This window comes from Molothrus aeneus, chromosome 1 (assembly GCF_037042795.1).
Source record: "Molothrus aeneus isolate 106 chromosome 1, BPBGC_Maene_1.0, whole genome shotgun sequence".
Classification (NCBI taxonomy): Eukaryota; Metazoa; Chordata; class Aves; order Passeriformes; family Icteridae; genus Molothrus; species Molothrus aeneus.
In genome coordinates, this window is record NC_089646.1 from 30,087,171 (window position 1) to 30,231,349 (window position 144,179).

Below are 144,179 nucleotides of genomic sequence, written 5' to 3' on the forward strand. Positions count from 1 at the left end.
ATCTGAAACCGATGAGAAGCAGAATATCATTCAAAGTGGTGCAGATTTTACTTCAGTTGAAATCAGAAATACGTTGGCTTTAAGGTGTCTGAGTCCTTGCAAGCCATTTAAGATCATACATAAAGAGGAATTGAGGAGAATTTCAGTTGAATAATTTGATTACTCCAATGAAACTTACACAGATATTTTGAACTTTTTGGGAAGACAGAATATTCAAGCACCTTCAGAAGATATACAGAAGTGACTAAAACAAAAGTAGCACAGGTCAGAAAACAAAAATTGTTTTCTGACTTGGGGTTTCAGGGTCCTAAGCAAAGTCTATCTTCACACTCTCACTAAAATGAGAAGCTATTTTCTCTTGCTATTTTTTCAGATGAGATTAGTGGATGTCTGATGCCATCTGAAAATATTCAGTAGATCCCATTTATTCCTGCAGGCTGGAAGGTCTCCCAGGTTGTCCTTTGTCATATTGTAAGCCCTGGGTTTACACTATGGGATGTCTAAAATGATGCCCTATGCCTATGCTTAAGGACTTGAAGCCTTGATGTGTTTGGGCATCCAGGACTGCTAGAAGGATGTGAATGAGCTTTGATGTCTGATCCTGTCAGGTCCGTGAAACTGAGGACTCAGTCTTTGCATCAGAGTTTAACCTTTTGAAAGCCCACTTTAACACCCTATGAAAGAAATTAACCAGGGAGAATCTTACAATTCCCCTGCTAAAATTAAGTTTTGAGTAGAGCAAAATACCAATTACAATTGCAGTTAGCAATAGATTTTTTTTCCTCCAATCATCTGAGTCTTTTTTAATGAAAAATTAATAAAAGGAAGTAATTTTCTCTTTTGAGATTAATAATCTATTACTCTGATGAAAATTGTGCCTCAGCTACCAGCCAGTTTCATTGTGGGATCTGCTATGCAGTTTGCTGTTAATTAGTGAGTAATACTCCATAAAAGCAATTGCATGTGAACGATTTCCTTTAAAAACACAACCCTCAATGGGAGTTGACTTCCTCACTCTCCTTTGAAAATTCCATCCCTGGTATTTCTTATTATATTAGTAAGCAGTTATTATTCAGAAATTATTACTGGCTAATTACATTCAGTGGAGAAGGCAGATAAGGAGGAAACCTCATGAGTAATTACAGTGAATAGCACGCATGTCTTCTTAATGGTGGAGATACAGAGAGTTCTGCAAGAAAATCTGCTTGGGAGCTGAAAAGGATGCAGAAATAAGTAATTCCTTCTTCTGAAGACACATAGCCTGCTGAAAGAGCTCTTAATTTTTCACATGATTGCACTTGCATTTTGTCTGCAGCTATTCACTGCCAAAGTCCTACACTTGAGAGATTGTGGCTTCTGAGCACATCATTGATCTGAGATTATCACAATGACCAAAAATGTCAAATTCATACTCAGAATCTTGGTAAGTACAGGAAGAAACAGCACTACTTATATCACACAGACATCTATTGGAGTAAGTGCTTTTTTTCTCCCAAAACACACATAACTGGGCAGAACTACAACATACTGAACTACAGCAAATAGTCTCAGCCCAGTCAGGAGGACTTGAAATGTCCTAAAAAAGGTCACTGAGTCCCATAATGACACAGTAAATGGGTGTGAGTGAGCATTACACACCCTCTGAATATACTTTAATGCTGTTGTTCCTAATGCCTGCTTGGATATTTTTCTGATAGTTTTTGGCAATTTGTCTTGGCATGGGACTATAATCTATGTTGAAATTATAAAGGAGACATTGTTACAATGGAGTCTGAATCATAACCCCCCTGTATAATTGTTTCTGTCTTTTACTGGTAAATTGCTAATACTGAGGATGCTTTTGGGTGTTTATTCTCTGTTACTGAGGTATTTACCCTGTGGTAAGCAGTCTTATGGAACAAAGAGTCTGAAAGAATGGTCACTTTAAGGGACTTTTCTGTGGTGTCTGAGGATAACTGGAAGATAAATTAATTAATATCTGCAAGGTGAAGTATTTCTACAAGCCCATTAAGTCCTGTTATTCTATCTTTAAAACTAGTTCATGGCAATACTAATGCATGACGTATTAGAATACGAGAACAACCACAGGAGCCCAGATCCAAGGCTTTTGCAGCTCAACATGTTCTTTCTTGTTGTGATCAATAGCAAATTACATTATTCAGGAGGATATGAAAGGGAAAAGCCTCAGATTCAAAGATCTGATGGTCATTGTCCTGTATTGTGATAGGCAAAACTGAATGACGTATTCTCTATAAAAAGCTTTCTAATCCAGATCATGTAGGAACACGTGGTGTCTCCAGCAGAGGTTGAAAGAGAAAGAATCTCAGTATGGTATGCCAGATCTGCATACCAAAAAAATATGTCTGACCTGGATGTGGGTCATAAGTTTAGGTATACATTTAGTGGGTTTTTCCCTCCTTAATTATTTTTGAACCTGCCACAGGAATGCTAATCCACTGACAACTGAACTCAGAGCTTTCAATTTCCAGCATGCCTTTCTAATATATGGATAATTTTGTTTCTCACTAAAGGACTGTTAGCCTAGTCATAATATTAAGAAAGGAGAAGACAATGAACCAACAGGCATAATATGAATTTATTGAAGGTGCATGCTTCCATGTGTTTTTTCTTTGATATATATCTTTTAAAACATCTGACAGGCCAAAATAATTTAAAAGAAAAGAGAACAATCCCTTCCACAACTACCTTGTATTCTTTGAAGATATTACTCTTTAGTTAAGAATAAAGGTAAGCATGAAGTGAAAAACAAATTTTTGATTTACATGAAGAAATAATAATCTGGGTTGTAAAATATGTCAGCATTTTTGAGCAAACAACTTAAAACTTAATGCTTCCAAGGGTAAACTAAACTTCCCCTACATCCAAGGAAGGGATATAATTCCTTGCAAAATTAATTTTGAGGTGAACATTCATAAACACCATGGCTGTAGAATCCTGTAGGGGAAAGCAAACACAACAGCCTTGATAGTCAAGTGATCAATCCTTTTGCTCTAACACATGAAATTCTTTAACTAAGTGGATGCTTCTCATTTAAGAACCAGTGCACATGGATGAGTCTTTATATTATCCACAAGGGATCTCCTTTCTTATACTTGGAAAGTATAATTTATCTTTGAGCTATAACCTGCACAGTGCATCACTCACAAAATTGTTCAATTCCCAGTGCTATCAAGGATGAGAATATTGTAAACTATATCAAAGATAATGGGAGGCACTTCCCCAAAAATTTATTACCAATCTTGATGAAGGTATACCAGGGTAAAATCCTCACATTGTTTTCTCTAACTAGGTATTGAAATATTCTGCTGGTGTCACTTCAGATTGAAAGTGTCTCTTAATAAAGGGCCAATATGTTGCCTACTTGACCCAGAGTTTGTAACAATATGTTATACAATGGGCATGTCTGGAGAAATAATTTCATTTCTGCTAGTTCAGATCACAGCAGCAATTGACCCACTGTGATTTAGAGATCCTTTAATCCTTCTCCATTTGATCCAGAATTATTCAGCATTAAAGCTAGTATTTAATGAAGCTAAAAGTAATTAGTAGCATTCATTTTTGAGCCATAATGCATTGAATATACAGGTGGATTTCACTCATTGAAAGAAATACAAAATCAGATTTTAGAAATCCAAGAGTCTGCTGAGGTAGACTGATCAAATTCTGCCCAAGTCTGGTTTTCTCCCTGCATCTTCTCTCAGCTGACATGCAAATACATGAATTTGGAATTACATAGTTGTAACTAAGCACATAATTTGGCCCTTCAGCTCTTTCATAAAATTTTATTTTTCTTAGCAAATTATTTAAATATGTTCATATATATATATGAATGAATATATATGAATATATATATTCCAACATAGGTATCTGTTCATTAGGTATCTGTGTTGTGAGCTAAGCCAAGCTGTTAAACATGAGGTTTTAAACAGATTCCTATAAATCCTGCTTTATTTCAAGTCCAGCACAGATGTAGAGCTGTTCAACTTCATTTAATAGCTGGTATATTCCTGAAGTTTTTGTAATTAAATGGCATAATTTTCTCTTCTATATCTAATAATCTTCATACTTCATCTCTTCTATAAATTTTAGTTCAAGTCTAGGATACTGAGCTTACAGTTGTTGAAATTTCCTTATTTTTTTCCCCACTACATCTCTTTTTTCAGAGTCCAAACTGGAGCATTCTTACAAGCTTAAATCTTGGTGAAACTTCCACTGAAGTTGGTGCAGCCAATATTTGGTGGCCTGTTTTCATTCAAACTTCTTTTTGTGGCAGCTGTCACACATTTAGGAAAGCTCAGGACACCCTTGGCCCCTATATTAGTTCCCCCAGCTAAGACAAGGAAAGGAACCCTGGGCTTGTGTCTCTGTGAGTATTTTGCTGCCACTTGTTTTGCTAAACAAATTACTCCTGATGGAAATCTTTCTGCAAGTGCTCTGTTAGCACTCCTTTCTCCTCTCTCCACATAGGTTCAAATGTGACCACTGGGCTACTTTTCAGAGCACCTTAAGTACAATATAAACAGTGCTCACGTTACATATTTGCAAAACAAGAATAAATTTTCATGACATTTATGCAAACTTCTGGTTTAGCTTGTGTAAACTGTGCATTCCCTATGCACAAAGAATGGGCTTTATTACATTAGCGAAAATAGGTTGAGCATTTAGAAGAAAGTATTATGTATTACAACTCAGTGCAAACACATAAAAACCCCAAAAGATGATAATGTTTGGATCCTGGGGATTGGTTGGAGGAAAAAAAAATCCCATGAATGTGAAAAAAGAAATTAACCTTAGATCCATTGCTGGCATCCTTAGCTTGTGCATGTTTGGCAAACATGCAAAACTTGAAATATGAGACCTGGCAGTACCATGGTGCCAGACATAGCTAGCATTAGAAATATTCTTCCAAATTATTAAAAAGTGCTCTGAAACTGCTGCAAAAACAAAGTTCCTTATCCTAAAATATACTCCTTACATCGAGCATATAAGTGTAGTACTGTACTTTGACATTAAAATAAATTGGAGCATATTTACATATCCAGGACTGATAAACTTCCATCAAATGCAAGTATGAAATGGCTCCAGGTTTCAAAATAACTTGCAATTTTACTTTGGAAAGCTTTTGTTTTCCCTCATGGTGCCATCATATAGACAGCTACAGCCTGTAGTGGCCAACAAAGGCTGTTTGTCACTCAGCAAGTCTTCTGTGTCTTCTCTTACCAGAATTTATTTTTATTAAATTGATCATAAGAAAGTGAGTGGGGTCAGCATTCTTTCACTTTCCATAATCTTATCAAGTTCTAAATGGTGCTGATAAATAAGGTATACTTCTTAAGTGATTAAATTACTGTAATTATTTTAAGTTTATTTCAAGCTTAGATGATGTCAGTTCCTCTGGACATGCCTACCCAGAATGTGATGATTACATGAAAGACTGAAGGGCACTTGGAGGTAAACTTTTCAATCTTTTTGTAGGATTTATATATACACACTTTGCCATTTGCCTTCTGCAAGTATAGTATGGTTTAAGGAGAACTGCTGCTTAAATCAAGGAAAATCAAAAGGCTGAAAAAGTGTACTGATTTGAATGAAAATGAAGTTTGCTTTAAAAAAAGCCATAAGTTTGGTAGACTGAAAGTGAAAAAATATTTTTTTAAGTGATGTATCGAAAAAAGCTTCTTTTACACACTTAATGGAATGATCCTTATTTTCCATTACCATTATAAATAAGACAATTCAAAACTCTATTTTTTAATACTGAAACTGGGAAAACTTGAAAGGTTCAGAACTGGAGCACAGGGCTTTATTCATTTCTTTCTAAAACTGAATATCCTAATGTTATGTGGGTTTTTTTGTGTTTTTTGGTGGGTTTTTTTTTTTTTTGGTGTTTTGGTTTTTTTTGTTTTGTTTTTTTGTTTTGTTTTTGTTTTGTTTGTTTTTTGTTTGGTTCTTTTTGGGGTTTTTTTTGTTTTTTTTTTTTTCCCCCATGGGCCATTCCAGCACTTTATGTTCTCTTTCAGATATTGATAAAACAGAAGAGGCTGTTGATGAGATGGACAGGCTGGTTCAAGCCAGCTTTATTAAAGGGTAACTCGAGGTAGGCAAGCCAGGTGACTTGCACATTATCATTTGCTCGTAATAGTCTACCTGCACTTTAAGAATTCCAGGCTAATTCAAGAATTCTATGGCTAAAACATGTTGTAGAGAGAGATCCATCATGCCACAAGGTGCTCCACATATTCTGCAAGAAGTTAGTATGAATAACATCAAGCAAAGAGAAGCCTACACTAAACTGGGCTGACAGTTTCCACAGTTATAAAATCTTCTGGATAAAGAAGTACCACAAGTTCCTGATATAAAGACTGTTCAGCATGAAATGGAAATATGTCCCTCTGGTTCTTTCTGTAATTTTAACCTGCTCCTCCTTTGGCTCACTCACTGGGCTTTGCCTGTGTTTTGAATCCTCTGATGATTTTAGTTCATGGTACTGCTCAGCTTGGTCATTTTGTGAGAAATTACTGCAGCTGCTAATCTGCATGATCCCTGCAAGGGAGGGTGAGAACTGTGCAGACTAGAAGCACTTCTATCTGTATGGCTAAGCTCTTGTCTTTATACAATAACATGGTAGTTTCATAAATCAAAATATGAATGTTCCTAGGGAATGTAGCACCTCCAGGTTAGGGAATACATAAATAAATGTTCACCTGCTGAGGCTGAAAAGGTGGAATTTTGTCAGTCTTCTCCTGCAGTCAGTCTGCTGGGATGTTGGCAACAAAATTCTCAGATCAGCAGACCACAGGCTTGATGATTCTTCTTGATCCCAGAGTATCAGTTGTGATGTTTTGCTGGTCTGTATAAGTTCCTTTAACATTCCTGCAGTGACATGATCAGCAGTACCCAATGCCTTATGCACGATGCCTCAAAAACATGACTGTGGGTTTTTCCAGTTTTGCTAAGTAAAAAAATAGAACTGTGGTCATTTCCACTTGTCAGCAAGATCTGCTCCTTGCACTCAGCCTCCAGCTGCACAACAGAACTCTCTAAGAAGTTATTTGATGAGATCACAGGGGCAGAACTACTGTATGCCTGTGTTACAGGAGCAGTACAACCACAGCCGTGTGCCTTGACTGTCCCAGAACTTCTGGGCACTAAAGAAATTATCCATGCTTTACCCAAGATTTGCTGTCTAGTGGAGCCTAAATGAACTCTACTGTGTGTTGCAATCCCTTTACCAAAAGCATATTTCTGAAAGTATCTGCTTGTGTTTGCAAGGAGGGGGGGCCTTCAGTTGTCTTGAAATCTGTAAAGGCAGTTCTAAGAGGCAGCCAGTGTCAGCAGATTTAATTTTTTTTTCAATATTTTCAAAAGAAGATGAGGCAATGAGCTATAGAAATGCACTGTTTCTCCTTTGTCCTAAGACATTCTAAACATGCTCCAGGAAACAATAAAATTCTCTGTTACAATAACAGCTCTGTCTGTAACCCAGAAAATTCTTCCCTGTTTATAATTCTCTTTCTTCTATGCCAGTAAAAAATACAGTAGAAAGAACTTAACAGCTGCTAGTGGATTCCCTACTCTGGCTTTTCTTCAGAAAACTTCTCAGAGTTCTGGTTGTCACAAATCATTCAGTGTATTAGTCCTGGTTAACTACACCCTGGATTTGAAGATTTGATGACGCTTTTTCCATAGCTGCCTTATGTTTGGAAAATTGGTGTGAGTAAGACATACCCAAGCTAACTGTGCTCAAGCTGTCTGGAGTGGTGTACATGGAAAATAAAGATTAAACATTGAGTTTAGTGATATAAAACTTTTGAAGAGCAAATAGTAGTGGGAAGAGCAGAGTGAGAAGCTCTAGGCACAGAGGAGAACTGAAAGGAAATGAATGCACCATTACTGCCACACTCCATCAACACTGCAGAGCTGTCATCCTAACCCACAGAAATGCCTACACTTCTCAAAGTGTAGAGCTGTGAGAACTGGTGACAGACAGATGTGGTCACTTCATGCCAGAATCAACAAAACTCCAAGTATAGCCCAATCTTCCTATCCTCTCTGTTGAGAGATCAGCCTTCAAGTCTCCATTTCTGACAGGGGACATGCTTGTGTCAGATTGGGCACAAATTTCAGAAGGAGAGACAATACTCATGACCACTATATCTGGGGTCAACAATCAGCCATTATTCTATGGATAATTGATTGCAAAATAAAAGGGTAATTGGCCAATCAACTCTACAAAAAGATATACAAAAAGAGTATCTTAAATTCCTTGTTCTGCATGTTGTGCATTTGTAAATCTCTCTAAGGCTGTAAAAGCATTTGTGATGTGGGTGTCTAAATTGTTGGTAATTTCACTGGAAGATACCAGAATATAACCTGTGTAAAGGTAGTTGGTGGTTGCTCAATTTTAAATTTCTTACACTCTTCTGCTGGTAGATCTTCCTGTACACCTTTCTATTCTAGTTCCTCAGAGTGTGGTTTTCAGCAGGCAGAATTTTAACTAAATCAATCAGATTTAGAGTGGCTTGGGCTAATGTGCATCCTGAGAATTGGAAGGACTTATAAGACTCTTTTAGGCTTACCTAGAAACTGGGCACTGAGTTTTAAGGGCAGATCCTCAGCAAAGACAGCATGAAATGTATCTAGTTCTTCATCCTAATTCAATGAGAGACTCTCAGACTCAGTGGAAATTGTAAGCTTTTAAAGACCAGTCTGCCTTTAATTACACAAATAAACTCTGTAGGCCTATCTGTCTATTAGGGAAAACATTGCTGGCATTGTTTTTATACAATGTTTTTAATTTACTTAAAGGATAGGAAAATAGAGTTAAAACCATTGTCCTTCAAACAGGACTTGGAGGAGAATTAAAAATAAGTGCTAGGTTTGCCAGTGGCTAAGAATGGATTTTCAAGAGACTAACACAAATTTTTCCTTTGTTTTCTGCCAAAATATTGTAATAAAAAGTAGAGACATAAATGAAACACATGTTAAAAGTAACAGGTCATGGGCCACATCCTAGAACTCCTATTAGTACCCAATAAGTTCATAAAACTGGGAGCCCTGACCATGGAGCACTTGGATAGGAACTCATTGCAACCTTCTGGAAGACACAGACAGGATTTGGGGCTCCAAACTGGAGAAAAAGAAGCACAAGGGGCCCACCATCAGCAGCCCCATAATAAAGGTCTCTGGAGAAGCCAGGAAGAGATTTGAGTCATGCCTACTGTCACTGTGTAGTAGCTGAGGAGCCCCTGGTGCATGGACTATGAGTTTCGGGACCTTTGTTGACCTTCGTTGCTGTGCCTGTATTCTGAGGGAAGTTGGGGACTGTCCCCAGCTGCCCATGTCACCCTCAGGGCTGGCTTGGGGAAGCCCCAGGCTGTGTTTCTACATGTGTGGCATGGCTGGGAGATCCAGGGGAGAGGAGTGCAGGGAGGAGTGAGCGCTTCCCAGGCATCCACTGTCCTTTTCTCCTCTCCTAGAACAGACTGAACCTTCTGCTGCCCAGGAATCTGCTCTGCCCAGGCTTCATCCTGGAGAAATGAGCAGTTGTCACTGAAGGTAATAAGCAAACTTCTGGTTGTGTCTGGATGACTTACAGCTTCTTACAGGGCAAGAGTTTTGGTGCCCTGAGTGCTCAGGGTACAGACAGTTGCAGTACAGGTTACACTTTCTGCTTTTGCTTGCTCTTTCCCAGATTGCTATTTTCATTGTCATGATAAATATTCATTTTACTTCTTATGTTTCCAATGTTTTCATTGCATCAAAAGTCTTTTACTTCATTGCAAATTCTGGGTTTTATTAGTTCAAAACTTGATTTATCATTAACTCGGCAATTAATTCTCAAGAGTTTATACTTTTTGTACTCTTAGTGTAGGTAGAGTATGCAAATAATGTACTCTATTAACAAGACATCTTTTCTTTTATAAAAGGTAGAGTTACTGAAGGGAACATCTTGAAATTCAAGTCCCCTGGAAGATTATTCTGTTTGACACTACTAAAAGGCAAAAGTCCCAGTTAAAATTAAATGACAGTTGTTTATATAAGCAGATCATAGTTACTTTAATTATTGCTTTTGGCAGGATCCTAGAAGTTTAATCTTTCTTAAATCCCACATTAATGTCTGCTGGCTATAGGGATTTAGTTACCCTGAAAAAATATTCAGCCACTAGCTAACCTAAATACAGCTGTACACTAGGGCAGTGTTACCCAAGATAGTTTCACTTGAGTGAAATGGGAAGATTGTTCTCAATTACTAATTCAGTTAGAAGACTGAGGAATATGAGAAATGTATAAATCTAATTTCTTTAGCATAGCAATTTAAAAAGGACTTCAGGTCTTTGAAGTGAAAAGATCTTATTTGTATTGCCTGATATAAGTCAGTCATTACAGAACAATTTGCTCATTTACCTTTTTTAGGGAAGCCATTATTTTCAGAACAAAAAAGAATGCATTCATAATATGGATACAAGAGTGAAAATGGTCTGCCATGTGGGAAGGAACTATCCCAGTGCGCACCGAAGATTTCACTACAGTTGCAGTTACACATCTTCAACTTAAAAGCATCATACAAAGAAAGAATTAGATTTGGTGGGCTGTGATTTCTGGGGCTGCCTGGTGGGTACAGGTTTAGGATGGAGAGGGCAAAATCTCTGACTAGTGCTGCTCAAGCCAGCTCCAACATCCACGGTCATAACCAGAAAGGATATTTCTGCACAGTTCAGTGAGGTTTGTTTAAAGCTCTGACATATTAGTTTGAAAATTTATTTTGACTGCAGAGTTAGCTGAAATAAGTGTTCTTTTACAAGAAACAGCTTAAAGCTGTATTTGATGATACTTTTTCTTGAAGCCCATTAGCACCACCAGGCCTTAACAACCTTTCCTATTCTCTTGGCCTTGTGATTCAATACAGATCCATTAATTTAAGAAACGCAGTGCCGTGACTCTTTTGTGTTAGCTGGTGATAGAATTCCCTTTTAATTTTTGCTGCAAACCAAGGTAAACTATATCCCTACTTCTAGTTCTCACAACCCAATAAAAATATTTATTTGAGACCTTTAAGAAATACAGATTACATATGCATTTCAGGTCTGTGTTTTATTCTGTTAGAACAATCTTTAGATTTTGCAAAGATGATTGAAATGCAAAAAGCAACTTATAGTGTAGTTTCACATATTTTTAAAAGATGAATGTAAGTTTATATTGCACTTAAAGGTATTATATAAAAAAAAAAGAAGTAAAAAATCTAAATATTTCAGAAAAGATCATAATCTTATTGGCAATTCAATTCTGGCAAACACTTATTTTTTCTAAGGTTTGTAACTGAAACTAAAGGTTTCAGTTAAAAAGAATCAGTCAGATCCTGCTCTATCAGAATATCCAATCATTCAACAGTGACTGTGTGCGGCCAGGCCACATTCACACAATTCTGTTAGCAAGCAAAGCAGCTGGTCTGTACGCAGCTACATTACACTGAGATTGTGTGTCACCACCAAATAAGCATTTTATTAGTTTAACATAAAGAACATCAGGAAAAAACAAATGACTGCAAAATGTTTGACAGTGACCCTCTGTGAACAGCACTTTTATCCTAGAATGATTTAACCCACTCCCTTACTATTATAGTGCTGAGAATTTTTATTCTTGGAGGAATCCTTTTTCAGATAAAGTACAATATTCATGTACTCAGCCCTTGTGATAGTTGAACCTCGATAACACATCTTTTTATTTTAAAAAAGCCAGAAAAAATAGAGAAAAGCATGATTTGAAAGCAAAGCAGTGGCTGCTTATAGCTGTCTTCTAGAATGAGTAAGTGTAGTATACAGAAAAAAGTAGATGTTGCTATGTGTGCAACACACAATACATTTTTACAAAAGCAGTGATCTCAGCCACATCCAGAAGAAAATAATGCTTGAATCAAAACATTAAACAATTTTTTAAACTTTTAAAAATTATTTAGTATTGAGTAAAGCAGCCCTTAAATATCTCTTTGTTCCAGTACATGTTGCATTAATGAGTGTTTTTGAATCATTTTTGTGAGCTCTGGCATAAGAGAGTAAAGAAAAAATTTGTACAAAAAATTTGTTCCACACAAAGTTCTGTAACAAGAACTCATATGCTGTGTCAGAAATGATGCTGTAGATAGTGCTGACATTCTTTTTGCTAATGTAAGAGAAAAGGGAAAAGTGTATGGAGGCTTATTAACAAAACACACTAAGCTATTTCTTGCACATTAAAAATTGAATCTTACTCATCTCAAAATGCCTTTTGGGCTATTGGATATAGATCTCCTGACAGCTGCAGATGTAGTCAAAGTAGTATTAGAAAAACAGAGACTTTTTTCTTCCAAAGTTCAAGACCTGAGCACTGCCTAAAAAGGGAGATATGCCTTCGAGCACTGAACTTTTGATATTTTTCTAACTTAAGTGCATACCAACACTTGGAGTTCAAAGCATGAATTTAGTAACCAAAGGAAAAAAAAAATTAATTTTAACTGTGATTACATAACAATGAACAACACAACGTAATTTTACCTGGGAAACCCTGAAAATATCTGACTATTGTTTTGTTTTTCTTTTCCTTTTGGAGTGAAAATAGATCAGGGGAATAAAATGGTGTTATCCACCATTGTTTGAAACATTTCAAAGTTAGCAAACATTTCTGACATGCAAAAGTGGAGATCTGTAGCAGGTAGAAACATGAATGTCTTCTACAACAATATTATTTGGTTCCAGGCTGAAGTTAGATGGCCATCTACCCAGGAATCCACTAAACTCTCACTGGGGCTCTTGCTGAAGTCAGAGGTGTTTTCTGGCCAGGTGGCAGCCTGGACCTGAGAATACACCACAAAAGTTCCAAGGCCACCCTAGATTTCAATGGACACTGGCACTGCAACAATTGCAGCTGTGCAGCTGCTTTCACACAGCCACAGTGCAGGTTCCTGGATTTGTTTTGTCTTTGCTTTCACCAGATCACTTTTCAGGCAGACCAAATCTCTGATCTAACTCCAGACTACAGCTGGCATGCAGGAGAACATCAGCCCTCCTCTTTTCAGGGGTGGTGCAGATTGTTGTTGAGTTGATAGGTCTACATAAGAAGAATCTAAATGTAAATGTTCCTGACAATGAGGATTTGAGAAGATGCCAAGGGACCAAAGATAGAGCTCCTCTTTCAAGAAAAAAGCCATGTGAGACTTTTTTCTTGAAAGGTGTAGCAAGACTGCTGCATCTCATTGCAGCCACCAGGTATTTCAATAGAACAGAAAACTTACCAAAATTTTAATATTCTTTACCCACCCTGACCCTCCCAAAATTTAGATATGGGGAAGAATATTTCGATGTAATTATGACACAAAATAATCACATGGCTAAAACCTCTTAAACATTTCATCATTTTACTGCTTTAAAACAAATGCCACATTGTAACACTGTATCTATAAATCCTCCCAAACACAGAAATCTTTTGCCTTACTCAGCCTAAAAGAAACACATTGTTTCATGGTTTTAAATTGAGCTTACAAAACCTGATGCTTTGAACGTGGAAAAAACCCCAAGGCATTCTTTCTAGCGGCAACTGAAGGGAAGTTTCACAACAGCGGTGCGCTGTTCAGCCTCCCTTCTGGGCATGAAAATATTATCGAGAAGACTCAAAAGAGTGCAGTCTATTTTCTCTAAAGTACTATCCTTTATTTTTTGTAGGTACAAATATCTTCCTTCAGAAGACATCAATGAGAAAAGTTTGCAAGTAACCTGATATCAAATGGAATCCTTATCTACTGTGAGAAATGTTCTCAGGTCGTGGATTACCGTCAAATTCTGCTCTCACTGAAGTCAGTAAGATTTTTATTGTTGATTTCATGTGAACTAGTTAAAACTCAAAATATGCTTGACATTTGACACAACAGGAACTTCAAGGGACCTTTAGCATGAAGCAAACAGAGCTTGGCTTCCAGCTGGACCACTGACCCTGCTGGCCACATTCTCAGTTATAATTAGGTTCCTTTTTACTTGTTGGGCAATATAATGGGCCTTTGAAGTCTGTATTTCCTTCCTGCGTTTCTCTCCAAGGCACTAAAGACTCGTGACTCTGCTTCAACCTGTACTCTCACACCAAGCCATTGCCAATGTGTTGCACACTCCTCTGGTTGCCAGCATCACCCAGCTGAGGCCCCAAGCTCCTGGATGTGGCAGCCAAAAGCTGGCTGAGAGCCACTGGCTCTGGGTTCTTACCACAGATTCTTTAATCTACTCTGGGGATGGGCAAATTGCCTCTCTCTGCCTCAGCTTCCTGACAGGTCAGAGGAATACCCTGGTGTGTGCAGTAGGCTGTGGGGATACGAGCTGTGGGGAGTGAGGTGCTCTGCATCAGCACCTTGGAAGTGGATTCCAGCTTCAGTCACTGGCTCTGGACAGCTATGTATTCCATGAAAAAGTCAGTAAAAACATATTCTGGCCCCAGAAACAGACTATATTGTGCCCTGAAGAGTATAAACAGATAATCTATTTTTTTCTCATATTGCAGAGCATCTAACAACATATGCTAGGTTTACAAGGAATTTTCTTTGTTTGTTATCTCTCTGCTCTTGGTTATCACCTTGTCATCTGCTTACCTATGACTTTATTATTCATGATTGTATGGCTTTTTCTCTCAAGTGTACTTAAACACCAAAAAATGTAGTACATACCTATTTTCTCAGATGAGAAACACTAGAAACAAAAGTAGCCTTGAAACCTTTTGCTGAAATCTCTTCTATTTCCCTGTATAGATAAACATAAATACATGTATATGACTACAAATAACTTATTTGCACAACTTTGATGAGACAGAAATAAACATCTCTGGTCTTTGCATGGCCCTCCTATTTTTATTTTCATATATCTAACAGTTACAAATATGTACAGCTTCTAATTAAAATGCAAATGAGTTTTCTAAATACTAGTACAATTAGATATATTTAGTTCTCATATTGCAAAAACAGTACTGTACTATACGGTATTAAAATAAAACACATAAAATGGAGTTATATTCCATCTCCACACTTTTGTACTGCAGATTTTTTCTTTTAATTCTTAAAGAGTTAGACAAACTATAAACAGAAAGTTCAAAAAATATTTTCCCAGTTGTTTTCTAATTGTTTCTGACAAATTAAACCAAAACACATAACTTTTATGAGTTCCTAGAACATGGCTATTTTGAATCATAACATGTTTGCCTTAGAATATATTCTTGTTAGGTTCCTATCTCATTATGCCTCTGATGTTAAAGGAACACTACATAATTTCAAGTAGCTGAAAGAATAAGATTTAAGTCTTAGTTTAGAGATAAGAATGCAAGTGCTTTCACGGGCCAAGGCCACCATGCTCAACACGGAACCAGGTTTGCCAAGACTTCTTTTTGCCAAAACACAGCATAGTAAAACCCAAAAACTTCTGGTTTGGCAAAGAGAAATTTAAAAAAAATATTGAGAGGATGCATTTCTAGTGAAAGTATGTCACAGGGCACAGATTAGTCTGGAGAATAGGATTTACTCTGTTGTTTGAAGATGCAGATTTTGATTATTTCTCATAGGCTTGAAACAAAGGTTTTTGTCTCAGGTCACTCTGAATTAAAAAATGTATGGACTTTCAGAATTTCTAAACTCATAGTTTGGAATAAGTACCCTTCCTAGCAGGGTGTGGAGCTTTCTTGCTCTTCCATGCTTTTCTTGGATTCATTCTAGGTTAATACCAAAAGAGATTATTTTCCTCTGTGTGATAAAGAAATTATCCCAATGCATATCTATCAAGCAATTTATAAAGCTTAGGTGAGAACAGGAATTCTGATTGGCAAACTTCCAAAGAAACCTTGCAATACTATGATAAGGTAAATATTCTGACACTTAAAATATTTTATTTTTAATTTTTTGTTGTTTATTTTATTATTTAATAGCATTATTTTATTGCTAATTAAAAAACAGACGTTCTTCAAACTTTTTTTCTTCTACAGTGATAGAAAGAGATCTGTCTGAGGAAGGTGAAGGAGGTTACCAAGTGATTCCACAGGTACGTCTGAAATATATGTGGAGCTTTGTAAAGCGTTTCTACTGAGGGTATAAGGGACTGAAAAAAATGTCCCTTAAATTTCTGATAAACTGAATTAAAGTCAGAAAATATAGGACAAGTATGAATTATCTTTACGTACTAGGACATAAAATCTTCAGCAAGTTGTTTTCTTTGGAGGTCTATTGTTCAAGCCTGAAAAAGTTTGGTTAAAATGTATTGGATGTCACTTCATTTCCCTGTCCTCAGAGCAGACATATCTGGTGACAAGAATGCCAGTCTCACCGCCAGTGAATAAGATAAGGGAAGTTTGCAGTTCATTGAAAATATTGAAAAAGATCAATTTAATCTATCTTGAATGTAAAACACATTAAAAATACAAAGAAAAAAAAACCCACACCAAAACCACAAAAAATCAAAACCAAACCAACCAAACCAAACAAAGAACATTTTTTACAAGTATCTCCAATATCTTTCAAGTATCTCCAATTCTAGCTTATTTCTTGTTGAGACGGCTTCAGAAGTCAAGAAAACATTTCAGTAACACCCCATAAACCTCCTTACGCAATTCAAGGTTTGGAGTGTACCAAGGTTCAAATGACTGAGATGAACCAATTTAAAAGTATCTAGAAGACAGATGGGAAGCTGCAGATCCACAGATCTTATTTTTCTTTTCCTGTGTGCTTTCTAGCTGGCCACTGATAGGTTTAAGACATAAAACCTAATGAAGATATTAAGAAAACCTATTTTTTGCGGGTTTTTCTTTAGAAGCTGGCATTTAGCAACCAAAAATGACAACAAAACAATATTGTGGCTTGATGCTCAAGGTTGTAACACTGATGTGATAGGAAGTGGGTGTCAAGTTCCCTTGGTGAGAAATAGGGAATAAATGAGACACTCTGAATCATCAATGAATCACTAAGAGTTCTGCTTCTGTTTTTTGGCTTTTATTTCTAGACCCTAAAACTATGACAATTTTAAAATGATGGATGAAGGCAAACACTTCACAGCATTCACAAGTGTGTGGTAAGGTCTGATTGCCATTAGACTTTCTAAGACCATAAAAACAGGAAATTTTAACAACCAGCATTTATTGTTTCTTTTGGCTAACGTCAGAGTTAACAACTGCTCAGGTTCCTTGTAGAACAAGAGAGGATGAGGGTAGAGGGACAACATCTTTGTGGCCAGCAGCAAAACCACTAAGTTCATCAGAGTTCAGAGAGTTCTGGATTTCTCTCACAAAATTTACAAGAACTCACTCTCTTTGAGCACACACTGTACTACATCTTATGCTGGAAAATGAACTACAGCAGCTTTTACTGTGAATAAATATATGCATTTTGATAGCTAATAAAAATAAAATGATAAGCTATGCTAATCTGAGAAACTGGGAGCTCCCTCAATTTTAAAACAGGATGACTCAAATGAGAGTAAGAAATATCAGGCTGTTAAAGGGAAAAATAAAATTGTCTAGTTAGAGTGTGTGTACGTATACATTTACATACATGGGTTCATTATCATCAGTATCAGCACTGAAATTTAAACAGAAGTTTCATAAGCAATGTCAGAGCTCAGTATGTCAGTTTTGAATGGACTGAAACATATGAATTAAAACATTTACTATAAAGGTACACATAAGGTTTATTCTGCATTGATTCTGAATTCCTGTAGGAGTTCAGGGAATAGGACTAGGTCAAGGTACTGGTGCTTTGTCACACCAGATGGAACCAGACAGAGACCGGATCCACTGGTTTCAGAAGCTTTAATCTCCATTTTCTTTGTTTATTCTGTTCTATATAACAAACTGCACACATTGAGCAGGCAGGACCAGGGAGAGCTGAGCAAATTTTGGCAAAGCAAGTGAAGAAATTTATCCTGCAGGTTTGCCATCTGGGAATCTCTAGATTTGTATATATACAACAATGTTTATATTTATTGACAATTGTATTAGCTGCAGTTTTGATTTCTACTATGAAATGATTGCATTGAATTAGCAATGGTCAGGTGTTATAATCTAGCCAGGTCTCTGGGATGATTGTTGCATGCATACATTTTAACATTCCTGAGCTTATAGTGCACTGGAGTTACACTAAGGAAATGCTGAAGGAAAAAAACATTGTGTAGGACAGTTTATGACAAAGTGACAGTGTAATGGAAATGAAGTGTGGGTATGATGGAAATGAAGTGTACCTTTATTGACTCACAAAAATATATGCTTGCATTTCTACCGAGAGAAATTTCCTCAGAAGGGAAGCACTGTGCTGCATTTTAGGCTGATTTATATATATTTTTTATCATCAGTGCTCTAGCAAATGCTTTGTGAAATGTTTGTCTCTGGTTAAAGGAAAATTAGCAAATTTAAACTGGTTCTGGCTGCCATCTTAGAGCAGAATAAAGAGTAGGTTTAAGTTAATGTGTAGGCTCTTATCTTGGGAACAACACCACCACTACTTTTTAAAAAATGTTTGTATTTTCTGGTGCATGTTTTAAATTATAGAAGCATATTCAGCTGTGAAAGATCTTGTTGGGTCAGTCCATACTTTTTCTTTCTAAGTTGAATTAAATCATAAAAATTAGCTTCCAGCAAAAGCTTTCAAAGCAAGGACACAATGCACTTAACTATTACTCTCTTCTTGTTTCATGAAATTGTACATACATCCTGCCTATTTGGAAATCAATGTTTTTAAGTAAATCTAAGCTTTTTAAGTCTTTAATGGAGCTAAATAGTTCTTTTTTTGTACCTACTACCTTGAATAGTGGTCAATAAATCTCTCTGCAGAGGTGAAAATTGAAACCCAAAACTTCCAACGTTTTTTCCCCACCTGTAAATATGTATTTGAATGTTGAGATTGTACAGTGAAAAGCACAATGTAATCCACATCATGCCAGTTCATGGTATTGTCAGTAACAATTAGGAAATTTTAACATAAGAATATGAGAATCTAGTAGCCCACTTAGACCAAGATTGAGTCTAAGCTTGACTTAATACAAGCTTCTTGTCCAATTTGATTTTTGTAGTATGAGACTTATAATAAAACCTCCATAACCTTTGGGAAACTGAAGCCCATAATTATTGGTAAAGGGCCAGACATCTCTGAGCTTGAAATTACTGATGTAAGTGCAGTTGTGTTGACTCAAAGGTTGGGTAAGAAAGGCTGTGGTCAACTGAATATATTTCCCTGGTTCCTAATATATACCACCATCTATTCAGGATAGATTTACACTTCTCATAGGCTTCAGCCACTCTAGAGATTACAATGTGGCTTCACTGGGTGCTTTTCATGGTCTACTGAGCTTACTTCTCCCAAATACAGACAATTCTTCCATGTGCTACAGTTTCCTACTAAATCTTCACAGAACAGAACCCTAGTAAAAAAATTAATGCCTGTTTATGCTGTAGATTCTGTCTTTGTTTCTATCAGTAGCAGTACCCCAGATGATCCAAATAGTTCTCAGACCTTATTTGAGGTCTAAGAACTATTTCCCATTTACTGAGTCATGTTGGAAGATGTCAAAAGAAAGCTAGGTCTGTTGACCCATGAAAAGATTGATTTTTCTAACATTTTTTTTCAGTCCCTTATCCCCTCAGTAGAAGAGCTAGATTTCTGTCCAAAATTAACTGTAAAAGATTTTATAAATAGCCTGTGCATCCAAAGAGATGGAAACCATCTATGGTAAATGGAATGGATTTTTCTCTCCCAGTCTCCAAATATTTATCCTTCTATCTCGTGGCTGTACAGGAAATGAAGGAGCTGGGCTGGAGGAGTCCCCTCCACCACAGAAAAATTTACCACAGGTAAGTGTAACTATAACAAGACAGAAATAAACTTAGGCTGTGAGTTAGAAGAGTGATTCCTCATAAAGATAATTCCTGAAACTGCACAGAGTGAGTGGGAGTGATTGAGACTGTCTATCTCAACATGCCTGCAGTTCATCTGAGCCAGGCTGGGGAGCACATGGTTGCCCCAATCCACACTGAAGTAAAGTTGCACCTACTCCAGATCAATGGTGAGAAAAATTCCATAAGTTTTGATAAACAAAACCAAACATATGTATCCAGTGTCCACATGTTTTCAAATATACTAAGTGCTTATGCTGACATTTAAATTTCATAAGTACCAAGTTTCTGCTTTCACAGACTAATCTGACCCCTCTCTAAACCAGACAGTATCTCTTTTGTGAGGTTGAGCAATTATTTTTTCTCAATTCTTGGCTTCTACTTCCTTAGTTAAGGAGCAAAATAAAAAGTATACCTTGGGAGTTTAGGAAGTTATTAAGAAGAGAAACTTATCCAGGAAGGGAACTTCTTGTTTCTCATAGATGCCAGACTCAGACAGAAGATGTCTTTTTGTCTTCTCCCCTCCCCACACACATCCCCACCCTTCCTTCCAGTCACAAAATACATCGTGGTTATTTGACTCATTGTGTTTCTTTACAGAAATCATAACTGAACACTGCCCTTTTATCTTCTTCAAAGAAAGTCCTGTGTCTCAATACACAATCTTTTCCAGACATATATTTTTATTTTAGTTTCCACCTCTACAGTTTCACCTGGCCAGCTCCACCTCAGAATTTCATCAGTGTCACAGGTGGAGATAATTTGCTATGACTTCATGGTTATTATTCTTTCTCTTTGCAAATGAGATAAGCTATTATTTTCCCTGAGGGCAAACTATTTTCTCTCATACTAGCAATGAGTCAGCAAGGTGTTATAATGCATGTGATCATCTCACTGCATGAATTTTCACTGAACTCTATACAGGGTGTTAGCTTGCTTGCTGTGCATTATCTATGTCTTATTGAAGCAGTGCATTCAGAGAATCCTTCTGGGTTTAAAAATACTATGGCTGGATAGCAGAGAAACTCACCTGCACAAGAGTTTCTTCCTTCTTATTCTTTCTACTTCAAGATTGATGTGAAAACTTTCTAACTAAGCTTTCATCTGAGACCATGGAGTTACATATTTTACAGAATGATCCTTAAATACTCATTTTGAAGCTCTTCTAATCAATACAGTTAATTACCAGATGAGAGATAGACACAAAGGGTATTTACACCAGCATTAGTAAAGTACTGCAAGGAAGAAGCAACAGAGGTGTTTTCAGGAGAGCCTTTAGACTGTGACATACATAAAGTACAGAAACCTGGTGGAATTCTGTCAATGATATATTGCACTTGTGAGCATTTACTCTCATCTTTTAAATGCTTGATGATAGTAGATTTGGGGCAGCAAAGGCTATTTCATATAATATCACTCATATAATAAAACAAGGAAGAGGTCATCTGCCTTATCTTCATTTTTTTACTATTAACTGAAGAGAGAATGAAGAAAATATATTTAGCACATAGTTTTTGAAGAATGCTCATGTTTTGAAAAGTTGTGGTGTCTGACACAACTGTATTTCATATACCTGCCATGGGATTTATAGCTAATAAACATTAGTATTATGTGGTAAATATAGCCCTTGAACCACACTTCCATAACACTCCACTGTGCCTTTGAAAAACAGGAGAGCATACTGGCAGCAGTGGGAGGATAGAGGGAAAGAATAGGGACTGGAGAAGGAGTTTTGGCTGGAAGGACAGCTGTGGTAAGGCATGGGGGAGATCCCCAAGAAGTCACTGGCTGATTATACTGTGCAGATGTTATGTTGCCTGGAATGCAAAAATTAAAAAAAAAATTACCAAGGGGAAAAAAAAAACCAAAGAGGAGGAATGACATTTCCTGCAATCAGGTAAAGCAGAATAAGCAGAGTTATTTAGGCCACGAATTAATCTGTGAAAAGGGTTCAGTGTGAAAAGAAATACCTGCATTGACTACAGGTCACTGTAGTAAAAGAGCAAAAAAGCAAAAAAATTATTGCAGGAGCTGGTCCCAGCCAATGCCTGCATTCAGATGCCAGTGGAAATGTCCTGGGCTTTGCCAGGAGCTTCACTGAAAGTCTCAGACTGGTTTGCACAGTGAAATGGTAAACTTCAGTATCTACTAGTTTTTTCTTTAACTACCTGTTGTGTTATACCTCAGGTTCCCTTCTGAGATATGAAAGAAAACAGAGGAACTGGAATGAATTTTTCTTAAGGTTGGGGGTTTTGGGGATTTGTTATGGGGAGCAATAATGTCAACTCTTATGGAGAGATTGTCATTGATGAAAATTTAGAAACGTCTGTAAATAACTTATTCTTATTTTTCCTTTTTTTTTTTCCCCAAGACACCGTGTACTTTTGTCTCTTGGAAACATTTGTAAAGCTTGTTGTCTTTTGTTATCAGTTCCTATTCTTTATATTTCCCCTTCAGGAAAGAAAACTTCTCTTCAAATGAAAAGTCAGTCTTAAAGCAACAGGAAAAAAAGAAGCAGGTGGACTACTCATTTTAGATAAAATGCATTATTCTTGAAAGTAATTTGGGTTGTCTGTTTCTGTTGGTCATGTCAGGACCTATTTGCTTTACCTGCAGGAGCAATCTGACTTCAGTTATTTCCACACTTTAGGCTGAAACTCTATCAAAAGACAAAGGCACAGATGTGTCTAAAACAACTTGCACCTTAAACTTTGTAAAAGGCTCAACAAAGCAATGTGTCAATGTGTTTAGCTTCCAGAAAGCAAATTTTTATCTCTTTAAGAACAAATGTTCCAAATATTAACAATAATATAATTACAAAATGCATACTCATAAGCTTCCCCTTCAAAGATGATAATTGAGTATTACTATTCTGGAAGATTGTAAAAATGTGATTATAATTTCTTGGTTCTTACTCCCAAAAAATATTTTTTTTTTCCTTCAGTGGAAAAATTCTCCTTTAATGTAAAATACAGACTGCTACTTTCTCATTCCAATATCTAAAATGTATGCCCTGATCAATGAGTTGTTTCAAATAATAATTGTGCCACTGAGAAACACATTGCTGGGATGTTTTCGTTAGTAGTGTTAGAACTTCCTCTATGCACAGAGTCTTTTGCTTCTCATCAGTCTGGAGACTGCAGACAAGTTACCTGCCTTTCATCTTTCTGCTAGAGGGTGGAAAAAAATTACTAGAAGAAAAAAAAAAAGGCTTAGGAAGAGTTTTTGTGTAAGAGAGTTGGAATCTGAGACAGAGACAGATAATTTCAGGAAAAAAGACTTTTAAAAATCAGAATGGAAAAGGAAGATGAGAAGTTATGCCTTCTCCTACATTTACCTTTAAAGTTTCAACTTTACTTTAAAAATTCTTTTGTTTTTATTGATAAAAAGAACCATTTATTGAATGTACTATTGTTACTATTAAACTTCTGGTAGATAAACAAGTTTTTTCCTTTCCATCTGCTTTTCCTTTCTTTTGAAGTAAATTAGAGAAGTGTGAAATTATGGCATAGGATACAGTTCCTCTTCCTCAATACAAGCAGGACTTCTTGTCATTTCATAATAAAGTAGAGCAGAATCTGTCTGAATGATGCTGAAAAGAAGATCTGATAACTTCAATTTTAATTCCTCCATTTCAAGTACTGCCAGACTTTGAATATGACATTTATAGATTAAAAGTTTCAGAACTGTCAGATCTTCCACCCCCTGACCAGCATTTCCAGAATTGAGAACATTTGCTCACAGTGGTTGCCCTGGAAAGAGCTGCTTTATCAAAATCTTGCAGGAAAATCTGAGAAGTATAATATGAGGTTAAGTCTGATGAAGATTGATACTGCCATAGAAAGTGGCTAGCACTGGACTCCTCAAACTGAAGAGAATGGAACCTGCTCTATCACTCTCCTCCTCATTGGGCAGGGCAGGGAGAAAATAAGGTGGAAAAAACTCATGGGTCAAGATAAGGGCAATTTAATAAAGCAAAACCAAAGGTCACGCATGCAGAAGCACAGGAAACACAAATATTTTATTCTCTGCTTCCCATCATAAATGGATGCCTTGCCACTTCCCAGGAAGCAGGGCTTCAGTACACGTAATAGTTGCTCCAGAAGAAAAATTATGTAAATAACAGATCACCCCTTACGCCCCTCTCCCACCCCCCTCCTCTTTTCTTTTAGCTTCTAATGCTGAGAAGACACATGGTCTGGAATATTATGGAGTCTCCCTTTGGTCAGTTTGGGTCAACTGTCCTGGCCATATTGTCTCCCAAGGTCTTGCCCACTACCAACCTGCTGGTGAGGGGGAATGTTGGACAGAGCAGATGCTGGGCAAGCTCTTCTCAGCAATAGTGCAAACACTGCTGGTGTGTTATCAACACCTTTCCAGCTGTCAGGGCAGAGCACAGCACTCTGAGAGCTGCTGTGGGAAAATTAACTCCATCCCAGCCAGAAAAAATACACCTGCTAAGGGACACAAATAGAATGCCATGTGTGCACTTATATTAACTCATGTTGATGTATGCATTCATATTAGATTGTCACTGAAAAAAATCAAAGCCATTCCTGGAAGCAGGGACCACTACTCCAACCTTTTGCTGAAGCTGCATCTGAAACAAGCATATGGATTAAAATGAGTTCTATTCACTGTTGGTTTCTCAACAACTGTGCTATTTGAAATCTTAAAGAAAAGCATATGTAAAAGCATGTAAAAATATGTCAATATGCATTGAAACATGCATGAATAAAAAAGTAGTAACTTTCTTAACAGAATCATCTGCTTAACTATTAAATCTTCAATGGTAAAAAAGAGGAAACCATCTAATTGCTCTGTGCTTTATATCTTCTCTAACTGCTCCAAGTTTTCGTGAGAAAAAACTTGCCAGAAGCCTGTGGTTTCTTTATGTCTCAGAACTATATTGCTAGTTACTTGTATAATTTAGTGAGATTTCATTTTGATTGTCAGATTCCAGCACTTCTGTGATTCATTTTTACTAAAAGAAGTCATCAATTCCCCTCCCCTTAAAATCACTTTCCTGTACTATTAAGAAATGCAGTTCCACACCATCACAGGGCTTCCCAAATTCTCTTTCTTCAAATACTACATCCTGAAGTTCCTTTAATACCGTTCCCAGAAAGTGACTCATGATTCTTTATTAATTATAGAATATGTTAACTTAATGAATGCACTAGAAATGTGTTTTTCTAGTCTCATCATAGCTTGAAGGAAATATCATTGCCAAGATATTACCTCTCACTGATCTCGTACTTGTAGTGTAAATGTAACTTTTTTATGATTGATTCTTTAAAATTTAGCTAAATTAAAAAAAAAAAAGTTAATGTAGACCTGATTTCTATGGACTACATCTTTAATTGCATGGATAATTGTAGACATTTAAGGCTAAACATTAAACAATTTCATGAAAAATAAGGACAAAACCTTTCCTACTCCAGGCTGGCCAGTATTTTGCTCTGCTCATGCATAAGTTTATTGCTGATATGGCACATTGCATCTTTATTGTTATTGGGTTTTTGCACTGTAATAATCTGAATGATACTAACCCACTTTTGTGAGTTAGATAGATAGGCTTATCCCAGTGTCAGGAAATAAATGGGAATATTCCACTGTTAGCTTCAGATACATTCTCTGGTATCATCAAGGGCATGTTTGGAGAAAAACATTGTGTTTGTATAGAGATGGTAAGTGGAGCAGTTCATATTCTTAGTTATGTTGTGCCCTCTGGCAAGCCTGCCAGTAGAGTGCTGTGCTTGTTTTGTGAAGAGAAACCTCCTCCACATTCCAGCTTGAGCATATCTATTGTTTTCAGACATAAACAGATGTCTTCTTTACCTAAGGGAAGCTCTCAAAAATCTGGAAGTAAAACAGAAGAAACTGATGTGAAACCACAACAGTATTTGACCTGTCTGCATGCATTAATAATCTCAGCTTTAGCTGAAAGCAGAGTTCTGTTGCATTCAGTTTTATTTATTTGCATAGTTTCTGCCCTGCAGTATGGAAGAGCAATAAAAGATATTAGTATTAATTTAATTTTTAAAATTTCAATTAGGATTTTGTTAAATATATACATGCTTATTATGTCATTCAGAGTCTTTAAAAGCAAGATAATTCAGAGTTGCTTAAGAAGAGCTGGGAAAAGGGGGGTAAACATATTCTTCATTCTACCAAACTGCCCTCTATTTCACAGGCCAAAATCTCAAAATGTGTGATGAGATCAAGCTATAGATCCAGAGCAGAGCTTTTTCTAATAATTCTGACAGAGTGAATGAATTTTATTTGCATCACTCTTGTCTGACTACTAAAAAAATGCATATATTTGAGGAGTTTACATCTATACATTTACTTTCTGTGACAGGCTGATCTATCTTTTCCAGCCTCATACAAATGTCTTTAGCACATTCAGACATATTAGGGTTTAGCTGCCTGTGGGAGGTAAGATAATAAGCCCAAGTAGGTCAGGTTTGCAAATCCTTCATGAAAACAAGACATACCAAACTTACTCTACATTTGAGAGTCATCTCCTCGAGGGCCTTGTCTCTCTCCTCTCTCCTCACCCACCTATGCCATGGTTACAACACAGACTGTATGATGACATCAAAACAATGCTAATATTGAGTAACTACCAGGAGTAGTCAGAAAAAGTACTGGGTGTTCAAGGACAGCAGGATAAGTGTATTGGTGAAGGGGAACAGAGGGGAGTGTTGAACACAGTGCAAGAACAAAGGAAGTGGGGAACATTTCAGTGAGGTGCAGAGCCCCCAGCAGAGCCCTGTACTGGAGCCAGCTCTGCAGCTGCTGGGACAGCCACATGTCCCAGCACAGCTAGGGCTGATCCAGCATCCCTCCAGCAAACCACACTGCAGTGACACCGGTGCTGCCCTTGCTGCCTGTGCTGTAGTGCAGACACAGCTGGGTTAGACCTGGGTCACACACCTCCCTGCAAGGCTACATCCATTTGCAGAAGTAGCACCTGGGATGCAACAAACCTTATGTAATAGTAAAGATGCCCAGAAATTTAGATTTTTTAATTATCATTTTTTAATTCAGAGGCACCTGATGGTCAGATTAGAGTCAGGTCATGACTCCTCACTCTCACTTTCCCTGCAAGAAAAAAAGAATGATAATCTAGAGCAAAATATGGAAAAAAAAAGTGATGGAAGGAATCAAGAAATGAAAAGCAAATTTACTCTTAATTCTTGTAAAATTTAACTGCAAGTAGCCTCTCATGTCCATAAAGCTCAGTGAGTCATAATTTAAAATAAGAGACTAAATATAAACTGAAACTACTCAGAGGCAGAAGAATTTAATCTGTCTCATTCATAAGTAAACTATAGAATTTGATTTGTTCATAAAGCAGACAAGGTTTCCAGTAGAAATTCTTAAGAATTATAGCTATCACAATAGACTGCTATCTTTAATTTTATTTGTTGTTTCTGAGTGTGCATCATCTTGGTTTCCATGCTACGGTAGTGTGATTCATATCTTGTGGTTAGGAAGACTGACTTTTTGTTTCCGAAATTTCTGCTGTGAGAAAACATCTGCTAAAATGTAGATAGTTTGTGGTATGTGGATGAAATATGTTTTCTTTATACCCTCCTCCTGTAAGGACAGACTTGTCACAAGCAACAACATTATTCTCACAGTTGCACTCTTGGCACATTATCCTCTAATAAATGATCAAATAGTTTTTCTATTTAGAAATAAAGGTGCCATGTGATATTTATATGTGTGTGATTTGGATCATTTCCAGGTTGCAGATGCATACATTATTCTTGTTGCAGGGAAGACTATTTCTACAATAGTCTTCATAGTCAAATAGTCAAATTTAACATTTTATAATCAAAATTGAAATTCCATAAAGTATAATAATTTCTATTACATAGAGCAAAGCCTCCTTACAGTCCCAAGAAACACTTGTTCAGCTGGAAATTCAGTTTTAAGTTCTAAGAGCAGAGAGGTTTTCTTATCCTGTTGCAGTTTATCAGGCTGAAGTGGGAACTGCCTATCATGTTATAACATGAGTACTCATTGGCAGGAGCTCCCTACTACTGGTGGCATCTCAAGATTTTAAATAGAGTTCATACAGCTGGACTGGAAATCCACACTTTTGCATCCCTATGCTTCTCTGCTCCTTTTCTCAACTAGGGACAACTCCCAGAAGGAGTGGCCCTCTTCAAATCCTTCATGTGACTAAGCTTGTGTGAATTCTCAGAAAAAAATAATTAGAGTGCTAGCTCCTAGAACATTACAAATTTTTCTGTGTATAACCATTGTTCAGCAGACACTAAGGCCAGCATTTCATCTGCTTTGTTAGGTATCACAAGCAACTCCACTGCAATTATTGAGACCAGAGGCATAATGCTGCAATATTTGCCACATACATCACTCTAGATAAATAAATATGAATCCAGTCAACTTACATGGGTGACTTCATATTCAGCCTTCTCTTTTTCCTGTTTCTTCAGCTTCATACACTTAACAGAAATTTCACAGGTCTTCACAATCCCTCCCACCCCAAATACCTCAGGTGTACATGCTCTCCATGCTAAATATGTAATGTAAAACACAATTGAAATAAAATTTTCCCCAATATCTCGATAATGTTTTGCAACATGGGAGAAACTTCTTTAACAAGAAGAGAGAAAAATGGAGTGTCTGAAAGCAGTCATTTACTCATTTAAATAAGTTTTTAAAATCAACGTTACATATAGTATGCTCACTTGTCCACAGAAGAACTCATCTTCATTTCTTAATTCATAAAATTAAACTGCATTTAATTTTTAGAGAATATGGCATATTAAAATGTGCACATATACCTTGTCTGGTTCTTTAAAACATGGAAAATATATTCCCACAGCTAAGTAGTTAATGTAACAGATATTTTATCTCTTCAAGACTGATTTTTTTTTCTTTAGCTGCTTCCTACTATGAAAAGCAGAAATATGCATTATTTTTGATAAACAGCATGGTTCTCAAAGTCTGAAGTATTCAGCTGTAATTCTAAGAAATACTATTTCATCATTGGTTATAACTTTCATCAGTGGTGTTGTACCATGATTTTCTCTAACTGCTATTCTTTGGATTTCTTTCTTTTTTCACAGTTAGAAATGGAGCTCAGTTCTGCACAGTTTATAGGCGTATCTTATATGTTTTCTTGATATTAGCCAGCACTAAAAGAATGCTTTTGATCTGAGATGCTTGAAGGAAGAAGTCATAGAGTGAAAGTGGGTGTTCCCCTGTTCTCTGACATTTTAATAAGCGGAGCTAAGCTTGACAATCATATATTCCTCTTACCTCAATGGGATTGCTCTTTCATGGAAGTCATCAGATGCTCTTAAGAGGGAGGTTCCCTTGGACAGGGAACTGACACTCTGTTCAGCACAACATACAATGTTGTCTACATGCAACTGTGACCTATTCAAAGCCCTTAAGAGCTTACATTGCTGGTGACATTTTGAGAAGTTGTGTTTCTTTGTTTGCTTCTAATTTTTGTACAAACTGCTCTTGATTTTAGCTGGGATAGAGTCAATATTTTTCCAAGTAACTGGTACTACTGTGTTGTACTTTTTTCACTCAGTGTGAGGATAATGTAGACAACACACTCATATTTAGTGCTTGCTCTTAGTCAAGGCCTTTCAGTGTCTCATGCTCTGCTGTTAAGCAGGTATCAAAGAAGCTGGGAGGGACCATAGCCAGGACAGGTAGCTTAGGGAAGTTCTGTATCACAGAACATCATTCTCAATACATAAACTGGGGGGGAATCAGCTCAGAGGGGCTGATAGCTGCTCAGGGATAAGCTGGGCATTGGTCAGCAACTGGTGTGCAATTGTATTGTGCATCACTTATCTTCCTTGGATTTTATTTCTCTCTTTAGTTGTTATCTCCCTTTCCATTATTATTATTACTGTTGTAATATTATAACATTCTATTTTATTTCAATTTTTAAGCTGTTCTTATCTCAGCCCACAAGTATTAACTCTTTTCTTATTCTCCTTCCCATCCCAGCATGGGTAGGGGGTGGTGAGCAAACAGCTTCATGTTACTCAGTTGTTGACAACATAATGGCTAACACTCCAGTTATTCAATTTTAAAATATTTTCCTTTATTTTTTAGTAGATATGGGGCTAGTTGGGAAGGAAAATGATTCATTAGTGTCTCTGTATAGACACAAAAAGCCTCTTAAAGAGAGGAGTCCAGAAAAATATAGTGGGAGGAGAAATTACACAGAAGATTTTGTCACCTTCAGAAACAATTGATGTAGTTTCAGATCTATATTTCACTATTTGGTTGTATCCATACCTGGTATTGAAATAAAAACATGACTCTTCAGTTGTGGTTGGATTTCTGTCATTTTATCTGATTAGCAAATATAGAAAGGTCTTGTCTATCAAGTGGTTTGATATGTCTGTGGTATAAATGTCAATAAATGCTGGAAATTTTCACTTCTGCGCTGATGTACCTGAGTGTTTAACTCTGATAAAAATGGTAAGAGAAGAACCCCTGTCTAAATTCAAGGGATGAGCAGAACACAAGAGTAACACTTAAGGCATTACTAGATGCCTTACTTCTCTGAAATATATGCAGCCAAATTCACACTGTGTAGTGGCAGGGGTGTATAAAAAGAAAAAGAGGGGGCTGGTGTCAGCTGCCCTTTTAGAGATGTTTTAGAGCCTAAGAATGTCAAATTGAAATGTCAACACCAAAACAAAAGTGCTTTGCTGCAATAGAGAGACCTCAGTGTCAACATGTCAGTGAATGCATATTTGCCTTAAAAGATTAACAATTTCTGCTCATTATACATCCACTCAAGTATTAATTTTAATGTAACAATAATAACCACCTTGCCTCCCAAAGAAAAGGGGCAATTGTTTTAATGAAGGAAGCTTTAGAAATAAATGCTTCTCTTATTTATGCTGTCTGGTAAAACAGGGTGTAATTGGAAAGGTGAAGGAAGAATTCCCTCAACACTCAGGTAGATTTATGGCACATGAAAGGAGAAGTCTGACTTTCCCCCTCAGGAGGGCAATGGAGTCCCCAGCACAAAGAGTTTCCCTGGGAGCTAGGGCAGGTAAACAAGGTCTCTGGACTATGAAGGATTCTGACAGCAGGAAAAGTCTCATGAACTGCAGTGAATGGTAGTTTCTTTTCTCTGTGAGGTCTAAACAGCTTCTTACCTTTCACCAGGGACCACGGTGCCTTTTAGCACAAACTAAACCTGACAACTTGAAAGTAGCAAAAAGCTCTGCTCTCTGAATCTTTTGACCTGGCCCTTTACACTGCAATGTCCCAAGGCAAAATTCCTTTTTTCTTTGCCACTAGAAAATGTTTTGCACTTCAGAGAGACCTTTGAGTTCCTTCAACCTGTACAGAAGCTGTGGATTTGGGGAATGACTGAGCAAGACTGTCTCCCACATCATCATTCTCTTTTCATTTTTTGTTTGTTTGTTTCTTGTATATGTGAAGCCACTGACTTGTGATCTGACAAAATAGAAATAACACCTTCTGTTTTTGGCAGATAGGTGAATTTCTGAGATGAGCATTAGCACCTACCCGGTGCAAACATACAGGGCAGCGTTGATGTGCAAATGCTCAGAGCCCACTGATGAGTGAAGCAGACATTTTCATGATAAGCTTAAGAAAATTGGTGATCATAGGGTTAAGAGGCTAATACTAAAATAGGAGGCTGAGCTGAACAAAGAGCTGGAATGAGAAGGTAGAGAACTTGCTCCTGCTAAAGCCAAAGGAGCCTTGTAGACTCATTTGGTTAAGTGCATCACCTCCTAGAGTGTGGTGGCAGAAGCAACCCAAACCCAATGTCGCCACAGGACTTACAAAAGGGAATTGTGGGCCTGGTCACTTGCCTGAGGTCAAAGGTTCTCTAACAGACACTTAAGAATGCACAATTATAAGCAGGTCAGGCTTTTTGTTGCCTGCAGCTGGGAAAATAAAAAGTCATGTTTCCAATTTAAAATTTGCTCCTGGCATTGCTGATGATACTTAAGTAATGGTTCTTAGAATAATTTATTCATCATGCTCAGATTTGGCTCAAGATTTCTCTTGTATTTGTATATATTTGTAGTTGCTCATATCTAGAGTTTGTTAATTACAACTTTTGAATCTGTTTGCCTTTGAATTGCAGAGACCCTTTTATTTAAAATATCAGTAGGAACATAATAAACAAAGAAAGGAAAATAATCAAACATAACTGCCTTTAAGCTGATCCACATAATGTTATATTGGATATCCCATCAAAATTAAAAGTGCTTAGAAAAGAGTGATTCTTATATGACAGTGAAAGCCAAATGCTTTCAGCTTCTTATTGGAAATAATCAAATTGCATCATGTTGCTCCCTTAATCCCATTAGGGCTTAAAGAATATTAGTTTATTCACAGCCTTCTATCATCTAACACTAGACAAACCCCTGTATTAAATCATTATTCAGAGCAGCTTTATTATTGTAGATCCCAGTTCCAATTTTCTCACTCGGACTGAAAGTGGCCTGTTTTAAGAACTCACAGATTAATATAAGTATTTCTAGAAAATTAGAAATAACATTTATTTTACTTGTCATGTTGTTTATAATATATTAATAACCTCAGTTGTTTTCATTTTTAAGAGACGTGCTTTTAGCTTTTCTGGAAACTAAAGTTTTGGAAAGTGATACTTAGGGTTATGTTCAGCCATATTACAAGTCATGCCTATTTTGTGGTTCACCCTTTTCCCAGAAGCCTCATATTTTATCTTTTCCATATTGTTATCAACACAGAATCTTTCTCAGTCCCCAGAAGGCTTGTTTTAAGCTACTTGTTTCCAGTTTGTTTCAAATATTTTCCTACAATATCCTTCCACACTGTACAGAGCAGCTACTCAACAGATGCCAGATGCATGAAGTACTCTTCAGTTGGCTCCTTTCCTCAAAATTACTGATTTCTATGCCAAACAAATTTCTAATTTTTGGACTTCACAGCTGTTGATTGTGCTGTTACCTTAGGGCAGTTGTTACTGGAAACAGTCCCGGCATCAGTGACTACTGTCACAAAATTTAAAAAAAATCTCAATCCCTTTCTCATGTATTTTTCCTGGAATATCTAAGGCTGAGCAACCAAACCTTAGTAGCAGTAGGTAATTGTGGAAGCCAGTACTTGCTGCAGGGCTAGTGTGTGGCTTTCATAATCTCTGAGACCTACATTTCAACAGCTTCTTTTACATCCTAAGTAATCTTCTTTTATTATATTTTTCTCAGAAATTATTTAAACCTATATGATACTGTTGGTATAGTTCATAGAAATTACTTTCTTGGCTACCCTATCAGGCCCTTTAACATTTTATCTCAGAAGATGAAAAATGTATAAAACTACAGCACAGTTTAAAATTCACTCCATAGCCAAGGTGTCTTACAGGTGACATCTTGAGGGCTCTCCTACACATTTTAAGTCATAGAACTGAGAAATATGAAGATAGGACTGCTTAGTGTAAAATGCTACACAGTACTGAGTCTATAGAAAAAACTCTATAGTTAAGAAAAAGATATCAGTAATACGTTGCTGCATTTGTATATATCTATTACAACACTGCCTTCAATTACATGACCATGATCATGGCATGATCTTTATGTTTATTCTGATTTCTCAAGAATTACATACAAAGGAAGATTTAAAGTTTCTCAAACAACTGTAAATGCTAGAATTTTTACTGTCTTCTTTACAGTAAGCTACAATTTATCATATTTTTTTATGTAATAGTGGTAGATATGATGGAAGTATCTTTGGTGGTTTACAAATTATTAATACTGCTTATCAGTTTTCCCAGATTCATCTCCCTTATTCTAATTTAGGCCCTTAAAAGCCTCTTTTTTCCAACTATTTCATATCCTACAGCAGATGTTTTGCTGATCCTTTTCTCAGAAAAAGCAGAGAACACAAAAGCAACTACTCCCCAGGAGCACAATCTGATCCCTTTAAGGGCTTATTTTAAGCCTCCCGTCTGAAGGATTTTGTGGGAAAGCACCTGAGGAGTGAATACTTCTGATTTGCTGGGGGCTGCTTTCTCTTGAGAAGTGATGATTAGAGCAAGATGCTGGGGAGTTGGCCATCCCTCCTGTTGTTCCAGCCACAGGAACTGCACAGAAGGATTGATTAAAGGCCAGAATATAATATTTGACAGTATTCATCTAGTGAAAAGCTCAGAGAAATCCCATAGGTGACATACATATACACCTGTGTTGGGTAAGTCTTTGAATAATCCCTAAAATAAGGATCAAGGTACTCCTAAAATAAGGATCCTAAAATAAGGATCAAAACTACTATTTTTCATTTTCCTATCTGCATTTCAATTCATTTTACAGGAGACTTCCTGGTGTGAATTTATTTAGAGTTAACATAGATATCTTATTTTTTATCTGGTGGAATACATTAACATAAAGTTGAATAATCTAATCTATAACCAGCTCTTTCTGTTTCTACATAAAATTATCAAATAAAGTTCCTTTAGTTTATATGCTGACTCTTCTGCTTTAGGGTTCAGCTTCCTCAGTGCAAACAGGATGGTTACAAGTATTCAGTCTTCATGCCAGCCCTGCAGGTGAACTACATCCAACTCTTAGACACAGAGGAGAAAAAGAGAATTTGCCTGCTATTTGTATTGTTTCTTATGAAAATACAGAATGTTCTTGGGTGGTGGGAAAAGAAATAATGTTTTCTGTCTTACATGTTACCAGGCATGACAGATAAGATAAATTACATGCTCATTGAGACATTCATCTGCTGGAGAAACTCCTGAAAATATTTTGAAATCTACCCCCACCTAGGAGTATAAGTCCACATATAGATGTTGGTTTTTTTACAATGCTTCTTCTTTTTTCTCAGAGGTCAGTGTGTATAGGATCAGTATTCCTGAATGGAGGTACTGTTTTCATTCACAACTTTAGAAAGATCTCCTGCAAAGAAACAAGGTTAATTATTTAGATTCTCAAATGTATAATAAAGATTATTAAATATAGACAGGCCTTAGCCAAACAGCCTACCAGATTTTTTGGTGTGAGTTTTTAGGTCAGAGCCAGTAGACATACAGATGTTTTTCTGTCTGGATTTGAATGTGTGCAAATCCTGAGAGAGTTTGAATCTCAGGTTTGGATCCCAATTTTCCATATTTACCCATCTTTCTAAATAGAATTTTTATCTTGCTGCTCCAAAAAAAAAAATTAAAAATGGCCTTCATGAACCAATTGGGAAGCAATAGTACAGATCTTTTCAAAGTTAAGAAAAAAACTACAGCTATAATTTAGAAGTGCACGGTCAAACTTTTATTCTTTACACCCTAAGTATTGCTTCAATTTCTTGTGAAGTTAGTGGATTATAACCTCTTTGTTATTCTTGTTACGATTTTTATTATCTTAAAGGGAAAAGAGAAGTAAACCTGAACGGAGTGGACTTGTCAGCATTGTGAGTGTGTTTCTGTGTAGATTCTGTGTGAAAAAGATGACGAAATTCTGAGAATAAAGAAGTCTGACAAAGTGCAGAAACACTTTACCTCACTATTCTTCCTCTTCCCTTTTTTTTCCCCAAATCTTTATTTGGTTTCCCTTGTTTTGGCAAAAATGATAGAATGACCATGTGTCAAGTTGAATAGAGGAATGACTATTTATAGTACAATTTAAAAAAATCCACTCCTTGCTGAGTAAAACAGTTAAGAAAACTGAAGTCTTAGAATAATCAGAAGCATATGTTTGACATGAAAATCTATGTACATGAAATACAGAGGTACTATCATGACTACTAAAGTGGGACAGTGTCTCTTTGAAGAAGAGACAATTTTTCATGATGGTGCAAGTCTTTGCTTCTTTTACCTTAATCCTCAAGAGAGCTGACACCCCTATGCATGGCATTATTCTTACACCCTTACAGTGATTTTAGGACTATATTTTGGTTCATGTCTTCATTCAGTGCCTCCTCAAGTGTATAATGCAAAGAGGGATCCATTTCTCTGCTTTTCTCCCTTGAAGCACCTTGAAGCTCAATATTTCTCCTGTGTATTAAATTTAGTGTCCAATTGCTGCAAAAGCAACAGAGGGGAGACAACTGGTGTCTTGCTTGAAGATGAGAAGTGGTTGAAGTTGGTCACACCAGCTAGGCAAATCAAAAGGTTTCCATAAGTTCCTTCTTTTGGAAGTTGTGGGAATCCAGAAGTTTTCCCCAAAACTGGAGACAATATGAGTCACATGTATTTTTCAAATGTCAGTTCAGTAAGTTGCATAACCACGAGAAACATACAAAAGAGTTTCACATCCCTGGAAAATAATTCACACACACACAAACTTAAATGAATACATCATGGCACCAAATCCTGAAATGCTGAGGTCTGTTCAGGACTCTGGTATTTTCTCCGGTATAGGAGAAAGAAAGCAAGCTTTTTTATGTTTGTTTGGGGGTTTTTTTGATTGTTTTGTTTTGATTTGGTTTAGAAGACATTTTTTAATTAGAAAAAAGCCAACAGCAAATACCACAGAAGGTGAACTGTATTTTGTTTCTAATAATTCACATGCTACGTCTACACTTAACATAAGAAGCAAGTTTTTTAAAATTAATACTTTAAATAGTTCTGCCAGGAATGATGCTTTATAGTAGTCAAGGAGAGGGGACTCGCAATTTAAGGAAATTTAGGAAAACATTTTAGGAAAAGAAATTTGGATATAAAAGATATTATGTATGTATCTTAATAACAGTAGCTATACTCCAAAAGAAATAGCTAATTTAATCACATGATATCAATTAAAATATTGATCCTTACAGTTAAACACAACTTTAAAACTATATATTTTATACAAAAATATTTTTCTATATTTTAAATAGAAGGTTGGCTGCTTTTCCATAGGAGATTTGTCTATATTCAGAAGTCACCTCAGGTTTTAAAAAAAAGATAATCAGACCTACCTATATTTTGTCTTTTTATATGCCACATATCAACTACAGACATAGCCTTCAGCATTACAATAGAGTCTATGATATGAGTTGTCTTCCTTCCCCCATCTTGCTCCCAGAAAGCATTATTATTCAGAAATTTTCACACCTGTAAAGAGAGTAAGGAAACATTTGAGGGCAATTATTTTCAAGTAATTGATAACTCATTTTAATTAAAATATTTCTGAAACTGCATCTGAGCATTTAGTGTGTGTAGAGTGCAGTGCATATTCTGCTATGACATGAAGTCTTGCAAAATGAAGGAAAAAAAGAGCATCCATGCTTTGTAAATACATTTTTAGTGGCTGGAAAATTCTCTTGCACAAATAGTTTTGTGTTGTGCCAGGTGCTGACCCCCCTGAAATGGTTCTTGCAGGTGTTTATGGCTTTGTCTGAACTGGGGTGATTGCACACGATGGTTTATGCAATGAAGGATTGCTCTTTGCATTTACAGGACTCTGTGCACTTGTTAGGTTTAGCACTGCTATATAAAGCATTAAGCTTATTATGCCCAAAAGAATTAAATTATACTGACACAATTTGATTACTTGTGTCCAAAGGAAGACACAATTGCAATGAGGTAAAAGCTTGACGTGAATGTTGTTAACAATAATACTTTGCAATTAAAGAAAAGTATTTTCTTAAGCACTTTCATTAAATCTATTTTCCCTTTAATTCAGTTCATTTGCCATCCCTGTAAAAATGTCTCTTGACCTCCAGATGTTTCAAAGTATGGAAGTTGATTGAGCTTTTTAACCTTATTTCAGTGTTTATACACACTACACAAGATTTTGCATTCACAATTTGTATCAGAAATTCTGGATTTGTTGGATTTCTTTCAAAATGCTAAATGATAGGCATCTTAGTTTAATTTTTTCTTGAAACATCCAGGTCTGTGTATGAATTGTGATACAAAAAATATAATAGCACTTACTAATTTCAGTCTGCCAAAATTAGACCTATCATGAATGGAAGCTGGTTGATGTTTCATTAGCATTATTTTCAGTTGAAGCAAATGTAAAACATAACTGCCTCATGGTGGCCTGCTAACTGCTGGAGAAGAGAGAAGACTGCTGAAGTAATGAAGCAACACTGGGCAAATCAACAGATTCCTGCAGAAGCAGGTTATTCAAAATCAGCACCTTGCCTTCAGGAGCAGGTAGTGATGCACTGATGGCAAGTGCTGTCTCATGGGCAGCCTTCACATCACAGTTATTTTCAGCAATATATAATTTGATAATCATTTTCATCTCAGCACAGTTTAGCATATTTATTCCTCTATAAGTTTTAATTCCGCTTAAGAGGAATGATCCTATCAACATAAAGAGGTCATAAGGATTGCTGCATGATCAGATTAACCTCTCTTTGGCTTCATTGCCTCCAGGCTTTACATCAGTTCTACTTGATTTTGGAAACAGTTTGTGTGCTATTTCCAGGCTACTCTTTCTGATTTATTGATATTATACTATATTTATTTGATATTATCTATTGTTTTATTTATCTCTATTAATATTTATAGGCCCATTCCCACCACATATCTCGATTCCACGAGGATAACATTACCTAGACACTACATTTTAGGATTTTTCTCTCCCTTTATTTTTGTAACTTTTTATTTTGTAACTAGCTGGTTGTACCATACATAAAAAGAATTCACATTGGCATTGATAATGATCTCTTCTCCACAAACTGAGGTGAACAAACAGCTGTTAATAACAGTGATGATTGCAGAACCAGAGCCATTGGAACTTCCCTTATTACTAAAGCAATATGGATTTGTGAATCTTAACTTACTGTTAGGGAAGTTTTATAATACTTACTACAGTGCTTGAAACGATAGATGTGAATTTCCTACTGTGGTTGCTTACAATAACCCTGCACCCTCATTCTTTCTCATTGCCTCTGTTGAGCTTGAAACACCTGATTCCTGGAAATTTTATTTGGAGAGTTGAGAGAGAATGTTGACTTTGTTTCCATCCAGGATAAAAATATGGAATGAAAGAAAACAGGGAAGACTTAGGGTTTTGCCTAACCAGGGTTTATGCAGTGTGTTTATGCTTCATGACCTCCATAATAGCTTTTTAAATTAGTGCTTTTTTTATCCATATGCTTGCTTGAGACATAACCATGTAAGAGCAATGATCCCTTAACAGCACTTCCCTGGGAACTCTTGTGATTTGTATTGTTTTCCAGAGAGTAACAACAGTTCTTCAGAAGAAATTTGGTAACTGGGTATCAATATATTGCTACTAGGTTTTGATATTGTTATTACCTGTACTGTTGTTAACTGTGTTTGTGTTTGTAATATGGTGTATTAAGGAATGTACGGTATTCCATAACTGTTAGATTTCAGGCAGGATGGTCAATTTAATTCTGAATTTTCAAGGCCCAGGTTCTTAGGATAATTCAAATCTTTGTATTAATTACTATGCAGAATATAAACTGATGTCTATTTATTCAATCTGGATATCTTCAAGTGGAATATATAACACATGGCAAATCTGCCTGAGATTCCATTCAAAATCTGAGCCTGAATTGTGTTGTAGTCATTGTGCATGAAGCAAACTTATAACCATTTTGAGTAGAGTTGGATCCAATGAGTATATTTATCTGTGAGACTCACTTATTTCAGAAAATCCACTGAGCACTAATCCTGACTTTGTTTCAGTTGACATTGAAAAAAGAAAAAAGATTGCAGTGCTTTCTAAAGTGTTTACTCCAAAGGCTGGAAACCTTAACCCATGCTCAAATGAAGGAATTTTCTTTTGTAGAAAAAACTCAGAGATGTGGAAGTGCTCATTTTTTCTAGTAAGTCTGAATTATTGCTGTTTCTGTTCAACCCAAATAAATAATTTCTCTTATTCTCTCCCACCTTTCTTTTTCACCTCTTGAAAACTAAGAGTCTATATTTAAGAACAGGTCTCAACTAAACCTGCAATTTTCCATTGTGTTTATAAGTCAGAATGATTTATATCTACTAATTTCAACCTCTGTGTTTGTCTACCAACACAGTAAGTGTCACTGTAGGTAAAATTGCATGTAAGCATTTTCAGATGAACTATTAAAAAAAAAAGTACTTGTTTTCATTACATCTCATATCACTTCCCAAGTATTTGGTTTAGACAACCTGAGCATTTTCTTGAAGAATATAATTTAATTTCAGTATGAAAGCAATTAAAGAAGATATTTCTCCTTCTGGATTTTTTGCTTGTTTTTCTCCTGTTCCTTGTTTTGTCCATGTCTTCAAAATAATCAAAGTTGTGTGTGATTTCATGAATGTGTCTTTGTGTAAGATACAGCTGCAGAAGAAACAAAACAGATTCTGATGAAGGGTGAGGGAGGTACTTTCAATGACTAATGTGTTTGGCTTTGTATTGTTGCCTGTCTGCTCAACAGCAAGGCATTAGATAAAGGAGAGCAATAAAGGAAGACTTTAAAAAGTGAGATAGAAAGGTACAATAATGATACTGGTACAAATTCCCTCTACCTCTTCAGAGTAATAGATAAAAGTGTTTGAATATTGGGTAGATTGGGATAAGGGTGCTTGGCAGGAATAAAACATAGATAAGTCAGTAACTCCTAATCAGGGGAAACCACAAATATCAAAAATCCTGCAAATAGCTGGAAGCTTGAGAAGAAAGAAGAAGCCATCCAAAATGTGGCATCAGTTCAAAACAAGAGGACGATTTTTTGTTTGTTTTCTTTTCAGTGGAGGGATTTGCTCACAAAGAGGATTTATTTATTTATTACTTTTCCCAAAGGCTTTTTACCTTGCAAAAAGTAATATAAATTACTTTGTTTCTAAAACCCTGTGTCAGCACAAACACGCTGTGACAAGCTCCGCCAAGGAAAGTCCTGTAGGGTCCAAATCCCAGCTGAAATTCCTGAGTGAGCCATGCTGAATGTTTGCTACCTGACTGCTGGTTGGAGTGACTAGATTGCAGAATACTGACTTGAAAGGTAGAAAAGCCTGAGGATCTGTACATCTGGCAGTACAGGTGGCTGCTCATTAAACCGAGGAGCACCATCAGAGATTTATTTTGAATCCTATCACTCCTTACAAAAGTATGATGAAATTGGAAAAGTAGCCTTCACTGATTATATTCTGTTGAATTTATATTCATTAATATCTCTCCCTGGACTGCATTTACACTAACAGTCTTGAGCAGTTTGTAACTGATCCTGCAGGTCAGCTATCCTGATGCACAGCACACACTGACTTTCCTCCCTATGGCTGTTTCATCTTCCAGTCTAAACTGGAGTACAGAAAATAAAGATAGAGGAAGAGAGAAAATTATATTGAATTGCAGCTCACCTTATTCCACCACAGAATGCAGCCACTGCCTGCACCTAGGCTCAGGGTCTAACAGCACCTGCAGTTTGGATGAACCATTAATTCCAGCAGAAGCAGCGTGACACTCAGAGTTGAGTAGGACAGCCACGTCTCTTGAACTGGAGTGATTTCTGGGAATGACATAGGTTGGATATTAGATAACCAACATGAAATCCATAGTTTTCTAAAAAATAATACTCTTTTGCTTCCAATATCCCCTCTGCAATAGTTTCAGTTACAAAAAACACAAGGCATAGCATCACCAGCTCACTGCCCTGATTATTTTCTTGAGCATCAGGCTTGAAAAAGATTGAGTTGTTTCCATCCGTGTGCATTCCTACATCTGTTAAGCTAAATAGATTGAAGGGATTGCAAAATACTATCAGACAAAACACTGATTTCTCTGCTTTTTATAGATGGAAATGACCTAGCTACTCATAGTAATGTTTTATTTCATAAAGAAAACAGAGGTGATTTAAAATATGGAGTACTTTCCAAAGCTTATTCTTATTCTATGTCATCCTTATCAAATATTTCAGAAAAAACATATTATGTCTGCTGTTTGGATACATGCAGATATATTGTGTGAAAGAACCTCAAATAAATGAATATTTCAAATATTGCAAATACTGGATGTTCTTACACCATGTGAATACCAAAAATTTCCATGAAAGGCCTAGTCTTAACAATATTAACTCAACAGCAAAAAGGATATAATATTTCCTTTTCTTTCCCCATGACACACTGTGGTTTAAACCAGAAGTGGTTATTAATTTATGTAAAATTCTGCTCTGGGTTTGCATATAGCTTGGTGTAAGAAATTATTGTTTTATCTGACTAGGTACATATAAATCATTGTATGATAGTTTGATAGTTTTATATATATATATATATATATATATATATATATGTGTGTGTATATATATAGGTACATATCATTGTATGATAGTTTGATAGTTTTATATATATATATATAATGCAGCTGTAATAAGCTTGGAGAGGATCACAGAAGATGGTTCTAGCCACCACAAGCCTAAACAATCTGGAACATCATCTTCAGGTTTAATGCCATTCTGTGTGAATTATGTAAGGGAAGCAACTAAGCAACTATTTAGCTGCTTGTGGATAGAATGTACATAGGTGTTAAAGGAACAAACTCAGCCTTGTCAGAGCATCAATTACCACAACCGGAGTAAAATGGCACAAATATATATGAAATTCTTATTATTTTCATTTTTACAAATGCAGTTCAAGTGACCTGCAGCCATGATTTTAAGGTAACCATATTTCCAATCATCAGGAACTGTACTGTTTTAGGCTTAAAATCCTAAACTGGCAGTTTTCTTTATTCTTCTTGGCCTACAATAGAAAAAAATGAAATGAAGGGAAAAAAAAACCCACTGAGCTGTGATTCTTCCATCTGTATAGTTACAGAGGAGAGGAAAACAAGGGGAAAACACACACAGGTATCTACCAGGTTCTGCCCTGATCAAGATATTTGCCTCATTGTGTCTATTCTAAATGTTGTCATGACTTTGGTACAAATTTTGGCCTGAAACAATGGGGACCAAGAAATATACGTTTGCTACTTATTGAGAATGTTATGGGAATAAAATAAATATTTTATACAAGGGTAGCAATACATCTTTAACAAATACTTTCTAGCCATAACATTCTGGCACATGGATTGATGAAACAATTTTTACTGGGGAGACGTTCTGACAGGAAGAGTAATATCCCAAAGAAATTTGTTTTCAGGTCTCCTTTTAGAAAGGTTTTTTTTTTCATTTTATTGCAGAAGGATCATGTGATGGGGAATGTGGAGGTTTCCCTGTGTGTGCCTTTCCCTGAGGGCTCCACAGAGGAAGAATAATTGCAAATCCACAATATGCTCTATGGAGCCAAAAGGCACAAGAAGATTCTATGGGGACAAGCTGAAGATTATTCCCATATCATTCCCTTTCTTTGTTCATTTTTTTGGATTGGCTAATTCTAGAACATGAGTGTGAAAGGCAACATACCTAGGAAATTAAATAGAGTTTAGATGTTGGCAATGACCCAGACACTGCTGTTCAGACATACATACTCTGTTAAATTTGTATAATTCCTCGTATGGTTCTCTGCCACTGTAACTACTGGCATAAAAGCTCTAAGAAATTTCTTTGTAACGTAACAACATATTGACCACTAGTTCTTACAGTGACATTTCTAAATGAGCTATTACAAATAATAGCTTCCATGCTTATATGAGCTACTAGTGGAACTCAAAAATTTTCTCTTATGTCTCTTTTTCCAGATTTTTTTTAATGTCTTCTTTTTGATCTCAAGTTGCTCCATAACCATTTTCAGTTTTCTCTTCAATACCCACCTTTTTAACTACTGGCTTATTGTTATTTCTGGATTTCCTTATTTGCTGTACTTATTCTCTTTGCTTTTCATCAATTTTACCTTCCTGTTCTATTCTGGTTGCATTTCTAGAAAAGTAGCGTAGGAATCCCACTTTCAGAAAGTAAGACTGAAACATTTCTGTGACTTTGATAAATTGTCCCAAGACTTTTTGTTATTAAACATCTCAAAATTGTATAGAGATGCTTAATTACTTCTATCAGATGAGGAATGAATAAATGCACCAAGAACACAGTGTTGTCTTATTATTTAGCATGCAAAACACTATGCCAGATACCCTGATCTGATGGAATTAGGGAACTGAATGCAACATAGACTCAATTCACTTCATACTATTATAACTATTTATATTTTTAGTAGATATAGTAGGAATATTTACTAGGAAAAAAAGCAAACAAAACAGAAAATGGAAAATTTGACAGTTGCTCCATTTCATTCAATATGATAACTTCAATATGATAACTTCAATAACTGAAGTAACCTTCAGCTGCAACTCCTGATTCTTTAGGCTTGAGGTAGAAACAAATACAGGAATTACTTCTTTCATCTTTGGAAACTCACTTAAAACATATCACACTGGCCTTGAGACATTATGCAGACCACAAGCCACCTTAAGGCAAGCCTGAGGGCCAGCTGAAAGGCTCAGACAGACCAACATGCCGCTGCTTGTCTTTCTTAACATAGATGAGATCATCTCACCCAATTTCTGTGCTTATTGTTTGGTTTCATTTCAAACCCTACTCTACTTCAAAATATTGTCATATGTGCCTTGAAAGGATTGTCAATGACTTTTGAAGGATCATCTATCATGCTGCACACTACTAGGGAAATCTCACCCTTAACTTTGTAAGATGAAAGAGCCCAGATTCAAACTTACCAAGTATGAACTCAGGGAATTCCTATAAAAGGAATCCTGGATGAAAAATTTATGTTTGCTGGAGTTTTGCTGCCTCTAGGACATCTCTTTTGTTACGTCTTCCTTATGAAAGAAGCTGTGAACTGGCTCTGGTATACACCCTCAGAAATAACAAGAAGTATTTTATATCTCTGAAATGAGCAACTTCTAATCTCTGGCAGATAGTTTAGATAATAGATCCATTGACTATTAAGGGAAAACAGTGAACTTCTAAAACTTCATGGTATCTTGATGACACAATCTACTGTAGTGCCAGGATAATAAAAATATTTGTGCAAAACACTGAAGAAACAGTTCTGACACTATTGTGCTGAGATCATCAGAATTGCTAAGAAAACTGACATAAGAAACTGGTAATCAGCAGGTTTCAAAGTTGGTTTAATCTAGTGTTTTTTAGAAGATTAAATACATAGACTAAAAAATAAGCACTTCTCTTTTATTGAAAAGAATGCCCATATTTCTTATCCACTCCAGTATTTTGTCATTTATTTATATATATATATATATGTAATCCAAAATACAAATTATAAATGAGGCAGTATTCCCAGTATTCCTTAGAAGAAATAGAACAGCTTTCTTTTTTCTACTGGACAGATAGTTTTCTAATTCAGTATCTTCATTATTCAGTATCTTTATTTTTGTAAACAGAAAAATACTTAAAGAATGTTCTGAACTGCAAAAGAACACGCTAGACATTGGTCTGTGGTTCTTTTGCATGTGTATAACATTAAAAATATTTAAGAGACAGCTTCTGCATAGCTCAGATTGTTAAAATCTTACTTTTCAGACAACACCCGAGGCTCTACTCTGAAGCTGATGCTAGGTAGCTAGTTGGGAAAATGAACATGCAGGTCACTATAACTGAGGAGCTAAACACTTATCTTGCATGCAGGGCACACTGATTTAGAAGGCTTTGAGAAGACTCATTACAAGCAAGTGTTAAATACTAAGTTAGTCTGTGAGCCAGACAGAATTCTGAGAACCAGAGATAATGAGACTATAAAGATGATATGTAGCTAGCAACAGTTGTGGCTTGCTTAGGGATACATGTAAACACAGTCTGGTTAGGACACTTAACAGTATAATGTGGAAAAAATAGAAAGGATAAAGCAAACAATACATCAAGTGGTTTGTGGGCAGTTTTCAGTACATGCATGTTCTCCATTAATGCTGAGAAGAAATAACAAGCCATGACTACTATTTGCAGAATAAAAACATTCAAGTTTTTCCCACTGCAAAGATACCTGCTCCTGTTACCCTTTCTCCAGTGTTATTGTTTGCTCTATGTAATGAGGTAGCTCTCAGGATCCATGCTGGCTTTAATTCTTCAAAGGCAGTTGTTTCCCTACTTTCCTGCCCTAACAAGACGCATTGTCTTCTCACCTCTCTTCACTTCCTCAGGTGGCTCAGTCAGAGATGAAAGCAAAAAAAAAAAATATTGCTGGAATAACAGAAAACTGTAGTCACTCTGGATGGGAAAGTATGTTAGGTGTCTAAATTAGAAAACCTATAAAAATGGAATTGCTCAATGAGAAAAAGTCTCTAGGAGCATGCCCTGAGTACGTTTGCTGGGGAGGCTGCAGTGTCCTTGTGACAGAAGGCAGTAAGTGATGGGTAGGGAAGTTAACTGATAGGGATGACACAGATTCAGCTCACTATGCTTTAGAGAACTATGGACTCAAGAAATGACTGCATTTTGTATCACGTCAATGAAAATAATTTGAATGAAACTAACACAGACCACAGTTTTATTCTCAGGCAGGCTACTTCCTGAGCAGGTATTAAAATCACTGTGTTTGGGCTTTCCTGTTTGTTTGCTCTTGTCTGTTGTTATATGTATGTTTGTGGAAATCTCTGTGTAATTATACAGATCTGATATTAGTTTTAGCCTTGGTCTTTGGCATTTAGATATCTGTGTATCTATTTGCTATTTTTGTTATATTCTTGTCTTTGTATACCCACTAGATTCAACAGGAAGTCCCCTAGAATGAGAAATAATACAATTGCCATTGATACAATACCTGTAGCTCATCTTAGTCATGGTAAGGTTTTATAAGGTTAAATTAAAATGCATGACACCTAAATTATTTATTAAAGTTAGCTCAAGTTTCTTTTCACAGAAATAAAACTCTGGCATGGAAACAGCATTGTCATGTCTAATTTAGATAAGTTTTTTACTCATTAGTCTTACTTTGTGTATACCCTTCCCTCTTAATGAGAGCAGAAAGAGAATTTGCAGCCTACTGAGTCAACCGTCATAATTGTAAGCTTGTTTCAGGACCTCTCAAACCACAGGTTTTGTTAAAATTGTAAGCCAATTAAGCAACAAAGTCCTGTTAATGAACAGAGTGCAGTAGTGCTTGTAAAGTAGAAGTAAAAGATCAGCTCTTCATGTATTTGTGGTGTGTGTAAGAACAGAAGGTCTCGGTGCAACAAGATTGTATTTGTGGTGCAGCTGGATCATATGCTGCCCACATTTGCTGATTGTCAGTTTTGGTCACATTTATTGTTGTGACCAAAACTTTCCTGCTCCTTCATCCTAGTGATTGTAGGCTATTTGGAACATTCGCAGCCAAAAGCATCACAAATGTTTTCTGAGGCTCAATCTGTATTAGTAAATTTAACAAGTGTTGTGGAACTTCCAAGATGTTAAAACAATCACTGGTAGATTTAAATTGTTAGAATCATCATTTAGACAGCTTCAACATGTTCCCACATGATTCCCAGGGGCAGTCCGCAGGCTAGCACAAGCAGTTTGCAGTTTGCATGCAATCACCTTAATCTGGAAACTAAGAAAATATAATAGTCTGGATCTGATTCCTTTTGTACCAGTGAGCCTCAGTGGCAGGGAAGGATCCTAGGAACATAATGTATTTGCTGATCCCGGTGTTTTGACTGCAGGAAACTTAATACAGTATATGCAAAGCCAGTATTTTTCTCTTTCTAGGTCTGTAGTTGCAGACCTAACTCTTTGTATATTCATGTAACAAACATAAACTTACTCCATCAACGAGGAAGGAGGGGAGGAGGAAGGAGTGGCTGTCAGTCATACTGGTGTCTAACCGCTGGTGTCTTGCTTAAGAGGTTCTCTGGGGTCATCCTGACTTGCCATTGGGAAAGGATGACTTATTATCACTGATTGCTTTATGTCTTCCTGTACTTGATTGGGAGTCAATTATGTTGGATGAAAATGAGTGTCTCTTTACTTTTCTGGACAAAAACAAAAGTCCTTGGGCATAATAATGGAAGAATATTTAGCTATAATACAAAATTTACTTTCAATGCTTGTGGGGAAAAAGAGGATTGATGAATGTTTTAGGCAGGCAACTTTCATTTAAGTTGCTTGCTATATATCTATAGCTCTTCAGAACCTCTTGTTTTCAGATTAAAAAAGAGTTATCTTGAGCAAAGAGGCAGTTTCTGTATAAATTTGTTCTCTTCTACTTGTTTCTGCATAGGAGAAAAAAACCTGAGAATACCAAGCCTTTTATACTTATTTTATACTAATATTGTTCCTTTATCCCTGTACTAAGAAGTGCAATATGCTTTTTTGGTTTACATACCATAGGATATAAGTAGAATCATGATCCTGCCTTAAAGATGATTCTTACTAATTTCCCAAACTTTTTCCAAATTGAAAAATCTTGAACACAGTCTTTAAATGTGTTTTTCATCTACTCAATAATTTTTGGGGGCTCTGTTGGAACAATTAAGATTATAGATTACATTGGATTAGTGCAAGTCAATGAATGTTAAATAATTAAAACACCATTGTTAACCAAGACCTATCAGCAGGAACCTCTATGTGATGATTATATTCTCCTTTCCCAAATAATTATATTTCATATTTTTCATCCTTCATATGGCACTTCAACTTCTGGAAATGCTCCCCAAATTAAATATTCAATAGAAACTGGGTGTGATTTTAAACACTAACACATCAGAAGCACCTGCAAGGGTAGTGGGAGCGGGGAAGCAGGTCTGGATGGGAGCAAAAAATAAGAATGTGGTGTTTCTGTCTCATATTGACAAAAATATAAATAGCAGGGTGGGGGAGGAGGAAGTTTATTGTCAATCCCATTTTCTCATTAAAACTGTAGACAGTTCAATAAGTACCTGAAAGTGAGGCTTTAGTAATATTAATCCCAAGACTGACTTTCTTTGTTCTCTATATAATTACTTCTGTTAAAGTTTTAAAAAGTGGGGTAGAATCTCTGCCAACAATCCTCGTTTCTTGCAGTAATAGGTTTGTACGTCCTTTCCAATCATCAAATAATCATTGCCTATACATATAGGCAATTCACTAACTCTCATTCAACTTCTACAGATGATTACTTCCCCGAAACAAGTAGGACAAGACTTATCTGAGTTACCATAAATATTTCTTCTCAGTAGAACACAGAAAATAACAGCTAAATCAGCAACAGTTCTGTATATCAACAAAACCTGAGATGCATAAATCACAATTTTAAATCCTAGTCTTCTTTCCATGTCTCCAGGGAAGGAAAGAAGAAATCACAGTTACCAAGACTAGATTTCTTCTGTGCTATTTACCCTGCAAACAGCTAGAACAAGTCAGCACACAGAATTAAGCTGACGGAAGTAAAATTTTGGCCACGGACAGAAAGAGTAGGGTAAAAGCTAGAAATGAGTCAGAGATGACCCTAAGATAACAAGCAGTGTTTATAGTTCTTATAAATTCCTCCCAAATGACAAGATTTTTGTTCGTCTCATAGTGACCCTGTGGATCTCCAGCTCACTCAGGAATTTCTGTCTGTTTAGTAAAAGTCCCCTCTTCCAAATAGCCCCTACCCTATGAAATGAGTGAGGGGACAGGAGACAGAGCTTAGGAGGGAACTGTTCAGGGCAGGAGATGCAGAAATGGGGCAGAATGTGGAATTGTGTGGAACAAAACGATAGAGCTTATTTTGAAGCTAGGGCAACAGGTGTGACTGCTGACAAGTAAGAGCTCTGGAAGTTCCAGAGGATGATAGCTGCAAAGTATACTGGATACTGGACCTCACACATGCTGGGGATGGGGAAAGGCACAGCTCACTACATGCACAAACATATTTCTCTTAAAAATCTCATCACTGATTGGCATGACAAGTCATATCTATAAGGGCAAAAATGCTAGCTTTGAGTAGGAGGAGAAAAGTGATTACTAGTTGTTTGAGAGAATTTATTCCAGGAAAATTTGTTCCTTGGTTTAGAACTAGTAAAACACCTGGGTAGTAGCCTAAAGATAAAATGAGAAGAGATGAGAGTACTGTATGCATGAATGTGATCTCCATAGGAACTAAACCTTTTTTAATTGTCCACATGATATTAACCACAGTCATCCTTTGCAAGACCAAACCTGCTGTTAAACATGACAAAATACAAGTTCAAAAAGAAAAATAATAAAAAGTCCAACAAAAATAATACACTATAAAGGAGTGTATCTAAGACTGCTGAATCACAGTTGTATAGTTTTTCTTGTTTTACACTCAATGTGAGGCAACATCTCTACCCAAATTATCAAATATAAAAGAAAATAATGAGACAGTGTATTAAGCAGAAGGGCTATAAGAACACCATGAGGACTGATTTGCAAAAGCTGTGGGTAATTTTTAGAATTTTTTACTTAACTGCCTAAAAGGCCCCAGTGATGTATAAGGACATTCTCCATGCATTCTGCAATTCTCTGTGTGCTGAACATCTGAAATCTCATATTTACTGTTAAATAGGTGTCTCTGTCATTGGAGAGGACTTGTAACAATGGGCAGTGGATTGGCATTCCAATGAACAGAAGATGCAACTTCTGCCTAGCAGCATGAATTTACCTTACTCTCTATTTCCAAATTAGGGAGCTAAGAGTACCCACAGTACCTTGATAGTGTTATGCAATTCCCATGGCCTCAGAAGGGAATTGGGAGATACAGCCCATCATGGGAGGCTACTTCCTTCTTGTAATGCCCAGAGATTTGGAGGTAGCCTGTGAGACAGCATGAGTGTCTCTCTGCTACCTAGGTAGCACAAGAGAGCAAGAAAGCATTATGGTCTTGACACCAGCAGAGAATAAGAAATCTTTGTTCAATCTCAAAGTGAATAAATAAATGACTGAAAGCAATTAATTAAAAATTAGAAGAAGAGGAGCCATGAACAATGACTGTAACCATTCAACACAAAGATAATGTGAGTGAAGAGAAGAATGAAAGCAGAGCAGCAATTTATGTTGTATGGAGTGATCACAGCCCACTTGTGTTGACAGAGAAATAAACCAGTGAATAGGAAGAGTCACAGGCTAAAAAGAGCACTGAAAGGGACTGGGAAGTTTGGGCTGGAAGAAACTGAGTGCTTCCATAGGTGAATATGTTTGGAGTGAAGAATGTGCATGAATTTCTGTTTCAGCTCTAAAATCAAAAGAATAAAGGGACAGGAAAAGAGAAGGAAGTAAGACACATACTGTATTATCCACTTGCTTTTTCTAGGATGCTGGTACGATCTTCTGAAGAGAGATGAGAGTGAAGAGGAAAGGGACAGGGGAATGAAGCTACCAAAAAGTTGGCGTCCTCTGCAAAAATGATAGGTCAGAAAGTTGGCCAGACTGCAACTGCAAGGCATTGACTTCATAAGGCATAAGGTCCTCTATCTGTATTTTTCCAAAAATGTTGTATTCTGAGGACTTATTTTTTGAAAACATAATTTGACAAATCTCTGGCATCTGACAAACCCACTAGCATCGTTAAGGTCTAGTCAAATTAATTTTATCTGCCTATTGTGGCTTCAGTGCACTTTGCCCCTGGCACAGGATAGCAGGGAGCTAAACCCGAGCAATTAAGCTGATAACCAAGTGCGCCTAAATGCCCGCGGAGGGACCCGGCGGGGCACGGCCCGGCCCGGAGGGACCCCGCGGGACCGGCAGCACCGCCCGGGGAAGCCGCTTGGCCGCGGGGCGGGCGCCGCGCTCTGCCCCAGGTTTTTGCCGTACGATAACACCGGGACCACCGCTATCTCCTCCGTGGGCAGGGCGGAGCAGAAACACCGTGTAAGCGGGGCTCCTCTCCGTGTAAGCGGCGGAGAAAGGGGCGAGCCCCGAGCCGGGGTGCGATGCCGACAGCCCGGCCAGCCCTGCGGACGGGCAGCCAGAGCAGCACCACGGACACTGCCTCGGCCTCCCGCCAGTGGAGCGGCGGCTGCGGGGACCGCGCCGCGGGGCCGGGGCCGGGACCGAGCCGGCAGCTGCGGTCCCGCTCCGGCGGCGGGGCAGGGCCGTCCCCACGGGGCGCGGGTGCCTCGGCAAGGGAGAAAAGGCTGCTCTTCCCGACTGTCGTCTCAGCCTGACCGCGAACAACCTGTGTTTACACAGGGCGACTCCTGGGCTCTCGAGTTTAGCGCTGAGATAAAATTTATTGCGGTTATTCCAGGGGAGGGAAGAGCTCTGATGCTTGCGGCAGAGGCGGCGAAAGGGATCGGAGGGAGAGAACGGGCCGGGGAAGAGACGGCGGGTCAGACCGGCACCGGGGTCTCCTTGGACGGTTTTACTCGTCAGCAATTTGGCAGTAATTTTCCCATGCAGCTCCTTTCATTTGAAACTAATGTTTAGCCGAAAATATCAGCGCAATGTCTCAGAGATTTGTCACCTAATGGGACATGAGCCGCGTCCCCGGTCACTGAGACCCGCCGGTCCTCCCGATGCTTGGCGAGCGACAACCTTGCCCCCAGTGATTTCCGTTCTGTCCCCAGGTGTCCTGCTGTCCTTGTCCTCGGTGGAGCCCGGTGCCTTTCCGCTTCTCCCCCAATAACCCCCTATTTTGGGCGGTCGCCTGGTATTCTGGGCTTCCCTGCTGGGGCGACCTGCGGCTGTGACGGTGTCAGTCCGGCGGAGGCGGGAAGAGAGGGGGAACGGGGGACGTGGACTGACAGACACGGACATCACGGTGCCACTGAGATGGTGTCATTTGTCTTTCAACTTTAACGCTGTGATTCTCCCCCTCTCCCCTTGCCGCCCCCGATTATTTTCTGTTATCGGGGCTACATGACCTCTCGGAGCTGACCTTCCTTCTCACTGGCCGCGGGAGCCCCCCTCGCATCGCTCCCCGGCCACCAGAGGCTGGGGGTTTTTCCGTCTCCCATCCCCGTGCCCACCCCGGAGCGCTCCCGCCGCCGCCGCGCCGGTCCTCCCTCTCCTGGCGTGACCTTCCCAACATGGCGGCGCGGCCGCCCCTGCTCCTCCGCCCGCCGCCGCCGCCGCGAGGGGCCTCCCCGGCGAGGGGGCGGTGGCGGCTGTCAGCCGGGCGGGGCGGGACCCGGCCGGGAGCGGGCGCGGGGCCGGGCCGGGCGCTGCGGGGCGGTCCCGGCGCCGCGCACTCTGACAGGCGCTCGGCCAGCAGACGGCGGCCGCGCCGGGGTGCAGAGCCCGCCGCGCACCCTCCCACCGCCGCAGAGGAGCCGACGGGGAGACGGCGTCGCCTTGGCGGGGAGACGCGGCGCGAGCGGCGCTGGAAAGCCCCGACCGCCCCCATACCTGTGCCCTCCGGGGGCGGCGAGTGGGTGTAGCCGCCGCCGATCACCTGGGAACCCGCCCCGCAGCGCCTCCGCCTCCCGTCCTCGCCCGCCCGGGGAAGGCGCCACCGCCACAGCGAGCGAGCGAGCTCCGGGCGGCCGCAGGCAGCAGGAGCGGGGCCCGCGGGCGGAGCGAGGCCAGGGCTGCGGCGCCGGTGGGGCTCGCCCGCTCCCGGCAGCCGGGACCCGGCGGGCAGCAGGGGCGGCGGCCCCCGGCCGGCGGCGCCCGCGGCGCGGGGCGCTAGAGCCGCGGCAGGATGAACCCCAATGTCACCTACGCCAGTCGCAAGCGGCGGAAACCTGTGCAGAAAATGTAAGCGGCGCCGCGGGCGGGCGAGGCGAGGAGGGCAGAGCGAGCGCGGAGCTTCGGGGGGCGCGCCGTCCTGCCCCGCACCGCGCCGCGGGGCCCGGCGGGGGCGGTACGGGGCAGGGGCGCCGGGAGCGCTGCTGCTGCTTCGGGGTGCCGGCAGGACTCTTACCGCTTTTAGGGATTTTCCCGCCACCCCGATAAAAAAGAAGAAGGGAGTGTCGGGGCGCGGAGGGTCGGGGCGGCGGAAGGAGGGAGCGGTGCCGGCAGCGCGGCGCAGCCGGCTGACCTAGATTGGGAGGCATCTGAGGTGACGGCTCCGCGCGGTGGCTGCGCTCGCCCCGCCGCGGTGGCCGCCGTGGGCGAGGGCCGCGCTCCCCCCGCGCTCCCGCACCGCGCGGCCCCCGGCCCGCTCAGGTGTCTCTGCGGGGAACGCGGGGTCGGAGTCGGGAAAGGCTTGGCCGGTTCCCACTGTGTAGGGCCTGCCTAGGAGTGCTGGACCCCCGGCTTGAACCCTCCTCTTGAATCCTCCGGTACCGCATGAGATGCGCTTATTTGTGCAGAGTCAAAGAAACCCAAGTGCTGTAGACCAGTCGGAAGAGGAAAGAAAAAATAAAAAACCAAACTCAAACACCTGGCTATATAGGGGCTTTTTGTTTATTAATTTATATTTTTGAAACTGTGGGAACAGTTTAGTGCTGAAATAATTTTGTTTGCTGCACCTGCTTTAGGTTTGCATCCTAGGTTTTATATGATTCACTAAAACGTTGCTCTCGTGAGAGGGGAATTTTTAGGCTAGAAGAGATGCTTAACTTGCACTTTCAACTGAAAGTCAAGAATCTCTAGGTCATAAAAAGTAGCAAAGGTAAACTACCGAGTTGCAAGAAAAATAAGCAATGCTCAAAAAATCCAAGTGCATTTCTATGGGCTACTTCTGTAGGTGTAAAATAACTACATGGGCTACAAAAGCATAGAAGGAGAGAATGGGAAATTTTTGATCAAATCGTGTTGTGAATGATATGTTTTTAGATTCACAGCAGACAAATCAGTCTCGGGATGAAGGGAATTAGCTTGAGTGCTTGCTTCTTTATGGTTGGAGTTGTTAGAATGAATGCATGTACATAGCTTGGATTTTTACCCCACAAATTAGGAAAAAAGTTGAAAAATTGTGTATGTGTATCTATGTGTATATACATATGTGTGTGTATATATATAATTCACCTGCTAAAAAATGCATTAATTATGAAAACACCAGTGCCTGCTTTTTTGACCATTTATTTCCAAATAAAAACTATAGAGGTACCTAATTAAATTCACACTGTAGTTTCCAATTTTTAAGAATGAAATCAGTGTTTGTTCACAAGGAAATGAAATGTACCGGTAGCATTTGTAGCTTACTAATAGCTAAAGGCAAGAGGTTCTGGTTGTGAATGATGAGGTATTCTGCTTGCTGGTAAGATCTCCTTATTATTAAATTTTGGTTAGCCTTGGATAGAGGATGTGAAATCTTTTTGTTTTACCTTACTGTAGTGTCTATGTAAGTAATCCTTTTCCCTGTATCTTCTTGTTATGTAAGTTGGCTGAACTGCTGTGAGTAGTTGAACTTGAAGCTTTATTACTAATGGGAACTATTTATCTATTGGCCTTAGGATCAGAGGGAGAAGTTTCTTCTCAAAATAAACACATTCATATTGAAACAGTTTGTTCACCTATAATTGAAATGGAGGCTAATTATTAACCCACCTTGCTTGGGTTACTGGAAATTATTTTTATGTAAGACATTTATCTTGCTTTTAACACACTTATCATGTTCATGTGTTTCTTTTCTTCTCAAAATACCTTATCCTCCTTGGTTGCTGCTTCTGTTGGGCCAGTCTTGGAGAATGTTGCTAATGGGTCAGAGGGTTCTGATTTCTCACATAACTACATACACACCACACCTTTACAGACCACACCTTTAGGCCAAAAAAAAGTGACACGGGCAATAAACCTTTTTTAACTGATTGCAAGAGAGAGGAAAGAGGTACTTGGTGCTGGCTAATAAAGGTTTGACACTACTGTCATTTTAATCTGTTTGAATTCAATTTTTCCTCCTCTCAGTAGAATTCAGTTATTCAAAAAAAAAAAAAAAAAAAACCAAACCCAAAAAGAAGAGAACAGAAAAAGGTAGAGGTGATACATTACTGGGACTAATATCTTTTGTAGAAGAGATTATATCTGTTGATAGTTCTAATGTTTTATTTGTCATATAGGTACCTCTTAATGGAGCATAATAATTAGTAAGATCTGTAGAGGCTTGTAGAAATGGAAGAAGGTCTAACTCTAATGCCATAGTTGCCATGGGAAAAAAATTAAACAGAAGAAATACTTCTTGTTTCAGGTACAAATAACTCATGAAAGCCATGGTCATAACTCCGTAACAATTTAAGAAACTTCCTTCTTGCAACTCAACTCCCAGTTTCTACTATTGCCCTGTAGAGAGCTGAATTTGAGAGGGAATCACAGGCTGTTGTCTGACTGTGCCAAGTGTTGAAATGTGCTTTTTTGATTCAGTTGAGAATTACAGTACTGCAGCTAAAAAAGAAACACAGTTGTGGGGGAACATAATAGGCAGTTGTTCCTTGTTCCTTCCAATTCTTCTTGTTATCTTGTCATGTAAGGGGAGAGAAGAAAAAGATGCTAAACACGTGCACTGCAATTGCTTGTGATATGCTACAGAAATCACTTTCCCAATACCTTGGAGTCTTTCAATTTCCTCCCTCTTTAGGGTTTAAACCCTATGAGTCCCCCTGGTGGCAGCAGAGCTGGGGGATGCTCCACTCCCCACTGAGGCTTGGGGAGCAATGTGTGGCCCCTGCTTTCTGTTTTTGTCTTTTTTTCCAAGTCTTCAACTTCTTTTGTCTAGTGACTATTATGGGAACTAATATAAAAGCATTGTAGTTGTAGGGAAAAAATGTAAGTTTTATGGAAGTGGGGTTTACTGCAGATAGATTCTAATGTGAGATGAAAGGTATTATATAAAAGTACAGCTCCAACTTGCAGTTTTTAGGTCTTTTTGCTTACTAGCTCTGATTTGGTTTGTTATTCTTTTTTTCAGTGTTTGGATAAGAATTGTTTTGTATAACTGGATGAATGTAATAGACAAGGAATGGGGTGGGGAGTTCTAAATGTTTCATGCTATGCAGAGACAAAAAGCATAATGATTTGTTTATCTAGTAGATCAAATTAAAAAAAAATATGATAGGGTTTTCTTCTTTGTTATCTTAAATGTATTTGGGACATTAAGTACTCCAGAGTTTTGACTGATTGATCTTTAGTAATGAGTAGTCCTAGTAGTATTAGAAAGCAGAGCACACGTTTTAATTTAAAAAATTGAACTATTTATGTGTTCATTCAAGGCAAACAAACAAAAAGTGCCAGAATAAGCTTTCAAAAAGGAAGTTCATCAGAAAAGAAAAATAATCATTGAAATATTGCTTTGTGTAAAGAATTATCTGCCACAAAGGAGTCTGTACCTCTTATTTGAAATGGAGGTAGTAAGACTGTTGTCTTACATAGAATAAACTTCTTATATGTGTATATATATATATATATATATTTGTCAGCCTTGGGGTAACTCTATGTTACATATAGTAAAATCACTGTTCTAAGTCACTTTATTGTTAAAAGTCGCTTGTTTTAAGGTTTGTGGGTTTTTTTTTTTTGATTGGTTGGTTTTGGTTAATGCTTCTTGCAAAAGAGTACTTTTAAGAAGGAGAATCTATATCAAATGAAGGTATACGTATATAAGTAACATGATCAGTAGGCAGGAACATAATTTTTTGTTTCTCTTTTTCCAATAAATGCTGGCTTGTTATCTTAGAAAGTTGTGAAATATGTTAAAACTGAGTGTCAGACTTTCATCCTTGATTGGTGTTCTAGATGTTTCTGTCACTCTGGTTGAATCCTTAGTGCACCAAACCAACCTGAACTAACCGTTTGCTACTGGATGGCAAATAGTAGCCCAGCATCAGATGAGTAGTGTGTCACTGACTGAGGTTTTTTTAATAAAACAACTTTATCCCTTCAGCAGTTTGAATCTTGAGTGGTCTCAGTCTCCCCTGAAAGAGCCATGAAAGGGTCTCTGCCCTTTTAAGATTGGTTGACAATAACTTTAAGAGGTTGATAGGCAGTAATTCTTATCTGTTGTTTCCAAAGAAATCATCAGCTGAATTTTCAGTAATTGCAAATTCAGTGTGGGAAATAAGAGTAAATTCTTAGAAGTATTTTTTAATTGCTAAAGTAAATAAAAATATATTTTTAGGATTCTATTTCTTGCTTAGTTTCATAACTGATTTTAGATACCTGGCCTCCACTGAGTGAAACCCTGTGCATAGGAAAAAGATGTGTTATTGCATGTACTATTAAATATGAGATGAAAAATACTCAAAACTGAGAAGATGAAATCTATTAGTTAGGTGGCTTGTATGTTTTTCCTTATATCCCTCTTTCCTAAGGAATAAGATAGTTCTGATGAATTAATAATTAGGTTTTTTTAACAAATTAGTTTTTTTAAAACATCTCTGTAGTGTTCTTTTTTGCACATTCATTTATTCTCTGATTTCATTTGACACTTCAGTCTTGTTAGTAAGATATCATGCTTTTCAGTGCTTGGCTTTTCTACTTTTTTTCCCCCAGTGTTTTATGTTGTTATGAACAAAATAAGCTTGTTCTCTCTTTGCATTTTCTCAGAAACTACTAAAATTTCCATCTAAAATAATACAAATGAGCATGTAAATATTGAAACTTAATTTGGCCTTTTGATAATAATTAAGACTCAGGTAATTGTGCACTTTTTAAACATTTGGGGTTAATGCCTATAAAGGTGCACATGATGAGCATGTGTAGTGAAAACTTCTAATTAAGTATGCTGTAGCAGACCTGTGAAAACAGCAGTCAGCTGGTCTTGTGATGGAAATGCTTTAAAATTGTTAAATCAAAAAATTAAGTGTTCTTGCTTGTCTTGCAGCTCTTGGGTGACAAGGGTTGTAGATAAGTTCAGAAGCAGTGAGTGTACAGAGACCTCTGGCCTTTGGTTAGAGAATTCAGATTTTCTATGAAAGGTAGAAGATTAAGAATGGAAAGATCAGCTTAAATACATTCCTTCTTTTAGTCTTTTTTTTTTCTTTTTTCTTTTAAATAAAACACATGCATAGATTTAATCTTGACATAGCTTATAATTTGCCTTGAAGACAATTTTCTGCATTGAATCTGGGCTGTCTTCAGCATCAAGGGCTTATATAAATGGATGGAAAATGGTTAAGTTGCTGCTTATGCATTTCTGCCCTCATTCCCATTGTCACTGAAGGATCCATTTTTATGTAATGAATTTTAGTTGGGTGACAAAGGGGAAAATTAGGGATAATCGGTGTTTGATTTGGGGGAGAGAATATGGCAAGATTTATGATATAAGTACTGGTCACTTAGTACTCAGAAATGCTTTCAGCTAGATAAAAGTAAGAGAAATCTTTAGAAAGTAAATGCAAAGTAGAAAAACAATCACATCTAAATCTGATTAGATGACTGCAAGTTAAACATAGTTTTAGCTGCTTGGTCAATTTGCAACTTTAAAGCAAAGCAGGGTACAGTTGTTAAGACAGAAAAGCCTGTTACTTAGTGCTGATATATTTTGTAAAGTTTGCATGTCTTAAATGGTTTCTATCAGGTCCTCTGCTTTTCAGAAGCAAACCACTTTGATTTGATAGTAGTTAGCTGTTCACTGGTTGTTATACAACTGTTACATGCTTAATTGAAATTTGTTATTTTGTTTCTACATTTAGAAACAGTCTAATACATAAAATATTAAAGAAATATCCCTTAAATGTTGCTGCTAAGATTTGATGATTTTTAACTTTCTTTTTTAAAGGCTATATGTAAGTTTTGCTAATTATATGGCTTGTACAAATTAATTTTCTACCAGCATAAGAGAATATGAAGAAAACCTTGCTGAATTATTTAATGTTCACTTGGGAATATGGTGAACTGCTGGTGTCAAAGTCATGATTTGTGACCGAAGCACCCATCTAACCAAGTAGTTAGTCATCCATTGACAATGATGATGAACCTATGGTTTTTTTTAAGAGAGAGAATTTTCCTAATTCTTGCTTCAACTGTTTTGCCCACTTTTCAAATGTTTTTAGGCTAAAGCATTACTAATTTATAGTATTTATTCTGCAGCAAGTTTAACTTTATCCATCTGGGAAATAATTTCTGCTGATATGTTATATTTCTGTCTGTTATCAACATTTTGCATTATGGCATCTTTGCATTTCCAGGCTCCACATAAGGCTCCTTTAATGTGGAAAAGGGCAATTGTAGTGCTGGGGAGCAGGCAGCCAGGCTGAAGTGGCAAGTTTTTGACAAGTAACAATTGAATAAGCCATGGCTGTAAAAAGAAGGGCGTGGATTTAAACTAACAAGAGGTGTGATTGAAACATAAAGTAAAAGCAAGCTAAAAATAAGACTGTCCACTCTATCAGTACTCATTTGACTGAAAATACAAGATGAAATTACTTTTCCGTATGGTTTACTTCCAGCAGTGGCAAAAATAACTATTGGAGCTTTTGCAATTGCTCACCATGTAATTGATATAAGGATGACAGTTGGGAGCAGATTAAATGAAATACTGAAGAAATTAGCTGCTGAATGTCTTTCTGCTCAGTATTTTTGAGTGATGCCTCTTGCAGAACCAACATTTCTGTGAGAGCAGCACAAATTGATAACTGCTGTAGATCTCACGTAGAACTGCAGTACTGGAAAAGTGACAATGACTCACTCTCTAATTGGAAGACTGTTTAATAAAGAACATAAAATGTACTATGGCTTAGGCAGATAAATTATTTGGTTTCGGTATTTGCTTGTAATGACTAGTAGTAATTTAAATGAGTAGGGATCTAACCCTTTTCACAGACTTCTGGTATGTGGGAAGGGGTGAGTATCCAAGTATCTGGAATTGGAGCTCAGGGTGGATATAAATGGAAAAGAGCAAGTTTACAAAAACTTCATTATGTAATTCATAACACAGATTTTTAAATTGTTCTTTGTACTGTCCAAAGGCACACTTTTGCCGTGCTGTACTCAAATGAAGTGCCTTCAACTGTGAGATGCTTTAAGGGATGAGCTTCCAGTGTTTCCTGCAAAAAGTTTACATGCTGACTGAGCTATATGTCATGGTTTTTAGTATAGTTTTGGATGCCTAGGAAGTTACTAAAACTTTTGTTATATTCAATTAATACTAGCCTGTTCCAAACTGATAAAATTAGGGACATCCGTGAGAAATTGTTATTGAAGTGAAAAAGTGTACTGCCAAATTTATTTGTACACAAATATTACTGAAAGTTATCGGTATATTTGGAATACTAACATTTGGGAGAACTCAAGTGATATTTGACTGAAAGCATAGGAAGATTTTTATAAAAATTGCTGAATGTAAAAGGTTTTGAATGGTTATTCAAAAGTTCAAGTAGACATTGTAGCTCAAACTGCTTCATTTAACAATGTATGTGTTGGAGGAGAGATTAGGCCATTTTAGGTTGTTTTTTTTTTTTTCTTTCCCCAATGGGGAACAAAGTCACTGGGGAAAACATTTTGGTTGTTACAGTTTGAGACAATATGTAACATTAGGCACAGCAAATATTTGCCTTCATTTTGGAAAGGAGCTGGCATTTACATTGTGTTTGTTTTTCTGCCGCAGTGTAAAGCCGTCCCCAGCTGAAGGAGTCAAATCCAATCCCTCCAAGAGACACAGGGACCGCCTGAATGCGGAGCTGGACCGCCTGGCGAGCCTGCTGCCCTTCCCGCAGGATGTGATCGCCAAGTTGGATAAGCTGTCTGTGCTTAGGCTTAGCGTCAGTTACCTGAGAGCAAAAAGTTTTTTTGATGGTAAGCATTGGGAATTTATTTGGGTTTGAACTGCTTGTAAAATTCAGTTTATACTGTATGTTGATTTCAGCTGTTTAAGTGCTTAAAACTGTTAAATTTATCTGCATTTTAATGGAACCTCCAGTTGCATGAATATATACAATGGAACTGTGTAAAGTAAGCTTTCCACTTTCTTGAAACCAAATGTAACTACTTACATTTCACTTAGGTCACCAGTCATTCAAAGCTTTGCATTTGGAAGTAATATTGCCCTTAATGAGTCCTTCAATCCTTTTCATCAGACTGTCAAAGATGCCCAAGAGATTTCTCTTTTCCCCCCTCAGAAAATTGCCTTAGTAAAACTATTACTGTTTCAAAATATGTCATAGGACTTCCCATCCAACTGTATTTTGCGTAATGATTCATCAAAAATGACTTTGATACAAAGTAATTGATAGTGCCCCTTCCTACAGTTTATTGCACAGGTGACTTGTAAAGGATAGATACGAAATCTTTCCCATGTCCAAGCCCTGATTAATGCAGGACATGAGGCATTAAAACGACAGCTAAGGTTCTGCAGTTATGTTCTGCACAGCAGGTGTGCACTGACCCCAGTCCTGGCCAGGGCAATACAGCAGCACTCAGAGTAGTCATGGGGTCAGAAGTGTGTGTCCTTGGTCACCTCCGAGCTGGCCAAGGAGTCCTGTCCCTCTCTCTCTCCTTCACTACCTGAGCTGCTCTGTAGAGTGGGATGCACTGCTTGGCTTCCTGCCTGTATCTTAAAAGGCAGGAGTAGTCTGATCCTATTCAGTGCAGGAATGAAGCAAGGAGCTTGTATTTAATTAATCGTCCTTTTCTTTTATCAGTCACTGAGATTTTACAGTTATTATATTGAAGATGAAATCTTATTGATCAGCTGTAGCTAAAGAATCTTATTGCAATGAAATTGATATTAAATTTCAAGTTTTATTTGACATTATAATAAACTCTGTCCTCATCAGTTTAAGATTATCTCAGCCTTCAAAACATGGATGAAAGGATTCAAGAAACCTGTCTAAAACAGTTCCATGTTTTCCTGCAGGAATACAGAATATTAGTTTTCATTTATTGTGTCAACTGTCTTCAGTTTATTAGTGCTTATGAATTTATATTGTTTTATTGTTTGAAGAATATATCCAAGTGTCTTGATTTCTGTGATTGTTCAGGACAATTTTTAGTATGAAGTTCAACCTCTGAAGCTAGAGCTGGCCAAATATTTCTAGCTGTGCTTTTTTCAAATGCAAATATTTTCTCCCATCAAATGAGAGTTCTCTTGGCACCTCAGTTTCATGAAAATCTTTGCAAAAGGTTATCTCAGGTAGACTGCTGTAAAAGAAATTATTTTGCCTGTCTGTGTTCTCTTGGTGAATTGAAGAAGTTCTCATCTCAATGAAATGTGTTTTGTTGTGGTTGCTTTAATGATGTTTTCTGAAATAATTCAAGTTTTTGTCTTATTTGGGAGGGAGTGATAATAGTAAATCTTAATTTCTTATTCCAATTTCTTGTGGAATGGGACTGCTTAATTTTTATTCTTCCTGCTACTTCCCCCCAGTTTGCACTTGAAGGTCCTGGAATAAAGTTAAGGCTATGATTTAAAGTTTAAGGTGTGATTTCTCTACAGGGAAAAAAAGAATTGATACCTTCAGTAGAAGCTGTCTTAAAGGGTTTTATTAGCAGAAAAAGTCTTTTTGCTACTTCTTTTCAGATCTTTGTGTTGTAGGACCTACAAATCAGGTTAGTATCAGTCTCCATCTGAAGGTATTTAAAGACTAACATTGATGACTTCAATGAAGATAAACAAAAGTAACCAATTTGTGACTGACAGAAGAGTGAAAATTAGGTCTTTAGACTATTTTAGTAGTCTTAAATAACATGGAATCTATTTCAGTAACATTCACCTTCCGAAAGAAAAATTAGTACTTTGAAGAACAGAATTGGCAAAAAAGCCTTGAAAAGCCCCAGGTTTGATTTTCATGCTCTGTCTGTGCTGTGCTTCTCAGAATGGTTTTTTTGAAAGAGCATTTTGTGTGGTTGGATACATGTGGAAAACCCTGTAGAATAAATCTGACAAATGTAAGAGGGAGCACTGATTGTCACCTTGAGTGCCCAGGCTGAGCCAAGGCTCCACTTTATTAACGCAGCATGCTGAAGTGAAGGGAAACGCTAAATGAATAACAGGATGCAAATGGGGGGTGTGTAAATTCCTGCGGAAAGTAAAATATAAACGCGTAATCATATGATCTTGCTTGAAAGGAAACCCAAGTTTTTGCTGTAACAATAGATATTTTTTTCAAAGAAAACACTTGCATTTTTCCAAGTTTAAATAATCTAGAGTGAATGTCTGCTTTCTGAAGGCGGAAGTCTGTGGGGAGAAAAAGAACTCTTTTTGTGAAAGACATCTCAAAGAGTTACATCAATTTGAATAAATGTGCCTCACTTAAACATCTACAGGGTTTTCTGGTGTTACTTAAAAGCTAAACGTGTGTGTTTATATATATGTGTATATATATATATATATATAAAATAAATGAGTAGGGGTTTCATTTCCCCTAGTTATTAAGATGGTAGAGTGGTACAGAATGTTCTCTGGCGCTAAAGAACAGCGTGAGTTTTTCTATAGTGTCTACTGAAATATGGTAGATCTCTGCATGCTTGCAGTATTTCAGGTTGTAGGAAATAGTTGTATGCATTTTACTCTTCCACAGCCTCAAAAGGTCTTAGTGTTGGTGATTGTATTCTGTTGGGCAGTGGCTTTTGATTGTTGTTTTTTTGTTAATGAAGTTATTGTGCTGCTAAGTGACTCTTTACATACACTATAGTTTAGTGTGATCAGGGTAGTTTCAAGTCCACATCATGTCAGCAGGCTTTCTGTATGCCCATGTCAGGCATGCTTTTATATGGACAGATTTGACCTTATTCAAGGAGGAAATTGTAGTAGTGGATTAAAATAGTGCGTCTCAAGTCTGTTTCTTTATATAAAGTCTTGTGTGGCAAGTCAAAGCTAAAAAGTGGTTTAGGGTGGTGTCACATCTCAGCTGTGCACTTCTACCTGCTGTACTGAAGTGGATTAGCAGTCCTCAAAGTCAAGCAGGTTAGCTTAAATCACTGCTGGAGTGTTTATTTTGTGCATGTAAGATACTTTCTGAAAGTGGCTTAAGGCAAGCTTTTTATATATAAGAGACTGGGATGAATCAGGCAGGTGTCTGCTGACAATCACTAAAGCCTTTGTGTGTTGTCCTGGTATTATTTCAGTTCATTTTGCTGTTAAGTGCCCATGCATGTGTGCATTCAGCAGTGAAAAATATAAAGTAGAATGTGGGACAACAGCTCTTTGTGTGGATGCAGGTTAGTGTGAGCTCAGCATCTGGAGCACAACTGGACAATCATTTAGGCATAGCCTGTGTTCCCCATCCATACTAAAGGAAAAAGCCCTTTTGCCTCTAGCTTTGGTCGTTGGTTATATGATGAATTGATAATCATTAAAGTACTTTACTGTGGTAAAGAAAATCATTCATAATTGTTCTTGGGATTTTGGTGAAACAGATTAAAGGGTTAAAAGTAGAGTTTATATGACTGATCACTTTTTTAATGTTAGGGGCTTAATTTTTCTTCTTAAAGGTGTACTGAGAATAAAGGAGAGGCTTGCAGAATCTAAAATGAAGTAGCTGTGCTATGTGTATGTATCAATACATAAGAAACTAAATTCAACATGTTGCTTATTAATTGTCCTTTCATCCATTTCGCTAAGAATTCCTGTGGTTTAAAGTATTTGGTTTTTTTTTCCCTCTTGCTTATTGGGCAGTATTTTGCATTTATAGAAGAAAGTTTCCGCTCAAAATTAGTTTAGAATTGGTTTCTTATGTGGGATGCTAGGGATTCTGGCAAGCACAGCAATAACAAAATAATTAAGATTTATTTTTTCCACTAAGTTTGCATTGCCTTTTTTCTTTAACTTTGTAATATAATTAACACACATTCCTTGGCATCGTATGGCTTAAATTTGCAGTGCAGCCATTGTCATCACATAGAATATATTTTTTGATAATGTATTTTTCCTGTCATGCCCACTGTTCTATCATGCTATGTGCTGGAGAGAACAGACTGCATGTGGTTCCTGTTCTGGAGAGTATGGCTAAGATATAGAAATGGGAAAGACAGGCAAAGTGGGAGACAATGTGTTTATTCTGTCACACTGAGAAGGGCAGCAACATTTTGCCAGTCTAGCAGATATAGATAGCCCTTCATCCAAGTGGCACGTGGTGGTCTGGAACAGAAACCTGAAAGCACAAAAATTATTAAAATGCAGCCCAGTAAGACCAGGATAATACAGTCCTGACTTGCTTTTATTTTAGACATGTACCATCTTTGCCTGCTGTGTGTGTCTAATGCAGTTTTCCTCCTGTATTTTTTGAAGGTGTGACTTCCCTTTCAAGTTATACCTTCTTTCCCTGCTCCTGTTGCTGCATGCATAGATAATTAATCTCCACAGCAGGAAAAGCTACAGCCCTGTAGAGCAGTGGAATTAGGCTGCACTTACTGCTCTGGAGTGTTTCTGTAGATGCTGTGTAGGAATTTGCTGCTGCCAGTAGCTTCTAGTGGGCCTGGCTAATATTACTTGATTCATGACTACCTTGAGCCATTTTTCTACACCCAAGGTAGAAAATACCCCATAGTTTGGTTGTTCTCTAATTACTTTCCCCTATCTGGTATTTTATACCATGCACATGAAGTAATTTTCACAATTTTGAATGCACTTCTTTGAATCTTGTCCGAGAGTTGGAGAGAAAAAAATATTGGGGAAAAAAACCCCAACCCAAACAAACCAACTCTGTTTCCTTTTGTACTGTCTTCCCCCTGGCCCAAATACAAAATTAATACAAAATGTGAACCTGGGAATTGTGTAGCTATTTCAGTATCAGACTACCATGCCATTCATGTTATTTTCTAATCCATGCTGCTTCTTTCACTGCCTTTTTTTTTTTTTTTTTTTCCTCCAAGCCTCCCCCCTTCCCTCCAATCTCCTGAGATTCACACTGACCATTTGGGACTGTCTGCTAAAGACTATTTTAGCCTGTATTTTACGTAACAGATGATAAGTAGGGATTTAAGCTTTGAAGTCCTAAATTCTGATCTTCAAAAATGATGATTAGAGCCATGCAGCTGTGACATCACTCTAAATCTCAAAATATGTATGTTTCCACAATCTTAGCTTTTATTTTTAGGAGTGCTGTGTCACTAAGCATCTGATGCAGCTGGGCAGCTCTATACCCCCATGGATTGATGCAATTTAACATAACCCAAACGGAATATCTAAGATTGAAAATTCTGTTTATATAACAAAGTAAAAACTTAAAATGTTAGTGTATTTGTAGTATAAGAGGAGAAACCAGACACAAATGCTAACAGTTAATATGTTCTTTGGATTTTCTTTTCCTATTACATTCTGGTATTTCAGTGATTGATGTTAATCATTGTTAGAACTCCCCTTGCAAGGAAGAGAAATGAAAGGTTATTTTTTCTTCTCTGCCCTATGTGTACTATTTAATCAAAGGCATATGAAAAGTCAGTGTAGGAGCCTCTTGTGTTCCACAAAGCTGTTGTAAAATTACTTAAAAACCCTGTCCCAGTATACAGAGCATTTGTTATTTCTCTGTAGGCCTAGTTAATAGGGAGATTAGTTTTAAGCATACTGTTCTGTGCTTTACTCAGGATTCCCAACTCTTGTTTGCAAGGTCAGAGCCTAAAATATAATTTATCCTCTTCTAGCAACATCAGTGTTCTGGAGATTGACGCTGCTGTATGACATTGAAACCTAGAACAGGTAGCAAGATAAAAAGCCTAGCCTGAGGAAGTACCTCTGCTTCTCTGGCCTTGTATATTCCAGGTCTTTTTATCTTTTCTAACATTATTGCTGTACTGTAGCACCTAAAGATAAAGTGATTTGGAGCTTTTTGGTTTTGTAATACGAATCACCACAACTGTTGCTCCCTCCTCCAATGACAGCTTGAGTGGAGAATTATAACTAGAGCTTGAACTGGGCTCTCAACATCTGTCTTCCATGGGCTTCATGATTCATCCATCTGAATTTGTAGAAGTATGGTTTGCTTGACTATGACCTTAGAAATATGTCCTAGTTTTTTTAAGGCTTCAGTATGAATATAAACTAAAAATGTGTACAAATAATCTGTTAATACTGGAATGGTCTTTGCTGCTGTCTGTGTTGTTTGTGACTCAGCAGTTTTCCTCCTGTGTGTGTTTGCCAATGGGAGAAATGCCCTAGTTTTGCCTTATCAGAATACAGATACAGTCAAACAGGAAATAAGACGTGTATGATTGAGTTCTGTAGATGTTTACAGTTCTAGCTAGTTCTAACACTGTTTGTTTTTCCTGAGTAAACAAAAGCTTCACCTCTGTTTGAACAATTTCTGCTGCGTACATGCTTTCATAAACTACTCGCTTAAAGAATGATTGCTTTGTGAATGGCCTTGGAGATCCAGCTGGAAGCTAACTCTATTTACCAGACCTTGGTCATTGTAATTGTTTATTTTATTAATTTATTATTAAAAATAATAAATTAAATTAAATAACTTACCTCTTTTTAAAGAGGTAAAAAATAATGAATTTCAAATGTGCTCTTCAAAGTTTCAGGTAATGCATTGATAAATGTTTCCTGGGAAAAGTCTCTCAGGAGTTCGTGCTCATCAGTGCTATGTCCAATCTGTGCATGTTTAAGAAGGTATTCTGTTAATGATAAAACTTCACCATAGTTATTCTATAAACTTAAATGAACTAAACTGTAAGAACTAGAATGAGCCGTTATCTGAAACTCCTTAAGAAAATGTAGGTTTACTGCCTGCCAGCTGTGAACATTAAAAGGGACCTACAAATGGGAATTAGTTGTCCTTACTGATGCATGCTAAACTCTGTTTTTAATTGAACAAAGAGATGCTCATTTTTTTCCACTGAATAATTGCCTCTTGAAATTCAACCCATGTGCCTTTTGAATTGCACAGTACTGCACACTTCGTGCATGGCATTGTATAACATCTAATGAGCTGAAATATATACATCCTTGGCCCCTCAAGACAAGTTCTAACTATTGCATAAAGTAGGGATTACTGGAGTAAGTCCACTGCCTGACTGGTCAAATAATCTGACTTCCCCATCAAACTCCATTGTCACATATTCAGCAGTAAAATTCCTGGGGCCACCAGAAGACACTAGCTTTGTGAATGAATTCCCTTTTTCCTCTTGGTGTCTCCATCTGAGCTACAAACTGAAGGATGATGTCTTTCCTTTATTGATGCTTTTCTTTATGCTGCATTTTTTAGCATGTTGCATTTTACTTATTTAGAGGAAAAATAAGGGTAGCCCCCAGTTTCCTCCTTGCTTATGCAATTTATTGTTTGATTTACTTTTACCAGACCAAAGACATGCATGTGTCTTTTTACAAGATAAGCCCATGGGCTCTGGCAGTGAAATAAGCTGTGAGTGACTCCTGTATCCCAAGTAGAGAAAAGACAGCCTTGGTCTGGAAAGGAAGCAATCCTCCAAAAGCCCACTTGATTCCCTTGCTATAATTCAGTCATTTCAGAAAGCCTTCTGCTAAGTTGCTGAGAAGTTATGGATTGGTATAAAAATACAACTTCATCTCTTTTGCTGAAATGCATTTTTTCCTCTCTCAATTTAAATAGGAGATATTTCTGTTAGAAAGTGCTTATTCATTAATATTTTTTATATAGCAAGGTCTGGAATTGAATGGTCTTGTAAAGAAACCTTCCAAACCCACTTCCATATCCTTTTAATGCAGTAGTTGCAAAATTCAACATTGCCTTTTACCAGTAGAATAAACTGTCCTCTTTCATGTATGGAATATAATTGACAGTTTCTGTTTTATCAGTTAAAATGGTAGAGAAATTCCCCAGGCAAAAATCCTATGAAGTTGCTGTTGAGCCATCAGTTCAGTGAAGATAAAGTTAAGACACTGTTTCAGTAGGGAAAAAAAAAAAAAAGAATTTGAGTTAATGTTTGAGCACCAGGTCCAAGTTTGCATGAGGTAAGTTGCCTAATAAAACTGATGGATAAGAAAATAACTGGGAGCTGTAAAGGGAATTTAAAAAACACTTTTGATTCCTAGGCTTTATAATAAAAATTAATACTGATGTATAAAAAGGAACAGTTATTTCAATATGATTTTTTTCTTAAGCAAAGACTTCAACCATTTCAGAACTAGTGATTTATTAAAAAATAAAAATCTCTGGTAGTAGATTGTAATTTTCTAGTTGTTATTAACTTGTCTTCTTTTCTACAAACCAAAAGCCTAACAAATGGCCGTTTAAACAATATGCAATATTTGATTCGCTTTTGCTTTGTTCTAACATATTGAAAAATTGTTATAGGAAGAGAGAACTCTGATTTTAGGAACCAAAGGCTCAGAAGTAGGAAACTGTTACTCTAGGTTCAGCTTCCCACAGATCTCATTCCACAAAGAATTAAATTACTTCACTTTCATCTTTGATTTTTTTGTGCCTCATTTCAAAAAAATTAGGAAGCCCTTTTTCCATCCCTTTTTCTGGCTAAAGCAGTATCACATCAATAGCTCTGATGATAAGTTACAATTTACCACCATGCACCTCTTGCTGACCTTTTTTCTTTCTGAAGAAGCAAAGATGATGTACCAAGAGAAGCAACTGAATGGGAAATAGCTCAGAAGAAATGTGTGTATGCCAGGATATGGTTTTGGTGATTCAGCTGGTGACTGTCATCTCTGTGATAGTTAGGGGACAAGAGTTCATTGCCTCTGAGTCTGGAAACCACAAGCAGTATGCAGTTTGTTATGTGGTTGTTAAGCTTCAAAGCTCAAGTGAGAGATTACAAATTTGAGCAACTGTATGCTTCCTGAGATTTACTTTTCTGTTTTTAAGTACAAGATAAAAGCAAAAGTGAAGTTTTATTCCTTGTGTATGTTTAAAAAAAAAATCTGAACTAAAATTTTATCAGGTGACTAGGTGCAACTGACTAACTATAAAACTGACTAACACTTATTTCTGTTCCTCCTACATTATACATATTCATATGCAGCCATTCTTGAGGCTTGTTTTTTTCTCAACTTTAAGGTGAGAACTACCACTGATGGATTAGAAACGTAGAAATTCCCACCCACTTTTGACCCTCTCTGACAAAGACATAATACTCCTGATCCTACACTTACAAGGTCCTGTAACCTGCCCACTTCTTGCTCTCAAAAATGACAAACTGCCTCTCAGCTCCCATGGAAATCTCATTTTGCCTTCCTTTTACCTTCTCTGAATCTGGAAGGCTGATAGAGGTATTTTGAGCAAGATGCACACACCTGCTTTTAGGCTTTAAGGGAATAAACATTTATTCCATAGTGGTTGCAACTATTTATGACTCCATTTTTATTTTTCTATTCTTTTTTATTTTGTCTTCATTCTCACACCCAGATCAGGAGCAGTGGCTCCTAATGCATAGCACAGTTTGGGAACATCTGCTATAGGAAGTGCAACTGTTTGTGTGAGCAAAGGCTTGAGTCTTCCAAGTGCAGTGACTGAACTCTCATTTTTGTAGGCTGGTGCATGTTGATTTAGTGTGGTGTTTCTGGACTGAATAATTATCATGCTGTGAAATGAGTTTAGTATCAGTCACTTAAGGAAAAAAATATACACAGCTTAGTTGTTGGTTTTACCTTCTACTTAAGAAAACAGAGTTGTATTAAGTACCACTTTGTAGCAACTGAGGATATGTCCCCCATTTAAGGGAGACTACTGCATAAACACTTAACATTCCACACTTAATAATGCTGTTAACTCTTTCTTTAAAAAGCAACATTAAACAGGCTAAAAACATATAAAAACCTGAGTTCAGCTGACCTGTGTAGCAGAGCTTGGGTTGGTTTTAATCAGTGTTGTGAGTGATTCTGTGGTATATAATGGTTTTTCAGCTCTTTAAAATCAGATATTTTATTTATTTGAATCTTTTATTGGTCTTAAGAGAAACACCAATCTAGTTCAACAAGCAGTTTAGGACTTGCTGAGCTATGTTTTGGGAATGGCTTAAAAGAAAGTATATTGTGAAAGCTGAGGAAAATCATCCCACACACAATCTGGTTAAACTTCAAGTTCTTGGGTTAGGTGAATGTTTTAAAACAGAGTATGGTATATATGTTAGGCAACTCTAGTAAAATCTAATATCTTCATTTGGTAAAATGTTTCTAAAACCAGTAAGTGTGTTGCTTCAATATTACTACTTCAGCTAAATTTAAGAATGTCATAGCTACTGTTAATGCTTTTAGAAGAAACATGTTCTGCAGGGGTGTGATATTGTAGGGAAAAGGGTTCAATCACTGTACCACCAATATTTTGCAAAGCATTTTGCTCTAAGCATGCAGCAAGCATGTTTTTTTCTTCAATAATTTTTCTGTAGTTGGCAATGCAAATTTACTATTTGTTAGTAGTAAATTTTATAGACAATAAGGGCTGTGAATTGAGGAGTGAGATTTAGCCAACATTTTGTACATTTGTCTGGGCGGGAGGAAAATTGGACATGAAGAGCTCAGGCATTAAACTACTGCTGTTCATGCTAGCTTTCCATTTTAGTGGGTCTAGCACTAGAATGTGGTCTTTCAGACATGATGTTTCTGCTACTTCAAAAAGAAGAGAAGAGATCTTAAGAGATCTGAAGAGATCTTAATCAAGAAATTTTTTGAGGATAAACTGCTTATGTTATGAGATTTGCATGTTTGAGCTGAATTAGGAATAGTTCAGCAGAACACTGTCGACAAGATTTACAGTTGCATTTAGTCTGATTTTTATATTTTAAAAACATTTTATAACCACTGCTTACATATTTAACTCACTTTAGAATTCAAGACCAAAATAGACATTTGCTTCTCTGAAACCCTACTGGAAGAAAAGGTTGCTAGGCAGTTTTGGTTCAAGATAAGGTTGCGTGTTTCTGTTGCTGTTTGAATGTTTTTGCATTAGTGATACAGAAAAGAATATGGATTGAGAAAATGCTGGAAAAAAAAGGGGGTTAATTGTCTGGACTTATGAGTATTATGCTGTGCTAGGTGGTTTCTTTCCCAGACACAACTTCTGCTTACTTAATTAAAAATGCTTGCTGTAATGAGACTAGGCTTAAAAAAGAAAGTCTGGTTTTGCTGGACAGACCAAGTAATTAGGCTAACTTTTGAAAACAATAAAAAGGCTTGATTGTTAAAAAAACCAAACAAAAGAATTCTGAGTGGGCCTGAGTGTTCAAGCACATCACCCTTCACCAAATGGTTGTGAGCTGCCTACTCATCATAATGTGTGATTTAGGATATGTTAGAAATTAAAAGTTGTGGCAAACTTTCAAAAGTCAGGAATGCGTGATATGGATCAGTTGTATTTTTGACCTCTTCCTAATTTGTTTTCCCAATAAAATAGAGTTTAAAAACCATGGAATTGCATGCAAGACTGGATGAAAATAGAGAACACTTACAAAATCATTAGAATCCATATCAGAGAATTAAATAAGACACACATCTCATAGAGAGAAAGCTATAAAAGCAGTGTGCACAAATGAGAAGTTTAAAAGCAAAGTTAAAATAACAAAGAAGAACATTTTACACTAAGCAATTAGGAAACCTGGGAAACAGTGGAATGTTGTAATAAATATTATAAGCTATATAGGAAAAAATAATTCAGGCAAAGGATTGGATTACTAACAATCAAAAAAATGTAATGGACAATGAGAAAAATGTAACGGGTGTTACAGTGCCTCTTGTAACTAGAGAAGAAAGCATTAGAGATCCTAATGACAGAATTAGGTTCCACCTGTTGTGTGCAAGAATGCTGGTTCAGTCTTATAAGCTTGTTTCTTGCAGGATGTGAATCTGTCTGAATTAGACCAAAACAGAGGAATGCAATAAAAACTTGTGCAAAATCAAGAAACCATGGCTATGTTTGAGAGGAACCTTAGCAAGGGTTTTCATTCCATGCCTTTCAACTTCAAATTACTTTGCCTTCATTTCACATCACCTGTAACATCCATGCCAGTCCGTGTTTGTATAATGCAAAGGACTTGTGTTTCTTGTGCACATATTTACTTACATTTCCATTCATGGGGTCAAGTAGCAGTGCTGAGGGGCAGCTAATGCTGTGAAATGCATCTTCTCTCTGGAATACTATGGCTCAAGTGAGTCTCTACATCTATGTACAATGATATGCTTTTGGAAGAGCTCCCACCCTTGCACTTCAAGTAGTGTCTCTCCATTAAAAGACAGAAAAATATCTGCTGTCCTTGTGCCTTCCTCTAACTGAGGATACCTGACTGTTAGTGACTAAGCTGGCCAGACTAAACTAAGTAGCTGAGACTGTCCTTCAGTTTTAACCCTTTGTCTTATTTTAAGCTCCTAGGTGTCCTAGAAAAGAATATAGCCACGTTCATTTTTGCCTCTTCTCTCCCAGGAAACCCATATGTAAATTATTTTATAATCTCTTGGAGAGGATTTGTCTGATTAAGGAACATAAATGAGTGGGGAGGGGAGGCAGTATCAAGTGGAAGGGGACAGATCCTGATGATACACTATTAGGTGGTATAACTGTTCAGAAAATACTACTGCTCTAAACCCATCTGGGAGAAAATTACTTGTGCAGACTCGTTCAGTGCTGTCCAAAGCCATGTGCTGCTTTTAACTCTTGTATGGGTGAAATCATACAGGAAAAGATTTGTCTCCCTTTGGATTTGGTAATGCCCCCCAAGCCCACAGTTGCTCATGTTCATAAAGTGGGTCATGTTTTCATTCAAAATGAAAATAAAACACAGGAATTTACAGTGTATATAAATATTTTCATACTTGAGGTATCTTTAAAGTATTCTGAAGATTCTTTGTCTGCATTATCTAACCCCACTCTATGGCTGTATTAAAGTAAATGTCAAAGTAGAGACATGATAAATTAAATGCAAGAGACTTTTGGAGAAATTGCTTCAGTTTCTTTCACTTTTTTATGAAGGTACTGAAGTAAGAATACACTTACATTTCAGACATTTTCAGATATTCTGACTCTATTCTGACTCAAGGTTTCACGATGGCATTGAATGCTCAGCTATGTTATTCTTACAGGGATCCTTCTAGGACTCCCTGGTGGGAATCCCTGCCTTTGTAGAGGTATTTACTGACTTTTATATGTCATGACCAAATTCTCTCCTTTGCTTGTCTTCTCTGATGCAAGAACCCAGGGGTGCTATTATGAACCTTCTTTGCATCAAAAATTTGAGCTCTGCATTCAAGGCACTTTTAAAATGTGAAACATACTATTTAATGTGCATAGATGTACTTCAGGCTTACAGGTATTGGAAGGTTCTCTGGAAGATATGCAGTCAAGATTATCACTTTCCAAGATATCACACCGGACGATTTAATTTTCCCTAATTAGAAACTTAATGCTTAACAGGATGTAGCTCATGTGGCAGCACCTGAGAGATGTTTAGGGAATCAGTTCTGTATTTTAATATCTTTATGGTTTTCTTTCTGATATTGAACATTGTAATCAGTAGGAGCTAAAGAACTAATAAGTTTCCCAAAATGCCACTTTCTTTTGTAAAAACAAACTAGGAAATAATAATAATTAAAAGAATCCTTCTAATGGGATATCTGCTTCATTTAGATTATATTAAGGCCACTGAACTTTCTTCCTCTTAAGACATTGATAATAGCCTTAAGAAATTTACACTTAAATAATAATTGTGTAATTTCTAGTAACTCAGAAATTAATCTCAGCCTGGTAAATTGTTAGTTGATGCAGTAAGTGCAAATATAATATTGCTGCAAGATCACCTTTTGTATGTACATCTCTGAAAAAAAATTTTGCTGTCTACTTTCAGAATGTAGAATAGAATAGACTTTCAGAATAGACTACATGTTACTTGAATTTAGAGATTGTCACCCCACTTAAAGGTTCTGCATAAGAAAGTTACATGCATAAGATAAACGGAACTAAGAGATCCAAATAATAAATAATTTTATAAAAGCTGGTTATTTTTTGTATTTTTATGCCAAGCAACAGTGAAAGTTGCAATCACTTCTAATTCTTTTGTGTATTTTATGAGCAGGATCAATTGCTTATAGCAGAAGATTTTGGTGTTTTGCTTGCAGAGTGAGTTGATTCCAGATTGCATGTAAAATATTTGTTACTTGAATTTATTCTGCGAGGCTGGCAGCTATACATTTATGTATGCAAAGTGTAATACTACTAAATGTTTGGAATGAAATAGTAGATTTTTGTTGGCACTAGGATCTAAGGATGGAAATGCCATTTGGTACCTAAAAGCAAAAACTGTAAATTACTACAGTCCTAACTGGACTAAACACCCATAGTTCCTTTAATGAGAAATACATTACTGAATTACATATAGTTTATTTTAATTCACCCCTAAATTATTCCAGTTATGCTTGAGGAGAGAGATGAATATCAATAGTTTTCACAGCCTGCATGCAGAGCAGGAAAATAAATCTGATACATTAACTACTACTTTTTTAATAGCTTATTTTGTTGATAGAGCTAGAAATAGAATAGGAAAGCTCATAGAAAGATTAACTTTTTATCTTCTCTGCAAAGCCAAGCTGTCCTGAAGAAGGAATGCCTAGCAATTTGGTTTCAGTCTTTTTGTGAGACTGAACAAGATCAGTTAAATCTCAGAAGCTGTGTATATACTTTGTACAAAACAGACCATGTCTATCCCACCTGGTTTTTTATCTTTGTGCAGGTCAGTACATTCCTCTGCTCATACATTAGTATAGTCATCACCAGTAATATGTCTTTTTAATTTCCTTTTGCACTTGAGTTTTTTCAGTTTAAACATACCTGAGAAACCAGTTATGCTTTTAGCAGGGTGAATTTTATTTTATTTTGCTGAGTAGCTTATGCATATGTACCACAGAGCTGAAACAGTATAGACTCATTTCACTTTTCCTATAATGGTAAAATAACATAAATCAAACTTTTCCAATAGTCTTGCACAGCCTTGTTGTTTTAGTTGAATGTTTGGGTCAGAAAGAGTTAAGAACTGGTTGTCGAATATTAAAACTTGCAGTGAAAAGATTGTAGTGATAGTTTTCTACTCTGTTAAATGTGATGTTAGATTCAGTGACATTTAATAATTGGCCATCACATTTGAAAATATTTGATGTATGGAAAGGAGGCTTATAAAATGGTGAGGTTGCAGCTATATGTGTTACATATATGTTCTACTAAATTTTATTTAGGCTCCAGGTTTGTTTTAGCTGTTGAGCTTGGCAGCCCTGGCTGAAGCTGGTGGTGGTGAATATTGAGCTCTGTGATTTACTGCTCACTGTGTGGAAGAGGAATCACTGGGTTTGTTTTACCTGAGCACTGTATGCTGTGAGCTGTGGTAACTCAAAGGCAAATATGTTCCCTGCTAAAGCTATCCAAGCTGTGGAGTGAACTATGTCCTCTCTTGGGTTGGAAGGCATGCTGGGGGAAAGTGTTTGAGGGCTGTCTCACCTTTCTAAATCAAAGTCTTCTGTTCTTCAAACCATTGCATTTCTTGCCATTTTATTACTTGTGTTTTGCTGCAAGAATGAGGGTCACTCAACTTTGTATTCATTTGGAATGCAGATATCTGTAGCTGAGCTGCAGAATTAATAAACTATATCCAGGATGTGTTTGTAAGCAAGCTGTTCTCCAACAGAGATGAAAACTGCTTAGAAATTGAAACATCTACGTCCTTTTATAAATTTATGTATTAAATGTAATGGCAAAATGAAATCCTTAAATTATGATTTGCAGTAGTGTTACAAAAATGGTGATGTGCAAGGCAGTGAGGGGGGGATGTGTACAGCTTTTGCCAAGAATGCTCATATTGCTTTTCCTTCTTTTGTGCTGTAAGGTCAGGGAAATTAGTATGAAGTTGTGCCTGGAATCAGTCTGGACTTATTTCCGCAAAACAATTCATAGCAGCAGTATATTTGAAAAAAAAAGTTATTATCAGAATATGCCATAATTTATAAACTCAAATTAAAACACTCTTGGTGAGTTCAGCATCCTCCTGCACAAAGGGCTGGGATGCAGGAAGGAAGTGGGGTTTGTCTCACTAACAATCACCATCTGAATCCTGCAGAGAGTTCCGTGTCATCTTTTCATCTGTCCTATGTGCATCTCCCTCACTAACACATTAAAACTAATAATAGATTCTCATTCTGGTTTATCAAAGCTTTTATTCAATGGATTAATTTTAGAACTGAAGTAAATGTGGAAGTGAAATTTGGTTTCTATTTAAAGATTAAACAAATATGGTGAATAGTTGCAACTGGATTAATTTATATACAAATATATCTTGTCTTTAATGACAGCTGTCAAAGGAACATATTTGTAAGTGTTGTTATGAATAATTCAAATAGCTTAGTAGAGCAGATGGAGTCAATTGAGTGAAATTGTCACTAGAGTGCTTCAAAGTATTTTTGCACTATTTTAGCTTACATTTTAAATTTTTAAACTAAATACATATATTTCTGTAACTTTGTGTTTTTTTCTGATGAACATAGTAAAATAAATTGCTAATGTAATTTTTTTACCTAAGAATCAACTGCATAAGGATAACTTGATGTGTATTTTGGGAGGAACTGCTCAACTATGAAAAGTGATTTTGCTTTTCTTCTTGGCTAAATCCCAAATATTCTAAGCATATGGAACAATTTAGCAGAAAATATGTAATTATCAAACAGCTCTGTCTTTGCCACCTTGAAAATTATTTCTTGTGGCAGAGTAAATGAAACCTCGTGTTTAGGTTTTATTTCATTTGATCTTTCGCTGCTTTGGCAGTAGAATACAAAAAATATGACAGATGGCACCATTAAAATATGAGTTGATTTGTGCTTAATCTAATATGAATCTGAATATGCTTGATAAAGGCATGGCACAAACTTGTAACTGAAATTTTGAAGCAAAGTACATTTATCTTGGTAAGAACATGAACAATCTGTGTAACTGTAAAAACAAATTTAATATCATGCAGGTGTTCACAAGAAAATATGTGCACATTATTCCTTTTATTATAAATAAAACTGCAATCAAATTTTGGCTTTAAGCTTGTTTCTGTTTCTCTCTTCTATGGGGAGGCCAATATCAGTGATTGCCAATTCTCCATTGCAGTGTCCACTCTGCGGGCAGATAGCCTATAGCCTATAATGTAGCCTACCCTATAAAAAACCACTTTTTGCAACATTAAAAATGTTCTGTCAAGATTAATTCAGTATGCTCTTATTTACTTGACTTCTGATTTTTCTTCATTACCTTACTAGACCTAAAGTCTTTTGAAAATGGAATTGTCTGGACTAGATTATGCATTTCCCATGAAACACTCATCCCATAACAGAGTGGTCCCTTTCCAATGGGGACTGGGTCAGAGATTAATCTTGCCCTTTTTTGTCAGTGTCCCAGATGCTTTCTGATTTGGTATTTCAGACTTGAGAAACATTTTTTTTTCTTTTATATATGGTTGATATTTTTCAGCAGGAAGAGTAAGGTATTACCTGTACCCCCAGCTTTCAGACCTCTTCTGCAGTGGAAAAGGAAGGAGTGGGAACCACCTGTAGCAGAGGAGTGAATAAAACCTGGGTTTATATCCTGACATTGAAAAAAAGAACTATGTAATTTTCTTCAGACCTGTAAAAGAATCAGTAACTACCAGCTGCCAGAAGAACCTGGATTTATGCCATATTGGGGAAGAGTCAGGAGAAATCAATTTCTGCACCATGCTTATGGTCAGGGTGACGTGGGTGGCAAGCCATTCTTACTCATCCAGAGGGAGGTACAGCAGCTATGCAGGCTGAGGCTTACAGTGGAACTTAGGAAACTGAAGTACATATGGTATTTAAACTGGGAATTTTCTAAATAGTATGTTGGGTATAGAACCCCAAATTTCGTGTATCAGGTCCTTTATATGGATCTGGCCTTCTGGAGTTGTGCACTACTCTGGCCTATAGCCATATCCATCTCTGCTGCAATTGTGCACGTTAAAATCATGTTTCCTGCTATATGACTGTTTTCAGGAGTCTGGGAGCCAGACAATAACTGTCTAAACTAAAATATTGAGAATGTTTTTCACTTCAGTAGCTGCAGTTAATAAATACTGGTAAGTATTTTTGTAAACTTGTAGTCATTTTCAAAGTCCCAGCTTTTCTGGTGAGACTAAAACAAGTGACATGGAAGCCTTTTAATAATCTGGACTTAGCTGTCTTTTGTATCTCCCTTCTGAAGATTTTGGTAGATCCTCTTGAAGCAGTCTTGGAGGTAGTATTGAAGGGTACATTCCTGTAGAACAGGGTCACTCCATTTATCAAAGAGTTTAAGACAACTGCGATTCTCCAGAACATCTGAGATTGTCATTCAGTTTGTCAAATCAAGTTAGGGTCTTACAAATATCACAGGAACAGGAAGAAAGAAGCCCTAGAGGGTACACATTAGAGGAGATGACTGTATTTGTCATGTTTAGCATGGCAGAATGCAGGCTAGGGGTTATGATTGCTGTCTGTGGATGTACCAAGTAGGGTAATACAAAAAAGGGAGAAGAGCTGTTGAAGTTAATGGGCAGTGTTATCACAGGAGGACATAAGCTGGACGTGATAAAATGGTCACCGGGGATTAGAGGATTTCTAGTAAAATAAGCAAAGAAAGCCTTACTAGAATGTCAGTGAGGGGAGAAAGAGAAAAAAAAAAAAGAGGAAGAAGTAAGTATTATTCAGATTTTGCTGAGGTGATGCAGTGTAGCAGCAGTTATTGCCTTAAAGTGTTGCTTTGTCCCCTTTAAGACATTGCATCTTCCAACTTACCTTTTTAATGGCATTTCAGGTGCAGTGAAAGTTGAACATGCTTCAAAAAGCATTTTGTGAGGAAATGGTAATTACTTATGTACAGCCTTTCCAATGTTGTATTTTCTTTAGAAATAAGAATTTATGGAATTCCCAAACAAGAAAGGCATGCATGTGAAATGAAGAGTCAGTGAAAGGAGCAATTCTTTCTGAGCATCTAGCAAAGTCTCATGTTTACTGTAAAGCTGTGGAACTAAGTTATGTGGAAGCAGATGGAAATCCCTTTTGAATTTGCTGTAGTATTGTTGACTTCAGAGATACAAGATTCTGCAACATCACACCATGGGTATCTCTGAGCTCTGTGGCCAGGTAGTGCCACAGCTCCAGAGAGGTCCCTTTTGCTGTCAGATTCTCAGAACAATATTTGTATTTCTAGACAGTTGCAAAACAAACAAAATTTCTCCACAGCACAAACAGAAAACAAACAAAACGCCCCAAATTCTCAAGACCCCCAACCCCTCTCCTCCCCAACTGAAAAAATTCTGCCAGTCCACACAAGCCACATAGTTCTTCTAAAGTATGAAACTGAAGAAGAAACTGAACAAGCAACAAGAAACTGAAATCTTGATACGATACTATCACTCATCTTTCTTTGTGTGTGTGGTTGCCCTCCAGGGCAATCTCATCAAGGCAGGAGCTTTCTGTGTTTATGTTATCTGTGGGTAAAATTAAGTAGTGATGCTTAATGAATAGCATTTAAGTATCTGTCTTGTTTTCTGAAGCAGTTTATTAAAAGTAGAATGCAAACACTAAAATATTAAGAAAATTTTGTGTACCTTTTGGTTTACTAAAAGCTTGTGCTATGAAAGGGACATACCAATTCTGTATTTAGTATTGTTGGGAATAGAACCTTTACTAGAGTGTTTTTTTAAAACAATAAGTAAAATTTTCTATATTAATTTTAGAATCTTAAAACCATAAAATATGTTAAAATATTTTATGGTATTGAAGAAAAGGTTCTGTGTATGAAAGCTTGTAGACATACCTAGTAAAATATTAATGAAAATATTGTTTTGCTTTAGATTTACTGTTATACACATCTGACTGAATTGAGCAGTTGTTTCTGAAAGATGAATAAATAAGTTGTTCCAGTAGTAAGTTTTTGTTAATACTTGTAGTCTCTAGGGTGTATTTTAATATTTAAAGTTTTAAATGTTTAAAATATTTATTATATAATGTCCTGCAAGGCTAGAATTATCGGAATAAGCTTTGCAAACTTACACCATGGTTTTCCTGTGGTTTCATCAGACTGCTTCTATCAACTTTACTTATGGACAGACCTGAACAGGCCCTCTGTGAAATGGATCCCTGTGGGGCAGAGCAGATGACAGAGGCAGAGGTTCCTGTTACCCAAGTCCTCTTCTTCCAGAGTGTGTCTGTGTGTTCCAGTTCCCCTTCTTTGCAGCATTCCTTGCCTTTCTATTTCCCTCCTCTTTGGGGTTGTAATGAATAAAATATAGTTTTCCTTTGCGTCACAGCCTAACCCTTAGCAACATAAGTTATATAACGCTTGCTGTTGCTATTTCTGTATTTCTGCCAGATCAGAAGCACAGACCTCTGTCCTGTGCAACCTCCTAAGCACAGTCTTCAATAGAAGTGTCTGGGAAAAAATCCAGTCTGACCTTTTTTCCCTTTTTGTTCTTTCTATATAGGAAGCCATTGAAAATTTTACCTTGTTTGTTATGTGGATAGGTCTTTAATTCATAAACTTCATAGTTCAACATAGCAAGCCAAAATTGTCAGGAAAGATGATATTGAAATACTGTGCAATCATAAGCTTTAAGCTTTGTGTCATCTAATGTGATTTTTACATGGAGCACTGAAAACTCTCCCAGTTAGGGAATGTGAACTTCCAAATCTTTACTGCATTTATTCTTGCAGTGCTGGTGGAGCTGAAGTGCTCCTGTTCTGGTTTCATGGTTAAGGAAGTAAAGTGTACAGTGCCTGTATGATTTCCATCACAACACACAGGAAGGTGATGTCAGAACCACAAACCCATTCCTCCTCTCAACTTTTAGGCATATTTTTGATAACTTCCTCATTGTCTTCAGCCTCTCAGTCTTTTCCTTTTTTGCCTGCCTACCACCCAGCCTGCCCCATGTATATGCTGTAGTGTATATTATAATCCTGTATTTGCTTGAAAAGCATAATAGTGATACACTGGTATCTGTGTGAAAAATATACCTAAGCCACAGAATTATTGCCTTCCTCATTTTTGGCTGTAGACTTCTGCTGTCTTAAAGTGTTGCCATGACTGAAGCCATAGAGAAAGACAGCTGCCACTTTTGCAGGCTGTTGCAGTTAAAGCATCATTCTTTTAGGATATTAAGATGAGGTTTTAGATATTTCTCCAAAATAACAGTGGAGACCCAGCATCTTGTCCAAATTCTGGCTCAGGAAGTTGCTACACATTTAGCCCATCATAAATAAACTCATTAGGTAAGATCTAATTCCTGTCCTGGTTACCTGCTGTTACCTATTCAACTTTCCATAGGAGACCGAGATCAGAGTTCATTTCTTCTAAGAGGCTTTTTGGTGGTATAAAAATAATGCCAGGAAGAGTTAGAGATGTTTCATACAGGCTTTCCCATGTTTCAGGTGCTAGAAAGGAAAAGTTTATGGTTTTCTTCCTCTTGTTTAGAATTTACACCTGTAGTCATGCATTTAGCAGAACAATAACTTTTCAGTACAACCAACTATTAAAATATATCTCCTTGTTTTATTATAAATGAGTTTTAGGATTTAAATTGTGGTCCACTAAACCCAGAACTTGTAAAACAGCAGATAAGTTACCAACTTGCTGGTTCACCTTTTGTAATTTCAAGATATTTTGAAAAGTACCTGATTTGGCCTTGTATGTTTTCTTTCTATATATGTAGTTTAATAATTATTTAAATGAAAAAAATGGCAAATTTAAATTAAAATCTTGTTCTTTAGAAGATACATATTCATATGGTATATGTGTAGTTTTTAGTATAGTATATGTGTGGTCTATATATGTAGTTTAATAATTATTTAAATGAAAAAAAATTGCAAATTTAAATGAATATCTTATTCTTTAGAAGATACATATTCAGATAATATCTTCAAGTATAAAATATCATAAAGTAAGAGGAATTAAAATACTACACTACGGTATTTCTAGGATATGGTGGTTTATCAACAAAAGCTGTAGGATTTAGAAACTTTTTGAAAGGTTTTGTTCTGCTTTTGTTTGTTGTTAGTGTTGGTAAATTTTACTAAGTAGAAAAATTAGATTTAGAGAAAAGATAGTTTCTTTTTTTCCCCCAGTAGAACAAATGAGTGTACTCATTTACTATCTTATAAATAATCTTGTGATTCAGAAATGTAATTTCTGGCAAATTTGTGGCTCCCTTTGAGTCTTGGCCAATGAAATTTGATTGAAGCTTAGGTAGGAAGAAAGGTGACACTCCTGCCAAGTTTTTGTCAGTTTTATGATTTATAACTCTGAACATTGGAAACATATCCTTGCCATAGACCTGGAAACTAAGTAGAACTGATCTGAACTCCAGACATGTCAATTTTGAAAGGGCAAGCAACAGACTTCCTCATGCCAAAAATAGCTTTCATGCTAAATTATTTAAGTGTATTATTTGATCACAGATAAATGAAAAATAGTATTTTTCACTTTGGACCTTTTTTGTATAGTATGGCAAACACAAGGTCATTTTAAATTTAGATGGGTTTTGTTAGGTCGGTCTGAAATATCACAATTTCAAATATCGTGGTACTTGGTATTGAGAAAAATGTTGTGTGCTGCTTTTATTCCTCATGTATATTTGTTATATATTGATTGCAATGAAGAGACTATTTTAGACTCCTGCAGCAATTCAAGTAATGTGTACCACTCTGCACTTTTCTCTTGTTGAGTGTAAAATATGTATGAAGACATGTCTGAAGTGTAAGTACAGCAGGGCCCTTGGGAAGCCTTCTGGAGCTGTACCTTGAGTAATTTCAGCCCAATTCTGACAAAATATTTACTGGTTTATTTTTGGTTTGTAGGTCTGTTTTTATCCATGGTCTCTGAAATGTTCAAATAGGATTCTTAGTAGAAACTTAATATTGAAATTACTTTATCTTGATTATGCCAAAAGTATAAATATTTCCCCATAGTCTAGCAAATGCATATGGCTATATTGTAGTAGGTGTTTTGGTGACAGCCACTATAAGTTCCCAACAATTTCTATTGAAAAATTTTGTATTAAGGAACTTTTAACCTTTGGAATCATCTGCTTTGGAGAAGAAAATTTCCTTTTCCTGTTCTTAGCCTTTTTGGGCAAGTCCTACATTTCTTCCTCCCTTAAATAAAATTTGTTTTATACTTGAACATTGTCACAGATGGGTAGATTTGTGCTCTCTGCTGTGTCTGATTGTATAGCTGATGAGTATGCATTTTATTTGGTTTGAATTTGGGCTAGAAGAAAGTACTGGATGACTGGAAATGGAGGGGTGCACATGCACAGAGCTTGTAGTGCATGTGGTGCATCTGTGGCACTGCTGGGCTCACTCTGGTGACAGTCACAAAATCTGCACACCTAGAAATATTTGAGTTCTAGAGATTTGTAACATCACTAAGCAATCTGTATCTGTACAACAGTTAAGTTATTGACTCTCAAAAGCCCAGGAAATGCCCAGAACCTGACCACTTACCCACGTTCTGTTCTCCTTTTCTAAGCAGTGGAAATAATTTTTCAGTTAAAACTTGTTATTAAAGTTTTACTTCCCCTGAGTCTCTTTTTTTCTTCTTTCACCAACCATAATCTACTAACATTTCTTTAAAGTATTCATGGTATCACAAATAATTATGATTTATCCTCTTGTGATAGCTGCTTCATGGCATTTTCTCTCTCTTGAACCATGAATAATTTCTTTGAGGCCAAACCAAGAATACCTGTCTTCTGTGGCTTATTGGTTCTTTCAGTAGCTTTTCCTAAATATGTAAACATATTTATATGCTTCCTCATTAGCTGAAAATATGCTTATGAATCAATGTACCATGGCTTCTGAGGCTGAAGGTTGATTGTAACTAGTTTAAAAACTATATTGGGCTTTTTTCTGGAAAGTAAAGGCAGCTCCTAAGTATGTTTTATTGGTAATTTTTCTGCTTTAAAATGTATTATTTGAAAACAGTTCCAGTATTGTCATAATTAGGTTCATTCATTGATGCTTAAGGGGTAAAAAATGTATCCTTTGTTATTAGTCACCACCAAATGTACAATTTCATCCTCATTTTGCTTATATTTACAAAATCTGGTTATTCAACTTCCATGACTACTTTTGTAAGGTGTTTTCTTCTGATATTGCTCTGAAATCTTCTGATGTTGGTCTGCACATCAGAAAAGTTATGTATTTTTATATTTTTATTAATGTATTTATTACATTTTGGAGTATCAGTAGTAATGGAGAACACAAGTTGTTATACATTGCTCAGTTTACTATCACTTAGAAGCTGACCTATAATTTATAATGCATATACATACATTGCACAGTTTACTGTAATTTAGAAGCTGACCTGTAATTTATAATACATTTACCAGGAAGACTGCTCTTAAATTATTTCATCTTCAGACATGTAAGCAAGAAGACCCACTGTAAATCTATCTTGACAATTATTCAGAATCATAAATGAAAAGGTAGGAAATGGAAAATTTAAGGATGCAAAACACAGTGAAAACTTTTCCTCCCCTATATGTAATGTGTTTTGCTTGAAATGGAGCCTACACAGAAGTCAATCTTGCCTCATGTAACATAACTGACTTTAGAACTAGTTATGATAATTCTGAATTTTATTTTCTCTTGTATCTCTAAATACAGAGCAATCCTTTGCAAATTTTATTACTAAACTTTATAGGTTTTGCTATCTAAAAGTGTAGCTATTTACAAAATATGCAGTCAATGCATCTTTTATCTTCCTAGAAAAATAATTAGTTGCATTTTTTCCATGTTACTTAACTTTCATAAACACTTTTGCCTTGACAGTGTCAGAGATGGCAGGTGCAAAATGTTTTATATAATCTTAAGTAATGGAAATAAAGTTGCATGTGGATACAGGGATGTGTATATATAATACTTTCTCCCACTTAAAATGGATCTTTCACCAGTATAAACAGTTTAGCTTATGTTAATGATTTAGGCAAGAGTTTAATATTAAACTACTGTTTTCTCAGTAGTGCCCTCCTTGTCTTGTGTTAGCTGGTGACCTTCGTGTTGAAGCTTAGCATTTGTGGCTGGAGCAAGACCACCCCCCTCAAGAGAGCTGTTGTTATTGTACAGTAATCTAGAACAGACAAGGAGAATTTATAAATCTGCTGAAAAGGTTATGAAACGGTCTCAATTGGCTTTGACTGCAAACTTTGACCTGTTTGGCCGGATTTTGGAAACTGTGCCAAAATTTGATTTAAAGCAGTTCTGGGAAGCTCTTTAAGATTAAATTCCAGCACTGCATGACTGATGTGCTAGTGATATACTTGCAATATTAGACAAGTGTTGCTTCAATACAGGTTTAGCCTTGTACAGATCATTCACCTAAAAGTTAAAATTATCTCAAGCCTGATTCAAAGAAATTTGTTGACTCTCAATATGATTTTAAAAGGTCTGTTTAAAATTTGGCATCTTGATATTCTGTTCTTTACACCTCTCAGTAGTGAGCTACCCTTGCTCCTCCAAAACAATTTGCTATGCTTTTTCTTTGGGGAAGAAAAGGTAAGAAAAAGTTCTTGCACATTCTACTGGGGTATGGTTTCCATAAAGCTTTTCAGCCAGCAGTTGCTGAAATGGTTTTATTCAGCACTCTAATAACACGTGGCTGGATTAGATGAATTTTGAGATGGAAAGCTTAATCATACATTTTTTCATTCCTTTGATAATCAAATAAGAGACATTTGGTGTGCGAATGCTCAGGTTTCAGTGGAGAAAAATCTCTCCAGACTTCACAGCTGAACACCAGCAAATGTGTATTTGTGTCAGAAAAGCTTCTGTATTCACTCAAAACAGAAAAAAAAGAACTTTTAGTTATTTTTCTTATTTACTTAGTGCTTTCTGATGACATGAAAAAAAAAAAAAAGGCATTTTTTTCCCAATTTAGTAGTTTCTAGATTTGAGGAAAACAGTATAATAAACTTGGTTTGGCCGAGTTGAGTATTGACAGTGTCCTCATACCACTATGTTGGATGGATGCTACTATGTTGTTTTATGGTCAGGCAACTGATTATTACATAAAATATTAGTCACATTGAGGTGAAAGGTATTTTTATTAGATTTTGTTGCTATTGATATTTCTTTTGTATATTTGTATAAGTGCTGTAGGTTGTCAGTTTTATGAACGGGGCAAGTGGAACAGTTTTTGAATCCTTTGTCTTCAAGTAAATTAACTATCTAAATTGTATTCTTAAAGTAATAGTAAATTCAACAGTTCAAGTATGTATGTGTTAAATCAGCCTTCTGCATAGATGCTTTTCAGAAACTTAATAATAATTAGAAAATTGCTAACATGATGCCTTATGCCTTATGATGAATTCTCTGCATCTCCATTTACTTTATTAACTTTGCAACAATTAGCACAAGTAGGGCCCTCTCAATTACATCAGTTAGAGTCTATTTGAACTTGCTCTGTGACAATTTGGCAATTCTCTGCTGTTGTTAACTTCTGTAAGAGAATATGGAATCATCATTTACGAGATTCCTGTTGAAGGTGCTCTGTAAGCTATGGATGGCTGCCTGGTCATTGATTTTGCAATGGGGTGGGTGAAATAGTGGAGCTGGGACTTCAGGGCAGCAGCCTGTCAAGTGAGAAAGTCATGGCAAGGGCTCTTATTGAGAGCAGGAGTGACAGCCTGAAAGGAAGAGAATGTTGGTTGTGGGTTGGAGCTTGAGGGGAGCATACCTACCAAGTATAAACCCTAGAGATCAGGTATTTGAAGGTGAAAAAGACATTTTTCATCTTGGACTAGAGGCAGTCTTTAAGAACAGCATAGTGATTAAATGAGGCAGTAGATAGACTTATTTTTAAAATAATTTTCCTCATATTAGATTGCTTTCTCAATATCTTAGCAGATAATTGATGAAATTAATCTATCATGAATTATTAGTTGATTCAGCAAACTGCTTATAACTCATGCAATTTCTCATACTGACTAGTGGTCCTTGGAAAGAAGATCACCTAATACCTGTTGTCCTTACATAAAAAATAATTTTTTAATGAGTACTTTTATGGCTTTAAAATAAAAGATGGATTTTGTCAGTAGGTAGAACTCAATTGCTAGAACTCTGTTTCAGACCTGAAGAAGTAGTTGTATGTCAAACATTTTTTCCCCCCACTCCATACTGTTAGTCTAATAAAGTACACTGCATCTCCATATAAGTCTCTTATCACCTGAATGTAACGGTTCAAGTCAGAGATAAGCTGGTAAATACTGATGTAACCATTGTTATTGAATTTATCTTTGTAGATGTAAGGTAAAAGCAACTGTCTTTTACATTTGCTGGCTTGTGTTCTAAAGCATTTCACAATCATAAAACAAATGTATCAGAATATATATATATATATATATATATATATATATATTTATGTCTAGAAAAATCTATTAAATGTCACTATCTAGTCGTCTTTGAGATTTAACTTGTACTTCAAATCCGGGAAGTCTAGGCAATGGAAATAATACTTATTGCAGGACATAGGATTAAATGACAATCATTAACCTACTTTAAAAGCAGGTGCTTACAATCCAACCTTCCTGCTCAAGCTGTGTAACTGATATTTTTTTGGTTTGGGGTTTTTTTGTTTGTTTGCTCATTTGGTTTTGAGTTTTTTTACAAGTATAAGCAAATTTGCTGTATTTTTGATGCTTTAAAATTATTAATGGGAAATTCTGAAAAGTAATTTGATGGTGAATATAATCTAGAGTATGTGTACAGATTTTTCTTCTTTACTCTGTGGGGTATTCATGTTTTAATTTCCTGTGTAGGAAAATTAAGCAAGGAGAGCACACAATGCATTCTATTTAATTCAGATATTCAAAGACTATGAAGTAATGAACTACTGAGATTATTTTGTATGATGACATGAGTAAGACAGACTATGAGAACTAGCAGAACACACATGGCTGGTTTTAAGCTGAGTGATGTTGACTGTAATATTACCTTTTGATGAGTTATGCTTTCTAAGATTTAGTTCTCCTTTCCATTACCTATTAGTATATCTCTAGCTGGTATTTCTGAGACCACCTGATTGTCTGGCTAAGTCTGTTCACAACTGCTGCTTAGCAAGGTGGTCCTCCCATGATAAAAGGCTTCTTATTTCTGGTGGCCTTCATTTTGACAGTGTAGAAGCACACATTGCAAGTGTGCATCCTGGTATCTGGGATTGTTCAGTGCCAGGGACTTGGGTGGCTTGTAGCAGGCACTGACAGGCCTGTGAGTTATCTGTCAGAAAAGGGAAAATTTGGATTTGTTTCATTTTTTTCATGAGTTGCATACCAAACTATGGATATACAGCTCTAATTTCCACTGTATCTTCCATTTTCACTAATCTCAATTGGCGATTTTCCATGTGCCTTAGTTGTAAACAGCTTGATTCCGTGCACATTCTGATTTCTGCAAAAGGTGCAGATACCAGTTCAGGAAAATGTTTAAATTCACACTTACCTCTTGTGCACCTTGAAAGTTAGGAGGAATATAGCCACCAACACATTGGCTATGTTTTAGCTCAGGAACCCTGATGGATTTTATCTCTCAGACAGTATTTAACCCTATCAGACATTATAAAAGAAAAAACTCACTTGTATTTAATGGCATATAGTATTTTGAAGAATGGCAAGGGTGATAAGGCATCTTTACTTGCAGCTTTCACAGCTGAATTTGGACTTGTTCAATAATCATATATGATACATTTTAAAACATTTTCTTCTTCTGCCTGTTGGCTTCAGGGATGTTTAGTGAATATTCTATATATATACTTTTGAAATAATGCTAGAAAAAAAATTGGCTTTATAATGTATTCACATGAATTTGCTGTGACTGTACCTCCCTGTGGCCTGTTGCAGGACATTTTTACTACCTTGTAGGAAAAACAGCATTAGGGTTTTAATTTCAAAGCAAACCTTTAAATACCTTCTGATCTGATTAATCAGTTAATGTCTCTTTAAAACACATTTTTCCTCTGTGGTGCCTTTGAGGTATATTTTAATGAAAATTGTCTGGCTTGAAAGTTCTTAGCTACCATGATAGCTTGAAAAAAATGGGAAAGGCATCATTTATCTTCAGGTAATATATAGAGTGTAAAATATAATTTAATGTAATTTAAAAGTGAGTGAACAGAAGTTCTTCAGGATTCTTGAATAAAGTTCTGAACAAGGGAAAAATGAAGGTTTTCAGCAGATTCAAAACATTTTAAATTTAGGCTGAATATCCCATCATCGTGAGAAACTTGTATTTTACAGAAGTGCAGTTGTTTTTATAAGTTTTATTCTATTATGAATTTCCCTTTGCTTTGCATCATAGGCATTTTGGGGCTGGGAGGTGGTGGCCTTTAATTTTATGGTAAAGGTTTAAGGTACAATTGCTCAAGTAATTTGAAGCTGTTTAGACACTACAGACCTACTCAGACTAATTTCAGATTTGAAGACTTCTTTCTTTTCCTCCTCTTTTTTGGAGCAGTGAAGAGTAAGAAAATTCCGAGTTATGGATGATCTTTGAGTATGTAGTTTTATTTGACAGCATCCTTTTTATTAGAAGGATGCAGAGACGGAAATGTCTTTTGGGAACTTCCCAGCAATATGATCTGATTCTTCATTTCTTAGTTATTGGGTAATTTTTTCTTTCAATTAGAAATATTTGTGATCTGAATAATGATGATTCATTGTTATAGTATTTTATCTGAAGTTGGAAAGAGTTGTTTAAAAGGTTAAAATTTAACTATGACAGAAAATATCCACATCTTTTTGTTTGAAATACCTTTCTTTGTTTTGTTGGGATTTTTTACTATGTACCATGAATTTAGGGTTCATGTTTCTTTCCTTCCTTTCCCTGAAGAGAGCCTTAGGTATAGAGCAGGCTTTACCTGTCTGATGAACCATAGTTTGATGTCTGAAATTAGGTGGGATAAGAATAAGTGCAAGTGTTTCCCTACCTTAACACAGAGTTGTTGCTGTCATAGGAGGATGGTCTATGAAAACAAAAGTGTCCTTTATTTGTCACATGAGTGACAAACTAGAAGTGAGTCTTATAGTCAAGAGAAGGACAAGAAGGAGAAAAGGTATAAAATAATGAGACTTGGGTTGATTGCAAGAATAATGATTTTGTTGTGAAAGTATTATATATAGAAAAGAGAAAGATGACAAAATTGGAGGGTTCACTCTTAAGGTAAGGAAAAAGTTTCATATGGAAACAAAAATTTTTCATTAGATTGTATTTATAATATATAAAAATGCATATATTTAAATACATTTTTTTCTTACACAAAATAGCAGATCATTACCTAAATTTCTATGGATCCTTTCAAAGATCACTCAATTTTTTTTCTTTTCTTTGTTCTAGTTGCTCTGAAATCATCTAGCTCTACCAGACCAGAAAGAAATGGCATTCAGGAAACCTCTAGAACAGGAAAGTGTGGAGAAGGGATGCAGATCCTGGAAGGAGAACTCCTCTTGCAGGTATGTTTTGCAATAGACATATTTTTCAAAGATTTAAATTTTATAAAACCAAACACCTGTATTTACCATACTAGATGCTCAGTGATGAGATAGAAAAAGTTTTCTTATTGTGAAATTCCTTCCTCATTTTCTTTAGGGTGCTTTTTTTTTTTTTTTGGTAGTAGGACTTTAGAGTGTATGTTAGAATATGGGCTCCTCTTCAGTATTTCTAAGTAATTTATTGGGGGGGTTCCTGTCTCTTTGCATCTGTTGTTAGTAAAGATATTAATATAAAGGAACAGTTTGTGTAAGGGACAGATAAGTTACTGATTTACTGTAAATTTGGTGACTAATTGTCTGAAAGAAACAATTTTTAACTTCAAAGACCTTGGGCTTGCCGAAAGATCTTGCTTTCTCAGTGGTTTGAAAGAACTCAGCATACTTAGTGTAGATTCAGGACAAATTTTAAAATACTTTGAATAGCTTTTATATGAACTAATGGAAAATATTTATTTAAAAACTGTGGGTTTTTTTTTAAATTGTCTAGCCTGTTTCAATATCCTAGAGTGTCAAAACTTATGGATAATTCTATACTACCAAGTCCAGATTAAACTCAAGAAATTACCAATATAGGTATTACTATGTTCTATCTAGTTTCACAGAATGGATTTTATGGAGACCTGCAGCTCCATTTGAAATATGTTGTTAGTCTGCCTTCTACACAGGTTCCTCACTAATGTATCTATCAAAAGTGGCAAATCATTCAGTCAGAGCCAATTGTTTCCTTCAAACAAAATGAATTTGAGTGCTCAAAGACTAGAAATGAAAACAGGTTCTTAGAATCCCACAAAACAACTATTTTAAATTGATGCTAATTGAAAATTGTTTTCTAACCAACTAAAAAAACTAGGACATTTATTTCATTTTCTAACCTTAATAAAGTATGACAAAGAACTGTTGTGGAGTTACTACCAATGAGCAGCTTTCTTTTAAACAGGAAAGAACCTAAAAAGCAAAAATATACAGTTTATATTGGAGGCATCTATTTAATCTGAAATATAGTGGGGAGCGGTTATGACTTCTGACTGGAAGTTATATGAGGGAACTCTTCTCCAGCAAAAAAATTAAGTGGGTGATATAGTTATTACTGAAAATCCTGCCCCTCTTGGGAAGTAAATGAACCAAATTTCTTAAATGAATTTGTTTTGTAAATATTTTATGTATGTGAAAAAATTTATGAGAATGAATATGTAGATAGAGTTTTCTTAGGTTATGTAACAAGTCATGAGTGTGATGAATCTGGGAATTTTCCAGAAGATAGTGGGAAGCAGTAAGTTGTAAATGCTGTCAAAGTCCTTCCCTTCCACTTATGCTCAGAAGTATTTTGCATTACACAGGTGAATAAATGATAACTGATGATGAATGTTTTCCTTTTATTTTCTCCCTACTTTTTTTGGTTTTTCCAAGGTGATATGAATAAACACTCTATTGTTTGTATTTGCTTTTATTTGTTCATCAGTTGTTCTTGCTTGCTTCTTAACAAACAGAAAATTGTCTTTAATTTCCAACATAGAAACAGTCTTACCAATTCAATGTATTGTGGAAGCAGAGATCAAATACATAAATGTGCCTTTCTTAAAAGCAAGCTAAATTTCCTTTAAAATTATTTAAATTATTTAAAATTCTTATTTTAAATGCAAAGTCCATCGCAACCCAAGCAAGTTTATTGTAAAAAAGTGCAAGAAAAATGATGACCTTTAAGAAATTTTTAAAACTTAATTCTCAATAATAATGAACAATTTTGTAACTACCTCTTTAGTTTGGAGCATTGAGAGTATTTTTAGAGGCACAAATATCATCTTCAGTTCTCCAGAATAATGAACTCACTGAGAAATTTCATTATGTGTTTTCAGATAATTACTTTTGGATTGCATCTTGCAAAAACCTCCATCAGAACTCATCTCCCACTTATTGGTCTATCCAGATGTATGCATTTTACAGAATTTTTGGCTTTAGTAATGCATATTGCTATCTCAGTAACAATCCTGTTTTGAGATGAACTGTGTACCAGGGCCAGTGCAAAATATGATTGAATTCCAGGCACAGAAAGTGTAGGTAGCTCTGTATGAAATGGACCAGAATAACCAATTTTAAGATTTGAGACAAAGTTAGATGCTGTGCAGCTTGCAGATGTTTTGTGTCAAGCAGCTGAGGTGAGATGCCCTGCAGAACAGGTCAGCAGAGGACACAAGCACCTGCCACTGCGGCATTCCGCAACCATGGAATTACTGTGAGCTTCATCTAAACCAAGGATTCTGTGTAACCACTCGACATTTCTTGGATTGGCCATGCTATTTAATTTCAGATTATTATTGATTTTTTATCTCATTCTTTATTCATGTAAAATTTACTAAACTTGTAAGGAGTTTTTATAGAGCTAACAATTGTTTGTTAGAGTAGATTAAATAATATCTACACATAAAATTGGAGTGGTTCACAGCATTTAAAGACCAGTCATTTAACAAGATATTTCATTTATATGTTATTACTTTGTTGCAGTAAGATATACGATAGCCTTCACTTACTTTACATTTTCTATGTACAAAAATTCTACATAAATTAAGAGGTTTTTTTAAAAAATGGTTTTGAGTATGCTGGCCAAATTTGCCTTTGAATGCAGCTGAGGAAATTAAGTGGCACAATATACTCAATCCAGCCCCTAGAGACTGCCTTTTGTTAAATCTTGACTGAGATCCATAGAAGTAAATCGGCACCTTTCAGATGAGCTGCCAAGTCACAAATGTACTGTTTGCTATCACAACAATTGCCGTGGACCCTATTGATTGGGAGTTCAGATAAATGCCCTTTGCGTGACTTTGAGTGTGGAGCCGCCTGGTCTGCTGCTCCACCGAGGGGGAAATCTCTTCAAAAACATTGTTTACTTGCAACAGTCTGCTTTTGCAGAGGTTTTCTATTTTAAGTAAACTATAAAATGTTTTCTTGGACTATATAGGGGATCTTGATAGCTTGATTTCCTGTCCACAGTGGCCTGTCTGCACTATGAATAGAATGGATTTTGGGACTGGGTTTGTGACATGGCTCTCGTTTCTGCTGTGGGCGGCTGGGGGTAACCAAGGCTTGAGCCACACAAACATTGTGAACTGTGGTTGATGTTAGATAAACTTATAGCTCTTCATATATGTCCTTTGTCTTCTTCAATCAAGGGTATTGAAAAGTCATCAACACGTATTGTCTTCTCCACTGAATTTTAATATAAAGTTTGGGTTTTTTTAATTAGATCCAGTTTTCTTCATTTTAACACTTATGCTACAGAGAGATGCAATGGGGAATCCTGTTTGTGCTGTCAGATAATGATGTGCTTTTGCATGCTTCACATTTTATTGGGGGACTACAGTATAGGTAGAACTAGAGACACAATAATTATCTGGACTTTTATCTCTGAAGCTGACAGATTGCTGTGTTTCTTCCCCAGGCATTAAATGGATTTGTGTTAGTTGTTACAGCAGATGCTCTGGTGTTTTATGTCTCTTCTACTATCCAAGACTACTTGGGATTCCAACAAGTAAGTTTATTTTTTCTTCTATTTTTTTCAAAAGTTTTGCCTAATTTCAGGGAACATCAGTGTTCATATTTAGGGTCTTAAAATTTTTTTGTAATAAAACTCTCAGTTAGGTACTTTAGCTTGAATTACTTTGAAACCATATTTTCTATCATCTTCCATAGCCAGGATGTCAGGCCAAGCACAACAGGAATATAATTTCCAAAGTTGAGTTAGGCAAGATAGGAAATTTTCACACTTAATTATTCTTTACTGGAACAACTGTTTGAAATTTATACTGTGGTGTTACCCAGTTTATGATGCTGAGTGAGACATAATTCAGTGGGAAGGTAATTATTTTAATAGAAACCTTTCATGAAAAATTATTTCCATATGCCTTGAGATTTATAAACATCAAGTGGCTGATTTTGCTATTTTTGGAATTTGTCCTCTTGCTCATGTGTATTTATTTAATTATTAATTTCAAGACAAGCATTTGTTTTTTACTATTTATGGTGCAGATTGCATATGGCTGAATTCATTGGTCTTGAAACCCAGGTGCCAAAGTACTAAAGACTGAGGCATAGCAGGCAAATTCTGCCTTTGTTAGAAAACTCCTGGAATTACTTTTTGTGAAGATGATAGAATGAAGATGATTGTTATAGTTCTCAAAGTATATCCATGAATACTGCATATTGATAGATTCAGCTGTTGTCTAAAAACAGCAAGAAACCTTGCTTGGTCTGCAATTTCAGGTAACTGATAAAAGATTGGGGAAAGTTTGTGTAAAAGAAAATATTTCAAAAAACCCCATTTTTATTCCTGGGTTTACGTATTACTTCAGTGCTGGGGAATAAAAAAAGAAAAAAGCTTGGAAAATAAATTGGGCGTAACATTCATGAAGTAATGCTAGTAAATCAAGTGCATGATATAGAAATAAAGTCGTAAAGTTAGAAAGATTAATATTTCTGGCAATTTATTCTGGAAAATAGTGATTGTTTTGTGAAATTTGTAATAGCAAAATTTGACCTAGGCTTCTGCTTCTGGCAGTTCATCTCAATTACATTAGATCTATGTTTTATTTAAGTATTTTCTGTTTATATAATGGCTGGGTTTTTGAAACATGCCAAAAACCAGGATCTTAACTCTTGTCAGTCAACTGAGTCTTTTCTTGACTATTTTGGATGGGGATTTTTCCACCTTAAATTCCTTTAAGCACTAATCCTTGCTCTTGAGCCTTTGCCATTTAGATCACATTCCTAACCACACAATTGATATTGGAATAAGGGCTTCATAATTACATGTTTTAGTGTATCCTTAGGAAGTGACAAAGCTTGCAGGCAAGCAAATTCTCTGTTTATAATCTGCTTGGCTTAGTTTTGGTAGTTTGGTTCACAGTCTTTAGCTCCTTTTATATTCCTGTAGCACCTATAGTGGGTCAAGTCAAGTACTGCCTGATAAATACTTTATTTACCAGTATATGAAATTAAATAACTTAAACACAACCTAAGCATAGCATTTCCAGGCCTTTAGGTAGAAGAAGGTAAAGAAATAGTTGACATAATGTAACTTCCTTTTTCTAAGGCAATATTTTTTATTAGTTTCCCATGTTCATAGTCATGTGTGTAATTGAGCTGTTCTCTGTGCTGCTAAAAATCGTTTCATGAAGTTTTGCTGCCTACATGTGATTGTATGTATTTATCCCTGAGCAAAATGGATTTTGCTATATCCATAACAGTGTCGTCGATCAGACAACTTGTACCATATTGTGATATAATTTCCTTATTGTTGTTCTCTCTCACCTTTCTCTTTTTGTTCACAGTCAGATATTATACACCAGAGTGTATTTGAATTGATTCACACAGAAGACAGACCTGAGTTTCAACGACAGCTACATTGGGCGTTAAATCCTGCCCAGTCAGGAGATTCTGGACCAAGTGTACAAGGTGAGAACAGAATTTATTGTTTGCCTGTCAGATTAGTTGTTTGCTTTTTGGGCTTTTTTAATTTGTCTATGTAAAAAAAATAGATAATAATTATTTAGACTAATAAAGGAAGAAATAGCATCTTTCAAATTTATTTGAATTTTATGGGCACATTTAGTCAACAGTGAGAATTACTATTTTTTGCACTTTAAGTATGCACTGTTATTCATAGCATTAAAGTACTAATTATACTTTAAATTGGAAGACTTTAATTTGGCGTATAAGTGACAATGTTTCTTAGACTGATCAGTCCAAGAATATGCTAGTTACAGTGTTACTGTAGGGAATAGTGCATTCATTGCCACATAGAGCAGCACTTCTTTTGGAGATAAAAGGGGAAGAGAAATAAAACATTAAATAGATGAGCCTTTAAGATCAAGAAGTGTGCATGTTAGAGCAGAATTGTCACATGTTACTGGCTGATGCTTGAGTGAGCTGCTATATTGAGAAACAGCTAAGGTGAAACATACTGCATGTGTGTCAGAGCAAAGATGTGTAGGTGCAGGTTATGTGTAATCCAGGAAGCATGTGCCTGCATCACAATGACAACAAAGCCATTGAGGCAACTGCTCCATTTTAATGCTCCCTTTGCACAACAGTTGTTTAAACACGTAGGTAAAACTTCTGTTACTGTGACATGATTATAGGGCATTTATTAATCCATAAAAAGTCCATATATTAAAATAAATCTTTAAGAAATTGAAAAAAAAAGAGCATGGAAATGCTGTGATTTAGTAGAGAAAGATTACTGTGTTTGTAACATACCTCAGTATATTTCAGTTTTTCATTTAGCAGTCAGCGTTGTTACATCATCTCTAGATCAATCTCCTCAGGTCCACTGCACAGCTAGGTAAGAGTAGAGTTCAGTACAGCAAAGAGTACAGTTCTCAGAAACCAAATTTTCATCCTGCTTGCTTCAGAATGAAATTGTGTTCTATGGACCTTAAGCAAGTGCATATGAATTTAGAAAAAGTTATTTGAAAAGAATGACACCAGGTTGGATTGGCCTCAGATTTGACTGAACATTAGGATGTACTGAGCAGGATTACAAACAATTTTTTGTTTTGTATGTAGTGTTTCTAGCTTGCTAAAAGCTGCTAATTGTGCCCCATTCCTGAAAGTATCCAAGGACTGGGTGGATGGCTCTTTGAGCAACCTGGTCTAGAGAAAGGTGTCCCTGTCCTTGGCAGGGGGGTTGGAATTAGGTGATCTCCAAGGTCTCTTCTATCTCAAACCATTCTATGATTCAATGATGACTTTTGAGCCTCAAGTGGCATAAAATGTTTGGATGTTGAGGATTTTAAACTGAATTCAGATTTATAGCAAAGGATAATGCTATGACCATAAGGATCCCCTCCATTTTTGCTAATTTAATCCATTTCTTTTTTAATACATTCAGCTGGCATTATGTAGATATTTATAGATATCTCAGACTTAGACACAGATTCCATCCTGAGTCTGGGAACTGATTCTGCTTCAGTTAGCCTGGGCTAGTTATTTCTCACTCAGTACTCTGGTATGCTGCTAGACCACTGGTTTCCTCAGCTGTTACTGTGCTTCCCAGACATGCCTCCCGGTCCTTGACTTGTTCCCAGAGAAGTTTGCAAAATTCTGATTTTTTCAGTCCCAAATATCTGCTTTGGGGCATTAAGTCTGGATTATCCTTTGAACTTGGTGTGTTGCGCAACCATATGGTCTTGAGTTTAAAGGCAAGCACTTAATGCACTGCATGTTCTGCACGTTGCTCCATGGGATTGATGAGATCTGGTGGGAACTTTGTGAGGGATATGGCTTCTAACCCCTGTAGTGCTAACTGCTAGTTTTGCTCTAGGGATTGTAGATGCTCTGTACGATTCTTTGCCTTCTTACAGTGAGTCACTTCAAGATCCTGGCAGTAAAACCTTCCTGCCTTCTGTCTGCCTGGAAAAGTGCAGCAGTGTTGCTTTCACAAGTGTAGGAGGCTCAGTTTTGAAACCCACTGCCTCCTGTTTTGAGTTCTGTTCCCCTCCTGTTGGGAGCCACTTCTTTCACAACAGCTTTGCTCACTCTTGGGAGCTGTTCATTTTACTATGGAACTTGACAAACTCCACAGCAGCCAGCTGGACTTGCTGAACCTTCAAATTTCATCTCTGTATTTACCCAAAGGATAACACTGAGTTTCTCCTGTGGCGGAAATGCTGAAGGACACACCTAACAGTGCCAAGGATGGCAGCAGAAACCCTGGCACTGCTTATTGGCTACTACATCTGCACCCAGAGTTGGCATTTTTGAAATATTATTTAGAATTTGCATACTGTTTCCTTGATGCTCTTTTTTCATAATCATTGCTTCTTCAGAGAGCTTCCTAGAGAAGGACCATCTCAGAAGTGTTGAAAATTCTCACTGTCAGTTAAGCAATTTATAATAAGAAAACTGCAGCAGTAGCAAGTAAGGAAGTTTGCTTTGTCTGTTGCGAACTGTCCATATGACAAGTGTGGGAATTTCTTATTTTGTAATTTCAAAGTTATATGATAACTGACTTGGACTACAAATACCTGAGTTTGTCTGCCTGTGGGATCTGCTCATAATAGTGACTGGCCAATACAGTTCTTTACATGGCTGTAATTTCAGATTATCCCTTTTCATCACACTACCAACTAGAACAGAAAAAAGTTTCTTTTTCTCCATATCTTGACATTTATTCAGCAAAAATTGACCTTGCATAGCAGTTCTTTTAAGAAAAAAAAAGATATCTCCTGATTTTATTTGAAAAGCTAGATAACTCAGCATACTTGTAGGATTTAGATGGCCTTAGGTTGGAAGGCCTATTGGTAAGATATCAGCAATCTCATTTGGTTCCAATGCAGTCCCTTGAATTCATAGGAGGTTAAATAGAACTGGCTTTTGGTAATGATTTGTTTAACTTTGGGTTTGTTTTGCCAGTATACTGACCTCTGAGCCTATCTGTAAGTTTTTCCAGCTGTTCATGAGACAGAATTATATTCCAGAAAATATAATGTGGTGTGTTATTAAGTGACATGCTCTCCCTGACCTCATCTCCATGTCTGAAAAGTCAATATGGGTTCTTAAAGTCTGTAGTATTATTTTGTCCATACTGGATAATCAGTTCTCTAAGAGTACATGGACTATTTTTTTAAATTAAAGATTATTTTATTATAAAATGTCTTTTTAAGCTGGATTTTTCTCAATTTTCTGCATGTATGAATTCCTAGGGTATGGCTGGTTTTTTATATGTATTGCAAACAAGATTGCTTTGCTAAATTTGCTGTGAGTAGTCATGCTCTGGTATCTCTGTGTGTATAGTCTCATGTAGAACATATGTATTTTATCAGAGGTTTATTGATTTACCTTCTGGTTTTACTTTATATTCCAAATGTTTAAGTTTGTTTTGTAAATAGGACTTAGTAAATGCTTGTCCTGACAAGGTGGAAGGATACCATGTTGTTATCCTAGTTAACAATCATGGTTTTGAGAATTTTGTAAAACAAACAACTGCAAAACACAAGAACTCCAGGTACCCCTGGAGAGGTAGCTATGGTGTTTTGATCAGCAGAGCCCAGAAATATTTTCACTATTTAGTAGGCTCATTTTGCCTTCATTGGAGAAAAATGCTGATTTTTTGTGGTGGTTTCCTAAAGTTGCTGATTTTTATTTATTACTACTGCTTTCACCTGGCTGTCTGGAAAGTAAGTTTCACAGTTTGATACTGAGTTTTTGAATACTTGAAGTTCCTGCAGTTGCTGTGCCTTTTTGGAGATCCTACCATTGTAGAAACACTGGTGTGTTCTCTGCTGAGAACTCTGCTCTTTGCAACTGATCCAGAATCTAGGCTGTTGACAAAATAATGAATGAATTAAAAACCCAAACAAACAAAAGCCCCGATGTAAAAAAAAACAAACCCAAAACCTGAAATTGCATTCAGTTTTCAAATACCATAGCCTGTAAAACATAATCCCATCAGAAGAATTGATGTTTAACCTCAGTGTTACAATAATAATGGGTTGTGAGGATGTTTCCAGTTTACATTGTTCTTGCTCAGGTCATGACCTAATGCTTTGTTTATGAGAAGGAAGATCGTTTGTTATAGATAGCCTTCTCTAGGTGTTCTTCTAAAAATAATCCTTAAAAATAATCCTTTCCTGCAGGAGATAATGGCTTTTCACAGCCAGCAACCTATTATAACCCAGACCAACTTCCTCCCGAGAATTCTTCCTTTATGGAAAGGAATTTCATCTGCAGGTTACGATGCCTCCTGGATAATTCATCTGGATTCCTGGTGAGTATGGAGTTACATAAATACCTCCACATATGCTTAAAAGTTGGAAATCTGCACCTCTTAACAAGAGGTGCGGCAACTTAGTTTATTTGTAAGTCTCCAAAGCTATCTGGTCTGCTTGAGCCACAATGTTTCAGTTAGTGAACTGAATGTCTCCCCCTTAAGATTGTTGTCACAACCACAAGTGCGAGTTCTCTCTCATGGCCAAGTTTCCTCAATGAAATGCAAATAAGCAACTGCTTTTGTAAAATGCTGTGTGATTTGTAGATTAAAATGCATTACAAGAGTATTTTCTTGTAGCAAGTTGAGTATCTTGAGATGCAATAAATTATGATAATTAAGATGACCATAGTTTTTCCTTATTTGGAAAAGTTTTTGCTTGCTCTTTTTAATGCATTTTTTGTTAGTAAATTATTTATATTTTAAAACAAGTAAGGGTTTATCACCCCCTATGTGGTATCTTACAAAATAGATTTCTTTAGAATTGCAAAATTGAATATACAAATTTGCAAGAGAACTAATGATATAATTATATGCATGTATGTTCATTAGAATTTTAGAAGCCCCAGCTGATATGTGATACTATATGTTTTTTGTTTTTTTTTGTTTTTTACAGAATAATCTTCCCATTAATTAATTTTTCAGTATGTTTATTAGTAGATATTGAAGTGACATGGTCAAGGGTATAACAATAGTGTTCTGTACTTGTTAGTAAACTTTTATGTATGCCATCCTATAACACTTGAATCTGATGGATCTTAAAAAAAATGAAAAATACATATTTTACATCATAACAAAAATATCTTGCTTTTAAATATCTCCAGCATGTAACAATTGTTTTTTTCCTCATCCTAAGGCTATGAATTTTCAAGGACGATTGAAGTTTCTCCATGGACAAAACAAGAAAGGGAAGGATGGTGCTGCTTTGTCTCCTCAGCTTGCACTGTTTGCAGTAGCTACTCCCCTGCAGCCACCATCCATCCTTGAGATACGAACCAAAAACTTCATCTTCAGAACTAAACACAAACTGGATTTCACACCCACTGGCTGTGATGCAAAGTAGGTGTAAATTATTCTCTGTAATTGCCTAATAATTTGCCAATGAAATAGGTTTCAGGGATGTATTTGAAACATAAAGCAGGCTACTCTTTTGGTATATAAACTGTTTCAGTGATGGCAGTCCAGAAGCTGTTGAAGTTTTTCTCTCCAGCCCTGCTATCAGGTAAAGAGAAATGGGTTTGCCATAGTCTATTTCCTTGAAATGGCATGCAGCTCTCTGACTCTCAGTTGTTAGAAAAACAAAGCAAAAACCTGCAAAACCAATGCAAAATAGAAAAACTGAAAGACGGCATACTAATGAATTAGGGAAGAAGAAAAGTTTCACATTAAATCTGGTTTGAAATTTGGTTTTAGAACTGATAGAGCAAGTGTTTAATTTCATTCCACATTTCTCCTTCAGTTCAAATACGTGTAAAATACAATGGAAATGTATTTTCCTTCAACAGAATTTAAATACTTTTTTTTATACTATGATTTTACCCACATCCAAACCATTCTTTTCTCTATGTAAAATTTGGAAGCACCTCTGCAGTACCAGATCAAAATAATGTTACTATGCTTCAACACAGCAAGAAACCCATTAGGATGCTTTTTTTATCAAAATAAGAGCCTCTGGTCTCCTTCCTTCTCCTCTCCCTCCTATTTTTGACCGACAATCCTTTCATTTTCAGTGGAGTCTCTCACATGGGTTTCCATGCCTACTTACAGGATAGGATTAAATTACTTGGTGTTTTGTCAACTGAAAGACCAAAATGTTTTATTTCTCTAAGCTGATACAAGTAAAAATCAAAAAAAATTAACATAAGTGTTTATTTTCTCTGTTTGATTTTTTTATTCTCTTGAAAAAAATACTTTTATGTATATTGTTCCTCATCTCTACTTTCCCCCTTTTTTTTACCTTTTGTCTTTGCATCTCCATGTCTTTGTTTCAAATCCTGTTTAAGTCTCTCTTTGACTATGTCTTTTTATCAGGTATCGCACAGTGATCACATGAATTCTGTTAAGTGTCTCATCCCCCCAGCCTCTTAGTAAAGTACTCTAATTTTAGCTGCAGGGTCAAACATGACTCTTGCTAGTGGTCCTCTGAGTCATATCTTGTTTAAATGCAAACACAGGGGTCTCATACCACTCAAAAGCAAAGGGGATGTAGTTCTGAGATACATTAAGCTACTAAAAATTCTAATTTAAGCAAGAGGTTTTAAATGACTGAAGTTAAACCCCTATTTAATTCTGCACACAAGCACCTATAGGTAAATGATAAGAAGCAGGGCTAAGAAAACAGTGTCTTTCTTTGGAAGTAATGGGAGCTGCCTGCTAGGAGTGAATATGTTCAGTTGTATGGAATTGAGAGTCTGGCTGTAGGCATCCAGTCTTTTTTTATGATCTAATGGTTTTGTGAACCCAGTCCTAGTCACTGAAGGCAACCTGGCAGACTAGTTAAAGTTTTATGATTTGTTGACTCTATTTTTTATTGGAGCTGTTCTGCTTCTGTGTACAATTGCTATACCAACAAACTGTAGTTAGCACTTGCATCTGAAATATTCTTGCCATAATTAACTTGCTGACGTTCATTCTGTGAATTGCTTCATCAGCCATGTTGCAATTTTTTGGTTTTATCTTCCAGAGGAAAAATTGTCCTGGGATACACTGAAGCAGAGCTGTGTATGAGAGGAACAGGATACCAGTTTATTCATGCAGCTGACATGCTTTACTGTGCTGAAAATCACATCCGAAGTAAGTTTCGTCCCCTAAAAAAAGGCTGTAACATCAAACATTTCTGGGTTTGATTCTTGGCAGCTTGAGCTGGTTTAAGTAATAATTATGGAAAGAAGTATAGTGTTGAGGAAATAAGCACCAGCTATCTGATGTATAACTATTTAGGGGACTCTGTTTTTTACTTTTGCTGCTAGTTATAACAGAATTATCTTTGGAACTTACAGAATCATCTTCAGAATATTATGTTACTTCTTTTCTACTGACTTCTCTTGAAAAGTTCAAATTTTTTTCTCTTATCCCCTCATAGACAATTGCATAATGCCCCTCAGCAGGTTGTTCTCAGCCTATTTAAACATATTTTCTGCTTCAGGTGTAGTTCAGTCACCGTTGCTTATCAGTGGTTTTCTTTCTTTCAAAAAGAAAAAGAGATGGTTCCAGAGTAGAAGGGGATGAAACTTGAATGGTTTGAAACTTTGTCTTAAAACTGGTTTTGCTACATTTTTTATGCTACGATTAAAATTAAAAAGATAGGTTTTGTAGCAAGGATTTTTTGTTAGATTCTTAGACTTTCCTAATACATTTTATTTAGCTTTTCTGTCTAGAAGTGCAGGGATTTTGAGCAATTGTATTACTTCCACCTCTTGCCTCTGTGAATCACATATTTAAGAATTATCTTTAAAATTCACATTGATCACACAACCTTCACTTAGAACAACAAAACCAGACAAAATAAATTATAGCTCCCCACACAAAAACCAAGATAACTTCATCACAACACAGAACAAAATTGGAAAATTTGCACAAAATTCACCCCATCCCTTCACCACAATTACAACAAAACTTTCCAATTATAATTTTACTCTCTAAGATTGTTCAGTACTTGTTTTGCCTGCTGCCTCTCCTGGTTGCTATCCTTATCTCAACATCCCTCATGGTCCTGGGTTTTGGCACCAAAATGACTCTAGTGGGTTGACCCTGGCTGCATGCCAGGCACCCATCGAAGCCTCTCCATCTCTGCCCTCCACAACTGGACAAGGGAGAGAAAATATAATGAAGGGTTCATGGATTGAGATAAGGAACAGGAGAGATCACTCACCAAATACTGTTACAGGCAGAACAGACTTCATCTAGGCATATTAATTTAATTGATTCCTAACAAAAGAGCAGGATAATGAGAAGTAAAATAAGGCCTTAAAAACTTTCCACCAGGAAACCTTCTCCAGCATGGGCTCCTCTCTCTATGGGTCTGCAAGCCTCTGCCAGGAGCCTCCTCCAGCACTGGCCTCCCATGGGTTCACAGCCTCCTGTAAGGCATCCACCTGCCTTGGCATGGGTCTTCTCCATGGACTGCAGGTGGATGAATCTCTGCATCCCCATGGTTCTGCATGGCAAAGCCTCTGCACCATGGGCTGCAGTGGAGTCTCAGCTCTGAAACCTCCTGCTCTTCCTTCCTCACTGACCTTGGTGTCTGCAGAGCTGTTCCTCTCACATATTCTCAACCCGCTCTTCTCTGGCCACAATTATATCTACACAATAACTTTTTTTTTCTCAAATGTTATCACAGAGGCATTATCACAATTTCTAATTGTCCCGGACTTGCCCAGCAACCTGTCCACCTTGGAGCTGCTAGGGATTTGCTCTGCTGGAAATGGAGGAAGCTTCTAACAGCTTCTTACAGAGGCCACCCCTGTAGCACTCCTGTCATTACCAAAACCTGGCCACAAAAACCCAGTACAGAAATGTACTGTGAAAATTGAGTATGTTTATCAAGCACTGTTAGTAGTAGTGGGAATGAAACATAAGATTTTTAAGTACATTTTTATGCACATTTGACCTGTGCATAAACCAGTCAAAATGTGAAAGGATTGCATTCAGAACTAATGTGTTTTGTAAATGTTAAAGTAATAGCCGCTTTATGAGGGTGAAAGAGACTTGGGCTTTTGTCATTTACGTGTTTTAGTATTTATTAATTTCTGTTATTGAAGAAATAATGGACAAAGCCCCATATAGAAAGTTACCAATCCCTAGCAGATATCTTGCAGTTTTGACTTCTATTTTATGAGTAAATTAGACATCTTGAAGTGATCACTCATCCTGAATCACTGGGAATGCGTTAGTGCCACACCAAATTGGGCGATTGAGGACATGAGATTTGTAAAATTTTTCTACAGATGGGAATTCTTTCATGACATGTATGTTTTCATGATTTGTTTGCTGGACAGTAAACAGTATGCTTACTCTTTAGTGATGAAGACAGGTGAGAGTGGAATGACTGTATTTAGGCTTCTAACCAAAGAAAATCGATGGGCCTGGGTGCAGGCAAATGCACGGCTTGTCTACAAAAATGGAAGACCAGATTACATCATTGCCACGCAAAGACCTCTTACGTAAGTCACCAGTTCATAAAGTAGTATGCTTCCAAACTAAAAAGTAGTTTGAGGCTGTTTATATTCACAAAGGAATTTCTGGTTTTAAATTATTACCCTTTATATTCCAATTTCCCCAAATTCTTTCTTGCTAACAAACCTGTAGAAAATTCTGTTATTTCAGAACTTGTGGCATAGTTCTTTTGCTTAAAACTTCCGACAAATGTATTTCTTAGAAAGAAAAAGGTCAGCAGCAGAAGCATGAAGTTATTCCATGCACCACATTCAATCCCAATGAGCAAAACCTGAGAAATCCAGCTGCGGTTGTGTAGGAGTAACAAATAACAAATTCAGTCCTGAATTTTAGTACTGAACAAAGTTCTGCATAAATGGAACTCAGCCTTGTTAAATAGATTAAATAATTTTTGCTAAGGAGTCTGTAAAATGGAGAAAAACTGATACTTCAAGTTTTGATTTACTTGCTATACCAAGAAAAGCTTAATGCATGGAACAAAGCCCACTTGTTTTCATTTCAGCCCATAATGCACAGAAAATGGTGTATGCTGTCTAGATTTAATTACAAATGTAATATGTAAATGTGGTATTACAGTCATAAGCTCCTTATTTCATAATCTGCCTCTTGGTTTAACTCAGCTAAGTTGAGCTGGAATAGGTAGGAATTCGAAAAATGCCTGCAAATAGAATAGTTCATTTTTTATGTTAATTCCATGGGACAAAAAGATTAGAATAACTGTTTATTACTGCAGTACCATGCTACATATCTGATTTATTTTCAGAGATGAAGAAGGGGCAGAACATCTACGGAAGCGTAACATGAAGTTGCCCTTCATGTTTGCCACGGGTGAGGCTGTGTTATATGAGGTATCTTTCCCTATGTCGAGCCTTATGGACCCCTCTCAACCGAAGAGTAAAAGCACAGTGGGAAAAGGAGCCAAAGCAGCGCTACACGATGACTCTGTGGATCCAAACTCCCTCCTAGGTGTCATGTTAAGGCAAGATGAGTCTGTTTATCTCTGCCCTCCAGCCTCACATAAACTTTCTTTTGAGCGGAATTTCTTTGCAGACAGTAGGGATGAACTGGGTGGTGTTGTTAGCAGTGGCTGGACAGACAATCTCCTACCTGCGGGAAATCACAACATTCTCAAACGGGAGCTGATGGAGTGTTCCCAGGACAGCACTGTTCCACTTCCTGAAGACAGTGCAGCACTCTTTCAGGATAACAAAACCAGTGATTTGTACAGCATCATGAAAAATCTGGGTATTGACTTTGAAGATCTAAAGTGTATTCAGCAGGATGAGGAGTTTTTTAAAACTGAGTTATCTGATGTGGATGATATTGGGGACATCAACATAACTGATGAAATCCTGACTTATGTTCAGGATTCCTTAAATAAATCTGACTTCTTATATTCAGACTGTAACCAGCAGCAGCCCTTGGTCCAGAATGAAGGTTGCATGGTACAGCAAGACTTAGATCCACATCGACTTCATCAGCACCAGAAGCAGCTTGTGGAACAGCAACAACAGCAGCAGCAGCAGCAGCAACAGCAGCTGTGTCAAAAGATGAAACATATGCAAGTCAATGGGATGTTCACAAATTGGAGCTCTGGCATGCCTCTTATCTGCTCACAGCAGCAGCCCCAGCAATACATGTTCCCTGGCATGCATGCCAGTACATCTGAGTTCTCTTACAAGTCAGAAGTTAACACTTCCCCTTATGAGTGTAGGCAAGACTTTGTTCCTTACAAGCAACCCACAGCGATGATGCCACAGCTTTCTAATTTTTCTCAAATGGATTTTTCTGCAGCAGGTTTTGACGGATCGACCTATTCTGCTTCTTCCAACTTTGAGGATTTTCTCAGTTGTTTGCAGCAAGTCCCTGAAAACCTTGAGTGTGGGATAAACTCTGAGTCGGTTATGCTGACTCCTCAAACATGCTATGCAGGCGCTGTTTCCATGTACCCGTGCACGCAGGAGGCACAGCCCAGCTGCGTGGATCAAATGCAGTATGATCCTGTGATGACAGATCAACAGCAACAAACCTTGGGGAACAAGGTATGGTAAACAGCATTGCTGCACTGCTTGCACTTTGAATCGAGTTTATATTGTTTTGGGTGACTGCTGGGGGGCAGAGTTTGTTGTGACTGAATTGCTGAGTTTGACATGGTTGGCTTAGCAGTGTGTGGATGTCTTTGCTTTATTTGTTCATTAGAGTGAAAAGAGTTGTATTTGGTCAAGTTTACATATATGCGTACCTGCAGTCTGATCGCTCTCTTTAGCAGTACTAATCAAGAGTGAATTAACTAGTCTGTGGTACTATACCAGTAATTTTCCTGATAGAAGCAAATATATTAGCAAATTCCAAGTTTTGGAATTTGCTAATAAACCCTTTATAGAGGAATTGAGTTTGCTTATATCATTTCGTTTTCATTAAATATGTTGTAAGGATACAAAAAAAAAAATGGTTTTGAAGTGTGAATATTGTCTAGCTACTCAGATTCCTCAATGATTTTAGGATTAGTGAAAGCATTAGATTATAGTATCATAAAAATGGCCTGAAATATGAACTGTTTCACTCCTATACACAATGTTACTGCAAAACCCAAGTTTTTATATATTGCTATGAGTGAAAGCCAGCTTGTTCCTCAAGCTGCTGTCTAAATTAACTGCAGAAGAAAAGAGTTGGAAAAAGTTATAGTCACAGTAAAATAATCTGGTCCTTTTTCACCCAAGAGAATGCACAATAAAAGTCATAGAAGAGAGGATCCTGGCTGAGCACAGACTGCAGTTGTAAATACTGTTCTTCATTAGTAAAATTAACTTAGAAACAAAATTCAATTGCTAGTTCCTGATTCTGAATAATCTTTGTTGAAGTACTTTCTGTGGTACCCTTTATTTCTGTTAATGCTGCTAGAGTACAGACTCATGATTCTTATTTTTTGTTGTTCTATCTCAATGAGTTAATGTTCTGGAGTACTGATCCTGCAAATGCTTATGCACATGCATAAGCATTTACAGAATTAAAGTATTAAGTGGCATTTAACCTATGCAAGACAAAGGTGAGGAATGCAATTAGAGCATATCCATTTTTAACATGCTTAATACAAGTACGAAACATTCCCCTTTTAAAACTGTTTCACTGCTGAAAAGAATGCAATTGCAGAATTGCAGAAATTTACCTAAATTATAGCACAGTTCAGCATGATGAATGGCTTCTCCCTGAGGTTGAAATTGCATGAAGTGACTTTGAGAAACTGCACTGTGCAAACTTGAGCACGACTTGGCTGTGCCTTGCCTGGCTGTGCTCGGTGTTTAGTCTTTCAGCGCTTCTTAACAGGGCTTCAGAGCAGCTCCAGGGCCATCCAAGTTTGTCTTTATAATAACAAAGCATTACTCTTTACACAAAAGCTGCACTAATGTGATGCATCAGTTTTGAACCGCTGTTACATTTGCAATTCCATTTTTTTATTTTTAATGGCTGGTTTTAATTGCATTTATTTTGCAGATTATTTTGTTGTTACACTTCCTTAATAATTTTTGTTAGGATCCTTTTTTTTATTTTCTTCCCTGCATTTACTTCACATCTATCTATAAAAAGTTTAGTGATTAAGACAGCACCTCTGAAAAAATGATGTCTATTACTTCCTATTTACTAGCATGCTGTGCTGCAATAATAATAGGACTTTTAGTTTGTTGTAAAAAATTATCAAAGGCCACTTTGTGGAAAAATCGTGCTTACTTAAGTTGTTCAGAGGCAAATTCAGCCCCTCTTGTTAGGGTATTCCTGTGCTGCATGGGGCTGACTAGCACTGCATGAGCAGAAGCCCTGTGTGAATAAGCAGGTAGGATACTGGTGTCTGAGCCCACATTCACACAAGCCAAACCAAAGCAGGGTGGTCTTGGTGGCTGGGTTTAGCACACTCACATCCCTGTCAGTGGTTGGAGTCCAGAGAGAGGACAGATGTCACTATACAAGCCGTGATTGGTATCTTTTCAGACTTCTAACTCCCATTGATTTCTCCATGAAAAGACAATGGAATTAGAAAGTCAGAAGGGTCTTTTGTGGTCATGTGCCTTGACTTTCTGCCTATCTTGTAATTGTGGTAGGAGCATAGCCAGTGCAATCTGAAATCACTTTCAGTGATGGAGAACAACAGAAAGGCTTGTGATTATTTGGCTGCTTGTTTAGGATCAGTATTCCTTTATTAAGCAGGAGAAACCTTCCTAGGTATTTGATTCTATGTTGAGAGCATTCTTAAAAAATTTAATGAGTGTGGTCATCTTATTAATGAAGAATATTGAAATAACCTGCTTCTGCCAGAAACAATCATTGCGTGTACTCTTAAAAGTATGTCAGCTTTGATTAAAAACATAATTCACATGGCTATAGCCTTGTTGTTAAAAAGTTAGAAGAATTGTGCACAGTTAGTCAAATTTCAATGCTTGCATAGAAGGAAAAAAGAGCTAATACCCAGCATAATTTGATAGATGAATGGATGAATGAATATATAAGACATGTTCTTAAAGACAAACCTTGAAGGAATGAGTACTTATGATATAAGCTACTCCCAAAGAGATGATGGAAATGTTTAAAATACTTTGTTGTATTTTCTTTGCATGACCGAATGGAGTATTTTGTAGATAAAGTCCACAGCATGACAGGAAGCATTACATTAGGTGATTAAAATAATCCTATGAACAATTATGTTAAGACTGATGAAAGCCATTCATTGCTCTTGCTTGGCACTGTCAATATGAAGACTGTCAAAAAGCCCACCCTGCAACATTTCAGCCAGTGGATTGCACACAGTATGCTTCAGCTTATGGATAGGACTGCATGTGCATTCCTGGAGGAGCTGTTATGTCTGGATCCCACTGCAGGCACGGAAAGATGTAAATAGGTTGCTTTTAAAATGTAACAGCTGGATGTGACAATGAGGAGTTCTCAAACTGTACTTTCTAGAAATAGAAAGTCTACTGCACTTTAGATAATAGAGTTATTTCTTTGCTTAGCCAGAAGTAGGGCTCCCATTGACTCCAACTTGGATAAAGTTCACTGATGATTCAGTTCCTATTTTAATGCAAATGATATTATCATTAATCATCATTAAAAAAACAAAGCTAATCAATATATTTTAAGATTATTTCATCCAGTGTGTCTTTAGGAGGATTTTTAAATACTTATTAATAAATTAGTTTCCTATACTAACCATTTATATTCTCTTTTTTCCTGCCAGTTCCAAAATGGTTTCAATGGAGGAAATGTAAATGAATCATATCCCTCTCAGTTAGATGTGATCAGTAATGCACAGACTGCCACACATCTTCAGCCTCTTCATCATCCAAAAGAACCCAGATCCTTCTCAGATTTGGCATCTAGTGGATTTATGTGATTCAGATCTAGAGCTCCATCTGTGATTTTGTCTGGGCATCAGGTTGCTCTGAGGAAAAGCTTGATATGTCTCTCTTTGAGTGTCAGACTTGAACAGCTAAATTACATTTTGAGAATATGAGGTTGGTTGCACTATATACGGGTGGATATGTAATTCAAGACCTGGCTTCTTAGAATGACAGGCGGAATTAAATCTTCTGATTTAAAGTATGCATGTGCTGTTTTCCATCAGGCTGACTGTGTCCTTGCAGTATGGATTACATACATACTACAGACTATGTCATGCTATACAACATAAGATAAGGCAAATGGTTTTGTTGTTTAGAAAATAATTGGGCACTTTACAAATAGCATTGATGGCACAAGGAAGGTGATTCACATGTGGATTATTTCCAGACTTTATTTTTTAAAAACTATTAAAAAGCTCTAAATTCATGAGAATCAAAAGCACTTAATTTTAATGCATACTAAGCTCTGTAATCACTTATTTTATATTTGAATCCTTTTGTTTTAAGTCTCCATTTCTAGCACTTTAATAGAAGGCTTAATACAAGGATATGATATGCAACTTCAGGTTTTCTATGAAACAGACCCCTTGCATTCCTCCTTTTCATGTCAACCTTAAGTGCCTCACAATTTAGCTACCTTGTTTCTGATGGGAGCTTATTTTAGCAAAACTCACTATAAATGTCATCTCTAGTATGTGAACTTTTAGCTAACATCAACAGTGCTACTGGCTGCATCTTTTTTTCTTTCCCTCTAACAATTATTTGTTTAGAAAGTGACTTAATTCATCTGTGGATTTGTTACACTATTATCAGGAGTTGTTAATGTTCTGAATTTAGTTCAGCTAAAGAATTTGAGTTTATTCTATACTGCTTTTCTGCTTTCTTCAGGTAATACAGGGTATATTAAAAAAGCAGATTTTGCTGAGGGGGAGGAGCAGATCCTCAGGATTAGTTTTAGATTATAAATGCTGAAAAACATGTGCCTTATCTTGTGTTAAAACGCTCATAATGTTCTTTAGAAATAATACAAGGCTGCTCTATGCAAATATTTTCATTAAAATGGATATTGAAAAGGATTGCATTTTCAATGAAAGGGGTAAAGGAATCTCAATAGTGATTGGCATTGACATTATTTTGACTGCAATTTTCAATGTTAATAGTGGGGAAAGTGTCAGTTTGGTTTCAGTTTTATCCCTGGCAAATTGCACTGCAAAGAACAGAGAGGTTATTCTTCTTGTGTATGTTGATCCATTTGGGAAGCTTTGTGCAAACTATGAAACTGAGGAAAGAAAAAAATCATTAGAGAAATTCTCCTTGCAATAGTCTTTATTTTCAGGAAAAAACCCAAAGTAAACATATCCACTAAACATTCTGGGGTTTCGTTTTACTTTTAACTGAGGACTGTAAAATTGCAGACACCAATGTTTGGTGCAAAATAATAATCTACATGAAAAATACAGAAATGTGTATATGTTCAAAATATTTCATACTCTTGTGTGTTGTATAGTTCATATATAATAAAATGTCTTTGTAAAATATTTTAAACAGTTAATTTTAAAGTATTACATCGTTATATGTTAAGAACAATTTTATTACATTTGTTATATATAATGTAAAATGGCAATTTAACCAGTTTGTTTGAAACAGGCAAAAGTAAATTGGCTCCCTCCAGATAGTTGTTAATATTGTTTAATAAAGGACAATCACTTAAAATTGGAATCCTTTCATAGCTGAAACATTCTTTCTTTGAAGAAGAGCATATTTTCTTCCATTCTATGTGATATGAAACATGATGCCAAACTTCTATCTCAGTTACAACTTTTCGGATCAATAAATTCAGCAGTTCTTTTAAGTGAAATTAGCATATATAAAAGGGACATTAAGGAAGCAGTTACTATTCAGGAAAAGCCCATAAAGATATTGTGGGTTTTATTATAAGGCCACTTTTTTCCCCCATGTTTCAGATTTTGTTTTCTGCGCAAGACAATAGTAACAAATTCACTTTCTATAATTTGAATTAATCCTTGATTCTGTCTTTTTTTAGTTGAAGGTGGTGTTTTAAGCCAACATCTGAAATGTCTTCCATATCTAGCTAGTGTGTCATGTTTGCATTTGAACTTGAAAATTGGAAAAATGCTGTAAAACCAGGTTGAAAGGGATAATATATGTGTTCCATCTTACAAACCATTATATATCCTGTTTATGAATTTAGTTAAACCAAATATATGTTGTCCTATCACTAAGTGCCAAGGATGCAGTACTACAAGAGTGCTGCCCTACTTAATGTAAACAAGTTAGTTGTTTATATGCATATCAGCGTATTTTGTGCATTATCTTACGCGTACAACGTTGACTGTATTAGTGCACTCTTGATCTGCACCAAACTGTACCTACAGTGCACAGGTGTTTCTGAATTGGATCTCTATTAGCCCTTCAGGTCTGTTATAAGTAAGATTATAACCCAGTGTTAGTCAGTATTACTGTCCATTTTTGTACAAGTTTTACTACCTTGTTTTCCTTTCCAGTTCTCCTCTCTCCTTGGCTATGCCTGCACATACCATGCAATACACCTCTTGCGTTAAGGTATGGTTCTGTAGCGCTCTTGCTCATCTCCACTGAAGTTTGTAAGACATAATACATGGTAATAAAATATTCACTTGAATGTAGCTGAAATGTATGTTCTTTTACTACAAAAATATTTGATTTCAGCAGTATACAAAAAATACCTTATTGTATGGTTACTAATATCTTTTGAGAGCTTGTCATCTAAAATAGTTTACAAAACTTGTTCTTTACGTCACTGTGGACTTTGCACTTCTCTGAATATTAGATGCAAATACAATGTATATAATTTAGAGTGGTGAACAAATGTGTATTTGTCCATGGAATTAGTATTTTATACTTGCATGAAAATGAGTTTATAAATAAAGTTTGTAAATAGCAAGCCACAATTAGTAGTTGGAAGGCTCTTATATTCATTGCTTACTCACAGTAAATTAACAGTTGAACAGTGCTGAGGCAGGAACAGATTTCTGCATTGATGCTGCTGAAAAGAAGCATGTTCTTTTTTGTGATCTGGAGCTGGCAATTGGTACATTACACTGGTATTTACTGTTTATTGCTAGTTCAAAATGACATTAAATTAAAAAAACAATTTGTTTATTTCTAATAATATTTGCTAATATTACTGTTTCCTGTGTGCTCTTTTGGCTTTGCGTGATAATCTTTTAAATTGTTTGTAATGCTAAATCAAATGTTGCACTGTAATTCCCTATGCAGTTTACCAAATTTACAACAGTTTTTCAGTTTAGTGACATGATGGGCAATAATTTAATTGGCTGGAACTACACCATTGTCTTGTAAAGTGTATTAAGACAAATGTCTTATCCGGAATCAATACGAGGCTATGAACTCTGTATGTCAGTACTATTGTTTACTTTTCTTGCACTGCACAAAGAGACATGCTAAGGTACAAGATAATTCAACAAGACTGCAAATCTATAAGGTAACATCTGGAAATAATCAAGCAATAATATAAGCAACACTGGTTATCCTTTTCTTTGTAGTCTGTTGCATTTATTAAAAGTACACTTTCAAGCCACATATCAACCTGTTCCTAGCAGTATAGGACCTTACTGTCCTTTTGTTTGAAGGAAGGAGATATTTTCTTCTGCAGAAAGCCATTTTCTTAAAGATTTATAAAGTTTTTTCTTTGCTCTAATCAGCATGAAGGTTAACAACCATGGTGATACCAAACCAGCAGTAGGCACTGTATAAAAATCTCAGGCAATTTGTTGATAGAAGTCGTAACCTTACTCAAGGCTCTGTCAGAGGGGAGCTTTTCCAAATAGCTATTTTGGAGATCTTCTTAGTGAGGAACCATGTTTCCCACTCACACACTTAAACTGAGAGCTGTTTTATTCTCAGGTGGTTTTGTTTATCTGAGAACTGGCTTTCTAAGTAGAGTAAATTCTACTATCTAGAGTAAGAGTCCAATTCTACTTCTAATATTTTCATTCTGTCATTGATTAATTTAGCAAATTATCTTCCTGCCTTCTTTCCTCTCTGCCCAGGCATCCTTCCCTACTAGCTGACACTTGTAGTTCTAACTAAGTAATACAAGACCGAAACATCTTTAGACATCCAAAATGTAAGTTGACATCTAAAACTAAAAATGAAATTCCACCCATTGTATACTTTGCACAATCTCAACACGTAATTTCCAGTGCGGGGCACTGTTCAGTTTCACCCATTTCATTCCTGCTCCCTTCAGGACGCAATGCTTGCTTTGATTGCTTGTCAATGAATCTGAGCCAGGTCTACAGAGAGACGTCCATTCTTTCAGTCTAGTAAGTTCTGGTGCATTGATTTTTCTGGTGAACCCACATTCTATAAATCCTCTTATCTCTTGAAGTTTGTCTTCCTGACAAGTAAAAAAGAACTATAGTATTAAGGCATCAGTATGTAAGTGAAAAAATTTCGAAGATCCAACCAAATATGTGAAATCAAAGATGTGATTAGTCATGTGAGATAATGAGTTTTCTTCTTAATAACCTGACTTTTCTATTTGATGCCCAACACACAATGTTATTAGTATTAAATAAAGATGTATACACTTAGTTTCCAAAGTAGGCAGTCTTTGAGAAAAGGAGAGCTCCCTCAACATTAAACTTTTTTATGATTTATGCTGAAGGTAACAGGCTCTTATCTTCATTTGAATCTGGCTTGGATGCAAATAAACATATAAGCAACATTGCTTATAACTTGTATTAATTACTAAATTAACTTAAAATTAATAACTTCAACAGATATTTTTACACATTTTGAAGGCTGTATATGATCATAATCATCTGAATGTCTGAAATCCATAAAAAATAAGTTTGAGAAGTTTCATTACTGAAAAAAATTTATAAAAACAGTAGAGGATGCCTGAGGGATGTTTGTACTAATGGGAATCCTTCATGCTGCATAATAGGAATAATAATAATAAATGTAAAAGTTCCTCCCATTCTTACAGAATGAAAATTTTTGATCAAATTTTCTCATTTTTGCTGGTTATGGACATTCAGACTTCCCACAACACACAGTAGTGGGCATCTGTTGCTACATGGTATGAACAACTTGAAGAACTTGACTCCTTTTTAGTAAAAGTAAGAGCTAAATTAGAAGAAACTATGAAAATAATTTGTGACACTTGTCATTAAAGTTTTGAGGGGGAGTTGTAGGAGAAGAAAGGATGGTGTCATTCTCAGTGGACTTAAAAGATGTTTAAAGGTATTTGTATTCTTTTCTACTTTCTAAATTATAATCCATGCTTTTTTAAAGAGCAAATTTTAAATCTTCAGAGTCCTTACTTGGCTGCCTTGATTATTCCATAACTGCTCAGATCCTGGCAATACTGAGCTACGTGGCTACCAAGCCCTCAAAGTTGCATGTCAGGTGTTTCCTGCATCTCTGTGGGGCCCAAACCTGCAAGGGTTTTCAGAACATACCGAGAAAATTTGTCCAAGAGAAAGCAGCCAGAAAGTCTGTCAAAAAGAGCTAATGTGAAAGCAAAACAAGTTAGCTCCATCCTCTACCTTGTTTGGAGTTTGGAAGTGAAAGAAATGGTCTCCACAGTGGTTCGTAGGATATTCTGAAATGAAAACGTCTCTCCTTTAAAGTCATTCCACTTGGACCAAGTAGTTCATGAATAACGGAGAGAGCGAGAGAGCAAGGGATGTATCCTTTGGTCTAGGATCTAGGACATGCACTTAAGACAATTGGATTCCTCAGGAGGAGGTGCTGGATTCCCAGGATAGTCTGCAGCCCAGCAATTAGGACATTCATTCAGCTTGTCATTAACATCTTTTTCATTCTCTTGAGGGGAGAAGTGTAATCAGTTTTGGATGGAGGTTTAGACATAAAAGCCTGCAAACCAAAAAAAAAGCTAGCTTCATACTTGGTTTTACATCTGCAGTAGATGAAGGATCTCTGCAACTGAAATCTGTTACACATGGGCTCATTGGAGAGTTTATTCTCTTTGATTTTAGCTGTCCATACTGACATACATGTTTTTAAAAGCACAAATATTGAAAGTTCTCTTCAACATTATGATTGTAGCTGTCTCCCAGCAGTTTTTTTTACAGAACATGCAAGTTGCTCTTCCAGGTTATAAATGGAACTGTAGAGTAAGTGCAGAATGACTTTCTGCCAGTGGAGCTCCAAATACAGTGCCAAGAGCTGGTCAGGACTTCACAGCACTGCCAATCGCTATAAAAAATAGAGCAGTCCTTTGTTGGCAGAAGTACCCAAAATTGCTGAACAGAACGGTGCAGCATTTGTGAGTCCCTGGTGGGTGGTGGCAGCAGCTCTGTGTAACGTGCACATGCATGCACACAGAGCAGCCTGTGATCATGAAGGCACATGATCATGTGCCAAAGAATGTTTTAATTATACTGGCATCTAATCAGAACTTGAAAGGCTAATAAGAGCCTGTGACACCTCGTTCAGCATAAAGAAGGATCTGCGTTAAACTTCAGACCTAGATTTATAATCACTACATGAGCTTTTATGTACTTAGCTTTATGGCTCAAGTCTACTTTCAGTCCCTCTATAGTTCTTAATAAAATAAATAAAGGGAAGTTCTCAGGCAAAGAAAAGTTTTGCTAACTTTGTATTTCAATTTTAATATTGCAAAGTAAAATAACAATCGTAGGACCTTCAGACCAAGAATATTATTATTAAGCAGCAAAAATGTGGAAATGATCAGTGTAAAGAATGTAGATAAACCTCATCAAATGCTTCTAAGCTCTGGCTTTTTCCCTCAAATATAACTCTGAAGTGACTTTGTCAAGTTTGTTCCAGTCCTTCCTTTTTTTTTGCAGATATCTAAAACCAGCATTTAAAATGTTTTTTGCTACAGATGAGAAATACACAGATTTTCTGACTCAGCTGTGACTTCAAAACTTGTGGAAGTTCAAAGTGCTTTGAAGTCAGCATGCCCATTGCTAGAATCTGGACAAAAGTAAAATATGTGGCAAAAGATCCAGATCTGACTGGATTTACCACTGGAACATTTTTCATTGCTTTTATTTATTTATAGAACTAGAGTATTTTTGTATTAATGGACACACTTACCTACCCACTCTCAGGGGTCATATAAATCTTACAGAACCTGCTCCAAGAGATACCAGTAGAATGAGACCGATTTGATTTTATTGTTTAGATAGTATTTAGATATAGATATTAGTTTTTAGTTGCTGCTGGTTCTGCAGGAAGACAACTGTGTAGCTTCTGCAGTAAGGGCTGAAGTATACTCTTGAAATCACTTTGACAGATGGCAAAGGCAGGTGAAGAACATAGCCTGTGGGAGTCTGTAGGGCAAGAACAGTTGCTTCATGGCTGGAGCAGTTGCCTGTTTCGTCAGAGAACAAAGCATCCAGACTCCTACAGCAGCACACTTCAGCACTGCACAGTAGCTGAAGTTACTAATAGGATATACAAAGGACAAATATGGCTCAGAATTGCTGCCAAGACTCTTAACTCCTGAACAGGCATTGCAGGGAGATCTGCAGTGCTAAGTGCTCTTCACACCACAGGGCCCAGAGCCAACTGTAAGCTCCTAGACCAGACTTGTCTGACTGGTGACTCCTTCTTATGCAACAGCCTTGTTGTTCTAGGATGAGCCTTCTGCCAGGGCCCAACTGGCAGCAGGAAGGACTGCATTCAAATGTGGATCCTCACAACAAATAGACCAGCTGAGCTTCCACCCAGGAACTTGGAATAACTGATGGGAATTATTCGATGTTTCAAATGAGCTGACTCCCATGCTGGCAGACACAGATCACCAAGCCGTTGTTATTTAAGGGGGAAGGGGGAGGGGAGAAAGAAAATTCCAACAAGTTGGTTAAACAGGATGATTTATAACACCAAATGCCTAAAGCAAATACCACGCTATTTTAGAATCTGTTTTCCTCTGATGTGGCAACTGCTAGGCCAACTCATGTCCACTTTGAGGTACAACTTAAGCAGCAGCCCTCAATTGATAAAATCTATTGGGTAATATGACCCAATTTGAACAGCTGTTAAGTTGCTTATCTGATTTTTGTAATTTTTCCAAACCTCTTTGCTACCATTCTTTGCAACTTCTTATTACTCTCTGTTCCTTGCTCTGGCAGCTGGTGTCTTTACCCATGGCATGTTAGTGAGCGGTTCCTGCTACAGCAGATCAGAGCCCTGAAAATAACACACATAACTTACATACATGTTTCTGTGTTTTAGCTTAAACAGCTTTTCCTGCTTTGCAGCAGAAAGGGAATTTTTTCATATCAGTCCTCTACTCTGCTTTAGTGGAGAGATTGATTTTTTTTTTTTTAGGCATTGACTATCTGTCTTACAACACACTTGGCAAGTAGGATACCTGCCTTGGGATTGTCCCGTGTCATCACTCTTCCTCCTCTGCCCCCTGCATGCTAAGAACATGGCAGTAGTTGTGCTCTCTCTTTTCCAGTTTCTTCTGAGTCACATCTTCCCTCAAAGCAATCTTTCTCAACATTTTGGGCTGTCAATCTTCATGCAGCCCTGAGTCAGTTCTCCTGCCCAGGAGAAATCAAGCCACTGCCAGCAGTGAGAGGTAGGTAGCAATTCCCTGGCTAAGATAAACATACCCAGCCAAGTATTACAGCCCACTCATGTTCCCTTGTCACTCCCCACATTGGAGGAATACAACTTGTACATACTTCTTCCACCCATTACGTCTTTGAAGCCTTTTATAACTTCCTAGTTGTAACTTAAAACTTGAGAAACACTTCTTTAAGAATTGCATGCAATAAATAATGAAGGACCCTTCTTCCATCCCTCAAGAGCTAGTATTTGACCTTTCATTTACTATACTATATTTTTAGTGGTATAATTTCAGATACAATTACCTACACTCGGCTTCTTAAATCATGCATGAAATGCTTTTTCAGTGCCACATTAACAACTAGCTGCTCAGCTTGCTGGAATTAGAAACCAGATATGTTGTTCTATTTACAATAAAAAATCAGACTGGTTTTCTTGTAGATTGTTATAATAAAGAAAAAAGGTCCCTTTGGTGTTCTTTAATTTATGACACACTGTAAAATGTCCAGGCACATTTTGCCTGGTAGCAGAAGGAGAAAAAATAGTAACTCTTGGCTGGAGATTAAAAAAGTCTCACACACCATTAATGTATTTTGAGATCCTGCACATTTGGGAGCAAATCAGCTACTTATCTGCTTCTGGGATCATACTCATTTGTAACCACAGTGAAGGCTCTGTGGCTTTCAAGATTTTTTTTGTTAGTCTGCCTAAATAAAATCATTCACATCAGATGAATGTCAGTACAGTGCCATTAAGATCACATTAAAGAGATCTTTAGGCTAACATTTTTGGCCTCGCAGGATAAATTGCATCCTGTTCTGATTTTTTTGATTCTTAATGTCTCAAAGCCTGCTTTTTAAGCACTAGAAACTAAAAATAGTCTGGTGCTGTGAATTACAGCTATATTGTGCTCTTTCCCCTGCTCATGAAAAGTCATGTCATCATTCTGCTGAGTGTTTCCTGGGGAGCTGCATAAACAGCTATGAACCTAGAGTTTTCTATAGCTTGTGATCAAACTGTTCAATCTCTGCTTATCAGTCAGGAACCTTCAAAATGGCTACTTCACTGCAGAGCTTGTAGTAGAAGTACATAATCTGATTAACTTCCATCAACTGCATCAGTAAACAGAAATATTACTAATGGATCACAGAATGATGCAAAGATCTCTTACATCATCTCTTTCCTCGCACTGACAGAACAGGATTCCTCATTGTTGTAGAAAAGCTTCATCTGTCTGATTAGGATGATTGTGGTAAACCCTGTTCATGCAAGACCTCAGTAGGCCTGTAAAAGCTCTCCCTGTGAGAAGGATTTCCCTTCATTTGTCCTATTATTTTTCTCCTCTTGATTTCTTCCTTCTAGTCTTTATATAGTTATCTCAAGAAGCTGCCTTTCAGAGAGGCGCACAACAAAATATTTCTTGATGATCACCCTTAGTCAATTGGAACAGTTCGTATTCAGGGACTGGTATTTCCATATACCATGCTATAAAATAATTTGTATGAAGAGAAAAGTAAAAAAAATTGGAATGATCCAGCAGAAGTGGTGGGTCACTGGCTGTTATTTTTTTCTTGACAAGATAATTCTTCAATAAAAACCTCCCCTTGTAACACAAGCCCATTGTTTTAATTGCGTTTTGAAATCCTTTTCTTTCAACAAGCTGGGGGGTGGGGATGGGGTTTTTGTTTTTATTTTTTTTTCAAAGTGAATGTAGTCCATTATGTCAGCACTGGACAAAGAGACATTAGTTGAATTTATTGTTTATTATATTAGAGGCATACATCTATGGGAAAATCTCTTGCCTCCTTTTTCTATGAGGTAATTCCTTATGCATGCCAGATTTATATTGGTTTGATTTTGCTAAACATTATGTTGAAAACTCATGTCAAATGCCTATCCAATGTCTCTTTCTCCATCACTAAGAATTCCTTGTTTTGTTTATAGTTTGGAAGAGTTGACAGTCTGATTTCCCAAAAAATGAGATAAAAAGGGAGATCTCTTCTGACTGAAGAGGAGGCAACAGGGAGCTTCTAGATAAAACTTTGGAAGAAAGACCAAAATATTAAGGAAACTTTGGGAGTAATAGGACATCCAGCCCTTGGGAGTTAGTTTGAGGTGCCATAGTGTCCGTCACTCAGATCTAGACTGAGCTAGCTGGTACTCTGCAAACAATTTATATAACTTACTGGATTTCTCCCATCTTTTATTCATGACTCTGCTTGGTCCATGACTGGGGCCTTTCATTCTGTGGGAGAAACATGTGTGCACAGCTCAAGAGTGGAAGCTTGCTCGTGTGCTTTTAAAGAGCCCATAGCTGTCTGCCAAATTGAGTTTTCTTTTTGGTTTCATGTGTTTTTGAAATTCATACAAAACCTTTGGAAATTACTCACACAAATATTTCAAAATCCATCCAGAAGAATTGGAGAAGGAAAGTGTTTACTCCCTAGCTGACAGCCTTTGTGTGTCATATCTCAGCCTGCAGCAGGTGTTCTCAGCTATCATCAAGATGCTTTCACAGCAGCTGAACACACATATTTCTTTGCTCATGATATTCATTTACCCTATGGAACTTGTCAAATTGCAGCATAAGTTATCTGAGCTTATTTGCAAAAACTGCAGGGAAATCCTGTATCTGCCTCTTCTAAATATTTCTGACAATGTTTTGTGGAATCCTTTTGGCCTATGGGAGAAACAAACAAAAAGATAAGTACAAATTTACCCACTTACTTTCTGTCTTCCCCTCTATCCCTGGCAGTGTCTGTACCCTGACTGTTCTTCTCCACCTGGAGGCCCAGTCACAGTGGATTTAGTTCAGTCTGCAAAGTAAGAAAATTACCTTGTTTAAAGTTGTCAGGTCAGTTTAGAAGTGGCCTACCTTACTCAGGAACTCTGTGCCTCAGGATAGAGATCACTTCTGCCTGTTCGTGTAGAAAAAATACAGAACATATTTGCAAAAATAACTGTACTGTCCATATACACCTAAAACAATTCTGGCAGTCTCTGACTCTGAATGTCACCTCTGGGTCTCTCAACTTTTCTCTCATCCCAGCAGGAATGGTTACTGCCTCTGAAGCTGGAGATGATTGTCATTCATGCAAAACAGGGAAAAGCTCTTATGCCTATTTTAAAAATCAATATTCCTAGCTTTGAAAACATCGACTGTGGGGTTTTTTTTAACCTTAGTTTTCTGACCTGTGCTGTAACTATTCTGGCATCAAAGAAGGGAAGGTAGAAAATAATGACAATAGCACAAAACCACAGATCTTTCCACATTTCATTCCTGCCACTAATTGGCAGATGTTTTTCATAAATGATTATATACTATTTTAAGAGGTTGAGGCAATAGAACAAAAAATGTAGTTTATTTTCTAAACACCTTTGGAAGATTATCTTTTCTACAGGTGGAGAAATCAGCTTTTGTGTTGTTCCTCCTTTCTATTTTATTTTTTCTCAACCATTCAGCCTCTCCTTGGCATCTGTGTAGTTTCAAAGAATGTAATCCCTGTCCTTCACTGAGAAATTGAAACCTTTGCAATCTGCTGAAACAGCAATTCACAATCTACTGACACAGTCTTACTGGTATGCATCTTTTCCTCCTCACTCAGCGATAATGTCATCATCCACTTTACTCTTAACTCAGAGTAATGAAAAGTGACTATTTGAAATACTTCACTGTTGGAAATGGAGCAGATCTGTTACCAGATGTAATGCTAGATGTAGCTTTATTCTGTATTTTACAGAATATCAGGAGCATGTCTAGGGTGTAAGATCAAGATCAGCTATTTAATTACTCAGAGTACACATAGCTAGTGGTTACACAAATCTTAAAATTCGGAACTCTTAAATTCAATCTCCTGTGCATGTCAATGAATGACACACTGGAAGATATTCAAGGACTAAAACACAGACATCTAGTGCCATTTTAGCTATAGGCTATCCAAAATATCTACACAAGCAATTCCACAACTTTTACAGAAGCAGCTGGTAGGCCAGGGGAAATTGGTGCCTATTACAGATATAGGAATCACCACCACATTGAGGCATCTGCATGTTGTTGAGAAGCACTTAGGAGGAAAAAAGTTGATAAAAATTACATTCCTTTTACATTCTGACATGATCAGCATGTGGATTTGTTTAACATGCTAATAGGCAATCAGTTTGATTTACAAACCATCTCATAGACATGGAAATCAAGAGGGCAAAACTGAATTTAATTTCTTATTAGTTCTAATCCACCCCCAGGTCACCGTCCTTTTGTGCTCATAGCTGGTCAATATTGTTGTGATAAAACTTTTTAAAATTGGAAAGACTTAATTGTATCACCACAGCATCTGGAATGCAGAAGCAACTTATATTTTTATGTATAAGAAACTGCCAATCTCCTCTTACTACAGAAAATGTAGAATTCATGTCCAAATGTGACCCCATGACAGCATGTCTGTTCTGGCCTCTGGTGCTCAACCTTCGATATAAACTCACTGTATCAATTATCCAACACATTCAGCAAGTTTGCATCCTGCTTCTTAGTATTCTGTGAGCAGAAGTCCTTGGGAATCACCCATTTGTTGCTGCCAGTGGCATCTTGCCTGTTCCCTGTGACAGGGGATATGAAAGTCAACCAGAAAGCTTTCACAGTGACAGGGATGAGGCTGTCTGCCAGTACCAGTGGGTGTTACAGCAATCAGCACAGGCTGCCTTAGGCAGGCATGAAAGCCAGATACAGTGATCCCAGCACTTCAGCTCTGCTGGAATTGCTGGCACTCAGCTTACTTTTCTATGCTTACTGTTTTTTCTTCAGATCTCTGGCCTGGTGAGGAGGAAGAATATTTTTTAAGAGGTATTTTTCAAGCAAAGTCTTTTAAAACTGATTGCAATCCCTTAAGAATATGTCTTGCATATTTCTGGGCAGCATCAGCTAGCTGGGACAGTGCTGGATATTTTTCACAGATAATGCATCCACTTTTCCAATAGAAGCTGTGCCATAACTGTTCCCTTCTTATCTCCTATTTCTCATTCTAGAGAGACTTTCTGTTTGCAGATGAGGTAATTGGCTAAAGACAAGCTTGCTGATCAGGCCAAAAATTCTGTGGACAATTCCTCATAGTTTTACAAACTAACTGATCAAAAAATTCTGAGAACTATGTGAAAAGACTCACCTGGGACATGTGCAGAATGTAAACTCTTATGTTAGTTGTTGCAAGTGATTAAATCATTCAGACTATCTATCCAAAAGAAAACTTTAAATAAAGCTAAAATATGAGCAGAGAAGTTTCAAGGAGTGTACTAAGGACCTCCACTATGAAGTGAATAAGGCTGAGACTTATCTTTTTCCAAGGTCTGGGCTAATCAGGCAGTTTTAAATAAATAGATAGATAGATAGATAGATAGATAGATAGATAGATAGATAGATAGATACATACATACATACATACATACATACATACATACATACCTAGGAACCAAATTACCACTGAAATAATCTTGTTAGAATAGTTGCAGTAAGAATTGACAAAAGAATTGACAAAAACAAATAATTGTATGTTATAGAGTTCTAATCTTTAGAAAACCCTCCTATTGCTTCTTCCAATAAATCTGCTCCTTTTATAGATTCCTCCTGGCCAAATGTCTGTATTGTCAATAGAAGAGGTATTTTATTTTCAAAACACATGCAATTTACTTGATGCTTTAAATTGCCTATGAAAAACTTTGGCTTCAAAGAAGCGCAGAACAATTATCCCACACCCATGAAGTGAATAATAACTTCAATTTCTCTGAAAAGCAATGGTACAGCATTTTTCTTTGGCTTTTTGCCAAACGCAGAGGCATTCATTAAAGTTTTACTGCATTTTTCTTTATAAACACGGTCTGATTTACCTGAAATACCAACAAGATCTTTCCCAGAAAGGTCATTTACTTAAGGGTTTTTTTCCTGTACAACTTACCTTGCTTGGGGATGACTGTCATTTGAAGTCATAGAGCCACTGACCACTTGTGCCAGACTCTAAACATTGCAGAACATTATAGATATGTTCTGACATCTGAGTCCCAACATATGCCAGTTATGGTCAGGTCTTCTGACTCCTTCTTTGCATTTAGTATAATTTTAGCATAATATTTTCTTTATTCCCTTGACCCATTAAGTAGTCTTTCTCTGTTGCTTTGATTAGTTTTGGGGAAGCCCCCTTTCCTACTTGAATCTATGTTTATCATGATTTATTAAGTTTAATTGGATTCTGCTGTATGCTGAGAGCCACTGAATTACATTGAGGAAGAAAAGAATATACAAAATGTCACATCAGACAAAGTGCTAGCATGATTTCATTTAGTTTCATAGTCTTCTTTTAGGTACCAAAAAGGGAACTAGAATGTATGGTCACTTCCTCTGCTTACTGCAGTGGAAGAAGTGTACTTTGTCCACAAACAGGAAAAATGAAGGCTTAGGGTATAACATAATCCTTATGGGCCCCTTCTAACCTGAGATATGATATGTTTCTATGATCTCCTGCATCCAAATAATTTTCAGTCCCAGACCAAAATAAAATGTAAAAAATAAATGTAAATGTAAATTAGTTTGGAGTCCCATTTCCTATATTTCATTTTTTGCTATGTATTTCCTGGTTTTTCTGTCTTGGCAAATATGTCAAAATAGACTCAAAGAAATGTAACTTCTTTGATGTACTCACAGAAGAGCTCTGGTCCATTCTCCCCTGACACAGTCAGATGCAATCATAGAAGATGCTAGAGATGGACCTTTCTGATTTGAGCATGGACAATGAGTGGGCTCCCATGGAAAAGGTTACTTGTTTTCTTGTATTGCCTTTGCAATGGCAGATTTTGTTCCAAAGTGATCCATTCCCCTTCTCCCATAAGTGTGACTAGATCTCGATGGAAATGGAGACCTGCACTCTTGCTTGCTCACTTGTGAAGCACTGAGTCTTGTAATGGGGCTGGCCCAAAGCAGGGGAGGTTACCCCAGTGATAAAATGTACCTCCTCTCTAGAGTCCCTGCTTAAATATGCGTCCGTTTCATTTAATTAAAGTTGAGTTAAAAAAAATGTTTTCATATTCCATGTATGCAGACCTCAGCATATGACTGAGACTATTTTATTGAGCATTTAAAACTTCTTTTGATTTACAGATTCATGGATGAATCAGAATCATCTGTGCCACCTAGTCTGCATGGCCATTATTTAGCTCTATGTTGACTCACACATTAAAAAACTGCAACAGAAACAACAGCAGATTGAAAGGGTGTGGAGTCAGCACCAGCCTAATTTTAGAATCTACTTGTGAACTCGACAGTACTTCAACTATTATTATCAGCAAAGATCTCAACCTACAGTCAAGTGAAGTCTGGAGAGTGATTCAGACACTGGAGTCTGGTCTGGTGTAATCAGAAAAGCTCTCCGATATCAATTGAGAAGGACTTCCAGGTCACCAGCACTAGATCTTTGGTGGTAAAGGAATATGGTCATGTCACCCCATACAAAAATTTATCAAGCACCACTGCATTTTTCTGATAGCTAGGACAAATTTTCTAATTACTGGCCTAACTGCGGTTGGGCAATGATCATTTATCCACCAAAGCAGGAGAATCTAGATCATACAGTGATGGAACAACAGGACCTAAGGGCCTGCTCCTCTCAGCATGCAGTCCCATAACCCCAGATCAGTTCTATTTTGGCTGCTATTGATCTTTCAGGCTCTTACCTGACATCAGCTCTGGATGAGTTCCTGCTGTAGTACTGTTGCCTTGCACTGCATGGAGCAAGTGTACATTCTTCACCAAAACAGCAGAAAACTGCACTGCTGACTTGTTTTTACTTTCACCTCATTGCTTCATCCTTTGCACTTTCTTTGTGCTGGCTGGTGACCATAATGACCATGTATGTCACTTTATGCTGTAGGTAATGTTTGCACACTTATATAGCCTGTGTAGCATTATGATCATCATCACATCTATGCTGCTTTTCTGACAGTTCCTGATAGTTAGATTTACTTATGTGTAAAAACAAGTTACTGACTTCTTTTGGAAAATACTTGTGAGCACCTTGCTTTTTCTTTGTTTTGGGTTGTTTTATTTTATTATAGAAGTCCCATTCCAGAAATCAACCTGACAATTTTACTAAACCTAGCTATTTGTAAAGCCTAGAAGTTTTCTGTCTTCATCTATTCTTGAAAATTTGAAGTACTGTACATTTTTTCCTTAGTGTTTTAACTAATAATTTTCTTGGGGAAAAAAAAGCACAGAACATGTCCAGCACTTTTCATGTTTTAGATGATAAATATATCTTCCAAGTGTAAGAACTCTTTTATTATTTTATTATCTCTAAAGCAAGAATAAAGTGAAAGTTTTGAATTGATCTTTTCAGTGACAGCTGAAGATGGCCAACTGTCAAAACAGACAATAAAATGAAGGGAACATGACCAAGACCATTCTGAAACATTCTTTCAAAGTGAATTTTTGCAGTTATCCTGTTTCACTCTCTTTGTGTTTTCATACCTTGAAATATTATACTGGTTGTTATATTCTTAAAGAAGATATTTGAAGAATGGTTCACAGTCCATTTATTGTTATTCTGTACAGAGATGTGATGAAATCTATGCACTCTGTGCCGCAGGCATAATGTAAAGCAGATGGTTTTTCCTCAAGCAATGAGTACATTAAAATCAAAACTATAACACAATGTATATAGTGCTTCTAGATTAAAGCTCTTGCATGCCAGATTTGTAGCTTTGATTCTTTCTGATTTTAATGCTTAGTAGGATTTAGCCCAGTGATTCTGCCCTTGGGCCAAAGTGAATCAGCTTTTATCTAGGACGATCATATATTGGCTGAGCCTTGTAGCTTTTATTTTAATAAGCACATAACTTTAACCTACCATTACATGTTAGGTTTGTAAGAGCCATTACATGTAAATAAAACACTACAATTAAAGCTTGCTCACAACACTATGGACAAACCAGAATCCATTAGAGTTTCAAATGTGGTTAATTTGCAGCAAGAACAGTTCTAATTTGTGTCCTTTTAATTGTTCTGATTGCCTTTTAGTCAGCTTTCTTAGAATCAAATTCGTGCTTGCCAAGGTTAAGTTTCTTGTGGTCACAATAAAAAGGCATCTTCAGACTCCTTCAGAGTGAAAAGTCTTCATCAATTTGCAGTTTCTTGCTAGAAGGTGACATAGTCTTGTGTGCAAAGTGACTTTCTGATTTTCTTATCTTTTTTGGTAGCACGAGAAGCAACTTTACAAAAATATTTCTGTATCAGTTTTGCTTATTTTTTTAAACATCTTTGTTTCTCAAGACTTTCAGGGCTTTGCTTATATTCCAAAAGATTAAATTTCCTGGAGTTATTATTATTCTTTTCCTAACTCTCCAAAAATACATTTTGAACTTTGAAAGTAGTCAAGTAGATCGTCTTTTCCAAACTGTTCTTTGACTACTGTTCAAGGGCAGAAGTGAAAATCTGTCTCTAAGGCTCCTACCTGAGATGGTTGCAAGATATATATTATTTACAGGATTAACTTTGTAGCCCCCGCCCCACTTTGGTCATCCGGGCACAGGGTGTGGTGTGATACAGACAAAAGCAGAAGAGCAAGTTGCAGTCTGCTCTAGAACATTCTGATTTTCTCAGCACGTGGGAAAATCTTGCAGGGTCATATTCAGACTGAAGTTGGAGGGCAGAGGGTCATAAGCAGTTCTTTCCACAAGTGATGTTTTTCAGTAATTCTTTGAATGCATCCTTAGATCTGTGGGAATACAAGCTTGTTTGTTTGGGAAGATATTTACAGAAACTGAAGCTAGAAGAAAATGAGTATCAGACATGCAGCCCAAAAATGTAACTGATTAGTTCCAGAACAATTAGAAAATAATTCCCTCTCACTCCAAATTGGTTTTATATATCTCTTTGTCTAGACTACTCAAAGAGGCAGGCTGAGTCTGACCTGCGCTCTCTCTGTTGCATTGACCAAATGCTTCAGTTTCCCAGATTTAACTCATTAACTCAGCAATTGCCCGAGCAGTCCCACAGAGAAGCTCTCAGTAGGAACAGTAACATCTACATAGCCCTGGGCAATTCAAGATAGGTGAAAAAATTGTTTCAGTCAGTCCACCATGTTGAAGACTATGTTTTACTGAGGCAGGAGTCCTGTACCAGTTTGCACAGAGGGATGTGCACTACTGCCATCCCTCTCTTTGCCACCAGCCCTGTAGGTCTTTGTAGATCTGCCTAGATTCACTACAGAGTGTTATTTCCAAAACTAGATCATCATCTCCTCAACGAGACTACCTCGAGCACTATGCAAAAGAGATATACTATCATTCATACAAACAAATTAGAGGGTTTTCCCTCTTGCCTTTTTCTCCTGCATGTAAAGCAGAAGCCTATTTATCATTTCCTGTAAGTCTGGCAGCTCTTGACTCAGAGCAAAATCATTTACATTAATAAAGAAAGAAAGCGAGGCTTGCTCTCTAAATATAGCACAGACATTTTCCTGACTGGTTCAAATTCAGACACAAGCAGTATAAGGTTGTCACTGAGTGTTAATATAACTCTTACAAAAGACCCACCAATAAAAAGAGTGCAGAAGATGCAGAGAAAGCAGAGTCCTCCTATGCTGTGCAGTTTGATGTTAAGATCATGCAGCATGTGACTTAGAGTAAGCACATTTCCTGCAGCCTCTAAAGATGCTCAGCGGGTCTGCAGCAGCTCTGTAGCAGGTGTCAACATGTCAAATAAAAAAGTACAAGTATTTGAAACCATTTGTATATTTCACATGTTAATGTACCCCAGGTGACTTTAATACTGTCTGTTCCTTCAGACATTCCCACAGCAAGCTCTCCCAACCTGTCCCTCAGTTGAATATTCCTAGGGGTGAGGTCTAAATTCACAGTCCTGAATGCTGAATTCCTGCTAGTGTGGTGGGATAGCTGCAAAGCCCCTGATGACAGTGGGAGCTGCACTGGTACATGGAACTGAAACTGCTCCTTCATTTTGCCAAGAAAACAGACCAGCAGATTTATTCAGGGCAATAAAACCTTTGGGTTACTCCAGCCAGCTAGAAAAAGATGAAAGATGCTGTCTTGCAGTACATATCTACTGAAACCTTCCAGCTCTGGATTGAAATATGATCAGTTTTAATTACCATATTGTTAGAACTTGTTCACCCTGCCACAATTAATGCAAGGAGAATGCATCTGCACAGCAAATTGTTTGATCATTATTTCATTTTAAATATAACATTACTGCAGTGCAGATACTCCCTTTTTTTATTGAAGAACTCATTGTTCTCCATGAGATTAACTATGACACTCCTATATTTTGTTAATATTTTCTTCTCCAGTTGCAGAGTGGTGGTTTCTGTGACTGCTAAGAATTCTATTAATCTACATTGAGCATTTAGTTTCAAAGGAGTAATAACAACTAGGGTAAATTACTGATCTCTGCCTGCACTAATAAATCCCATGTCTAATGTCATTTTAACCAAAAACCATTCTCTTTCTAATGTATGGAGTTCACTTCACACAGAGATTCCCCTAAATTTAAAATCTAAGGTAAAATGTGGGATTATCTATTTTGATCTTGTTTGAAGTGGATTTTTTTGTGCTACATACAGTTTCCAAATAATTCAGAAATATGAACTTTGGACATAATTATCTGTTTTGTTCAAAGCTATAATACATAATGAATATTTTTCTGCTTTTGAAAATTTCAACAGTTGAAATTAGCTCAGTCAATCTTCCCACATAAGAAAAATTTTTGAAAAAAAAAATCCAAACAGAGATAAATACAAAGTAAAATATAAGAAGAAAAGAAGAAAAAATTATGGAAGAAAAAATTGTAAGAAGAAAAAATTAATGGAAAACATGCTTGTTACCAGGGTTATATTTAAGATTATGATGGTCTGACTGTCTGTAAGTAGTAGGTATGCCTTTTCTCATTCAGATTGATATAAATACAAGGTAATCACTGTGTAAACAAGAATATTCTAGAGAGGGATAAAGATCAAGTGATATTAGTCAATTATATGTTACATCTATATATCGATATATATGTCTATAAATATATTTATATCATCATGGCTGTCATTTTGCTAAAAAACATTCATAGAGGTTATTTTCATTTTATCCCACCACACAGGCAACATAATGATTCTGTGGGGTTTCATCTGGAAATATGCTGTGGTTTAGTACTGAGTTCACTTACTTTTTGTTTAAGTTCCCTTTTCATTTTTTCACTATGTAGTTGTACATATATTTGAATTACAGAACAGTTTCATTATGGTGGCTTCTATACTCAGGGAAAACAAGGATAAATAAAGCTCTAAATAAAATAAAACCATATGCCAAGTATGAATGCTTTGAAACTTTGCAATAACAGAGGAAGTGAAATGTGAATTCTTTCCTGTGAAAACATTTGGGGGAAGTATGAAATCTGGGAACTGGCTGGGTTCTACACCCTGTTTGTTTACCAGATCAAACACATAATTGCACCAGGTTATGCAATGCACCGTTGTGTGTTACCTGTGGGCACCTTCACAGAGAAGACTTTCAGGAAGAAATAAGGAAAAAAATATTTCAAAAACACCTACAGTTCACACATAAAATCATCCTCTTCTTATGGAAACTAAAGTTTGCCCCACAGTTTTGGTGAAGAGCCGCTGTTGTCACTGGGACTGGAATATCATGGAAGGACCCTGACTGCAGCCTCAGAGAAACTTGGAGATATTTGTGGAATAGTCTGAGGCAAAGCAGCCACAGGTGTAGTGCCTGGCCAGAGCCAAGAAAGGCCCTGGAGAGGGAGGCTGAGAGAAAAACCTGGGTTTGGACAAGGCACTGGCAGGTCAGACTGGGACCTGTCAGGAAGGGACCAGACCTGCAGGTCAAAAGAGGAGGGCCAGTTTAGGGGCTGGGTGAAGGGTTGGAGTCAAAAAGAGGTGAGACAAAGGAAGATAAACAGACAGAGAAGAAAATACCCATTTTAGAAAAGCCCATTTTAGAAAGAGCAGGGATTACTCTGTGTGCTACTTAATGCACCTCAAGTGGGGCTGATCCAGACCCTAGAAACACCCTGGGGCTCTCAAGCAGAATTGGAGTGGTGAATGCAGCATGAGGCACCAAATAAGAGCACACAGCTGCTGCAGAAGCCTGCAGACACATAAACACCAGAGCTGCTTTCCTCTTTCGCCACAGTTCCCTGGGGCCAGGGCTCACATCTCAGCACGGGGCCAGAACGGGCCCATTTCTGACAGGGCTGAGCAGCTGGGAGCTGGGGATGCAGGCATTCATCCCCCTAAATCCGGTGGCTGGAGAAGCATTTGCAGAGCAGGCTGAAGGCCCTGGTGACTGACACGTCCTTTAAACCTTGCCACAGCGGAGGGGCCCTTGGCAGCGCTCTCTCGCTCGCTGAGGGGATAAAGAGCTCACCCCAGCTGCAGAGCAGCACCTCTGCTTCCCCAGCAGCCATCTGCAGGATCTGGGAACCCAGACCTACACTTATTTTTCCTAGTCAAGTCAGCAGGAAAACTGTATTTCCTGGAAAAAGTGCTGGAAATAGGTTTGCATCCAGTTTGTAGGAGTATGTGGGCCCCACTGGTTGTAGGAACCTCACCTGGAGCAGTGTGTGATACAGACCTGGAGCAATCTGGACATCTACACCATGGTGGAGACAGGGAGGAGGAGGCTCTTGTGAAATTGAGGGTGAACCAGCCTGGCAGCATGGCCTGCAAGCACTGCTGTGAGGCCATCTTCTCTGCAGTCTCCAGGGTTCTGCTGACCCCCATGCACAGCCAGGGACCCCCACCCTGGTGCAGGTGTCAGGGTGATGGAAGATACATTAACATAAAAAGGGAGACCTTTAGTAAGTCAGAGCACAATTGTGTTGGCAGGGGCAGACCTTGGCAGTAAAAGCAAAGATGTGGTTGTGTGCCCTACCTGCTATTCTGTCCCATGCAAGCCAATTCCTATTGCTATGTATTTTTACAGTAAAAGCATGAAATCAATCTGACCAGTACTTTGCACAATGTTGAATTTATAGCTTCAGCCTTTAATTTGCTTTTTTATCTCTTTTTATATTGATTTTAGTCCCTTCAGCAGCATGCCATAAATGAGAGCATCCTAATATTTATTACACCATTGTTGTAAGTCAATGCATGGTTACAAGTAACAGAAGGCAATAAAAAACGAATAGTGTGAGAACCACTTTGGGTACAGTCACTGCAATAGCTCCTTGATTATCTTATAAACTACGTGCTTTACTTCACCACATATAAATGCAGTCTGTATTTTACCACGTGTTGTGGTCTTTAACCTGTATCCTCAGGTTGATTCCTCTAGCTCTGAATTTCTGTGCATGTCGTGCATCAGGCATTTCTTCATGGCCAGACTCCTCTCCATGTACCATGTGCCTGCAGATGTGGCTCCAGCCATACCTGAAGCCCATAATCTGGGATGCATGCCCCAGCCTGCTTGGGTTGAACAGTGCCAGGCACAGCCAGGCAAGCTGTCTGGGAGACATGGCTGTGGTGGGAGGATGATGGAAACTGGGCACCACTCAGCCTCTGCTCACTGTCATGACTACTTGGAGACAGTATTTTTCCACTAGTAAAATATTTCCCTACTTCCTCTCAGCTCACATATTGGACCACGCAAAATGGAACCTCTTCTCTTTGACAAGCACTTTAATAAGTTAGTCATTTATTTCCTTGTACTTCTATCAGCCTTTCTGTCCAGAGATAAAAGTGAACAAAGAAAGAAATTTTTTATCCCTTTTAAAAGCTGTTAATTATGCTTAAGCTACTCTTCCTCTTATAGTGATATACAAGTGGAAGGTAAAAAGGATGAAAAAGTCACTGAGATAGACTTAAATGATAGTTCGCCATTTTATTTGTAAAAGGGAGGAAACACAGAAATCTCTGTGAAACTTTCCTCAAATTTAATTTATGTATGCCAGGTTAGGAATTACCACTGGGAGAATACTGAGAAATAAGAGATCTGGCCCATGGACCCCTGACAGGATTTGTATCTCTGCTGTAACCTTTAGACAGAAGCGCTTTGGTTTTACCCTAATAATCCTTGCAATCTCATCACACTTGGTTTCATTTTCAGCAAAATAGAGAAAGAGTTTCTCCATCTCCACCCAGCACAGTGGATGCAGGAACAATCCTGGTTTAAAGATGAGAGGTAATTACAACACAAGTGTAAGAGCTGAAAGTACTGGTGAGAACAGTGTATACAATCCATCAACACTGCAGCGGTAGCCTCAGGCCACCTTTCAGGTCTCCAGGTAAAGCAGGACTGGTGCAAATCTGATGGCCCCAGTGTCTCTATGTGAAAAGGTACTCAACAAACTTCTCAATTCCAATTAAATGTTAAGCACCACCTCTATCCTGATACTAGCCCTCATATCTCTCTGTACATTCAGTGTCCTCAAAAAATGACGTAAACCATAAACACTGTGATCCTTCTCAATATAAAACCTAGTTCTGCTGTTGCTCTTGCAATCCCACAGAATCAGCACCCATCACACACCCCTGACATCATTTCCCCTCTAATTCCTTTTCTTTATTCACCTACATATCTATTTACTACTTCTGTATGTGTCTTGGCATCAGACAGTACACACAACAGGAAAAAAAAGAGTGTGGAATTCCATTCTCTTTTATTTATTCAATAAGTTTCAGAAAGGGAAATATTTTTATAGGTAGGAAACCTTCCTTATGGAAAGGCAAAGTGAATAAAAATTAAGTTAGCAAGTAAGAAATCAAAAGCTGGTACAATAGTCCATAAAAACCAACAACTTCTGGGGTGGTGTAATGCATTTTTATTGTATTTACTATGATATAACACATAACTCTTTTAATACCATAGGAGTGATTCAAATTAAACTGAGTGGAGAGTCCACCTACGCTTTTTAAGGGTCTTTGAAAAGGTACATAAAGGCCTAACTGTATGAGATGTCTGTAATCCATTGACAAAACAAAAATACAGTGAAAGTGTGTGCCTGGGAGAAGCACTGTATATGCTCTGCAAGCAGCTTCCAAACCACAATATCTTAGCAGCTTTCCGTTTCCAAAACAAAAAGCAATAAACTATATAATGCACTGTAACACTGCCAAAATAGTTTTAACCATAGTTTATGGTTAGATAAGCACAAATACAGCCAAAATGAATAAGGTTTGAGACTTTATCTGTGTGTATATGCTCCAGAACAACCATATACATTTTTGTCTTATCCAAGAAAGTTATTGGCGTACTCTAGTGCATCACAAGTAGGGTTTACAGCCAAAAACTTAGTTCATTGTATTGCAACAAAACTAGTTCTGTTTTGGCTATTAGGTTTTGTTTTGTGGGGTTTTTTTCATCTCAAGAAAAATAATAGGGCTAGCCAGTTTTTCATTTGAGACATCAAAGATTTATTACTTGTTCTGAAAGTAAATGGATAGACAGAGGTGTCAGTTCCATTTGAAACATAATCTGAAGTGAGAGTGTGTATGTTAACCATTTTGGAAGTTTCCAAGCATGATCTAAATATGTGTCTAAAACACTGGTTGTGGCTATTCATTCTTTCAGTCGGTAACACAGACCAGGCCAAATCAAAAGGTGCTACTGCTAGCAGATCCTTGTCATCTGGAACTCCAAGTTAATGCTCTATAATTATTAGTTACACCTAAAAAAAGTCTGTTTTTATGGGAGAGTGTAGGCTGAGTAATACCATAAGTTTACATATGACATCCTAGTGAACCTCAGCACTAAATTTAATGCAGTAAGCAGTACATTGCACAGCTTGCCCTCCTCAAAAAGTTTTATACTAAATGGCAGTGAGAAGACTCATCTCACACTCCTGCCTGCAATCACCAAATTTATTCTCCTATGGAAGTAATTTTCCCTCTCTACTTCAGATCCCCACATTTTGAAATGTTGCCTAACCTTGAACTTCCCTAAGCAGTGTCTCTTCTTGGCTATCCAAGATTCAGAGGAACAGCTGGAAGAACACCTTTATTCTTTTAGTCTTGTCCATCCACATGCATTGCTAGCCATTATCAGGTTCCAGACCCTGCATCTCCCACTGCCCTGGCCAGCACAGTTTAGGAGAATGGTGTTTTAGAGCTTTGAAAGGCACCACAAACTGGTGTGCAGAAGGCTGTTGCAGTAACATTCCAGACAGAAATGCCACAGATTGATTTACTAAAACTGGCTAAAATTGATATTAAAAAAAAACCTTCTTTTTTTTTAAATACCCAAGACACAGGATTGCACAGTGCCATGTTTTCAGCTAAAAGAAACACTTAAGGATTCACAAGGGCATGTCAAATGAAAAAGGAAAATTGAAGGCCTTTTTGTTATACAGTCCCTCATGTTTAATTATTTAAACTAGTAATTTTCTCATTTCTATCTCATCCCAAGGTTTTTTTGAGGCAGTTCTTGGTGGATGGGAGAAATATCAGTAACATGTTCTAAAAACTGATACTATTAACACCATTACTGAAGTGGCAGAAACTGACATGTTCACCCACTGACCATTACCATGAGGTTTCATCTTCTTTGATATCCTTATTCTGCTCATATCTGTGATTTATTAAGACAGCACGATGTGAAAAAAAGGAGATTTTCCCTGAAACAGGATATTTCTTCACATTGCCTTGCCTGGAAATTTTTTTGTTAATGGGTGGTGGCTGGAGGCCCAGAAGGGTGGTGCTACATGCAGGCCATGCGCTTCTCATGTTCTTGTGTACAACAGAGGTCTCAGGTCAAAACTAAACCAAGAGTTAGCACTACAATCTGTAAGGAGGTAACTCTGTAACAAAACAGCTTTTAGTCATAATATAAATAAGCTTTAGGAGTTTTAGGTGTCTACATTTCACTGCAAGCTGGATCTTTAATTCCCCTAAGTTCTTCAAAAATCCTAGGCTTTGTTCATACAATGATCAACATCATCACTGTCCTTCAAAAATTTGCAACTAACTAAGCCACTTAATTCTAGAATTAACTTTCAATAATGCAAATGAAGACAGTAGAGAGCCTGATCAAATTTAAATCTGGGTCATGCGATAAATTCACAAATGATCTTTAATTTTTTATCAGAAGGCTATTCCTGGATTTCTTAGAAATGGTATCCAGTTATTAGCAGTGAGCATTAATTTCCCACAAAAAAAGCCAAAATATTGTTTTTTAAGAACAAGCGCAACGTGGTTCCAATAAATTTTATGTTCTTTAAAATTGCTTAATCTCAGACTTGGTATTGCAAGTCCTAGAAATAACTACATGTTTGAAGCTCTTTCTTCAACTACTCAAGCATGGGAAAATTCAAACACATTTATACATTTGTATTTATTTAATCCTTCTGTTTTCTTAAAATAAATGGTATTTATAAGCCCAAAGAAATCAGTACCTATTGGGTACCTACATTAAAGTTCTCTAAATGAAAATGTTATGAATTCCTACTGCAGACAAAAAGGTGTAAATATTGACATTTACTAGCTGGACAAACTGAGACCTAGCCTTCCTTTATCTTACAGCAAAACCTGTAAGCATAGACTCACAATGTGGACTCCAATGAAGGATTATAGAAAGTAATAATTTATATAGTCTAGCAATTCAGTTCACTTCTTCCAGGCCAATCCATAAGTTTCTTTGGAAAACACATGGCAGATTGTCCAAAACTAGTTACTAATTGCATTTGGAATGGAGTTCTGAATTCTGTAGAATGGAAATATGTGTAGCCTTTTGCTCAGTCACAGGGTTTTGGTGTATAACATCTTTTGCACTGTCTACCTACCATGTATCTAGTGCTTGATTGATGTGAAAAAGCAAAATTTCTCATATCAATAGGCAGATTTTGTTGTTCTGGAACTGCTGATGTAAGAGAAATATAAATACAAAGGACGGAGAATAGTTGACATAAAGGAATGGGAAAATTTAGAAATAAAATCTGCTCTTTATACAAACTTCCATATGATGACAGTTCAAAGAAAAAGGACAAACCTTTTCTTGTTAGAAAAGTTAGTGATCATCACGGGTTTAATAATGCTTTTTATGGCCTGAAAGAGGGTGATGCTGATCTGCTGAAGTGGTCTGACTCTCTGAACATGGAAGACAGTTCCAAATTTCTGAATGACTTTCCACAGATAGCTATGACTCCACAGAGACTCCACTGTCTCTGTTTGGTAGTGAACGCCATACTGTATACAAATAAAAACCAAATAAACATAAAGATCTTGAAAATTATGCAAACAAATATAGACAGAAAATTCTTGTTCCAAAGTTTATCCTAGGGCTCCAGATGACAAATACATTGAAACATTTTTTTCAAAAGGATTAAAATTATCATGAATTCTGCTCAAGCATCAACCTGCACCATGTTTCTATTGGAAGCAGAGCAAAGTCAGGGAGAGGTCACAGTCACTGCTTATTTATCTATTTGTATATTTTTGGAGGTAAGGAGGAGGATGGGAAAGGGATTGTGAAAAAAAAAAAGGCGAAGGATGATACACACAAAAGGAGCAAAGGGCTAGCTAACTGGCCATTGAAAGGATAGGAGGACAAGTTTAGACAAAGACTGTAAAGACACCACGGGGAAGAGGAATTCTGAGGTTCCCAAAATTTGTAGAATTTCTTGTTTGAGTTCTGCCTCTTCCCACAGATTGATAGTTTTCTACAATTAGCTGCAATTTGTTCCTCTTCACATTTGATGCCGTTTCTAACTCCTGACTCAAGAGCGTCAATGTTTTAGCCTTCCTGGTGGATCAGGACTGAATTTCTGCTGTATCCCACCTAAATGAGTTAGACTTCAGAAAGCCCACAGGCTCTCATGGAGTGCACCTAGGGTGAGGAGATGAACAGATGGACAGCAGACAACAAGAGTTTGTTGCACAGATCAAAGTACTCAGAGTGGCAGCACTAGCTCCAAGTTATTATGACCCTTTGGTAGGAAAAAGGGAGATTTTAGCAAGTGTTTGAGGCACCATTTGAAAAGAGTTTAATTGTGTGTTTAACTTACAATGCTTAAGTCACTCTTGAATCAACAAGCTTTAAATGTATCTCTTTGCATTTGCAATATGTGTTGTGAATATTTTGAAAACACTGATGTTCCTGTACCTATATAAAAGCTAGCATAGGAAAAAGTATATCCCAACTATACTGAGTAGGGTTACCCTTGAAAATTTCTTTTTTGAGATTTGTTCTCATGGGAGGAGACATCAAATAAGTAAACAAACATAGCTATAGAGAACACATGATAAAACATTGTGCAAATGGAAAGGAAACATGATTTCTCATAAATATCTGTTCTTTTGAAAAAAGTCTCTATACTGCATAAAAAGCACCACATGTCAGTTTTATACTCCTGCACAACTTCATTTCCTGGAGGCAGTCATTGACTGAAGATCTATAGAGAAGAGTTTTGTTCCCATGTTTTCAGAGAGATGAAGTATTTTCTCAGTGCAAACTTCTGGGCTCCACAATGTCTTCAGAAAAGTCTTAAACATTAGTTTCTGCTTGGTGACAAATATATCATGAAGGCTCTGTGACCAGCTAACAAGTGATCCTGCTGCTGCTGGAGAGAAACAGGTGGACAACACACAGCTGATCTGATGAGTTTAAATCAGCACGTTGCAGACAGGCCTTCCTCTGCAAAGAAGCACAGGCCAGCAATACCAGACAGGCCTGAGATGATGTGGGCATTCTTCAAGCCAAACTTAAGAACTTCACATCTGCACTACTGATGTGTCTCCCACCTCCCCAGTTTCTGCCCACTCTCCATCCCAAGTCCTCCTTCCTCAAACCATTTCAGTCATACAGCATCTCTAAACTAGTTGCTCTTTATACACCTGTGACATAGTCCTAATTATTTCTGTCCAATCACAATCTTCAAGCCCATCTTGAGATTCAAAACAGTGCAAATACAGACTCAAAAGCTGTTTCTGTGGGCAGGGTGTGACAGAAGTACTTACTAGGAAGGGGACTGAATGAGACAGACTAAATAATCCTGGAGCCCTCAAATACATGAGACCTATGCAACCATTAAAACTGCTTGAGCTTTAGCTCTGCTTTGTGTCAGCATTTCATTTTTCTCACAGAACAGATGCTTTTTTTATGTTGTATCTTCCATATTCTCTCAGTTTTGAGCATTTCACAATTAACTCCGTCCATGACAAATAGACCCTGACAGAATTCAGTGCATGGGAGACAGATGTAAATGAGCAGCATTGCTTTGACCAGCTGTATCTGGCTGAACCTCAGCAGCAAGCTGCCTGTCAGACTCTGCCATTAAAAGACAAAACCCTCACATCTTGTGAGCTGGTGTGTGTGTTTGTGTGTGCTGCAGAGGCCTGAGCTGGAATAGAGATCATGCTAAATGGGGAAGAAGAGAACCTGTGGTGGAGCAGCTGCTGCAACTCAGCACAGCTTCATTTAGATTTCCCCCTCTCCCACAGCAAATGCTAAATCTATCCTGCTAAAGAGGAGTTCAAACCATGAAGATATTCTGCACAGAAGAGGATTATAAAGCCCTGTGATGAGCCTGGAATGAAATTAAATATAGCCTGTGAAATGAATGTACTTTTCTTACTCTGCTCTGGGAAGTTTCATGAAGGAGATTTTGCCTCTCAAAGCAGTAAGTGTAATCTGTCCTGGATAGATCCCAAAATGTCCACTAAATGTGTGACAAATTTAGATGACTGTTAAAAAGGAATGCACTTGCCTTGTCTGGGGTCTTTTTTTGTGTTTTTGGAGCAAGGGGAGCGTGTGTGTGCATGTGAGTATGTGTGTAGGAAAAGGAGGGCTCAGCCAGTCGATCAAATTTCATTAGGTTTCTAACTGCCAGCTTTAGGCTAGTGGTTTTGGAATATTACTTGGGATCATTTCAAGTATTTTCAGCTTTGAAAAGCAAGTTGTTGTAGTTTCTAATTAAAAGAGAGGAAAAAAAGGCCCCTTTGTCAGTTAATAAATAATGGTCATTGACACTTCAGTTCAAAAAAACAGGAAACTCTGGAGCTTTCCTTTCTCCCATCTCTGCTAAGGGCTCTTGGCAAGAGACAGTGTCCCCAGCAGAGGACCACCTGCAGCCCGGGAGCAGCCAAGTTCTCAAGCTGAGATAGAGGAATTTTTTACATGACCATGATGTCCACTTCCACTCCAGCCCATCTTGAGACCAGATGCACCCAGATACAAAGTGGAGGGTGCCAGATTTACAGTATAAAACACCTTCTTTTAGCATTACTCAGTCTATGGGATCCCTGTCTGCTTATTTTATCCCTCATAATGTTAGAAAAGAATATGGATCCTGCCAAGTTTAGTAGTTTCAAGTAAAGCAATGACAAAAAACCTTAAATGATAAATTCTCAAAGAGCTCTCTCATGTCTGCAAAGTACCATGAACACTCCTGCTGAAGTATACACATATTTATCTATGTATACAACATCATCTCAAGGATAGGGAAAAGGTATACTCAGCATTTCTACTTGCCTCATTCATGTCACTTATTTCACCTTGTTGTGACAATTCTTATCCTTGCCTAATAACATCAAAATTATATTATGGAGCTGTTTTAGTATCTTCAAAAACTCTTGAAAACATTTCAATATCTTCTCCAGATACATGGAGTTGAGTTCACACCCACTTAGTGCTCAGCTGAAGCTACAGATAAGACTCATCCTGGGATTAGTCAAGGGGATAGGAAATGGATCGGACTTAGGTCTCTGTTATGTTTGTGCTACACATTGTCCCAGAAATAATTATTTGTAGATGACTGGAAGTTTTATATGTAGAGATCTTCACACTACAGGTGAAATTAAATCCTAGCCCTAAAATTAATCATGGTTAGAGAACACCACACTCATTGGTATTTCTGTGGCTCATGTGAGGAGTGTAAGGATGGCCAAGAACAGATAAGCTGAGCCTTGTACCTCAATACGAGGAAGGTGGGTTGGTAAAAATTCCTCTGGCCTCTCAGAAACTTTTGTTCTTGATTCTGTGTCTGTGATAATGATCCAAAAAATTTTGGAAGGGTCCCTTCATAGAAGTTTTACATGACATCAGCTTTCCCTGTGACCAGGTCAAAAAACAGCTATAAGAGGTATACATGGAAAAAATAAAGACCTACTGTTTTTATGGAAGTGCAATGCCATACAAATAAAATCCACCATCTATGGAAACTTTCATTAAAAACATAACTCTGAAAGACCCACTACTAGTAATTCGACAAAAAGAACCCTTGTTTTCTAATGTAAGTGAGAGTCCTGTAATGTCAGGTTTATCAGAGAAAAAAAAAGACCTGTTCACAAACACATCAGAGGGAAGTCTGTATGTGAAGATAATGAAAGACAGATGTTATCTCATCTGAGATAAAGATG

General features: G+C 37.1%; 1 protein-coding gene and 1 long non-coding RNA gene across 3 annotated transcripts; one reads left to right on the forward strand and one right to left on the reverse strand.

Moving 5' to 3' along the window:
- Positions 1 to 33,448: 33,448 nt before the first annotated feature.
- Positions 33,449 to 41,319, reverse strand: LOC136559166 (uncharacterized). 2 transcript variants are annotated; one of them, XR_010783979.1, is made up of 4 exons: positions 41,174 to 41,319; positions 36,832 to 36,967; positions 35,748 to 36,188; positions 33,449 to 34,838 (listed from the first exon to the last, which is right to left on the reverse strand). It is a non-coding gene; the product is annotated as an uncharacterized lncRNA (long non-coding RNA). The 2 variants fall into 2 exon arrangements; XR_010783978.1 differs by lacking the exon at positions 33,449 to 34,838 and having other exon boundaries at positions 35,182 to 36,188.
- An 11,978-nt stretch (positions 41,320 to 53,297) lies between these two features.
- AHR (aryl hydrocarbon receptor) lies at positions 53,298 to 115,416 on the forward strand. Its single transcript, XM_066554087.1, has 11 exons — positions 53,298 to 53,373; positions 61,100 to 61,287; positions 91,751 to 91,866; positions 95,339 to 95,428; positions 97,227 to 97,350; positions 101,535 to 101,665; positions 102,522 to 102,724; positions 104,349 to 104,458; positions 106,686 to 106,827; positions 107,604 to 108,882; positions 112,065 to 115,416. The coding sequence occupies exons 1-11, from the start codon at positions 53,318 to 53,320 to the stop codon at positions 112,218 to 112,220; spliced, it is 2,595 nt and encodes an 864-aa protein (XP_066410184.1). The 5' UTR covers positions 53,298 to 53,317; the 3' UTR covers positions 112,221 to 115,416.
- The last annotated feature ends 28,763 nt before the right edge of the window (positions 115,417 to 144,179 follow it).

Coding starts and splice junctions, on each gene's coding strand:
- AHR (XM_066554087.1), top strand. CDS start 53,318: ATGAACCCCAATGTCACCTACGCCAGTCGCAAGCGGCGGAAACCTGTG. Junction 97,351..101,534: donor TTCTGGACCAAGTGTACAAG/GTGAGAACAGAA, acceptor CCTTTCCTGCAG/GAGATAATGGCTTTTCACAG. Junction 101,666..102,521: donor ATAATTCATCTGGATTCCTG/GTGAGTATGGAG, acceptor CCTCATCCTAAG/GCTATGAATTTTCAAGGACG.